The sequence below is a fragment of the Arachis ipaensis genome, chromosome B4, assembly GCF_059453495.1.
Source record: "Arachis ipaensis isolate K30076 ecotype BB chromosome B4, ASM5945349v1, whole genome shotgun sequence".
NCBI lineage: Eukaryota > Viridiplantae > Streptophyta > Magnoliopsida > Fabales > Fabaceae > Arachis > Arachis ipaensis.
The window spans coordinates 141724202-141868380 of record NC_142439.1 but is presented as its reverse complement, the minus strand read 5'-3'; the positions used below and the strand labels follow the sequence as shown (position 1 = coordinate 141868380).

The 144179-nt window shown below is 34.9% G+C and overlaps 6 protein-coding genes, 2 long non-coding RNA genes and 2 pseudogenes across 12 annotated transcripts; 8 read left to right on the top strand and 2 right to left on the bottom strand.

The window, feature by feature from the left end:
* Positions 1–9328: 9328 nt before the first annotated feature.
* On the bottom strand, positions 9329–12855 carry LOC107637268 (uncharacterized; annotated as a pseudogene).
* A 2109-nt stretch (positions 12856–14964) lies between these two features.
* LOC107635306 (receptor-like protein 7) lies at positions 14965–18239 on the top strand. The gene is made up of 2 exons (XM_021122005.2): positions 14965–17004; positions 17311–18239. Exons 1-2 carry the CDS (start codon positions 15174–15176, stop codon positions 18015–18017), a joined length of 2538 nt encoding a protein of 845 aa, XP_020977664.1. The 5' UTR covers positions 14965–15173; the 3' UTR covers positions 18018–18239.
* A 1247-nt stretch (positions 18240–19486) lies between these two features.
* LOC107637267 (WPP domain-interacting tail-anchored protein 1-like) lies at positions 19487–21746 on the bottom strand (annotated as a pseudogene). The gene is made up of 3 exons (XR_015880941.1): positions 21611–21746; positions 20986–21443; positions 19487–20583 (listed from the first exon to the last, which is right to left on the bottom strand). The product of XR_015880941.1 is annotated as a WPP domain-interacting tail-anchored protein 1-like (transcript).
* Positions 21747–49689: 27943 nt separating this feature from the next.
* LOC148569482 (uncharacterized) lies at positions 49690–56305 on the top strand. Its single transcript, XM_088485078.1, has 6 exons — positions 49690–51981; positions 52174–52490; positions 52737–53013; positions 53086–53476; positions 53675–54790; positions 56262–56305. Exons 1-6 carry the CDS (start codon positions 49927–49929, stop codon positions 56303–56305), a joined length of 4200 nt encoding a protein of 1399 aa, XP_088341204.1. The 5' UTR covers positions 49690–49926.
* Positions 56306–56756: 451 nt separating this feature from the next.
* LOC148569480 (uncharacterized) lies at positions 56757–111853 on the top strand. The gene is made up of 2 exons (XR_015880942.1): positions 56757–57693; positions 111809–111853. It is a non-coding gene; the product is annotated as an uncharacterized LOC148569480 (long non-coding RNA).
* Positions 58168–61519, top strand: LOC107637266 (receptor-like protein 49). Of its 3 annotated transcripts, none has more exons than XM_088484240.1 (3): positions 58168–58409; positions 58907–59152; positions 59237–61519. In XM_088484240.1, exons 2-3 carry the CDS (start codon positions 58996–58998, stop codon positions 61375–61377), a joined length of 2298 nt encoding a protein of 765 aa, XP_088340366.1. In that variant the 5' UTR covers positions 58168–58409; positions 58907–58995; the 3' UTR covers positions 61378–61519. The 3 variants fall into 3 exon arrangements, with proteins under 3 accessions (XP_088340366.1, XP_088340365.1, XP_088340364.1); XM_088484239.1 differs by having other exon boundaries at positions 58168–58843; positions 59084–59152; XM_088484238.1 differs by having other exon boundaries at positions 58168–59152.
* LOC148569481 (receptor-like protein 53) lies at positions 67790–70424 on the top strand. The gene is made up of 2 exons (XM_088483099.1): positions 67790–67970; positions 68414–70424. Exons 1-2 carry the CDS (start codon positions 67868–67870, stop codon positions 70318–70320), a joined length of 2010 nt encoding a protein of 669 aa, XP_088339225.1. The 5' UTR covers positions 67790–67867; the 3' UTR covers positions 70321–70424.
* Positions 84293–87064, top strand: LOC107635302 (receptor-like protein 33). Of its 2 annotated transcripts, XM_088483098.1 has the most exons (2): positions 85345–85484; positions 85562–87064. In XM_088483098.1, exons 1-2 carry the CDS (start codon positions 85473–85475, stop codon positions 87002–87004), a joined length of 1455 nt encoding a protein of 484 aa, XP_088339224.1. In that variant the 5' UTR covers positions 85345–85472; the 3' UTR covers positions 87005–87064. The 2 variants fall into 2 exon arrangements, with proteins under 2 accessions (XP_088339223.1, XP_088339224.1); XM_088483097.1 differs by having other exon boundaries at positions 84293–87064.
* Positions 111854–125836: 13983 nt separating the features above from the next.
* On the top strand, positions 125837–126848 carry LOC148569479 (uncharacterized). Its single transcript, XR_015880940.1, has 2 exons — positions 125837–126058; positions 126543–126848. It is a non-coding gene; the product is annotated as an uncharacterized LOC148569479 (long non-coding RNA).
* A 1888-nt stretch (positions 126849–128736) lies between these two features.
* On the top strand, positions 128737–132203 carry LOC107635301 (receptor like protein 27-like). Its single transcript, XM_088483886.1, has one exon. It carries the CDS (start codon positions 129543–129545, stop codon positions 131973–131975), a length of 2433 nt encoding a protein of 810 aa, XP_088340012.1. The 5' UTR covers positions 128737–129542; the 3' UTR covers positions 131976–132203.
* The last annotated feature ends 11976 nt before the right edge of the window (positions 132204–144179 follow it).

Sequence of the window (144179 nt, the reverse complement as noted above, 5' to 3'; positions counted from 1 at the left end):
AGAAATCGCCATGGCAACCCTCTGCACAGAAGGAAGAAAAAGGAAGGCAATTGAAGAACAGAATGAAAGAATGGTAGCATCTCTTGTTTGTTTCTAGATTATATGGTTCAGTAAAAAATTATAACCAACTCACATCATCCATATAAGAAGACAGAACCTAAGGTATAAAATATAAGCATTTCATTTCCTAGTACTGTTTTACCATTTTGTCCTAAATCTTTGAATCTATCTATTCTGCCATTCCAGAAGCCATCTTGTAGAAAAAGCAACAAAAATAAGGGAATCCATACCTGATATTCAATAATGGTTTGACACACTTTGGTTTGCAAGAGTCTTCGAGATATCTCTTTTGACCAACGGGTTCGTCGTCAGCCCTAAGTGCAGGTCAATAAATAAGAAAACAACAAATTAACATAGGATCAGATCCATGGGAGAAATCAAGTACAAAGAGAACAGATCTGACTGAGGAGACTTACATTGCAGTTAGCGTTGGGAGCAGAGAGAGAGACGACACTGACGATGCAGAGGAGATCGGCGAGGAGGGCGACCCTAGTGACGAGGGGGAGACGAGGCAGAGGGGAGGCTAATGGCGCAGCGAGGATGGTGCTGGTGACGGCGGGGATCTGAGCTCTTCCAGGGTTGAGAGATGGGAGTTGAGAGTGACAGCGTAAGATCGAGTTGAGAGTGAGAGAGTAGTCCCGAAGCTTTCTTTGGGATTATTAGGGTTTGGTGAAGAGATCATACCTTTGGAATCGGAGGGCTTGGAGGAGAAGAGAGCGTCGTGGATACCTTGCCGTCGCCCATGTTTGGTGGAGCTTGAAGGTGAACAGAGAGATGAAGAGTATGAAGAAGAAGATGAAGATTAAGAAGATGAAGAAGATGAAGAGTATGAAGAGTATGAACAGTGACGAGGGCGAAGGGCGAAGGAGCTCTTCCAGGCGAGTGTGATTTCGAAGGGAAAAGAAGATTAGGGTTAGTGTCTAACGGGTTGGGGACCGGGTTGCGGGCCGGGTTGGTGTCAATGGGTTGGGGACCCTCTTGCCACGCTTTTACAACGTAACTGTTTCTCTCTACGGCCACGCTTTAGAAGCCTGGCAGAAAAAAACCTTTTGGCCACGCTTTTAAAGCGTGCCAAAAGAGGACCAGGATATGGCCACGTTTTCCAAGCGTGGCCTTAATGAAACCCTTTTGCCACGCTTTTAAAACGTCCTTGTTGCTCTCTATGGCCACGCTTTTGAAGCGTGGCAGTTTTAAAACGTGGCCGTTTCTCTAATCAATTGCCACCCTTATAAAAGCGTGGCCGTTGATCCTTTTTGCCACGCTTTTGAAGCGTGGCAAAAAAAAAGGTGGCCAAATCTCTAATCTATCGCCACCCTCATAAAAGCGTGGCCATAGGCCTTTCTTCTTGTAGTGATAAATATAGGGATATGGATTCAATGTCTTTGTAGATTACAAATTTGATTATAAATTTTTGTATTTTTTTTTTTTTGCTGATTTAGAAATAATAGTTAATTTGATAAAAATTGAGTGGTTGATTCTAATATTTAGCCAAATAAGCGATATTGCTGACATGCTATTAGTAAAAAGAAAGAAATATTTTAAAAGTGGATAATGTGAATAAACTTATGTACCTACTTTTATATATTAAGAATAGATAGATACATATACACCTTTACAAGTGCGCTACTTAGAACACCAATAGCAAGGAAGTTTGTTGAGGTAAAGAAAGATGAAGATAAGGTTTGAAAGGTACCTTGTCCCCTCTGACTTGTGAGCGATGACTATATATGAGTAGAGAAGTCATGATTCATGAAGTTGCATGTACAGTTAAGTATGAACGACGACGTCAAATGCGAAGTTGTTAGCTAAGCGAAATAGTAGGGGACAAAAGATGGTTGTTAGAGTCTCCACCTACCGTAGACTCCATTTTAGAGTCAAATGTAAAGTTCCATGTTCAATTAAGGCTTAGTTTGGTAAAATTTTTTGAAGAAGTGTTTGTGCTTTTAAGTTTTTTATTTTGTGTTTGGTAAATAAAAAAGATCATGTGCTTATGCTTGCAGCTTTTAAAAGATCGGGATACTTTTGAAAGCATTTAAGATAGAGCTTTTCAAAGTTGGTTTGTGTTTTTCAAAATTTAAAAGTCTAATATAATCTCATATGTTAGCTAATTTTCAAATTTAATACTTGTATTTATGTCTATTATAGTATTTTTAAATTTTAAAAACTATTTTACCAAATATAATTGTTGTTGCTTGTGATTATTAGAAGCAATTTTTAATTTGATTTACCAAACATAAATGCTACAATTTTTAAAAAACCATCTTTAAAAAGTTAGCTTTTATAAAATACTTTTAAAAAGTAAAAATTTTACCAAACTAAATTTAAGTATGATACAATAATTTGTTGGTGGTCCCCAACTAAGTGAGACCCATAAGTTAAAAACTAAAAAAAATAAAAAGAAGTGCTTGGACCACGTTAAAAGAAAAGAGAGAGAGACAGAGTTAAGCTTCTTTCAATTGTTTTGAAAGAAAGAAAGAAAAACGAAGCAACGCTATGTCGAAGAGAAGAAAAAATTTGGAGAAAAAGGTTATGGCATCTTAATCTGATTAAATCGGTAAATTTATTATATTTTTTATAAAATTTTAGTATGTTATTTTTAATGTATAGATGAATATTAGGATATATTTGCTAGTTGTATTATTTTTTTTATTTGATATGAGATATTTATTTGATGGAGGATTTATGTTGATTTTATCAGTTTTAATGATATATTTTATTAATTGTTGAGAACTTGAGATATCCTAATATTACTAAAAAAATTAAAATGAGACCCGCAGGATGCGGGGGCAGTAAATTAATGATAGTATATAATAAATATTAAAAATGACCATATTTTTTAGAATTAAATTAAATATGTGTAAACTAAAGTTAAATTTAAAAGGTGTTTTGTTTAAAATAATTTGTAGTACAAAAGATTTGAATATTAGAGTTGTACAAAGTGACATTTTTATTTGGTGGTTTGATTTTTGTATTTATTTTAATCGATGAATTTAGCCTCCTTATGTGGCGCTAGTCGTCCTTTTTCTGTCGTAGATTCTTGTGAAGGCATATTTTTTATGAATTGTTGAGTTGTATGCACTTTCTATTGTGTTGTTTGTTCCATCTTTGCAGGTATGTTCTTCTTCTGAAGATGTGTATTGAATTTGTATAGTTTTATTTCTCTTTAATCTCTTGATGTGCATGCAGTTTACCACCAATGGTATCTACAATAAAAAAAATAAAAATGTGTAGAATTTTTTTATTAAATAAGTTATTTTTAATAAGAATAATTGAAATAGTATAAAGTAAAATTACCTATCAATATTTTTCTTTGACCCACTCTATCAGACAATGTCTCAAGTATTACAAATTTAAAATAGTGTTGGGAAATATTCAATTTAAAAATACAATAAATATGTTTGTTTTGTACCTTTTCATCTAATATAATCATTTCTAAGCAAAGAAATTCTTCTTCATTTGTGGGTGTTAATGTTTTTCATAGACGAACCACGCGAACTTTGATAAACCAATTGTCTGTTTGTTTGGTGATATTATCCAAATAATGATGCTCCATTAAGTAAGTTTGAGATGTTGTGTAGTGTAAAAATAAATTTCTTGTGCTAAATTTAATGTTATTTGAAGAAATAGTGATAAGAGACTTGTATAAATAGTATGAAATTTGAATATTTGTAACGTTAAATTTATTATGATTAATAGATTATTATGACATTTGTAACATTATTTATTACATTTAATGAGTTATTTATAAAAATTAATAAATTAATTATTGGGGTTATAAATTTATTGTAATGTTTATAACGGTAAAATATAATAAACATAGGGATATTGATTCTTGTAGGTTACAAATTTAGTTAGATACTATTAATTTTCGATGAGTTTGGAAAACTCTAATTTAAATTGATGATGATCAAACATTATTAACAGCAAAATTATTAAATTATTTTTGATTAAAGTATGTTAATTGTAATAATTTTTGCTGTGTAGAATTCTTTATGGGCCGAACAGAATAATATTAAAGCAAGCCCATTGGAATAATTCTCATTCAGCCTTGATGCCAAATTATTGTGATCATAGTGGCTGAAACCATGTTTTGTTTAATTGGGCCGAAAATAAAAAGAATTCTGGTACAAGCCCAAATAAAAAGTCTTGGTACAAGACCAAATCATACTTGGTCCGAAATCACTTGGGCCAGAATGAGTTTCAATGCTCCAAGCCCAAAATTGTTTCTCATGCATGATCCGAGTAATATTTCTTCAGGAAAGCAAATGTTGATATTTGCCTATGCCTTCCAACGGATCTCAACTTTAACCATGGGATGGATTTCAAATTCATTCAATTATCATTTATTGCATGGGAACTATGAGAGAGAAATTGACAAATTGATTTGATGGTGATTATCAATGCTACACGCTACTCCACCTGAGGGAAGTAAAAGCAACTCACTTTAATTAATTTACTCAAACACACTTGATTGCTTTTATTCATATTTTCTTCTCTCTCATCTCTTTCCTTCTCTTCTTCGGTCCTTACACAGCAAACTATGGAGACTTTGAGCTATCAAAAAGAAGGGAAGGCAAGCTACAAGACCATCTCAATGATGGCAAGAAAACATAAAAAATGTAGTGGTTGAGACTCTTATCACAGATGATAAGATATGGTGATAAGATCTTAGCTTCTCCATACCAAAAATGGATAATGAAGAAGATTCGGCCAGCAAGGAGGAAGATCTTGGAGAGATGGCTTATCTCTGATTCTGCCAACCACCACAGAGAGTAGCTAGAGTGGCGAAGTGATGGAGGAGGCAGAGATTGGAGCAGAAGAAGTCATCATCATCATGAAGCATCAAGGGCCAGAAATCCATCTTGGAGAGCAAGCCAAGGATGGAGCGCTCGGATTGATGAAGAGTGATGACCAAGGAAGGACTAGAGGTAATTGCATGTTGGGTTTTGCATGGATTATCTCTTCTCTCTCTCTGGCCGAACCGGTTTTGTACTTGGAGAAGAAGAAGTTGGCTTGGTTTTTGGTTTCAAAAGTGGAGGCTTCCCTCTTCTATAAAAAGGGAGAACAACCACTGTTTGGAGTAAGGAGAAAGTGTGAGAGTGCAAGGCACAGGGTTCTCAGAGCTACCTGAGCTAACAGATTTCTCTTCTCCTTCAATGTATTCTGTTTTGTATTTTTCTGTTTAATTTTGTCATGTCTTGAGTCTCATGGAAAAAGGCAAACAGTGAGGTTTGTATGAAAAAGCCATAGAGCGGAAAAAGGTAGAGAGTGCAAAATTAAAAGAAAAAGCCATAGATGTCCTTAGAGTTCCTTTGTTCATCTATGTTGTGTTTCATGATTCTGTGGGAATCCCCTTGTAAGTTGGGTTAGCACTTTACAGTCTGTAATCAAGAAGATTATAGTGAAATTCCATCATGGTTGTGATGGAGACTGGATGTAGGCTGCACTGTACTTAGCAGCTGAACCAGGATATATCTGGGTGTAATTTTCTCTCTTCTCTACTCTATTTCTGTTTCTACTGCATAGGAGATAAAGCTGAAAAAATATCTCGTGCCAAGTGACGAGAAAAAAAATAAAAGTCTCGTGCCAAGTGATGAGACAAAAATAAAAGTCTCGTGGCTAGGGATGAGACAAAAATCAAAAAGTCTCTTGAAGCTATTTCAAAGATCAGCAAGTATTTTAAAGCAAAAAAGGGGCTAAGATTCAACCCCCCTTCTCTTAGCCACTGAAAACCATCAATTTCTAATTATTGTCATTGGTAATTTTGCAGCCTAATTTGCATATATTTCTATTACTTGTATATTTTTTGCATATTTTATTTTTTGCTGATTTGGAAATAATAGTTGATTTGGTAAAACTTGAGTGGTTGATTCTAAAATTTTGCCAAGTAAGCGATATTACTGACATGACATTAGTAGGAGAAGAAAGATGTCTTAAAAGTAATGTAGGTAAACTTATGCATCTACTTTTATATATTAAGAATAGATTGATTGTGTATCCATTATTTTGATAGTGAAAGATTTTACTAGACTAGGTCCTACGGATTTTTTGTACCTTTTTTGGGAGTTTTTCCACGATAAAATTCTGGTGTTTAATTATTTAATTTCTGCCATTATATTTGCTGCTTGGAATATCTTTGATATTGCCTATTTAATCGCACAGATTGTGAAAAAATTATTTTTAATGCTTCCACTGTTAGACAGGTTCTTATTGAACCTCAGCTTATATAAAATGTCCAAAGTAATGGCAAAGAAGTTAATTTTCTTGCGGAAAAAGTTCTTGTGGAGTAAGGAAGATGATAATTATGAGTTATTATTGGTGAGGTGGGATATTGTCCAAGTCCCAAAAAAGCTAGGAGGTCTAGGAGTGGGTGATGCAGTCATTCGGAATACGACTCTCTTGTTCAAATGATGGTGGAGATTTTTGAAAAAAGATTGTCTATTATGGAAAAAAAAATTGTGTGCTCTTGTGATAATTTGAATCCAAACATTGTTCTCTCTTGTCAGCCCGTGCCAAAGAAAGGAGGCCCGTAAAAGGATATATGCTAGTTACAGATAAAGGAGCAACAGATGAGAGACAATATTATCAAAGGATTATCTTTAGAGGTAGCAGATGGTAGAAGAATTCGCTTTTGAAAAGATAATTGGCTACCATGTAGTATGCTGAAGTTAGTCTTTCCAAGGTTTTTCTCGGTTTCAAACCAAAATGGATCGGTAATAGGAGATTGTGGGTTTTGAGATGGATTAGAGTGGATATGAAATGTTTAATTGACAAAACTCTGTTCAAACCTGCAGAGTTGAATGGTAAAAGTGTAGCAAGTACCATATGAGAGGGAGGCTCTGAAAAGAGAGAAAAATGGCAACTGAGGGATGAAAAGCTTTCTTACCTTTCTCATTACTATTATCCATATATATACAAAAATATTAGACACTCTAACCCTAATAGACATACTCTATCTAACCATCTATATACACCAGAGTACCTCAGGAGTACCTAAGAAGTACCTAATTAATAAAATAAAATACTATTTAATATATAACCTCAATTACATCTCCCCTCAAGTTGGGGCACATGAAAATTGATGAGACCCAGTTTGTCATTACAAGAGAAGAACTTTTAGGTGACGTGACTTGGTTAGGATATCAGCAACTTGGTTTGTTGAAGAAACTGGAAGAAACTTAATCAGTCCTTCCTGAACTCTATCACGAATAGTATGACAATCAATCTCTATATGCTTAGTCTTTTCGTGAAAGACTGAATTAGCAGCGATTTGGAGAGTGGATTGATTGTCACAGTACATAACAATAGGACGAGAGAGAGGTATTCTAAAGTCTTTCAACAAGTAAGAGAGCCACACTCCCTCACAAGTGGCAAGAGCCATGGCTCTATATTCAGCTTCAGCCGAAGAGCGAGCTACGGTGTGTTGCTTCTTACTTCGCCAAGAAATCAATGACTTTCCAAGAAAGAAACAAAATCCAGATACTGAAAGTCTAGTGTCTGGACAAGCTCCCCAATCTGAGTCAGAGAAGGCAGTGAGTGTGAGATTGTTGGAGGTGGAAAATAATACTCCCTTAGCCGGAGCACCTTTAAGATATCGAAGTACATGTAGAACGGCTTGAAAATGTTTTGTTATGGCACAATCTAAAAACTGATTGAGCTTACCACTGCGAAGCATATATCCGGCCGTGTATTGGTGAGGTAAATTAAACGTCCAATTAGCCGTCTATAAGGTGCATCATCAAGAGAAGTTTCTGAAGATTTAGATAGATGACTTGTATAATCTATTGGCGTGGAGGCTGGTTTTGCATTCATCAACCCAAACTCATCAAGCAAGTCAAGTGTATATTTGCGTTGATACATGGCAATGCCCTGCTGACTTCTAGCAATTTTCAAACCAAGAAAAAATTTTAATTCGCCAAGATCCTTAATTTTAAATTTGTTATCCAAGAGCTGTTTAATCCTTGCAATTTCTCTCCAATCATCTCCTGCTAAAACTAGGTCATCCACATAAACAAGGATACATGTGAAGCCTGAATCAGATAGTTTAGTAAATAAACAACTGTCTGATTTTGATTGAGTATATCCATCTTCAACGAGAACACAACATAACTTCTGATGCCACTGTCTACTAGCCTGTTTCAAGTCATATAACGATTTTTTCAACTTACAAACTGAACCAGCTGGCATTGCCAATCCTAATGGAGGTTTCATATACACCTCTTCTGGTAAATCTCCATGGAGAAAAGCAGAATTGACGTCCAACTGGTGGACATACCATCCTTTAGTAGCAGCAATAGCCAAAAGCATTCTTAAAGTAGTGAGTTTGATAACTGGACTAAAGGTATCAAAGTAGTCAAAACCTGCCGTTTGAGTGAAGCCTCTTGCTAGGGGTGTGCACGGCCCGGCCCGGCCCGAAGACCCGGCCCGGTCCCGAGCACTTTAGGGGCTAATTTGATGTGATTTCATCGGGTCTAGGGCCGGGTATGGGTCTCAAAAGTAGACCCGGTCATTATTTCGGGTCGGGTCCGGGCCATAGCTCGGGTCACCCGAAATCGGCCCGATGGCCCGGTCATCATACACAATTAATATTTTGTGTTATTAGTGATGGATGATGGCTATTATTATGTGAAATTTAAGTATTGTAAACCTTAATATTTTGTGTTATTAGTCATTATATATAAGACTATAAGTTAATGTTTTATGTTTAAAATGCATAAGACTTTAGACTAATGCATAATTTTGTGTTATTTGTATTGATTTAAATATTTGGTGTTATTAGGCAATATTAGTATTGATTATGGTTATACTTTAATTTTAGAGAAGAGCTACTTCTTATTATATTTTTCTAAGTGAATTTTACCATGTCAAATAATGGTTGGAGTCTTGGAAATTTGGATATTTTTACATGCTAACTTACAAGAAGGTATCAAGGTAATATAATGTTAACGGCCCGGTTTTCACCCGGTTTTTACCCGGTATAATCGTGGCCCGAAAGTGTATAGGTTTCATCGGGTCTAGGGTCGGGTTCGGGTCTAACAAATAGGCCCGGTATATATTTTGGATCGGGTCTGGGTCACATCAAACCCGGTTTCACCCGGCCCATGCACACCCCTACCTCTTGCAACGAGCCTTGCCTTGTAGCGTTCTACCTCACCATTGGGTTTGAACTTGATTTTGAAAATCCATTTGCAACTGATTGCCTTCTTTCCAAAAGGAAGAGAATTCAGTTTCCATGTTTTATTCTCCTCAAGAGCATTCAATTCAGCACTTATTGCCTTATGCCAGCAATCATAGAGGATGGCCTCTTCATAACTTCTTGGTTTTGTGGTGGAGGATATAGTAGCTGAAAAAGTTTTATGCCTTATTGAAAATGTGTTGTAAGATACATAGTCAAAGATTGGATACTTCATTTCAAAGGAAGTTGGAGATTGCTGAGCCAAAACATTGACCTGCATGCAATGATACTCTTGCAAATAGGATGGCTGTTTTCTTTGCCTGCATGATCTTCTAAGTTCATTAGCATCAGATGTGCTGTTTGGATTAGTTAATGATGCAACATGATTCAAATTATTTGCTTCAAAAATGGAAGGTTGGCCAGAAGAAAAATCATGAGATGCAAGTTCAAGTGAATGAGAATTAGGAGAGGATGATGCATGAGAATTAGATGCAGGTGCATGAGGTTCAGAAACGAGAATTTCTTCATTTGAATGCAAGTCTCTTGATCTTGTGAGTGAATTATTTTTGAAATTAGAAAGAGTGTCCAAATTAAGCAATTTATTTGATGTTTCACTACTGCAAAAAGGATCTGAATGAAAATTCATTTCAAGATGAGAAGCATTAGAATTTTGTGAGTACATATTTTGAGAGTACGAATTTTTAGTGCCTAAAGATTGATCATTTGAAAAAAAATCTCTTTGAAAGGAAAATAGGATTCATAGAAAACAACATTTTGAGAAATAACAACTTCTTTGGTTTTAATATCAAGTAAAATATAGCCTTTTGTCCCTGATTTATATCTAAGAAAGACACACTTTCGTGCTCTATTATCCAATTTGTTTCGATGAGCATATAAAGTAGAAGCAAATGCTAAACAACCAAAAACCTTTAGAGATGTTAATTCTGGAATATTGCCATTAAGAATCTGATATGGGCTATGTTTAAATGTAACTTGGGGTACTCTATTAATTATGTAAATAGCATGAGCCACTGCATAATGCCAAAAATAATTTAGAAGATTAGAAGCAAATATGAGAGCCCTAGCTACATTTAGAATATCTTGATACTTTCTTTCAACAATTCCATTTTGTTGTGGTGTTTCCACACAATTTCTTTGATGTAAAATTCCTTTCTTTTGATAGAAAGAAGTCATCAAAAAATTTCTGGCCATTATCAGTTCTAATAGCTTTTACCATGATTCACTTTTGTGTATAAATCATTTCAACAAAATTCTCTAAAAGAGATTGAGTTTCAGATTTATTTTTCATAAAGAAAATCCAAGTAAACCTACTCCTATCCTCAACAATGGTTAAAAAATATCTATGGCCAGAAGTAGATGGTGTGGCAATAGACCCCCAAATGTCAGCATGAATCAAATCAAAAGGAAATTCATATTTACTCAAACTATTCGAAAAAGGTAGCCTCTTTTGTTTTGCAAAATGACATGGATCACATGGTACATCATTGTTTGGACATGAGATGAATGGATGCATTTTTTGTAATTGTTGTAATCTACTAAAAGATATATGGCCTAACCTATAATGCCAAAAAACACTCTGTGAAGTGTGTGAAGTGTCCTGTTCTTCTGTCATAATATTCAAAATCTTTTCTTCTAATTTGCTAAAGTTAACAGCCATCTTTGCTTGAGTATTCATTGTATACAGCCCTCACTTTTGATCAGTAATTTCAATCATCCTCAAGGTAGGCCGCTCCTGAATCTCACAATTATGAGCATTGAACATAAAACAACAAGATAAGGCATTAGTAACTTTTGAAATAGAAATGAGATTACATTTAAAACTTGGTACATATAGAACCTCAGTCAAATAAAAATCAGCTGAGAAGAAAATTGTTCCACATAAGGTTGTAAAAGTTTGTGAACCATTTGGCATGATAATTTTAACTGGATTAATATATTTAATAGAATAAAAATGTTTAAGACTAAAACAAATGTGAGATGTTGCTCCCGTATCTAAAATCCAATCTTGAGAATTCAATTCAAAACTGGAAAGAGAAATGAGATGAAATATACCGGCTGAAGGAGCATGAATGGTTGCCAAATTTTCATCATGAAGAGGTTCTTTATGTTGCTGGAATAGTGCAATAAGTGCTTCTTTCTGTCTATCCGAGAATATCCCATCCAAACTGATCTTGCCTTCATTTTGGATAACTGTGGGGTTGCATTATGCATTACTCGCAACTACCACTGAGTTCACTGAATTAGCTGAAAGAGGTACTCCATTAGAGTGATTTGGTTGCAGATGTGGTTGAAAGTCATGCTTCTGGTAACATGTATCCACCAAGTGACCTTGTTTTCCACAATAAGAGCAAAGTTTGGGAGCTCCTCTAGTAGTACCTCTGCCACCTTTGCCACGCCCTCTTCCTCTTTCTCTGACATTATTGGCCCCGAATTGGCCTTTTTCACCTCCAGTATTGACAAATTTGACACTGCCTTGGTTAATCTGGTATAGCTCTCTTTCACCTATAGATTTAGTGTAAACATCATTCACTAACATTCTAGAATCTGGTTCAATGAGATGCATCATTTGTCTCTCTTGTTGAAGAAGTAGAGAAAAAATAATATTCACATCTGGAAGGGGCTTAAGCAACATAATATGGGAGTGCACACTTGCATATTGGTCATTTAAACCTCTAAGAAAACGAATCATATAAGACTGCAACCTATATTGCCTCATTATGTCTAATCCACAGCTACAATTACTCAAGCAAGCACAAGTTGGTATGGGCCTGAATTCGTCTATTTCCTCCCAGATCCCTTTCAGTTTTGTATAGTAAGAGGTGATGGATAACTTACCTTGCTTTGTGCTGAACAGATCTTCCTCAAGCTTAGCAATCCAAAATAGATCACCCTCATAAAATCGATGTTTGAGGTCCTTCCACAGTTCGTGTGCATTGTCACACCACAGTACACTCTGCAAAATTTCTGGACTCAATGATCCATGTAGCCATGATAGCACAAACGTGTTGCAACGGTCCCAAGCATCATACGAATCATCTGTTGGAGCTGGTTTGAGTAATGTGCCATCAATGAATCTAATTTTATTCTTCGATTTTAAACAGATCCACAAAGATCTGGACCAGGTGTGGTAGTTCAATGTGGTCAGTGGAGTGGTTGTGAGAGTGATTCCAGGTGTCTCACTTGGGTGAAGGTAGTAACAACTTGAAGGATCTTGAAGAAGGTTGGTGTTAGATCTAGAAGTGGCTTGGAAAGCTTAAAACTGAGCCATCATCTTTGCAAAGTTCTGAAAATCTGCTGCAGTGAAATTTTGCGTATTTGGATTCATCACCTCTGCCTCATTCGTTGCCATTGATGAATAAATCGGACAGATCTACCTTTTACGAGCTACTCTAACTACAAGTTCTCATATGTGGTGAAAGATTCACACTTTGTTGCAGGCTCCACGCTCACTGCACCATGACAAAATTCTGTTCAAACCTGCAGAGTTGAATGATAAAATAGTGTAGCAAGTACCATATGAGAGGGAGGCTCTGAAAAGAGAGAAAAATGGCAACTGAGGGATGAAAAGCTTTCTTACCTTTCTCATTACTATTATCCATATATATACAAGAATATTAGACACTCTAACCTTAATAGACATACTCTATCTAACCATCTATATACACCAGAGTACCTCAAGAGTATCTAAGAAGTACCTAATTAATAAAATAAAATACTATTTACTATATAACCTCAATTACATTAATGGAGAAGACAATTATTCTAATGGGAGTTGGAGTTAGTTAATCAACTCCATGGAGTCCTTCAATCAGTCATATTAACACATGGAAAAGAGGATCGACTAGTGTGAAAATTTGATAAATTAGGGGTCTATTCTACTACCTCCTTTGTGCAGATTTTGCAGGCTGAACTATTACCAGAGGATATTACAAGTTACGATTTTACTAGTTCTATTTGGAAGGCTTGGTCTCACCACGAATTAAGTTTTTTTTACTTAGTTTGTGTTAGTAGGCAGAGTCGATACTAAGGAGATTAAGTAAATTTGGTGTCATTGATCAAAATGATAGTATTTGTGTTTTATGTAAACAAGATATTAAAAATGATTACCACTTGTTTATTGGTTATGAGTTTATTTGGCAGATATGGTGTGCTTGGTTGTGTGCCTATAATAAACTATGGTGTATTCTAAGTTCAATTAAGCAACATTTTAAGAGTTGGACAGGTGCACCTGTAAGAAAGAAAGAACACAGGTGGTTGATTTTTTTATTTTTTTTTTGCTATCATTTGGAACATTTGGTTGGAAAGGAATGACAGAATCTTCAAGAATAAAAAAATAGGTGTTGCGGAAGTAGTCAACAGGTTGATCAGGAGTTATAAAGAATGGAGTAATATTTGATTCTTTGAGTTGTTGATGATATTGTCGGAGATAATTAGGGATTAGTTTATTTTATCTAATACTTTTATATTAATGCTCCACTTTGATGTGTTGAATTTTTTGTTTCAAAAAAAAAAAAATCTTGTAGTCAATTAGTATTGTTTAGTGGTCCATTAGCATGACAAATGGCGTTGAGTAATAATGTGACTCCATTATATGCACAATTTTTTTTAATGGAACTGAAAGTGAGCAGCACTTCAATTAGTTTAGAGAAATTGATCAATAATTCAACTAGAAATGGACGCATAAGGAGGGATGAGGGATGAGTATGATTGATCATTACTATTGTCAATTGGAATTTAGCATCACCAATTTAAAAAAATCTTAGAGTCGTAAAGTGAAATGAGTGATCACACTATTCCAATTAATCAAAACCAAAAAGCACGATCAATATTTTTCTTCTCTTGCCCAAAATGCACGCAAAAATGATCAAAACACCATCCTAGTTGGTGCTTAAGTTCTAATTTAAATTTCATAAGCAAATTTCATTTAATTTAATTTCAATTAAGCTAAGTATTATATTGCTACAAACACACTTTCGAATAAAATAGAGTTGAAGCTAAGCATTAGACTATAATCTACAGAAAAACATTAAAAGTGAAAAAAATTGCTAAGAGAGTTTCGTTTCAAAAAGATGCAGTATATTGGTTGATTCTTTTCTGCTTTGTTCCTTCATTTGGTGCAAGCTAGAAAAAATGGTATTCATAGTAAAAGCATCTCTTGAGTTGTATGCTTCAAGCACACCTCCCTTTCCCTCTCTCTTTACACTGATTTATTGTGCTGTTTTCATAGTCATGTACTGTGTTGTTAAGATACATGATTATTGGTCTTTGCTGAGCTTTATTCAGTTCTTTATGACTCAATAACTGCTTAATTCATTTTGATTTTCTATATTTTACATAATAATTTTGAAAATGACATGAATGGCCACATTTTTTCTTGCTCAAAATGTACGCCAATATTTCTAGCTACTTCTCATAATTCAGAACTGTTGCAAGTGGCGTAAGAAGCACTGCACAAGTATCAAATAATTTTTGAGAAAATTATGTAATGGACTTGTATCAAAACCCTACAGAATGGTAATGGTGGACTTTATATGTCCCTCACAAAATGATAAATCGTGTTAAAGACAAATGTTTTCTATTATTCTAAGAAAAAGTTATTTTATTTCCCTTAGATAATATTAAAATTAAAGCACCAATGCAAAGATATCTGAACTCTCTTCCTATATAAGCCACAGTAAGTTTACTTAGAGTCAATGATATGAAACAAATTAAAGAGAAAAAATTAAGTCTATCGATAGAATTTCTCTGCATATGCTTTGAACTTTGAAAGGGTCTGTGGAAACGCACTTATGAGTATGACTTATCATCACTATTGTCTATTGGAATTTTAGCATCACCGTCACTAATTCACTATAAAAACCGATTAGTGTCCAAAACATTTCATCCATTGAAACCAACTACGATACAAACGACATCAATGGGGTTGTTGTGTTCTCTTGCTTTCTCCATACAGTTTCTTCTTCTCTTCTCATCCTTCCTCTTCACAAACAGTTTATCTTTGAATCATTCAACTGCTACTCATCATCATGAGTGCCATCAACATGAAAGCAATGCCTTGCTGAGCTTTAAACAAAACTTCATCATAAGTAAGTCTGCTTCCTATAATCCTTTGAGTTATCCTAAAACTCTTTCTTGGATTCCAACCACAGATTGCTGCTCCTGGGATGGCATTGAATGCGACGAGCTCACATGTCATGTGATCGGCATTGATCTTAGTAGCAGCCAACTCTATGGTTCCATGGATCCCAATAGCACCCTTTTCTCACTTGTGCATCTTCAAAGCCTTGATCTTTCGGATAATGACTTCAATCACTCTCAAATTCCTGCCAAGATAGGTGATCTTTCACAGCTAAGACATCTAAGTCTTTCTCATGGCAATGAAAACACATTCTCTGGTGAAGTTCCACCTCAAGTTTCACAATTGTCCAACTTGTTGTCCCTTGATCTTCACAGCTATCCTCTTGAGCCGCTTCCATATGATCTAATCAACAATTTGCAACTCAAGGCATCCACTCTCACAAGCTTAACCCAAAACACAACTAGACTTGAACACCTTCGTCTTGATTTTGTGACCATTTCATCATCTTTACCTCATACTCTCACAAACCTTACGTCTTTGCAAATGCTTTCTCTTTTCAGTTGTGACCTGCATGGTGAATTTCCAGTTGGTATATTCCATCTTCCAAACTTAGCAGTCTTGAATTTGGGACAAAACCAAAATCTTAGGGGTAGGTTGCCTAATTTTTTCTCAAGCTCATTTGTCAACATCCGAGACACAAGCTTTTACGGTACACTTCCAACATCTATTGAAAACCTCACTTCTTTGAATTGGTTTTCGATTTCAAGTTGCAGTTTTTATGGGGCCATTCCTTCTTCGCTTGGCAACCTCACCCAACTTGCCCTCTTAGATCTTAGCAATAATGGCTTTGAAGGTGAAATCCCTCACTCTCTTTTTAGACTTGAAAATCTTGAATATTTGTCTCTCTCGTATAATTTCTTAGAAGGACAACTAGCACTTGACATGTTTTTGAAGCTAACAAGGCTTAATGATCTTGAGTTATCTCACAACAAATTGTCTTTGTTCTCACAAAATAGGGCTGTCAATGAGACAATCCTTCCTCCAATTCAGTGGTTAGGATTGAGTCGGTGCAATTTAAATGGAGAAATTCCAACTTGGATAATGAATCTAACCACTTTAAATCACCTGGATCTTCATGAAAATAATCTTCAAGGTGAAATTCCATATTTCCTCTTCATATTAGAGAATCTTACAGGTCTTGATCTAAATGGTAATGTGTTGGAAGGACAGATCGAGCTTGAAATGCTTTCAAAGCTCAAAAAGCTTACTTTACTTGGTTTAGGCGGAGGCAACAAGTTGTATTTTCTTGAGGGGAAGAACACTTCCAATGTAACATTTCCTTCTCAAATTCAATTTTTGGATTTAAGTTCATGCAACTTAGTTCATTTTCCCAATTTCATTCAACACTTGCAAGAGTTGACTGATCTTTCCATATCACACAATAGGATAAAGACAATACCGAGTTGGATGTGGAATAAAACAACTCTTCAGAGTTTGGTTATTTCCAACAACCTATTGATGGGAGAAATACCCCCCTCCATATGCAACCTGCAATCACTTGGGTGTCTTGATTTATCTTCCAACAATTTAGTTGGCATGATTCCATCATGTATAGGAAGCTTTAGCCGATCTCTTCACATTTTGAGTCTCGCAAGAAACAAATTGATAGGTAATATTCCTCAAAATTATGCTAAAGAAAATGCACTTCAGTTGATTGATTTTAGCTCAAACAAGTTGTGTGGTCAATTACCAAGATCATTTGTCAATTGCAGAATGCTAGAGCTTCTTGACGTAAGTCATAACCATTTCAATGATTCATTTCCTTTTTGGTTAGGATCTCTCCCTAATTTAAAGCTTATTTTTTTACGTGATAATAAATTTCACGGAGCTATAAAGTGTCCATTAAAATGCACATTTCCTCAGCTTCGTATCATTGATGTTTCTCAAAATGATTTTTCTGGAGAATTGTCATCAGAAATAATCAAGACTTTCAAATCGATGACACTTTCCAACACAAGCCACCAAGTACAGTTCAAGGACGACGTTTATCTGTTGCAACATTCTTCGGTTGATATTAGTTTGTTTGTATTTCCAATGCATAACAAAGGGGTTGTCATGGAGTATCTTGGGCGTCAATACTTTCATTACATGATTGCCATTGATCTTTCATGTAACAAAATTTTCGGTGAGATTCCAGATATCATGGGAAGTTTGAATGGTCTTGTTGTGCTCAACTTGTCCAATAACATGTTTACTGGCAGCATCCCATCTTCCTTCGGAAAGCTTTCAAATCTTGAAGCGTTGGACCTTTCTTCCAATAGCCTGTCAGGGGAAATCCCCCAACAACTCACAGAGTTAACATTTTTGGAATTCTTCAATGTGTCTTTCAACAATCTCTCAGGTCCAATACCAGAAAATGGGCAACTTTCCACTTTTCAAGATAATTCATTTGAGGGAAACAAAGGTTTATGCGGGTTTCAATTGCTGAACAAATGTGAAGATCGTTCTAAGCTTCCACTACCACCAACACCTGATGGTGATCAAGACTCTGAGTCAGGATCTTTCTTTGAATTTAATTGGATGGTTATTCTAATTGGATATGGGGGTGGCCTTGTTGCTGGGTTAGCACTGGGAAATGCTTTTGCTGGAGATGTTTTTAGGTTGATGAAGAGGATCTTTTAATTCATAAGTCTAGATATTGGTTTTTTCATGTGTGTAATCTTAGACTATTTTCATTTTTGTGTTTGCGTTTGAAGTTATTGTGTTCCTTTTATGTAAGAGTCTGCTATGTGTATACCCAAATAAAAGTAGGCAAGTGAAAAAGATAAAATATAGTCTGTTATATATCTATTTTGTTTTGCTATTTTTGATATAAGAAAAGTCGTACATTGTGTTCTTTGCTTACATAATCCATTTTCCTTTGCATTCTCTCTCTCATGCTTATGCCAAAACAGGAAAACTTGTAAAAGGTAAAGACTAAAGAGAAGCAATTTTTTTTTTTCAAAAAAAGTATTCGCGATATGAATAAAAGCTTAAGTAGGATCAATTTAAATGCTAAATGTGAGAGAAGAAAAAAAAATATTATTATAGAAATATAGATGGATGGAGAATAGTTGGATGGAGAAGTGTTTGAGAGTTTAGTAGTACTTGAGTCTCAGGTTTAAGGTGTTGGGAGTATTGGTGTGAAGGCTTCAACCATTTTATGTAATTACTTACATCAAAGTTGGTGACAATATTAATTCCTCTGTACTCAATTGCTTTTATGTCATAGGTTCGTGCTGCTTCCTCTTGTGTGCCTGGTGCCTACATTAGTTAACAAAATGTTACTTCCAATTTTCCTTTTAGAGGTTGGTTGAACTTGGTTTTCAAAATTGCAAATGTGTTTCTTCTGTAATCCTCAGAATTTTAAATGAACCTTTAAGACCTGAAATTATTTCATAAATAATTTTATTTTATAGTCAGTCAACTGTTAGTCAACTTGGTGTTGGCCAGTGATGTGAGATGCTACATTGTATGCTAACATGTTAGCTGATATGGCACATCAACAAAACTGTTGTTGTTAACCGATCAAAGACTAAAATGACTAAGGAAATATAATTTTAGGGATTAAGTAGTAAATTTGAAAATTAAGAGACTTAAGCACGCTTGAAACTTTGAGTGAGCAAATTGAGCCTTTGTTGAGTTGTGTTGATTTTAACATGCTGTATGTATGTTCCAAGGTAAGGATATTTGTTTCCAAGAACTCTTCCATTCTGATGACGCCTGCAGAACATTGACAAAGCATTAGTGATTCATATACAACCCCAAAATGCACATTTGTGCTGTGTTCATAAAGACTACCACTACTCTTTGTGCAATAACTTTATTAAAAGAAATTCATATAATGTGTTCTTTGCTTTTGTGCATTCCTTCTATTTATGTTTTATATTGAGAATTATTTCATATAGGTTGCTTTTGGATACTCAAACATAAGTACAAGATAGCTATATATAATTAATCTCCACTATTAATAAATACAAAACGTATGAGTTTTTTTTTTTTGGGAAATAAAAATTTTGTGTATATCTCTATATTCACAACAAAAGGAATTTAATTTCTATATTTCTGTATTTGTCTTAAAGATAATATTCAGGTGCAACAATAGTGTTCCTTTTTTCACATTCGAATAAAAAATTGCTGAGAGTTTCTTTTCAAAACGATGCAGTATTTTGGTTGATTCTTTCCTGCTTTGTTCTTTCATTCGGTCTTTGGTGCAAGCTAGGAAAAACGGTGTTCATAGTAGAATCATCCCTTGAGTTGTAAGCTTCAAGTACACCTCCCTTTCCCTCTCTCTCTCTTATATATTCTTGGATTTCTTCAATGTGTCTTTCAATAATTTCTCAAGTCCAATATCAGAAAATAGACAATTTTCCACATCTGGAAATAATCCATTTGAGAGAAACTATTTGTGCGGAATTCAACTGGTGAAGAAATGTGAAGATCGTTCAAAGCTTCCGCTACCAACACCTGATGATAATCAAGACTTTGAATTTAACTGGTGAGTATTCTAATTGCAGGGATAGCGTCGGGAAATACTTTTACTCCAGATGTTGTTAGGTTGCTAAAACAGATCATTTAATATATAAAGTTAACGGTTTATCCTTGTAAATTAAGTGTACAGAAAAATATATAAAGTTTTTGCAATAATATATGATGAGTTTGGAAAACTCTAATTTAACAAGGTTTTCCATGTCTCTTATTTCGGAACACATCGCAGTATACTGTTTCTGATATTTATCAGCAGAAGCCTTCGTATTCAGGAGCTGAGATTCATATTCTTCTAGCTGCTTTTCAAGTAAAGACACCTGATCTGAATTGCCGCTCTCAAGCCTAGCTCTGAGCTCAGATTCTCTCTGATTTAAACCATTCAAATTGAATTGAGAAATCTGGAGCTTGCCTAACAGGTCTACGGAAATTCCCATCAAGATCTCACGTGCATTGTCTGCCTCAAACCATCTTTCACAAACATCAGCAGCTTCTTCCTCCGCATGAATTAGCTCTTGCTCTAAAGAAGCTATCCTAAGCTTTAGCGTTTCTTCGATTTGTCTTGACTTATTGATATTCTTCTCAAGATCCATTTCATTTGCTAAAGATTTCTCCAACATCCTCAGAATATGTCTTTGTTGCTCAATTGTTTGCATATTTATTCCTGTTTTGACATCCGAAGAGTGATCATCCTCTGGGATTTTCACACCCTCTTCAGCATTACCTGTTCCATGGAAATCAATACAAAAAATATACATCAGAAACGGATATATTATATAAAAAAAAAAATTATTCTTATTGGTCACTGACACATTCATGAAGAAGTAGCAAGTTTGAGCCAATCAGTTCGATGGTTTTAATGCTTCTTCTTAATTCTTTATTTTGACAAAATAATAATCAACCAAATTAATTCATGAGGAATTCCCTCTGAAATTGTACAAACAACTTCATATGGAAATTGAAGTGGATCCCTTATAAGGAAGGAGACAAAAATATGAAGGAAAAAATCCTAACCACTTCAAAACAACCACAATTTCTATAAATACATAAGTCAATTAATAAATGTGTAAACAACCAATAAGGAAGAATAGAAACAAAATCAATCAATAAGATTCTCTATCATTACCACTTTCTTCTCTCTTATAAGAAGACAAAGTCCTCTGGAAATTAGTAGATTGCTTCTTAATCTAAATGCTGTTGGTAGAAGACACAAACTCCTCAGCTTCAGCAATCTCAGCATAAAGGGTCCCCAAGAACACACCCAATTCCCTCACCTCAGAATCCAACACTCCACACAATAGATCAAACTCAAGCCCCTTCTCAGCACATTCCATGTCCATTACCATTCCATCAATGCCATTTTTTTCCAAAATCATTGTCTCCAATTCACACTCAAGGGTCTCCAAGTTCATCACAAAGATGCCCAAGTTTGTAACTTTCTCTGAGAAACATGCAAGATTCAGCTCCAGCCTCGTCAGCATTGTGGAAACAATAAAATCTATATCATAATCATCTTCTCCACTATGAATATCCATGGTTCTAAAAAAGGAACACTCCAAAAACTTGTTGTTCTTCTCCCGGAACCTGAGTTCCAACTCAAAAACCCAATAAAAATGTCAGATTTTGAAGCCACATAGTGAAAATTTGTTGAATTCGGGAAGGGACGAAAATAGAATAAATAAACAAATTGGGAGAAAAATTTGAATGACAAATTTTTAGAACTGAGTCTATTGAATGGAGTAGAACTATACCGATTGAAAAGTGCAAGAAACGGGGGGATTCGGAGATAGAAAGTTAGTGGATTTCGATGGAAAACATGAATTTTGGAAGATTCACAGTACGGTTAATCCCTAACTGCAAAATCAAAGACAGAAGCACGAATACAGTGCACTTCTAAAACGCAGCGTTTTGCTTTTGAAAATGTTTTTTTTTCCCTCTTTAATTTAGTATACTATACATTTTCAAAAAAAAAAAAAATGGTTCAACAAAAACGTCAATCTATAATTATTAATTACAAGGTTTTTTTTTGCCAATGAGTTATAATTTAAATGGTATATGATACCGTATATATATACATATTGGTTTAAAAAAATCATATTTTTACGATGAAGTAATGTCATTTTTATTTATTATTTCAACAACCATATCATATAAATACTATGTCTTATCATCAATTATATTTTATTTTATATAATCAATTTGTTTATAAAAAAATATTCTTTTATTTTTTTATTTATTTTCATTCTATTTATATGTTTGCATATATTAATATTATTTTCATTAACCTTGGAATTCTAATTTCCTAACTCTTGCGTTTTTTTGTAAATAATTAAAAAAAATGAATAAATGAAAATTAAAAAAACATATAAAAATGTTACATTAAATTTAAAAAATTTTTGACAATTAATATAAGAGATTAAGAAATAAAGAATAGTAAGAGTCTTAATATGTATAAATGGTAGAATTTAAATATTTGTAACTGAAATTTTTTATAATTATCATTATTATGACACTTTTAATGTATATTTATTATATTTAATTAGTACTTGATGTTTCAATTGAATAATAATAGATAAAAAAATTTTGTTTTAATTTTTTAAAAATATTTTACTAAATAGTGATCGGTTGATTTTAATCTTTTGCCAAATCATTAGAATTGTTGATGTGGCATCATTAACAAAGAAAAGATGGCTTAAATTCATTGTGGAAAAAGTTGGTATCAGTTTTTACATATTACTAGAATGAGACCCGCGCATTGCGCGGAACGGTAAATTAATGATAGTATATAATAAATATTAAAAATTATTATATTTTGTAGAAATAAATTAAATATGTATAAATTAAAGTTAAATTTAAAAGGTGTTTTATTTAAAATAATTTATAGTACCAAAGATTTGAATGTTAGGAGTTTTACAAAGTGACATTTTTATTTGGTGGTTTGATTTTTACATTTATTTTAGTTGATGGACTTAGTCTTCTTATGTAGCGCTCATCTTCCTTTTTCTTTATTGGTTGTTGTTAGAGTTGTTACTTTCTTCTTTCTGTCGTATATTCTTGTGAAGGCATGTTCTTTATGAATTGTTGAGTTGGATGACTTTTCTATTGTGTTGTTTGTTCCATCTTTACATATATGTTCTTCTTCCGAAGATATGTCTTGAATTTGTATGGTTTTCTTTCTTCTTAATCTCTTGATGGAGTGGTACTTCAATGTCATTACTTTTCTAGAGTGTCATTAGATTTGAAGCAATTGTGTCCAATAATTTTTTTGCTTCGCCATCAAATAGTACAAAAGTTATTGTAGCACTTTAATCTGAAACATTTAATTGAATTCTGAATCTAAAATAAGTATTGGATTAGTAACTAATAATTTGATAGATAAAATTATGAAAAGTATATAGAGTTACTTTATTGTTGGATATTGTCAGGAACAGTTCCAAGTATATTGGTGTGGGGGCAAGCGCCCCCACTAAAATTTGGAATTCTTTTGAGTAGTATATGATAATAATATTTATTTGCCCCCATTAGATTATAAATTTGACTCCACAATAATTTTTTACTCAACTTTTGGTACTTAATCGTCAATTTAAAAATTTTATATTAGATATTCGTTAGAATGATCAATTCTCAGATTTAAATGAAATTAGTGTTCTTTTTTAAAAATCAACTCAAAAGAATATTATTTATCTTTTTTTCAAATTAGTTTTAATTTTTGCGTAGCAATTATATTAATTGAAAGAACTTTTTTAACTATGAATATCAATAAGAATCGGCTTCTAATTGTGTTGGAAAGTGAATTTTTAAATAATTATTTAGTAATATATATGGAAAGAGAGAAAGTTTGATAGTAGTGTTATGAAAAAAATTACTTAATTTTTTAAAAATATAAAACCTAAAATAATAGAATTTTAAATTATATATTATTATTTAAATTACTATTTTAGTGTTTTAATTTGTATATTAGATATTTTGAAGATTAATCATATTTTACAATAACAAAATATAATCATAACAATAATCATACTATATGTACATAAAAAATAATTATCTGTATATAATAAATATTAAAATATAAAATACACATTGAAAATAAGTTAAACAATATATGTATTTATACATAGATAGTGGTTAATAGATAATTTAATATTTAATTTTTTATATACACATATTATTTTAATTATAGAAATTATTTTCATGTTATATCAATTTTGCCCCACTATCAAAATTTTCTGGATTCGTCACTGGATATTGTGGTGTTTGATTACATGTGCCACAAATGTAGTTGTTTTTTTTATATGCTTTTTTCGGACACTTTTCACATTCAACATAGTTTCATACAAATTTGTCATCGATTTCGTTTATAGTTGCTAAAATTGTGAAGATCTTTTCCTATTCCAATATTCAATTTATGTATTCATTAGGTATACGGTATTTGAGTAAGCATGAATGTATGATGCATGTTGTGAGTTTTTTTTTTTCATACCTGATCATCAGATTCTCGTTGCATGGCTATTAGATCTTGGATAGTTATTCGATTTTTATCATTTTGCCTTGAAAGAATGATAATCCATTGAATAAGTTTGAGATGTCTAATTCAGAAATAAATTTTTTTGTGTTAAATTTGATGTTATTTGAAAGAATAGTGGTAAGAGACTTATATAAGTAGTTCAAATAGTATAGAATTTGAATACTTGTAACATAAAATTTATTATAATTAATAATATTATTATGACATTTGTAATATGGATATTTATTACCTTTAGTAACTTATTTATAAAAATTAATAAATTAATTGTTGGGATTATAATTGTTTATAACGGTAAGATATAATAAATATAGGAATATGGATTCAATGTATTTGTACGTTACAAATTTATTGTATTGTATTTTTTAGTTTTTTTTTTTTGTATATTTTATTTTTTGTTGATTTGGAAATAATAGTTGATTTGGCAAGATTTGAGTGGTTGATTCAAACATTTTGCCAAGTAAGCAATATTGCTGTGGCGTTAGTAGAAGAAGAGAAATAGCTTCAAAGGAATGTGGGTAAACCTTATGTACCTACTTTTATATATTAAGAATAGATAAATAGATTAGAGTGAGACCCACGCAATGTGCGGAGAGGTAGATTACTTATATTATAAATAGATTTTAATAAATGTTATATTAAAAATATTTTAGAGAATATATTATAAATAGATTTTGAATTTATTTTTTTTAAAAAGACATAGATTATTTATATTAGAGTTATATAAAATTGTATTTTCATTTTTTTTTATTTTTCGATTTGCATTAATTGCTACACTTTGTCTTTTTTTGTGTTTTTTTTGTAAATAATTAAAAAATGAATGAATGAGAATGAAAAACATATAAAAATGTTAAATTAAATTTAAGAAATTTTTGACAATTAGTATGAGAGATTAAGAAATAAAGAGTAGTAAGAGTCTTAATATGTATAAGTTGTCGAATTTGAATATTTGTAACTGAAATTTTTTATAATAATTATTATTATGACACTTTTAATGTATGTTTATTGCATTTAATTAGTACTTGATGTTTCAATTGAATAATAATAGATAAGAGTTTTTTGTTTTAATTTTTTAAAAATATTTTACTAAATAGTGATTGGTTGATTTTCATCTTTTACCAAATAATTAGAATTGCTGATGTGGCATCATTAGCAAAGAAAAGATGGCTTAAACTCGTTGTGGAGAAAGTTAGTATCAACTTTTATATATTATAAAAATGTTAAATTAAATTTAAGAAATTGTTGACAATTAGTATGAGAGATTAAGAAATGAAGAATAATAAGAGTCTTAACATGTATAAGTTGTAGAATTTGAATATTTGTAACTAAAATTTTTTATAATAATTATTATTATGACACTTTTAATGTATGTTTATTGTATTTAATTAGTACTTGAATAATAATAGATAAGAGTTTTTTGTTTTAATTTTTTTAAAATATTTTACTAAATAGTGATTGGTTGATTTTCATCTTTTGTCAAGTCATTAGAATTGTTGATGTCTCATTAGCAAAGAAAAGATGGCTTAAACTCATTGTGGATAAAGTTAGTATCAGCTTTTATATATTATAAATAGATAGATAGGTTTGGCAAGATTTGAGTGGTGGATTCTAAAATTTTGCCAAGTAAGCGATGATGCTGACATGGCGTTAGTAGAAGAAGAGAAATAACTTAGAAGTAATGTGGGTAAACCTAATTTTGGTTGTGACTATTAGACAGCACCGTTTAAAAAATAGGAATACATAAACCTGTGCTACTTGCAATGAGTTCACAATTAAAATGTTATTATTTATAACAAATAAATAGGGCTATTGAAAGCCAATGAGTAATAGCTCAAATGGCATAGTCTCCTCATACTCAATTAAGAGGTTGCGGGTTCGAGTCTCCTATCTTTGAAAAAAAAAAAATAGGGCTATTGAAAATGATATTGAACAACAGAATCGAGCTCTGACAGAAAAATCGCAACAGGAGGAATGGAGTTTGCCTTAGTTTCTGCAATTTATGCAATGCGGCTCCGTCGGAGATGGACATCGTGATGGACAATTTGTTTTGAGGAAAAAACAATGGCTCATGGGACCGGAAGAGGATGGAGGAAATAGGATCTTGGTACGGAGAGGTGTCAAGAGGAAGAGGGTTTCGATAAGTATGAGAAAGGTAATAAGCTCTTTGGTTTTCAGAGCTTTTTTTTTGGGTAAATGTTAATTTGTGTTTTTGTTGTTTTAGAAATAAGGATTGATTTGGAAAAAGTTAAGTTGTTGGTTTTTATTGTATTTTTTTAGTTGTTTTTGTGTTTTTTTATTTGAAAATAAAAGTTGATTTGACAAGATTTGAGTGGTGGATTCTAAAATTTTGCCAAATAAGCGATGGTGCTGACATGGCGTTAATAGAAGAAGAGAAATAACTTAGAAGTAATGTGAGTAAACCTATGTACCTACTTTTATATATTAAGAATAGATTTGATGATGATCAAACATTATTAATATGATTAATTATATGATTTCAATTCATATATGTTGATTAAATTAATTTTGCTATGCAGATTTTGATTGGGCCGAAAAGAAAAGATAAATTGTTGCAAGCCCATATATGCATTTTACCTTCAGCCTTGATGTTAAATTGATATGATTATGTTGGCTGAAATAAAGTTTTGCTAATTGGGCCAATATCTTGGTAAACAAGCCCAGTAAAGTCAGCCTTATGCACAATTATAATATGAATGTTGGCTGAATTGTTTAGTTGGGCCAGAATTTAATCTTTACTATGAGCCCAACTTATTTTGCTTACTAGCTTGCTTGATCCAAAACCAATCTTGAGAGAAAAGCAAAATGTTTTGCTTCATGCTTCTAACGGATCTCATTTCTTTATCATGTGATGGAATTCAAATTTTATTAAGTTGAATTAATGCAGTCCTTGGAACCATGAGAGAGAAATTATGATTGATTAGATGGTTGGCCTTAATGAAGGCACGCTACTCAGCAAAGAGGGAAGCAAAAGCAACTCACTTTTAATTACTTTTGTTCAAACTCATTTAATTGCTTTTCTTTCTACTCTCTCTTCTCTCTCATCTCTCTTCTCTATTCGGTCATATCACAGAGGAAACCATGGAAGCTATGGCAAGCTACCATAGAGAAGAAGAAGCAAGCAACAAGACCATTGTAATGATGGCAAGAAAAAGAAAACAAAAAGTATGTTGTGGCTAAGATCTTCAACTAAGAAAGGTAAGATTTGGTGAAGAGATCTCAGCCTCTCCATACCAAAAATGGAAGAGAAGATCTCGGTCAGAGGAAGAAGATCCTTGGAGGGATGGCTTGTCTCTGATTCTGCTCAACCACCACTGGAGGTAGCTACAGTGGCTACGTGATGGAAGAGGCAGAGGATGGAGCAGATGAAGCTGTCATCATCATGAAGCATCAAGGGCTAGGAGTCCATCTTGGAGTGCAAGGCAAGATAGAAGGCTCGGATTGATGATTATTGGTGACTAAGGAAGAACCAGAGGTAATTTCATGTTGGTTATTGCATTCGGTTACTTCTCCTCTCTCTCTCTGGCCGAACCGGTTTGCATGAAGAAGAAGAAGATTAGCTTGGTTCTTTTGGTTTCAACGGTGGAGCCTTCTCTCTCTATAAATAGGGAGAATAGCCAAGGCTTGAAGCAAGGAGTGAGAGTGCAAGGCACAGAGTTATCAGAGCTATCTAAGCTAACATATGTTCTTCTCCTTCAATGTATTCTGTTTTGTATTTTTCTGTTTAATTTTGTCTGTCTTGAGTCTCATAGAAAAAGGCAAACAGTGAGATTTGTAAGAAAAAGCCATAGAGCGAAAAAAGGCAGAGAGTGCAAAATTAAAAAAAAAAGCCATAGATGTCCTTAGAGGTCCTTTGTACATCTGTATTGTGTTTCATGATTCTGTGGGAATCCCCTTGCAAGTTGAGTTAGCACTTAGCAGTTGAAAGCTTGGTAGTGACCAAGTCAAGTTCAGTCTTTGGGTTTAGATTTTGGACTTGTCCCAGATAGGAATGGTAGTTCCTAAGGAGAATTGGTGTTTGTAATCAAAGATGATTATAGTGAAATTCTATCATTATTGTGATGGAGATTGGATGTAGGCTGCATTGCACTTAGCAGCTGAACCAGGATATATCTGGGTGTAATTTTCTCTCTTTTCTACTCCATTTCTGTTTCTGCTGCACAGGAGATAAAACTGAAAAATATCTCGTTCCGGGTCATGAGATAAAAAGAAAAAGTCTCGTGGCTGGGTACGAGACAAAAATCAAAAAGTCTCCAGAAGTTGTTTCAAAGACCTGCAAGTGTTGTTAAGTGAAAAAGGGGCTAAGATTCAACCCCCTGGTGCGGCATTTTTATACCCACAGATTAACCGGCAAGTGCACCGGGTCGTACCAAGTAATATCTTACGTAAGTAAGGATCGATCCCACGAGGATTGATGGATCAAGCAACAATGGTTGATTAAATTACTTAGTTAGATAAACAGAATAGTATGTTGAGTGTTCAAAGAGCATTAAACAGCAACTCAGAATATCAAAAGAATAGACAAATAATTAAGTTGGGAATAAAATATAGAGAAGATAGTTAAGGCTTTAGAGTTATCTATTTTTCCGGATTAACTTCTCTTACTAACTATTTTAATCATGTAGAATTTAATTTATGGCAAACTATATGTGACTAGACCCTAATTCCTTAGACCTTTCTAGTCTCCTCTAAAATTCATTAACTGCCAATTCCTTGGTCAATTAATTCCAATTAGAGGGTGAAGTTCAAATTCCAGTTTATATGCCACAAAAATTCTAATTACCCAAAAATAAGGGGATTATATGTCACGTATCCCATTAAATCCAAATAATTAAAATTTAGGAGAAATTATTTTCAAGCTGTTGTTCAAGTAAAGAGCTTTTCCAAGTTTTACAAGAACTCAAATAGAAAGAGGGTCATACTTCCGTTCCACCTAAATTCATAAAATAAAGTGCGAAAACAATTCTTAATTATAAATCCATGCATAAATTAAAATAGAAAAGCAATAAAATCAATCCATACAAATAGACAGAGCTCCTAACCTTAACAATGAAGGATTAGTTGCTTATGTTTCAAAGAAGAAAACTAGGATTGTAAATTGGAATGGAATAATGTTCAGAGTTCCCATCTGATGGCATCTAAATTCCTATTTATAACTAATTCTCATTAATTTAAAATCTAATTATCTAAAATTAAAAATAATATCTTTTCCTATTTTAAAAATCAAATTTGAATTTAAATCAAAATTAATTATAATAATCATCAAGTCTTCAATTGATGGATGGGGACCACTTGATTCCTTCACTCTGCAGCATCTGATCTGTGCTTTCTGGGCTGAAAATTGGGTCAAAAGCAACCCAGAAATCGCCCCCAGTATTTTCTGCACGTGGCGCATGTCACGCGTACGCGTCGCTGGTCTTTTTCGCAAGTCACGAGGACGCGTCGGTCACGCGCACGCGTCGCTGGTCTTCTTCGCAAGTCACGCGGACGCGTCGGTCACGCGGACGCGTCGGTCACGCGCACGCGTCGCTGAGCAAATCTTCAAATCACGCGTACGCGTCAGTCACGCGCACGCGTCGCCATGGAAAGCTCCAAATCACGCGCATGCATCAGTCACGCGTACACGTCGCTCCTCGCTGCCATCTCCTTTTGTTCTTGTGCTGCAGAAACTCCATCAAATCCAGCCGAATGCTACCTAAAATAAACAAAATTGCAAAAGACTCAAAGTAGCATCCATATTGGCTAAAAGATAATTAATTCTTTATTAAACTCAACAAATTAGATGCAAATTCACTAGAAAAAGATAGGAAAGATGCACATGCATTACAACACCAAACTTGAATTGTTGCTTGTTCTCAAGCAACCAAAACTAATATAAGCTTAGGATGTGAATTTGCATGAGAATGAGAATTCGATTAAGCTCATGTCTCTTCTTATAGTGGAGTTTACAACTGTAATCCTGAATAGTTTTGGCATCTCACTCTCCTTTGAATCAGAAGAATGTTACTGTCATCTGGAATTAGAATCCGGATAATATTATGAATTCTCTGATCTTTTGTAATTCAATTTAATCCTTGAACACATCAATTTTTCTTTGGTGCGTTGCACCTTGAGCCTAGCTGCGACTTTAGATGTTTTGTCTCAAGCTTTACTTGACACAAAAACACCACAAGCACTTAACTGGGGAACTCTCTTTAAGTTCTAATTATTTTTATTTTATTTTTTTTATTTTTTTATTTTTATTTTATTTTTATCCCCAGACAGTGGTGCTCAAAGCCTTTGGCGTACTCTGCAATTGATCTTGACTCTAAATATTTTGTCTCAAGGATTACTTGACACAAGAACACCACAAGCATGTGGCTAGGGAAACAACTCTTTGAGCTTTTAATCATGTCTGACCTCCTTAGTCATTGATGCTCAGAGCCTTGGACCTTGCTTTTTATTTTTCTTTTGCTTCAAGGATTAAACTTTTATTAATTTCAGAGAAATCATAATAATTCTCTAAATTCCTGTTCCTTGTACATTAACATTCTTTGATTCAAATTTAAATATGCACTGTTCATGTCATGCATTCAGAATTACAATTAATACCACCACATTTAAGTAAATAAGACTACTCTTAAAATTTACTCAATTTCTCATGCAATACATCACTTCTGTATTTTTTATTTGAATTCAAGCTCAGTGGGTAATACATGAGACATCTTTTCAGAATTAAAGCAATTAAGAGAAAACTAAACTAGACCTAGGATTCTAACTAATAAAGGATCATGCAACAAACAAAGCAAAACAGCAGAAAACCAGAACATAACATAGAAAAAGGGGGGAGGAATAAAAAATATGAAAGGAACCCAACCACCTTAGTTATCCTAGCAGTCGCTTTATTCTTCAAGTTGTGCTCCTCCGTGAAGATGATTCGCCTCCCTTTTGGTGCCATAGGAACAAACAGAAAACCCTTAAGCGAAGCGTCAACACCAAACTTAAAGGTTTGCTTGTCCTCAAGCAAAGAAGAACTGAAAATAGAAAGAGACAAATATTATAATAAAAGAAAACGAAAAGGATAAAAGAACAAGAGAGAATTAGGATTGGGAGAGGGGGAAAGAAAATTAAAACTGGGCGGCAAACTAGTGTAGTAGTGCGGCGCTGGCGATGTGTACGCGTACGGCACGCATACACGTGGGTCGCAAAACTTCTTAATGACGCGTCAGCATCAGGCACGCGTCCGCGTGCCCTGGGTTTTGTGCGATTCGCGCGAAGGCAGCCGTGCGCACGCATGACTCACTGTTTGCGTGGCTTGAGAACTAATATTGGCATACGACACGTTCGCGTCATGCACGCGCACACGTCAGGGACGCGTCCGCGTGACCAAATTTGTGCGTCTATCATACTTCCTACCCCAAGCCAGCATAACTCTCTGCCCAAACACTCTTTTGCGTCGATTTTTCAGGTCACGCGTACGAGTCGCTGACGCGCCCACGTGAATGGTGAAAATCACAAACGACACGCACGCGTGGGGTACGGGTACGCGTGAGTTTGTTTGTGCTAGAGGCATCATTCTTGCGCCACTCCCGCGCAACCCTCTGTTCAAATTTATTTTTCACGCACACCCATCTGACGCGTACGCGTCAGCGACGCTTGCGCGTCGTGTGCCCTCTTCTCTTTTTTTTTTCGGTTCTTGTTCTAAAATAGCTGCATGATCAGAAAATTAGTAAGAACTCAATAAAAATCAAATAAGTAAGAAAACTACTACTATAAAAAATAACTAAGGATACGAAATTATCGGGTTGCCTCCCGACAAGCGCTTCTTTTACGTCACTAGCTTGACGGTCAGTTCTGCTAGTTCAGCAGATGAGTGGACCTCTGGCGATCAATCTCACCTCCATGATAGTGTTTCAACCTCTGGCCATTCACTGTAAATTTTCTGTCAGAATTCTCTTCTTGTATTTCCACATGACCATATGGTGAAGCTCTGGTAACCACAAACGGTCCTGACCATCGAGATTTCAGCTTCCCGGGAAAGAATTTGAGCCTTGAATTATATAGAAGCACTCTTTGTCTTGGCTCAAAGACGCTGATGGCAATCTTCTTGTCATGCAGTAGCTTGATTCTCTCCTTATAAAGCTTGGCATTCTCATAGGCTGAATATCTGAATTCATCAAGCTCATTCAGCTGAAGCATTCGCCTAATTCCTGCAGCTTCTGAATCAAGGTTCAGATACCTGATTGCCCAGTAAGCTTTATGCTCCAGCTCAACTGGCAAGTGACAGGCTTTGCAATAGACCAACTGGTAAGGGGACATGCCAATGGGAGTCTTGTACGCTGTCCGGTATGCCCAGAGAGCATCATCAAGCTTCCTAGACCAATCCTTTCTTGAAACACAGACGGTCTTCTCTAGAATCCTCTTAAGTTCCCTATTAGAAACTTCAACCTGTCCACTTGTCTGAGGGTGATAGGGGGTTGCCACTTTATGACGGACTCCATATCTCTGCAGAAGAGAGTCCAGTTGTCTGTTGCAGAAATGGCTTCCTCCATCACTAATGAGTGTCCTTGGGACACCAAACCATCTAAAGATATATCTCTGAAGAAAGCTCATTACCACTTTGGCATCATTGGTGGGCAAAGCCACAGCTTCCACCCACTTGGACACATAGTCAACTGCCACTAGAATATAGTTGTTTGAATGTAAGGGTGGGAAGGGTCCCATGAAATTAATACCCCACACATCAAACAACTCAACCTCAAGAATCTCCTATGGCATTTCACGGTTGGCAGGGAGATTTGTGGCTTTTTCACATCTATCACAGTGCTTTACAAATGCTCTTGAGTCCCTGAAGAGAGTCGGCCAGTAAAACCCACTCTGAAGGACCTTTGTAGCTGTCTTTTCACCACCAAAGTGGCCTCCGTACTCAGAACCATGACAGTGCCAAAGAATCTGCTGTTTTTCTTCATCTGGGACATATCTCCGGATGATTCCATCTGAACACCTTTTAAAAAGGTATGGTTCCTCCCAAATGTAGTACTTTGCATCAGTCAATAGCTTCTTCACTTGTTGCCTACTGTACTCCCTTGGGATAAAATTCATGGCCTTATAATTTTCAATGTCTGCAAACCATGGTGCCTGCTGAATGAGAAACAATTGCTCATTCGGAAACGTCTCAGTTACAGCTGTGGGTGGTTGTGCTCTTGCTTTAGGCTCAATTCTGGAAAGATGGTCAGCTACTTGATTTTCTGACCCTTTCCTGTCTTTTATCTCAATATCAAACTCCTGAAGGAGCAACACCCATCTGATTAATCTTGGTTTAGAATCCTGTTTGGTTAGAAGGTACTTCAAAGCAGCATGATCAGTATAAATAATAACCTTAGAACCAAGTAAATAGGACCTAAACTTATCAACAGCATACACAACAGCTAATAATTCCTTTTCTGTAGTTGTGTAATTCTTCTGGGCATCATTTAACACATGACTGGCATAGTAAATGACATGTACAAGCTTACCATGCCTCTGTCCTAAAACAGCTCCTATAGCAAAGTCACTAGCATCACACATTAATTCAAATGGTAGATCCCAGTCAGGGGAGCTATAATGGGAGCAGAGGTAAGGTTTGCTTTCAGAGTTTCAAAAGCATGCAAACAATCAGAATCAAAGACAAAAGGAACATCAGCAACCAACAGGTTGCTTAGAGGTTTAGCAATTTTAGAAAAATCCTTTATAAATCTTCTATAAAATCCTGCATGACCCAAGAAACTCCTGACTGCCTTAACATTAGTTGGTGGTGGTAATTTTTTAATTACCTCCACCTTTGCTCTATCAACCTCAATTTCCTTACTTGAAATCCGGTGTCCAAGAACAATACCTTCTGTAACCATAAAATGACATTTTTTCCAATTTAAAACAAGGTTTGATTCTTGACACCGTTTCAAGACAAGAGATAAATACTTAAGGCAGGATTCAAAAGAATTATCAAAAATAGAAAAGTCATCCATAAATACCTCAATAAACTTTTCAACCATATCAGAAAAAATTGAAAGCATACACCTCTAAAAAGTTGCTGGAGCATTGCAAAGTCCAAAAGGCATTCTTCTATAGGCAAATACTCCAAAGGGGCATGTAAATGCTGTCTTCTCTTGATTATATCCAGAATATCCATCTAGAAAAGAATGAAATGCATGACCAGCTAACCTCTCAAGCATCTGATCAATGAAAGGCAGGGGAAATGATCCTTCCTTATAGCAATGTTGAGCCTCCTGTAGTCTATACACATTCTCCATCCTGTGACTGTTCTTGTGGGGATAAGCTCATTCTTTTCATTCTTGATCACTGTCATCCCTCCTTTCTTGGGAACTACCTGCACAGGACTTACCCAAGGACTGTTAGAAATAGGATAAATAATTCCTACTTCCCATAGTTTCATTACCTCTTTTTAGACCACCTCTTTCATAGTTGGATTGAGTCTCCTTTGTGGTTGCACAATTGGTTTAGCATCATCTTCAAGGAGGATCTTGTGCATACACTTGGTTGGACTAATCCCCTTCAAGTCACTAATGGTCCACCCAAGAGCTGTTTTATGGCTCTTGAGTACTAAAATAAGCGCCTCTTCGTCTTCAGGCTTCAGGGAAGAGCTAATAATCACTGGATATGAGTCATTCTCACCCAAGAACACATATTTCAGAGAAGGAGGTAAGGATTTGAGCTCAAGCTTGGGGGCTTCCTCCTCTGCTTTAGGCGTGTGAACCATAGCCTTCTGGGGTGGTGAATTATCAACTTCAACTAATTCATACTCAGAGATAGGATCCAGAATGTCATCAAGCACCTTAGCTTTCAGTACCTCTTGAACAAGTGGTTCAATAACATCTATTTTCATACACCCTTCAGAATCATTAGGGTGCTTGAGAGCTTCAAAAACATGAAGGACCACCTGTTCTTCATTGACCCTCAGGGTCAATTCACCGTTTTGTACATCAATCAGAGCTCTAACTGTAGCTAAAAAGGGTCTACCAAGTATAATATAAGATTTTACCTCCTCTTCCATGTCTAATATAACAAAATCAATAGGAAAGATGAATGGTCCTACTTTAACAAGTAAATCCTCAACAACACCCACAGGTAATTTAATAGAAAGATCAGCAAGTTGAAGAGAAATACGAGTGGGTTTTACCTCCTCAATTTGAAACTTTTTCATCACTGAAAGTGGCATGAGATTGATGCTAGCTCCAAGGTCACATAAAGCTCTCTGAATGGTGACATCTCCAATGGTGCAAGGAATTACAAAGCTCCCTGGATCTGGCATCTTCTCAGGAAGGTTGTGTTGAATAATGGCACTGCATTCATTGGTTAACACCACTGTTTCTTGTTCCTTCCAATTCCTCTTGTGGGTCAACAGTTCTTTCATAAATTTAGCATAGAGAGGCATTTGCTCAAGAGCCTCTGCAAAGGGAATGTTGATCTGTAGCTTCTTGAAGAGAGAACTGCTTTTCTTTGGAAGCCTTCTGAAGTCTCTGAGGATATGGCATTTTTGGCTTGTATTCAGGAGCCTTTGGCAATGTAGGATACGTGTCTAGAGAGTTAGGGAATGGGTTGTCTGCACGCTTTGGAGGGGCGTGCTCCACTTCTTCCTTTTTCTCCTCTGGAGCTTTCTTTTCAACTAGCTCTTCATTGGCCCTTGTCTCAGAGCCAGCTGTTTTACCACTTCTCAATTGAATAACCTTGCAGTCTTCTCTTGAGTTCACCACTGTATCACCTGGAAATGTGCTTGCAGACCTCTCAGGTATTTGCTTGCTCAGTTGGCCCATTTGCACTTCCAAGTTTCTAATGGAGGCTCTGGTTTCCTCCATAAAACTCCTTATCATCTTCCAATTAGAATCTTCCTTGGATTTAGAGTTAGCCTGCTGAGGCTGAGATTGGCGATTATTGTAATTGTTCTGTTGGAAGCCGCCCTGATAATTATTATTGAAATTCTGAGGTCTCTGAGGTTGGTCTCTCCACCCAAAATTTGGGTGATTTCTCCATCCTTAATTGTATGTATGAGAATAGGGGTCATTATTGGGATTTCTTGAACCACTCTCCATGTAGTTGACCTATTCAGAAGAGGATTGAGCATAATCATAATTATCATTTTGCACTAAATTTCCTCCCATGTCATAGGAGATCTCTTGAGGTGGATTTTGGGTGTTGATAGCTGAAACTTGCATGCCACCCATGTGTTGAGTAAGTAGACTTATTTGCTGAGAGCCTGAGACATAAGCTTGTTCTGAGCAAGAATAGCATTAAGAGCTTCTACTTCCTTGACACCCTTCTTCTGAGGAGCCTCAGAGTTCACAGGATTTCTGTTAGATGAGTATAAATATTGGTTGCTAGCAACCAATTCAATAAGCTCAATAGTCTCCTCCGGTGTCTTCTTCTTGTGCAATGAACCTCCTGCAGAATTGTCTAAGCACATCTTGGACATTTCGCCCAAACCTTCATAAAAGATATCTAGTTGGGTCCATTTGGAGAACATGTCCAGAGGGCATTGCCTAGTCAGTAGCTTGTATCTTTCCCAAACTTCATACAGAGTTTCACCATCCTTCTGTCTGAAGGTCTGAACCTCCACCCTAAGCTTAGTCAGCTTCTTTGGTGGGAAATTTTTATGAAAAACTCAGTAACCACCTTATTCTAAGTATCCAAACTCTCCTTGGGTTGAGAATCTAGCCATAGCTTTGCTCCATCCCTCAGAGCAAACGGGAAGAGCATGAGTTTGTACACCTCTGGGTTTACTTCATTTGTCTTCACAGTATCACAGATTTGCAGGAAACTAGAAATAAACTGATTTGGGTCTTCGTGGAGAAGACCATGATACTGGCAGTTCTGTTGTACCAGGGTGACTAGTTGTGGCTTCAACTCAAAGTTGTTCGTAGCTATAGGAGGCACCACGATGCTTTTTCCATAAAGATCTGCAGTAGGAGCAGAGAAAGAGCCAAGTACTCTCCTTTGTTGTTCATTCCCATTCGGATTTGCCACATTGGCATTATTAGCATCATTAGGATCCATAATGAATTCTGCAGCCTTGTAAAGTCTTGCTTGTTGCAAACGTCGCCTGAAAGTTCTTTCAGGTTCAGGATCAAAGTCTAAGAGATGTTCTTTGTCTCTGTTCCTGCGCATAAACAAACAGAAAACAAAAAAATGGGAATCTCTATGTTAGAGTGCAGAGAATTTTCAGTGAGGTAACCTGTGTAAAGAGATAAAAATATTTTTATTTATTTATTTATTTATTAATTAATAAAATTAAAATAAAAAAAAGGGTACGGTATAAAGGGGAAGGGGGAAAGTAAACAAAAAAGAAAAGAAAAAAAATAACGTAAAGGAAAAAAAAAGAAAAAATTAGCGTAAAGAAAAAAAAAGAAAAAATATAACGTAAAAAAATGCAAAATAAAAATTAATAATAATAAAAAAATATATAATAAAAAAATTATCTAATCTAAGCAATCAAACAACGAATAGTTGTTAATCACAGTCAATCCCCAGCAACGGCGCTAAAAACTTGGTGCGGTATTTTTATACCCACAGATTAACCGACAAGTGCACCGAATCGTACCAAGTAATACCTTACGTGAGTAAGGGTCGATCCCACGAGGATTGATGGATCAAGCAACAATGGTTGATTAAATTACTTAGTTAGATAAACAGAATAGTATGTTGAGTGTTCAAAGAGCATTAAACAGCAACTCAGAATATCAAAAGAATAGACAAATAATTAAGTTGGGAATAAAATATGGAGAAGATAGTTAAGGCTTTAGAGTTATCTATTTTTTCGGATTAACTTCTCTTACTAACTATTTTAATCATGTAGAATTTAATTTATGGCAAACTATATGTGACTAGACCCTAATTCCTTAGACCTTTTTAATCTCCTCTAAAATTCATTAACTACCAATTCCTTGGTCAATTAATTCCAATCAGAAAGTGAAGTTCAAATTCCAGTTTATATGCCACAAAAATTCTAATTACCCAAAAATAAGGGGATTATATGTCACGTATCCCGTTAAATCCAAATAATTAAAATTTAGGAGAAATTATTTTCAAGCTGTTGTTCAAGTAAAGAGCTTTTCCAAGTTTTACAAGAACTCAAATAGAAAGAGGGTCATACTTCCGTTCCACCCAAATTCATAAAATAAAGAGCGAAAACGATTCTTAAATTATAAATCTATACATAAATTAAAATAGAAAAAGTAATAAAATAAATCCATACAAATAGACAGAGCTCCTAACCTTAACAATGAAGGATTAGTTGCTCATGGTTCAAAAAAAAAAAACTAGGATTGTAAATTGGAATGGAATAATGTTCAGAGTTCCCATCTGATGGCATCTAAATTCCTATTTATAACTAATCCTCATAAATTTAAAATCTAAATATCTAAAATTAAAAATAATATCTTTTCCTATTTTAAAAATTAAATTTGAATTTAAATCAAAATTAATTATAACAATCACCAAGCCTTAAATTGATGGATGGGGACCACTTGATTCCTTCACTCTGCAGCCTCTGATCTGTGCTTTCTGGGCTGAAAATTGGGTCAAAAGCAGCCCAAAAATTGCCCCCAGCGTTTTCTGCACGTGGCGTATGTCACGCGTACGCGTCGCTGGTCTTCTTCGCAAGTCACGCGGACGCGTTGGTCACGCGCACGCGTCGCTGAGCAAATCTTCAAATCACGCGTACGCGTCGCCATGAAAAGCTCCAAATCACGTGCACGTGTCAGGCACGCGTATGCGTTGCTCCTCGCTGCCATCTCCTTTTGTTCTTGTGCTGCAGAAACTCCATCAAATCCAGCCGAATGCTACCTAAAATAAACAAAATTGCAAAAGACTCAAAGTAGCATCCATATTGGCTAAAAGATAATTAATTCTTTATTAAACTCAACAAATTAGATGCAAATTCATTAGGAAAAGATAGAAAAGATGCACACGCATCACCCCCTTCTCTTAGCCACTGAAAACCATCAATTGGTATCAGAGCTTGGTCTCAAAGAGATCAAGCTTTGCAGCTTGGAGAAAAGATCCAGATGGCAGAAAATAGTGGCTCAAATATGGTTTTCTACAACCTGACAGAGGGACAGTCAAGCAACAGACCTCTTCTTTTCAATGGAAAAAGCTACACCTATTGGAAGGAGAGAATGAAGATTTTTGTGCAAGCAGTAGACTACAGACTTTGGAAGATCATCCTGGAGGGTCCCTAATTCCCAACCACCACAAGTGCTGAAGGAGTAGTCTCTCTTAAACCCGAAGCAAGCTGGACCGAGGAAGACAGAAAGAAGGTGCAGCTCAATGCCAAGGCTATCAATCTGCTCAACTGTGCTATCAGCTTCGAGGAATACCGACGGGTATCACGAAGCACAACGGCAAAGGAAATCTGGGACAAACTTTAAATCACCCATGAAGGAACCACCATAGTGAAGAAGATCCGGATAGATATGTTGAACAGAGAGTATGAAATATTTGCAATGAAGGAAGGAGAATCTATTGATGAGCTGTTCGAAAGATTTAACATCATCATTGTTGGCTTGGATGCTTTGGGAATTACGTATCCTAATTTTGTGTTTGTGAGAAGAGTTTTGAGATGTCTCACTAAAGAGTGGGAAACTAAAGCATTAATCATTTCTGAGAGCAGTAGTTTAGATTCCATGACATATGATGACTTGAGAGGAAACCTACTTGCTTTTGAAAACACTTATTTGAAAAAAGATTCAAAAAAGAAAGGAATTGCTTTTACATCTGTTACTAACCCCATGGATGATGAACCCAGTGATAATTCCTCTGAAAATGAATTTGTGTTGTTTGCCAAAAAATTCAGGAAAATGGTGAAGTTTAAGGAAAGAGGCAAGGGAAGCAGCTCAAGAAAACAAAAGAAAGATTTTAGCAAGGTGACATGCTACAACTGCAAAGAGACTGGGCATTTTAAATCTGATTGCCCTAAATTGAAGAAGGAGGAGAAGCCAAAGAGAGGAAAGAAAAAAGGACTAATGGCTTTATGGGAGGACTTGGAAAATGACTTAGAGGATGATGAAGAATCCGAGACCAAGTCACAACCATGTCTCATGGCAGATCATATTGATCAGGTAATCTTTCACAACCCTGACACTGAAGATCTCCATCTTATGATAGACCACCTTTCTGAAAAAATTAGATGTTTCCTACTTGATGCAAGATCTTGAACAACAAATCACCATTCTTAAGGCAGAAAATGGTTTTCTCAAAGATAAGCTAAGGGAGGCCGAAACTGCTTGTGATCTTGTTTAAGAAAATAAGCAGTTAAAAGCCCAACTTAAAAGAAAATGAAGAGTTGCTGAAAAAGATTAAAAATCTTGAAAATGACTTAGCCAAGTTTACTCAAAGTTCTGAAAATTTAAATCAAATCTTGGCTAGTCAAAAAACCATTGTATGATAAAGCTGGCTTGGGGTTTCGCAAGAATTTCAAATCTGTTGAAAAACCTTATTTTGAAAACATAGCCTCATCTTCAAATGATACAAGGTTTCAAAACCCAACAAGCTTGAACAAAACAGCAATTCCAAGGTTTTGTAGACTATGCAACCGAAATGGCCACTTTTCCATTCAATGCTTTTTTGGTGAAAGAATGATTGCTGACAAAATTTACAAAGTTATTTTTGACTACAATGGCTTGGGATATAGGAGATGGTTTAACGTGAAAGGATCCAAGAAGATTTGGATACCTAAGGTCACTTGAGCTCATCTTGTAGGTTTGCCCAGCATCCAAGCGGAAAAACAATATGTGGTATATGGACAGCGGATGTTCTAGGCATATGACCGAAAAGGCAACCTTCTTTATAAAGCTTGATGAATATGATGGAGGATTTGTCACTTTTGGTGATGATGGTAAAGGAAAAATAGTGGCCATTGGAAAAGTTGGTAAAAGTTTTTCTTCTTGTATAAATGATGTTCTTTTTGTTGATGGTTTGAAACATAATTTACTTAGTGTTAGCCAATTGTGTGATCTTGGCTTTGAAGTTGTTTTTAGAAAGTTTGTGTGTTTGGTTGTATGTGAAAAATCTGGGGATATTTTGTTTGAGGCTAAAAGGTGTAATAACGTGTATGGATTAACTCTTGAGGACTTGAAGGATAAAAAGGTAACATGTTTTACCTCTCTTGAATCAGAAAAATGGATATGGCATAAGAAATTGGGTCATGCTAGCATGTACCAAATTTCTAAGCTAGTTAAGAAAAACTTGGTAAGAGGAATTCTAAATATTAAATTTGATAATGATCTTACTTGTGATGCTTGTCAATTAGGCAAACAAGTAAAATCCTCTTTTAAAGTAAAAGATGGAATTTCAACCAAGAGGCCATTAGAGATGTTACACATTGACCTATTTGGACCAACAAGAACTCAAAGTTTAGGAGGGAAACACTATGACTTAGTGGTGGTGGATGATTACTCTAGATTCGGTTTGGTACTTTTTCTTGCTCATAAAAATGATGCTTTTCATGCCTTTTCAACCCTTTGCAAAAGAATTCAAAATGAAAAAGATTTAAAAGTTGCCCATTTGAGAAGTGATCACGGAAAGAAATTTGAAAACCAAGACTTTGAAAAATTCTGTGATGATTTTGGAATTGCTCATAATTTTTCATGCCCTAGGACACCTCAACAAAATGGGGTTGTTGAAAGAATGACTAGAAGCCTTCAAGAGATGACTAGGACTATGTTGTGTGAAAATGAGGTTCCAAAATTTCTATAGGCTGAAGTTGTGAATACAGCTTGTTATATTTTGAATAGGACCATAATTAGAAAAGGGTTGAAGAAAACTCCTTATGAGCTATGGAAAGGAACCCCTCCTAATCTTAAGTATTTCATGTTTTTGGATGCAAATGTTTTGTGCTTAATAACAAAGAAAATCTTGGTAAATTTGATCCAAAATCGTATGAAGGAATGTTTGTTGGATACTCCACCACTAGCAAAGCTTATAGAATTTACCTCAAAGAGCATAGAACCATAGAGGAATCCATACATGTATCATTTTGTGATTCTAATTCAATTCCCAGTGCTATGATAGATAATGATTCAGATTATGAAGATGTTGTCAATAAAGAAACCAATGAAGAAAATTCCAAGTCTGTTCAAAATGAAGAATCTGTCCGTCCAGTTTTGTCTCGTCAGAATGGAGGAGATATTTTGATTTTGTCTCCTAAGCCAGTAAGAGAATCTGGAACAAAGCAACCCACAGAAGCTCATCAAAGCTCAACACCACTCTGAAAGCCAAGAGAATGGAAGTCCATGAGGGGTTATCCTCATTACTTTATCATCGGTGATCCCTCTCAAGGTGTAACAACAAGATCCTCAACAAAAAGGCAATCCGAACCTAGCAATTTTGCCCTCTTGTCACAGATGGAGCCCAACAATGTAAAACAAGCTCTTGAAGATCCATCATGGGTCAAAGCTATGCAAGAGGAGTTGGCTCAATTTGACAAAAATGAGGTTTGGACACTAGTACCTCATCCGGATGGTAAGAAAGTAACGGGTACTAAGTGGGTCTTTAAAAATAAACTTGGTGAGGATGGAAAAGTTGTTCGTAACAAGGCTAGATTAGTGGCCCAAGGTTACGATCAAGAAGAGAGTATAGATTTTGATGAGTCTTTTGCTCCGGTAGCTAGAATGGAAGCAATTAGGTTACTTCTTGCCTATGCTGCCCATAAGGGTTTCAAAATATTTCAAATGGATGTTAAATGTGCTTTCCTTAATGGCTTTATTGATAGAGAAGTGTATGTGGCTCAACCCCCCAGTTTTGAAGATAAAAAATTTTCAAACCATGTTTTCAAACTCTCTAAGGCTCTTTATGGCCTTAGACAAGCTCCAAGAGTTTGGTATGAAAGGCTTAGTGCCTTCTTGTTGGAAAATCAATTTCAAAGGGGTACTACGGATACTACTTTATTTATTAAAGCATCTAATGATGATATTCTCTTAGTTCAAGTTTATGTGGATGACATTGTGTTTGGATCGGCCAATGAGTCCTTGTGTGAAGAGTTTGGAAAACTTATGACTAGTGAGTTTGAAATGAGTTTAATGGGAGAGCTAACTTTCTTTCTTGGTCTCCAAATTAAACAAACTCCTAGTGGCACCTTTATTCACCAAGGAAAGTATGCACTAGAACTAATCAAGAAATTTGGCCTAGAAAATTCTAAACCAATGGGAACACCAATGCATCCTAACTCTAAACTTGAAAAGGATGATAATGGGAAAGATGTGGATGAAACAAGGTATAGAGGAATGATAGGTTCACTCATGTACCTTACCTCCTCTAGACCTGATATTGTTCAAAGTGTGGGTGTATGTTCAAGATTTCAATCTCACCCAAAAGAATCCCATCTTTCAGCCGTTAAGCCCATCATTGGATACATTAAGGGAACTAGTGATTATGGCTTATGGTATCCAAAATCTGATAATTTTTGTGCAGTAGGATTTTGTGATGCAGATTATGCGGGAGATAGGATGGATAGAAGGAGCACATCCGGCATGTGTTGCTTCCTTGGAAGCTCACTCAACATATGGTCAAGCAAAAAGCAACCCACAGTGGCTCTATCCACAGCTGAAGCTGAATATATTTCTACATCTGCATGTTGTTCACAACTAATTTAGTTAAAAATGCAGTTGGAAGATTACAAATTAAAGATCAATAGTATACCCTTATTTTGTGATAATATGAGTGCCATAAACATCTCTAAAAATCTTGTTCTGTACTCAAGAACCAAGAACATAGAAATTAAATATCATTTTATTAGAGAACATGTGCAAAAGAGTACAATTGATATTCAATTTGTAAAATCTGAAGACCAACTTGCTGACATTTTTACAAAACCCCTTTGTGAAGACAGATTCTGCACTTTGAGAAAAAGTTTGGGAATGATAGATCTAAGCTCTATTGATAACTTGTGAAATTTTTTATTCTGTTCAATTTTGTCTCGTAGAAAAATAGGAGATAAAATTCAGGATGTGTTGAAAGGGCCATGATACAGGGGGAGACTACGCATGCATCAATTATTTTGGACCCCACCAAATTTCCTTGACCCCACTTTGACCAGTTTTGAGTTTCTCTTTGTGTTAATCACAATTCCTTTTTGTTGTCTTATCAAATCCTGTTGGAAGAAGTTATTGTCAAATCAAATCTTTCTACTCTTCTCGTCCCTTGATTCTAGGAACCAACCCTTCAGTTTTGATTTCAAATAAAAGAAAACTCCCCTTAGTTAATAACCGCTCATTAATAGTCATTAACTCCCTCCAATTCTCTCACCACTCAACATTTAATGCGCCCCTAACCTCCCACATCTCTCCACTCAATTCGGTTCTCTCTTCGTCTTCCCCCTTCCACTTCTCAATTTTCATTATCATGAAAAAGAAAACTGCTCCAAGGAAAAGTGAACGAATCCTCCTCTCCCAAAAACCTTCCACGCCTCAAACCCACACTCATATACACATTCATTCTACTTCTTCATCTTCTCTCTCACTACCATCTAAGCACACAGACACCATGAGGAGAAAAGTAATAGCAACGAAGACTTCTTCAAGGAAAAAGAAGGAGAAGGAGCCCGTGGCTGAAGAGGAAGAAGAATCCCACACCTCACCTCTTCCATCACCGCTGCCATCACCACCGAAGAAGACAACCCTTGGACACAGTTCACAAAAGACCAAGAGCTTTGTGTTACACAACACGAGGGAGCCAGCAAACTTAGAATTATTGGAATTCAAAACTAAGTTCAACAAACCTCATTCACACTATGACCCAGCCAGATTCAATTCATGTACCTCCTATGAATTCCACAAGGAAGTGTTGGAGAAATGCCACCTCTTTCCCACCTACCTAGTGAATCTGAACTCACTCACTCCTCTATTTAAACTTCTGCAATGGACTCCTCTACTCCATATTCAGAAACATGTTTACCCTGGATTGGTACGAGAATTCTATGCTAATATGAGACTGATCGATGGTACCATTCACTCTTATGTGAAGCGGGTATACATGACTCTGAATTTGGAGACCATTAGTGCTGTCCTAGGCTATACAGATAAGGGACCAAGAGCGTACATGACTGAGAAATGGGACTCCAGGTTGGAGTCACACACAAGATTGCCCTGCAACACATTTGTGCAAACTTATCTGGCTTGGATGGCTCTATTCCCACTCACAAGGCACTCGGTCCTACAAACTCATTACTACACAGGATCATCACTCATATTCTAACTCCTCAAAGTGGTTCACATAACAGAGTAACTGTTTCTGACTCTCTTGTACTTTTTGCTCTTGTTACTTCTACTCCTATTTCATTTGGATACCTTATGATAAGGCACATGTGGGAATCTGTCAAAAGTATCAAAAAGGCAAATTTACCTTATCGCATGTTTCTCACCAGTATTTTTGAATATTTTAAAATTGATTTAACAAATGAAGCTGTAGAGAATAAGGTCTCAATGATTAAAGGAGGAGGAGCTGTGAAGGGTACCAAAGGGAAGAAACCTTTACCCTCGGACAGTGAGTTTGAGAGTCGGCCACCTGAGTCCTCTAAAACGGCAGAATCGATCAAAGAAATTCTTACTGAATTCTCCAACATGTCCAAGCTCATGGTGCAATCATACAAGGAAGCCCGCAAGCTAGCCTATGAAAATGAAAAGGCTTGGGTAAAGTGCAAAGATAGGGTGGGTCTAATGCTGCAGAGTTTTGAGGAGGAGATGGGTGCAGCCAGTGATGATGAGGCAGATGGCTCTGACTACAATTTATCTGATGATTGATCACTGTTTTTTTCTTATATTGATATTGGCCTGTTATGGCTCAATTTGATACTGTAAGTAGTCTGCTTGGATACTTTAGACCTATGACACTGTGATAAACTCTTGATATTTTGGTTATATTTTGGATATTTTGCTTCCAATATCATTTTTTGCAGGTGCCCCTTTGATGACAAAAAGGGGGAGAAATGGCTGAAAATTTGAAATTAAGAAAACAGGAGATGAAATCCTTTGTGGATTTATGATCACCATTGTTTCAATTACTTGTTATGGTGATCTGCTTGATGCTTGTGATGCATTTGTTTTATCTTTGTAAATATGCCTACTGTGTTCTGGATTAGAAATATGCATTTGATTTATCTTGTGGAGGCATTTGATTTACCTTGGTAAATATGTTTGCTGTGTTTTGGATTAAGAATATTTTATTTTTGGCAGTTCTTTTAAGCTGTGATATGTAAATAAATTCTGATAATTGCCATATTTTGAGATGATCATGCTTGATTAAAAATATTTTCCATGCTCTGATTATTTTGCTCTGATATGTTGATTGAAAAATATTTTCGAATAGATTGAATAGCAACTTCTTGAAGCATCAAAAATATTTTTGGTTGATATGTACTCAATTGCTTTGTATGTTTGAGCAAAAAATCAATTTTATGATAACAAATGAGTTTTGTTTATCACTCCAACTCTGTTCATAAATCAAGCCATTCAACATTATAAAATTTTATATGTTGAATAACATAGTTGCCTTAAGCTTGATTTCAAAAAGTTACAGGTAAAGCTCCCTTGGTAAAATAGCATACATTGAGGGGGAGCCATGTAACAATTGGAAAGGAAGGAATCCAAGTATTCAAAAGGGACTACTCTATACTCAAATCTTTAATTTCTTTCCATTTCAATTTTTTTAATAATGTTTGTCATCAAGGGAGAGATTGATGAGTTTGGAAAACTCTAATTTAATTTGATGATGATCAAACATTATTAATATGATTAATTATATGATTTCAATTCATATATGTTGATTAAATTAATTTTGCTATGCAGGTTTTGATTTGGCCGAAAAGAAAAGAAAAATTGTTGCGAGCCCATATATGCATTTTACCTTCAGCCTTGATGTTAAATTGATATGATTATGTTAGCTGAAATAAAGTTTTGCTAATTGGGCCAATATCTTGGTAAACAAGCCCAGTAAAGTCAGCCTTATGCACAATTATAATATGAATGTTGGCTGAATTGTTTAGTTGGGCCAGAATTTAATCTTTACTATGAGCCCAACTTATTTTTCTTACTAGCTTGCTTGATCCAAAACCAATCTTGAGAGAAAAGCAAAATGTTTTGCTTCATGCTTCCAACGGATCTCATCTCTTTATCATGTGATGGAATTCAAATTTTATTAAGTTGAATTAATGCAGTCCTTGGAACCATGAGAGATAAATTATGATTGATTAGATGGTTGGCCTTAATGAAGGCACGCTACTCAGCAAAGAGGGAAGCAAAAGCAACTCACTTTTAATTACTTTGTTCAAACTCATTTAATTGCTTTTCTTTCTACTCTCTCTTCTCTCTCATCTCTCTTCTCTATTCGGTCATATTACAGAGGAAACCATGGAAGCTATGGAAAGCTATCATAGAGAAGAAGAAGCAAGCAACAAGACCATTGTAATGATGTGTAGTAACCGACAAGAAAAAAAAAAAAAAAGAAAAGGGGGGAGAGCACGTGGGGGGCACATGCCCCCACTTAAACATTTATTTTCTCTTCTCCGTGCCCCCCTCCTTCGACACTCCCCTTCTTTCTTTCATTTCTTCTTTTTATTTCTTCCTAACAACAACACTAAAAATCCTCTCTTCTCTTTCCTTCTCAACTACAATTCCTCATCTCTTCTCCTTGCATCAACCACCCTATATCATCAAACTCACCTTTATCATCTTGCTTTCTTTTCTTCTCTACTCTACCTCTTTTATTCAAAATCTTATTTTCTCAAAACCTCCAAATCATGTGATTTCAACTTAATGAGTGAAGGAACCATTCAATCCTTGAGTTCCAATTATTATTGAGGCTTTAAGGTAACTCTTTGACTCAATAATTAGCCATATTCCCAATTCTTGTCATCTCTATATTTATGGGTATGTATAAATCCGAATTAGGGTTATTAGGGTTAGAAAATTTGGGGCTTTTGTTAAGGTGAGCAAGATTATATTAATTGACAATATTAGTAGCTCACAAATATTATTATTGTCCTATTTCTAGAGTTGTAGAATTATTGGACATCAATTGGTAGCTCGTTGACGCGCTCAGAGTTGCTTCCGGTTCTTTGGAATCAAGTTGTGAGTGGATATTATATCTATAATTGTTTTTTAAATATATTATTATCAATATTTTGTTGAATCATTAATTTTAGAGTTTGAAAATATTTTACTATTGTGATTTTTGAATTTTTGAAATAAATAATGATTCGTGAAACTCACAATTTTATAAAAATACACACGAGACGATATTTATATATTTTGTAAAGCATACATGTCTTTTTTTATTTGACTTTATTAAATTTTAATTAAATTTTAGTATGCATTCTTATATATATTTTTGACTTAATATGAAAATTTAGTAATATGTTATAATTATTAGAGATTTGTTATAAATGACTTGGTTTGGATTGGTTTGGGAGACTCTGACTAGAAAACCGTAGTTAACGGCGGTTATGACGTTAACTTAGATGCATCTAACTCAGACCTCAGCTAGCAGGGGCGTTGCTAGCCCAACGTGTAGGCCACACGTTGGATCTGTTATACCGTACGGGCACACTAGAGGAAAGGGCTACCCTTAGAGGTGGAGCCGCCCTAGATGTGTAATATTCGATTTGATTTGACTTCTGGAATGAGAACTCCCATTTCAGTTTATTCTGCTTACTTATTTATCTATTTATTTGCATAGTTACTTAATATGGATTCCTCATCTCTGAAAAGAAGTATAAATCTTCATGGTAAAACTTGTATTGTCTCGTGTGGGTTATAGATATAATGTTTGCTCACTGAGTTGCAAAACTCACCCTATTATATTCTCATGTTTTTCAGATACAGGAGTCATTCCAGGTTCCATTCCACCTGCCCCTCAGTAGATCATAGTCATTTTGGTGAGCCCTTCTTCTTTCCAAGGGCTAAGTATTATGTAATGGAACCTTTGCTCAAAATTTAGATTATGTCAATGCTCCATATGTCACAGGCAGGATCCTCGTGTGGGTTATGCTATTTTGAATCTCGAACTGTTTATATAGTAATTATAAGTTAGTTATGTAAGACTTATGGATTTAACTATATACTCTAGTTATCAACTTGATATATATATATGATGCGTATTTTGGATATATGTGGTTATGGATGTAGTTGGAATGTGCTGTTGTTGTTGTCTATGGAAATAGATGTTTATTATTGATACAGGGAATTAATATTCATGTTGGTAAGGTCCTAGAAACAGAAGAGATTCTGTCCGTTTTTCTGAAATTTTGGTCGTTTGGCTTGCTGAGGGACTTGTCCCTTGAGCGCCAGTCATGGCCAGGTTCGGGCCATGACAAAGTGGTATCAGAGCCTTAGGTTTTCCTGTGTAATATGGAGCAAGTGTCCTTTAGTAAGATCGCAATTGTGCAAATGGAAGCCGGCCCATTTTCACAAAGTGTGATGTTACTAGAGGCCTATAGGAAGTCATCCTCAATCTTTTGATCTCATAATTCTTTCTGTCTGTCCTATTGTCTTTGAACTGCATATACATATGTCGTTGGTGATCCAATCGCTTTACTTACTCAATAGGTGGAAGATGCCACCTAAGAAAAGACGTGGTGGAGCTGTTAATGCTCCTGATACTGCTGAATCTAATAGGGCAGCTTCTCCGCCACTTGGAGCACTTCGACAAAGGCCAAGGAGCCAAAGGATAGCTGATAGGCGCGAAGGAGAGAACCCCGCAGTAAGAGAGGCTCAACCGGACTTAGCGACTGAATTAAGGGGAATGAATCAAACCCTTAATGCGGTATTACAGGCCCTAACAAATCAAAATAGGGGCGGAGCAGGTATTCCTAGTATGCCAAATCCTCAGCCTCATAGAGTTCATCAATTGTTTGGGGATCAAGAGCCACCAATTGAGAAGTATTTAAAGTTGAATTCGTCCACTTTCAATGGAGATTCATTGGATGAAGATCCACAACAATACCTAGAGGACGCAAAGAAAGCTATTCGAGCTCTCAAGTGCACCAAGGAATGGGCTGTTGAGTTAGTATCCTACAACTTGCGTGGTTCGGCAAGATATTGGTATGAGTCTCTTCTTGAGAGCAAAGAAGCAACCGGACTTCCTCCTCCTTCTTGGGAAGAGTTCACTGAAGAGTTTCTCGCTCGATTTTATCCAGCTAACAAGCAAGCAGAAGATGCAATTGCCTTTGAAAGATTAAGGCAAGAAAACATGACAGTGACTGAGTATGCTAAGGAGTTTACTAGACTTTCTAAGAGTGCTCCGTACTTGGTGAATTCAGAAGAGATGAAAGTTCGTCGTTTCGTTCGTGGATTGGCAGAACCTATGTTCACTACTCTTATGCCTGAAGTCGGACGCATGTCTTTTAAGGATGTCCTAAACTCTGCTTATGGAATTGAAGCTGGGATAGCAGAGAGAAATGCTTTTAAGGATGTTGGTAAGAAGCCTAAGATGAAGGGACAATTTTCTGGTGGAGCTAGTTCAGGAGGATTTCAGTCTCATCATGGTCAGACTAATCAGCAAGGTTATTCGGGGTATCGAGCTCGTCCTCAAACATCTTTCGGTGGGGTTGCTTCTTCTGGATCTGTTCCTATGAGTGTTTCAAGTCCAAGACCTTTTGTTGGGGGCACCCCTCAATCTAGCGGACATGGTTCTAATCAGACAAGACCAACTAAATCTTACTGCCAGCAGTGTGGGATCTACCATTCCGGTATATGTTTCAAGGCTACTGGTGCATGTTTTGGTTGTGGTCAATCTGGTCATCTTAGGAGGGATTGTCCAAATCCTAGAGGAGGCTTTGCTCCAAGTATTGCACGTCCTACAACACCAATGCCATCATCTTCAGCTATGTCTATTGGAAATTCTTCTGGTCCTAGTGGCAGAGGAGCAGGTGGCAGGGGTCAGACTTATAACAGAGGAGGGAGCCAAAGAGGAAGAGGTCAGGCACGTGTGTATGCTTTAACACGTCAAGATGCTCAAGCTTCTAATGCTGTGGTGGCAGGTACTTTACAAGTTTGTTCTTTAGATGCGCGAGTGTTATTTGATACGGGTTCTCATTATTCATATGTATCTCCACATCTTGCATCTCATTTCGATAAACAACCTGAACTGTTATCCCACCCATTTCATGTTGGCACTCCACTTGGAGTCTCCATGGTGGTCCGAGTCGTGTTTCGATTTTGTATTGTTAGAATTAATACGGTTGAAACCTTAGCTGATTTGATCCTTTTAGAACCAATGGAAGATATTGATGTCATCTTAGGCATGGATTGGTTAGCAGCTTGTCATGCTGATGTGGGCTGTTACTCCAAAACTGTGAAGTTTGACATACCGGGTATCTCACCTTTTGTTTTTAAGGGTGATGACTGTCCCACTTTAGCTAGCATCATCTCATCTATGAGTGCTATGCAATTGATGGATAAGGGGAACCAAGGATTTCTGGCAGTTGTTAGAGATGTTGATGCCGAAGTGCCTAGTCTTGATCAGGTTCCAATAGTTAGAGAATTTCCTGACGTGTTCCCTAATGAGCTACCAGGGATGCCACCTGACCGCGAAGTTGAGTTTTCCATAGAATTAGCTCCGAGAGTCCAACCTGTGTCCATTCCTCCCTATCGTATGGCTCCAACTGAGTTACGAGAATTGAAAGTTCAATTGGAAGATATGCTAGAGAAAGGATTCATTCGTCCTAGCACTTCTCCGTGGGGAGCTCCTGTTCTATTCGTAAAGAAGAAGGATGGAACGATGCGACTATGTGTAGATTATCGTCAGCTCAATAAGATAACTGTTCGCAACAAGTATCCATTGCCAAGGATTGATGATTTGTTTGATCAACTTCAAGGAGCTACCTGTTTCTCAAAGATCGACTTACGTTCAGGGTACCATCAATTGAAGATAAAAGAGGAAGACATTCCGAAAACTGCTTTTCGTACTCGCTATGGCCACTATGAGTTCTTAGTAATGTCCTTTGGTCTGACGAATGCGCCTGCAGCTTTCATGGACTTAATGAATCGAGTCTTCAAACCTTTCTTAGATCGCTTTGTTATCGTCTTCATCGATGATATCTTAGTGTATTCGAAAAATGATACAGAGCATGAGTATCATTTGAGGATTGTGTTACAAACCTTAAGGGATCACAAGCTTTATGCTAAGTTTTCTAAATGTGAGTTTTGGCTTGATCAAGTGACATTTTTGGGGCATGTGGTATCAAAAGATGGAATCATGGTGGATTCAAAGAAAGTAGAAGCCGTTCAGAAGTGGCCAAGGCCTACTACAGTGACGGAAATTCGTAGCTTTCTAGGATTGGCCGGTTACTATCGGCGATTCATCAATGACTTCTCCAGAATTTCGGCACCATTAACCAAGTTAACTCAGAAAAATGTGAAGTTTCAATGGTCAGAAGCTTGTGAGGAAAGTTTCCAGACACTTAAGGCTTGTCTAACCTCAGCACCAGTTCTTGTTTTACCTTCTGGGTCTGGGGGATTCTCAGTCTTTTGTGACGCATCTCGGATAGGACTGGGTTGTGTATTGATGCAGCATGGCCGCGTTATTGCCTATGCCTCACGACAACTCAAGAAGCATGAGCAGAATTATCCAACTCATGACTTGGAAATGGCAGCAGTCATTTTTGCTTTGAAGATTTGGAGACACTACCTTTATGGTGAGACCTGTGAGATCTATACGGATCACAAGAGTTTGAAGTATATATTTCAACAGAAGGATTTAAATTTGAGACAACGGAGGTGGATGGAGTTGCTAAAAGATTACGATTGTACTATTTTGTATCATCCTGGAAAGGCAAATGTTGTAGCAGATGCCCTCAGTAGAAAATCTATGGGTAGCTTGGCCCATATCACTCTTGCAAGGAGACCAATTGTTGAAGAAGTCCATCAATTGGAGGCCGGTGGAATTCAATTTGACATTGGAGAATCAGGAGTTTTCTTAGCACATGTTCGAGCCCAATCTTCCCTAATAGAACAGATCAATGCTGCACAACGTGATGACCCGAAACTAAGAAAGCTTATAGAAGATGTTCGCAATGGGAGGAACTCAAACTTTTCTCTTGATCAAGATGTCTTGCGTTGTGGTCAACGCTTATGTGTGCCAGATAACCACGACTTGAAGAAAGCTATTTTGGAGGAGGCTCACAATTCTAAGTATACCGTTCATCCGGGCTCCAATAAGATGTATCAAGATTTGAAACAATTGTTTTGGTGGGAAGGCATGAAAAAAGACATAGGGGTTTTTGTTTCTCATTGCTTAACTTGCCAACAGGTTAAAGCTGAACATCAAAGACCTGCTGGGTTGTTGCAACAAATTGAGATACCTGAATGGAAGTGGGAAAGGATTACGATGGATTTTGTAACAGGTTTACCTCGTAGCTTTAAAGGTTTTGATTCAATTTGGGTAATTGTGGATAGAATGACAAAGTCAGCTCACTTTCTTCCGGTAAAAACAACTTTTAGTGCAGCTCGATATGCTCAACTTTATGTTGATGAGATAGTTAAGCTACATGGAATTCCAGTGTCCATTATTTCAGATCGCGGGCCCCAGTTTACCTCTCATTTTTGGAAATCTTTTCAAAAAGCGTTAGGAACTCGTCTGGATCTTAGCACAGCTTTTCACCCTCAAACCGATAGACAATCAGAGAGGACGATCCAGATATTGGAAGACATGTTAAGGTGTTGTGTTCTAGATTTTGGTGGAAATTGGAACAGCTATCTACCTTTGATCGAGTTCTCTTATAATAATAGTTATCAAGCCAGCATTCAAATGGCACCTTTTGAGGCTCTTTATGGGAGAAGATGCAGGTCACCTGTTGGGTGGTTTGAGGTTGGTGAGGTTAAGCTTTTGGGGCCAAATTTGGTACAAGATGCAGTTGAGAAGGTTCGCATAATAAGAGAACGTTTATTAGCAGCTCAGAGTAGGCAGAAGGCCTATGTTGATAACAGAAGGCGTAACTTAGAGTTTTCAGTGGGTGATCAGGTATTTCTTAGAGTGTCGCCTATGAAGGGAGTGATGAGGTTTGGGAAAAGAGGCAAGCTTAGTCCTCGATACATTGGTCCATTTGAGATACTGGACAGAATAGGTGCAGTTGCTTACCGCTTGGCATTGCCGCCTGAGTTGTCTATGATTCATCCAGTCTTTCACGTATCAATGTTGCGCAAATACCTTCCTGACTCATCTCATGTGCTTGCACCACAAGCCATAGAGCTGAAGGAAGATTTATCATTTGAAGAGGAACCGGTGGCTATAGTTGATCGCCAAGTAAAGAAACTACGTTCTAAAGAGATAGCGTCTGTGAAGGTTGTTTGGAAGAATCATTCGGTAGAAGAAGCAACTTGGGAAGTAGAGGACGCTATGCGCGACAAATATCCGTATTTGTTTGAGTCCGAAGGTAACTATCACACTTATCACCGTATATAAATTCGAAATTCGGGGACCGAATTTTCTAAGGAGGAGAGAATGTAGTAACTGACAAGAAAAAAAAAAAAGAAAAGGGGGGAGAGCACGTGGGGGGCACATGCCCCCACTTAAACATTTATTTTCTCTTCTCCGTGCCCCCCCTCCTTCGACACTCCCCTTCTTTCTTTCATTTCTTCTTTTTATTTCTTCCTAACAACAACACTAAAAATCCTCTCTTCTCTTTCCTTCTCAACTACAATTCCTCATCTCTTCTCCTTGCATCAACCACCCTATATCATCAAACTCACCTTTATCATCTTGCTTTCTTTTCTTCTCTACTCTACCTCTTTTATTCAAAATCTTATTTTCTCAAAACCTCCAAATCATGTGATTTCAACTTAATGAGTGAAGGAACCATTCAATCCTTGAGTTCCAATTATTATTGAGGCTTTAAGGTAACTCTTTGACTCAATAATTAGCCATATTCCCAATTCTTGTCATCTCTATATTTATGGGTATGTATAAATCCGAATTAGGGTTATTAGGGTTAGAAAATTTGGGGCTTTTGTTAAGGTGAGCAAGATTATATTAATTGACAATATTAGTAGCTCACAAATATTATTATTGTCCTATTTCTAGAGTTGTAGAATTATTGGACATCAATTGGTAGCTCGTTGACGCGCTCAGAGTTGCTTCCGGTTCTTTGGAATCAAGTTGTGAGTGGATATTATATCTATAATTGTTTTTTAAATATATTATTATCAATATTTTGTTGAATCATTAATTTTAGAGTTTGAAAATATTTTACTATTGTGATTTTTGAATTTTTGAAATAAATAATGATTCGTGAAACTCACAATTTTATAAAAATACACACGAGACGATATTTATATATTTTGTAAAGCATACATGTCTTTTTTTATTTGACTTTATTAAATTTTAATTAAATTTTAGTATGCATTCTTATATATATTTTTGACTTAATATGAAAATTTAGTAATATGTTATAATTATTAGAGATTTGTTATAAATGACTTGGTTTGGATTGGTTTGGGAGACTCTGACTAGAAAACCGTAGTTAACGGCGGTTATGACGTTAACTTAGATGCATCTAACTCAAACCTCAGCTAGCAGGGGCGTTGCTAGCCCAACGTGTAGGCCACACGTTGGATCTGTTATATCGTACGGGCACACTAGAGGAAAGGGCTACCCTTAGAGGTGGAGCCGCCCTAGATGTGTAATATTCGATTTGATTTGACTTCTGGAATGAGAACTCCCATTTCAGTTTATTCTGCTTACTTATTTATCTATTTATTTGCATAGTTACTTAATATGGATTCCTCATCTCTGAAAAGAAGTATAAATTTTCATGGTAAAACTTGTATTGTCTCGTGTGGGTTATAGATATAATGTTTGCTCACTGAGTTGCAAAACTCACCCTATTATATTCTCATGTTTTTCAGATACAGGAGTCATTCCAGGTTCCATTCCACCTGCCCCTCAGTAGATCATAGTCATTTTGGTGAGCCCTTCTTCTTTCCAAGGGCTAAGTATTATGTAATGGAACCTTTGCTCAAAATTTAGATTATGTCAATGCTCCATATGTCACAGGCAGGATCCTCGTGTGGGTTATGCTATTTTGAATCTCGAACTGTTTATATAGTAATTATAAGTTAGTTATGTAAGACTTATGGATTTAACTATATACTCTAGTTATCAACTTGATATATATATATGATGCGTATTTTGGATATATGTGGTTATGGATGTAGTTGGAATGTGCTGTTGTTGTTGTCTATGGAAATAGATGTTTATTATTGATACAGGGAATTAATATTCATGTTGGTAAGGTCCTAGAAACAGAAGAGATTCTGTCCGTTTTTCTGAAATTTTGGTCGTTTGGCTTGCTGAGGGACTTGTCCCTTGAGCGCCAGTCATGGCCAGGTTCGGGCCATGACATGATGGCAAGAAAAAGAAAACAAAAAGTATGCTGTGGCTAAGATCTTCAACCAAGAAAGGTAAGATTTGGTGAAGAGATCTTAGCCTCTCCATACCAAAAATAGAAGAGAAGATCTCGGTCAGAGGAAGAAGATCCTTGGAGGGATGGCTTGTCTCTGATTCTGCTCAACCACCACAGGAGGTAGCTACAGTGGCTACGTGATGAAAAAGGCAGAGGATGGAGCAGATGAAGCTGTCATCATCATGAAGCATCAAGGGCTAGGAGTCCATCTTGGAGTGCAAGGCAAGATGGAAGGCTCGGATTGATGATTATTGGTTACAAGGAAGAACCAGAGGTAATTGCATGTTGGTTATTGCATTCGGTTACTTCACCTCTCTCTTTGGCCGAACCGGTTTGCATGAAGAAGAAGAAGATTAGCTTGGTTCTTTTGGTTTCAACCGTGGAGACTTCTCCCTCTATAAATAGGGAGAATAGACATGGCTTGAAGCAAGGAGTGAGAGTGCAAGGCACAGAGTTCTCAGAGCTACCTAAGCTAACATATATTCTTCTCCTTCAATGTATTCTGTTTTGTATTTTTCTGTTTAATTTTTTCTTTCTTGAGTCTCATGGAAAAAGGCAAACAGTGAGGTTTGTAAGAAAAAGCCATAGAGCGGAAAAAGGCAGAGAGTGCAAAATTAAAAGAAAAAGCCACAGATGTCCTTAGAGGTCCTTTGTACATCTGTGTTGTGTTTCATGATTCTGTGGGAATCCCCTTGCAAGTTGGGTTAGCACTTAGCAATTGAAAGCTTGGCAGTGACCAAGTCAAGTTCAGTTTTTGGGTTTAGATTCTGGACTTATCCCAAATAGGAATGGTAGTTCCTAGGGAGAATTGGTGTTTGTAATGAAAGATGATTATAGTGAAATTCCATCATTGTTGTGATGGAGACTAGATGTAGGCTGCACTGCACTTACCAGCTGAACCAGGATATATCTGGGTGTAATTTTCTCTCTCTTCTACTCCATTTCTGTTTCTGCACAGGAGATAAAACTGAAAAATATCTCGTGCCGGGTCACGAGATAAAAAGAAAAAGTCTCGTGGTTGGGTACGAGTCAAAAATAAAAAAGTCTCCAGAAATTGTTTCAAAGACCTGCAAGTGTTGTTAAGTGAAAAAGGGGCTAAGATTCAACCCCCCTTTTCTTAGCCACTAAAAACCATCAATATATATCATAATATGTTGATTTTAGAAGTAACTTTCAACTCATGTGTACTTGATAAAAAGTGATAAAATAAATCAAATGGTTTTGAAAAATTTTGCAATTGAATTGAAGGTCTTTAAGAAATAAAGAGTATCAAATAATTAAAGATAGAAGATTAAGTATAACGATAGAATGCAAGTTAGCAAACTCAAATACTAGAGACAAATATCCAAAACCTCGAGTGTGAGAAAGAGAGTTAAGTTTGTGGAGGATAACCAATGCAAGCACAGAGGTTTGATGCGGCAATTACATTGAAATAACACCATTTTAGAAGGAATCCAACGTAAGCTAAGTATGGCAAAATGACATGAATGTGTCAGGCTCTCAGCCTTCATGCATGTTCTTTGAACTTTGAAAGGGTCTGCAGATGCCGTGTCCCCAAAATGAACGGCAACCAACATCACAATCTCGTGAGGTGAGTATGATTTATCATCACTTAGAACACCGAAAACAAGCTAAGGAAGTTTGTGGAGGTAATTAAATGAAGTGAAAGATAATTAAGGTTAGAAAGGTACCTGCGGGTGATGACTATATATGAGTAGAGAAGTCTTGAAGATTCATGTAACAAAGTCAAATAGTAGTGACAAAAATAGTATCACCATAACTGCTTCACTATAAAAACCGATTAGAGTGTCCAAATATTTCATCCATTGAAACCTATTTCGATAAAAATGACAATGATGGGGTTGTTGCATTCTGTTGCTTTGTCCATACAGTTTCTTCTCCTCTTCTCATCCTCCCTGTTTACAAACTGTTTAACTTTGAATGATTCAACTACTACTCATCATCATGAATGCCATCAACATGAAAGCAATGCCTTGCTCAGCTTTAAACAAAGCTTCTTCATAAGTAAGTCTGCATCTTACAATACTTTCAGTTATCCTAAAACTGTTTCCTGGATTCCAACCACAGATTGCTGCTCCTGGGATGGCATTGAATGCGATGAGCTCACAGGTCATGTCATTTCCATTGATCTTAGTAGCAGCCTGCTCTATGGTTCCATGGATGCTAATAGCACCCTTTTCTCACTTGTGCATCTTCAATGCCTTGATCTTTCTGACAATGACTTCAATCACTCGCAAATTCCAGCAAGGATAGGTCACTTGTCACAACTGAGGCATTTGAATCTTTCTCAATTTGGTGAAACCACATTGTCAGGTGAAGTCCCAACTCAAATTTCCCATTTGTCCAACTTGTTGTCCCTTGATCTAAGCAGCTATATTGACTAGCTTGATTTTCCAGTTATCAAGCGTTTACATCTCAAGGAATCCACTCTGCGAAGCTTAATTCAAAACTCAACAAGACTTGAACAACTTCGCCTTAATTTTGTGACCATTTCATCATCTTTACCTCACACGCTCACAAACCTTACATCTCTGCAAATACTCTCTTTTTGGCAATGTGAACTACATGGTGAGTTTCCTATCGGAATATTCTCTCTTGCAAACTTAACATATTTGAATTTTGCGGAAAACCAAAATCTGCAGGGCACATTACCTGCATCCATTGGAAACCTGACCAATTTAGCTCACTTGATTCTTGAAGATAATGTCTTTCATGGTGAAATCCCTCGCTCTCTTTTTGGACTAGAGAATCTTGTAACTTTAGATCTATTTTCTAATTTTTTCGAAGGCCGCCTAGCACTTGACATGTTTTTGAAGCTAAAGATGCTTAATGTTCTTGATTTGTCTTTCAACAAATTGTCCTTGTTCTCACAAAATAGGGATGTCAATGTGACAATCCTTCCTCCAATTCAATGGTTAGGATTGAGTGGGTGCAATTTAAATGGAGAAATCCCAACTTGGATAATGAATCTAACCGCTTTAAATTGCTTGGGCCTTTCTCGAAATAATCTTCAAGGTGAAATTCCATATTTCTTCTTCAAGTTAGAAAACCTTACAATTCTCGATCTAATTCATAATATATTGGAAGGACAGATCGAGCTTGACATGCTTTCAAAGCTCCAAAAGCTTACTATTCTTTCTTTAGGCGGAGGCAACAAATTGTATTTTCTTGAAGGGAAGAACACTTCCAACGTAACAATTCCTTCTCAAATTCAAATGTTGGATTTAAGTTCATGCAATTTAGTTCGTTTTCCCAATTTTATACAACACTTGCAAGAGTTGACTCATCTTTACATATCAGACAACAGCATAAAGACAATACCGAGTTGGTTATGGAACAAAACAACTCTTGAGAGTTTGGAAATTTCCAACAACCTATTGATGGGAGAAATATCGCCCTCCATATGCAACCTGCAGTCCCTTATATATCTTGATTTATCTTCCAACTACTTAGTTGGCATGATTCCATCATGTTTGGGAAGCTTTAGTCAATCTCTTCAATATTTGTCGCTCGCAGGAAACAAACTGACTGGCAATATTCCTCAAACTTATGTGAAAGGAAATGCCCTTCAGTGGATTGATTTTAGTTCTAACAAGTTGTATGGTCAATTACCAAGAGCACTTGTCAACTGCAGAATGCTAGAGTTTCTTGATGTGAGACATAACCATTTCAATGACTCATTTACTTTCTGGTTAGGATCTCTTCCTAAGTTAAAGGTTGTTTCTTTACGTGATAATCAATTTCACGGAGCTATAATGTGTCCATTGAAATACACATTTCCCCAGCTTCAAATCATTGATCTCTCTCAAAATGGTTTCTCAACAAAATTAACATCAGAAATAATCATGTGCTTCAAATCGATGATCATATCCAACAAAAGACAACTGGATTTCAAGGACGAGATTTATTTAAGTTGGAATGTGTTTATAAATATTGATTTGCTTTCATTTTCAATGTTCAACAAAGGAGTTGTCATGGATTATCTTGGGGGTCAATACCTTCATCACATGGTAGCCATTGATCTTTCATGTAACGAAATTTCTGGAGAGATTCCAGATACCATGGGAAGTTTGAATGGTCTTGTTGTGCTCAACTTGTCTAATAACATGTTTAGTGGCACCATCCCATCTTCCTTCGGAAAGCTTTCAAATCTTGAAGTTCTCGACCTTTCTCTCAATGACTTGTCAGGGAATATTCCTCAACAACTCACAGGGCTAACCTTCTTGGATTTCTTCAATGTGTCTTTCAACAATCTCTCAGGTCCAATCCCAGAAAATGGGCAACTTTCAACATTTGATGAAAATTCATTTAAGGGAAACAAAGATTTGTGCGGGATTCGGTTGTTGAAGAAATGTGAAGATCATCCTAAGCTTCCATTGCAAAAACCTGATGGCGATCAAGATTCTGAGTCGGGATCTTTCTTTGAATTGTATTGGATGGTAATTGTAATTGGATATGGGGGTGGCCTTGTTGCTGGGTTAGCACTGGGAAATGCTTTCGCCGTAGATGTTTTTAGGTTGCTGAAAAAGATCTTTTAAGTCACAAGTCTATATGTTGGTCTTTGCATGTGTGTAAGATTATTTCTATTTTTGTGTTTGTATTTAAAGTTATTGTGTTTCTCTTATGTAAGAGTCAGCCATATGTAAACCCACATAAAAATAGACATGATAGAAAGATAAATATAGTGTGTTATATATCTATTTTAATTTTTCTATTTTTGAAATCAGAAAAACCATACTTTGTGTTCTTTGCGTACAATAATCCATTTCCCTTTGCATACTTTCTCTTATGCTTATGCTTATTCAAGACACGATGTCTTGTAAAAAGATTATAAGTATTCATTGATATGAAAAAGATTATAAGTAGATCAATTGGGCCAACAGTAATAATAAAATAAGATTTCCGAACAAAACTAAAATTACAACCATCCATAGTCTAAATATTTTCATTTGAAAAAGTTACTAACAAAAACAGAAAATTTCTTCTGCTTTTCTTTCTCTTCCATTTCAAGATGAAAAGTCAGCAACACCATAGAAAGAAGGAGAAGCAATGATGATCAATCTCTCTCTTTTCATAGTAAGAGCACTAATTTTTCTCATAGGAATTGAAGGAGAATAAGAAATAAAATTACAACAACACCCCATAGGGACAATATCCTCCTCTATCAAAGGGAGCACAGAACAACCCATTAAGGGAACAAAACCATAGTCCAGAAAAAAAGAGAGCAATTACCAATGAGTATGAAAGGTTAACATATCCATCTATACAGTATTCAGAAACATGATTTTAAGAATGCCAAATTAACCACAGTTAAGATGTGTTGAAGTAATTAGTATATTGATTTCCTACAGTTAACCCGTTCTATATATGTTGATGGCTTACATATATAACAACAAATAGGATCTTGTTAACTCTGAATTATTGCATGTTCATAAACTCTTGTCAATAATGCTTTTTAATTTCTTTTGGCAGTTATCAATAACATCTGTTGTAAAATTTAAAGCTATTGAGATATGGAAACATGCATAGAACAAAATTGATATGCCCCATCATATTTTACATTATTGTCAATATAACTACACATCTCTGTTCAAAGAATTGAGTAGAGGTTTCTTTCTTGCAGTTCTAAGCCGTTTGTGTTTGGATCATAGAAAAATGAAATGCTGTCACTGCCATCACAGAAGATCCCACCCAGTTCATCATCACTGGCTATGTTTTGTTGTTGATCCTTTGTGACTTCCTCGTCAAGTTCATCTCCACATGCATTGTTCGAGTTCTTTTCAACCAATTCCCTAAACAGCGAAGAGCGAAAGGGAAGGCCAAGAGCCGTGGGAGAACGACTTGGTGCTCGAGAATCAATACATTTTGTTATCAAGACTGATGCCTACAAAACATTGACAAAGCATTAGTAATTCATCTTCATGATCAGCAACCCCAAAAAGCACATATGTGCTGTGTTGATAATTAAAGACTGTATATATAAGGAGTATTTCACCTTGCAACACCCCTATATTCTTCAGAAGTCACTACTCTTCCTGCAATAATTATTAAAAGAAAACCGTATAATGTGTTCTTCGTTTTTCTGCATTCCTCTCAATTATGTTTTATTTTGAGAATTTAATTCATATAGGTCGCATTTGGATACTCAAACATAAATACAAGATAGCTATATGTATATATTTTTTCCCTTTTGAATAAAATAGAGTTGAAGTTAAGAGTTAGACTTTAGTCTACATTAAGAAAAACCTTAAGCCTTGTTTTCAGGATGGTGCATCTTATTGATTGATTCATAAATAAATGATCCTTCAACAAAATGGTAAAAATGATTGCTAAGAGAGTTTAGTTTTCAGTAATTATTATCAATGATCTTTTTTTGCTTTATAGGTCATCGCAAGCAAGAAAATGGTATTCATAGTAAAAGCATCTCTTGAGTTGTATGTTTTTTATTGGAACGTTGATATATGACTCAAAAACTGCTCAATTCTTGTGATCTTGAGCAAGTATTAATGTTATTTTTATTGCTAAAATTGAAGTAATACTTTTTTAATATTAAAAAAATTTAATTTAAAAATTAAAGGTAAAAAGTGTCGCAAAAATATAAAGAAGTGTGGTATTAAGTTATTAACTTTAGCAATAGGTTTTAATTACTGGTAAAGTTTATAACTACCGCAGCTACTATAATAAGTCACCGTAGACTTTACTTAATATATATACCATTAAATAATAAGATATACAAATATTATTTTCCTTGTTAGCAATAATATTTATGCTTTCGATTCTGGCAGCAGTTACTTTTTCTCTTACGTATAGTTGAGAAAGTTATTTTTATAAGAACTAAAAATTGCACCTTAAAGTATACTGTTAAAGAACTACACTACATATAAAATAGGAAGCAGAGACAAGAGAGAGTGATGCTTGGGGTGGATAACTAAGCAGAAAGGCTATTCTTCTGCATAAGATAAGGTTTGAAATAAAGTTGAACAAATATACCTATACTGCTATACATGATATGATGACTATGAGATACCATATATATACGGATGGCCAAGTTATGGAAAAACTTGAAAATGACATGAATTGCCACAGTATCTCAATTATTCTAAACCAGTATGTGGTTTCAAAAGTCCGCAGAACCAGCCATAACAACGATCACTATCTTTCTTTTCTTCCACGAAATGAGCAGCAATATCACACTCGGAATAATACAGATGCATGTGATGTTACTTGCTGCATGTCTGCTACACAGTATCACCATCACTGCTTCACTATAAAAACCGATTAGAGTGTCCCAAACATTCCATCCATTGAAACCTACTGCTATACGATCACAATAATGGGGTTCTTATGTTCTCTTACTTTCTCCATTCAGTTTCTTTTCTCTTCTCATCTTCCCTCTTCACAAACTGTTTTACTTTGAATCTGTTGGTTTATGGTATAACCAGAAATATTTAGGACAGAGATATAAGAAAAATACGTAGGTGAAAGGAATGGGAATCAAAACTTTTTTACTTTGCAGTACATTTATAGGATTTTAATCCATGACACTACCACATCACCACTAAACTAGGAAGTGGGATGAACAGAAACTGCCACATACCCACTAGATAAGGAAGTGGAATAACAAAAACTACTTTTCTCCTAAAGTGCAGGAACCACTAATTGACTAAAACAACAAACTGAAACAATAATAAAAAAAAAAAAACTTAATGCAGTCCAAAAGCAAATAATTAACACTCCTCCTTGCTTTAGGATCTGCAAACTCCAATTTTCTGCCTCAATAGCTCAAACTTGCTGACAGGAAGTGGCTTTGTAAACAAATCTGCCAATTGATCTTCTGACCTGCAATAAACCAAAGTTATTTCTCCATTTTGCTGCATCTCTCTTAAGGAGTAGAGCTTGATGTTAAAATGTTTAGTCTTGCCATGACACACTGGATCCTTTGAAATCGCAATTGCTGCCTGGTTGTCGATAAACACTTCTGTCTTGTGATTCTGTTGGAGATGTAAATCACATAAGATCTTTTTCAGCCACAAAACTTGATTTACAGCTGCTGTTGCTGCTATGAATTCAGATTCTGCAGTGGATTGTGCTACTGTCTCCTGCTTCTTTGTGCACCATGAAAAAACTCCTGAGCCTAAACTGAAACAATATCCGGAAGTGCTCTTCATGTCATCAATGGATCCAGCCCAGTCACTATCAGAGAATCCACACAACTTGAAATTTTGACAGCTCTCAAACTTCACACCATAATCAACAGTACCTTTAATATATCTCAATACCCTTCTTGCTGCCTTTAAATGCATTTCACTAGCACAATGCATAAATCGAGAGAGAAGACTTACAGCAAACAAAATGTCCGGCCTTGTTGCAGTGAGATACATTAAACATCCAATCAAGCTCCTGTAATAGCCTTCATCAACTTTATCAGCACCATCTTCTTTGCTCAGCTTCTCCTTTTGGTTCATTGGTGTGCTAACCGCTTTGCACTCCTCCATCTGGAATTTTTTTAAGATTTCCTTAGCATATTTTTTTTGACATATGAACACATCATCCTCATTTTGTTTGATCTCAATTCCAAAAAAATAAGACATAAGACCAAGATCAGTCATTTCAAAAACTTGCATCATTTCTTGCTTGAATTCTTCAACCAAACTTGTATCATCTCCAGTTACTAATCTATTTCTCCTTTCACTAACTCCATTTTGCTCTGGAGTGTATGGGGTTGTGAGTTGATGTACAATACCAGCTTCTTCACAAAATTGATCAAATTGTGTTGAGGTGTACTCCTTCCCATTATCTGATCTTAGAAATTGTATCTTGCACCCACTTTGAGTTTCCACCATATTCTTGAACTTTACAAAGACTCCAGCCACTTCATGCTTGAATTTCAAGAAAAAAATCCAGCACATTCTTGTAAAATCATCTATGAAAAGAATAAAGTATAGACTACCTTGTAACGATGGAGTTCTTTGAGGTCCTGCCACATCAGTGTGGATGAGTTGCAGCTTTTGAGAGGCTCTCCAAACTGTTTTGGGAAATGACACTCTGTTTTGTTTACCAAATTGACAGGCATTACAATTTGGCAAATGATCAGAGAGTATTGGTAGACCTTCAATCATATCTTTCCTCTTCATGTTCAGCATCCTTTGAATATGACAGTGACCAAGTCGCTTATGCCAGAGTTCAGTGGGACTGACTTGGGTGATGTAAGCTGTCTGCTCCTCCACAATTGGATCAAATGAGAAGCTTTTTTCTCTCATTTTAACTCTTAAAATCTCCCGACCAGTAGTGTCAAAGATAAGACAATGTAGATTTTCGAAAAAAACTTTAAATCCCTTTTCTAACAATTGACCCACACTAAGCAGATTTTGGTCAATGTCAGGCACATACAGAACATCTGAAATGGTTTTCATACCTGAGCTAGTTGAAATTACAATTGTTCCTTTTCCTTTTGCAGAAATATAGTCACCATTCCCAATTCTGACTTTTGAGAATTTAGCAGGCTTCAAATCCTTGAAAAGAGTTTTATCATATGTCATGTGGTTTGTACAACCACTATCAATCAGCCAGCATTCAGAACTACTCCTTGCTGAGAAGCATGTTGCCACAAAGATTTGATCTTCTTCATTTTGCTCTACAACATTGGCATTAGCTTCATGTTGTTGAAATTTGCCTTTGCAAATTACAGCTTCATGTCCAAGCTGATTGCACTTGTTGCACTTTGCGTCTGGTCTTCTCCAACATCTGAAGGGTGGGTGACCCATTTTGCCACAATGCTCACAAGGTGGGTAATTTTTCTTTTTACCTTTGTCTTTGCTTTGGCTGCTTTGACTACTTCCAACTTCATGATGCTTGGCTGGTAAAGCACCTTCAACCACGTGATCTTGTCTCATAAGCCTTCGCTGCTCTTGGGCCTGCAAGGCATGTAACACTCCTGCTAAGGTGATTTTGGACAGATCCTTCGTATTCTCCAAAGTAGTTATTGATGCTTCATATCTCTCTGGCACTGTAACTAGAATTTTTTCCACAATTCTAGAATCAGTGAATTCAGTGCCGAGTAATCTAACTTTGTTTGCAATAGAAAGCAACCTGTCAGAGTATTCTTTGATTGTCTCAGAATCTTTCATTCTCTGCATCTCGAATTCCCTCATCAAGTTGAGCACTTGCATGCCTCGAATCCTCTCATCCCCTGCGTATTCTTCCTTTAAATAGTCCCAAATTGCTTTTGGTGTTTTGAGAGTCATGATTCTGGTGAAGATTATTGATGAAACACCAGTAAAGAGACATGATCTTGCCTTTGCCTTCCTTGTTTTTTTCTCCTTGTGCAATTTTATTTGAGCCATGGTAGGATTGTTTGGCAGCGGAGGAATTTCGTAATCCTCTTCCACGGCTTCCCAAAGGTCCAATGCCTCCAAATAAGACTCCATTTTAACTGCCCAAAGGTCATAGTTTTCTCCATCAAAGGTGGGCGGAGCAATTTGTGAGAGACTTGCTTCACCTTCCATTTTCACAGGCCCCGTAAGAAGAATGCTGTGATACCAGTTTGTTGGTTTATGGTATAACCAGAAATATTTAGGATAGAGATATAAGAAAAATACGTAGGTGAAAGGAATGGGAATCAAAACTTTTTTACTTTACTGAAGCAGTACATTTATAGGATTTTAATCCATGACACTACCACATCACCACTAAACTAGGAAGTGGGATGAACAGAAACTGCCACATACCCACTAGATAAGGAAGTGGAATAACAAAAACTACTTTTCTCCTAAAGTGCAGGAACCACTAATTGACTAAAACAACAAACTGAAACAATAATAAAAAAAAAAAAAACTTAATGCAGTCCAAAAGCAAATAATTAACAGAATCATTCAACTACTACTCATCATCATGAGTGCCATCAACATGAAAGCAATGCCTTGCTGAACTTTAAGCATAGCTTCTTCATAAGTAAGTCTGCTTCTCACAATCCTTCCAGTTATCCTAAAACTCTTTCTTGGAGTCCTTCCACAGATTGCTGCTCCTGGGATGGCATTCAATGCGATGAGCTCACAGGTCATGTCATTTCCATTGATCTTAGTAGCAGCCTGCTCTATGGTTCCATGGATCCCAATAGCACCCTTTTCTCACTTGTGCATCTTCAAAGCCTTGATCTTTCAGACAATGACTTCAATCACTCGCAAATTCCAGCCAGGATAGGTGACTTGTCACAACTGAGGCATTTGAATCTTTCTCAATTTCATGAAACCACATTGTCAGGTGAAGTCCCAACTCAAATTTCCCATTTGTCCAACTTGTTGTCCCTTGATCTTCGCATCTATATTGACCAGCTTGATTATCCATTAATCAACCGTTTACAACTCGAGGAATCCACTCTGCGAAGCTTAATTCAAAACTCAACAAGACTTGAACAACTTCGCCTTAATTTTGTCACCATTTCATCATCTTTACCTCACACGCTCACAAACCTTACATCTCTGCAAAAGCTCTCTTTTCGAGACTGTGAACTATATGGTGTGTTTCCAGTTGGAATATTCTATCTCCCAAACTTAACTTCTTTGAATTTTGCGGAAAACCAAAATCTGCAGGGCACATTACCTGCATCCATTGGAAACCTGACCAATTTAGCTTACTTGGCTCTTCAAGATAATAGCTTTCATGGTGAAATCCCGCAGTCTCTCTTTAGACTCGAAAATCTTGAACATTTGTATCTGGGGTATAATTTCTTTGAAGGCCGCCTAGCACTTGACATGTTTTTGAAGCTAAAGATGCTTAATGCTCTTGACTTGTCTTTGAACAAGTTGTCCTTGTTCTCACAAAACAGGGATGTCAATGTGACAATCCTTCCTCCAATTCAATTGTTAGGATTGGGTTGGTGCAATTTAGCTGGGGAAGTTCCAACTTGGATAATGAATCTAACCACTTTAAGTTTCTTGGATCTTTCTCGAAATAATCTTCAAGGTGAAATTCCATATTTCTTCTTCAGGTTAGAAAATCTTTCAGTTCTCGATCTATCTCATAATATATTGGAAGGACAGATCGAGCTTAACATGCTTTCAAAGCTCCAAAAGCTTACTTTTCTTGGTTTAGGCGGAGGCAACAAATTGTCTTTTGTTGAAGGGAAGAACACTTCCAACGTAACATTTCCTCCTCAAATTCAATCATTGGATTTAGAGTCATGCAACTTAGTTCATTTTCCCAATTTTATACAGCACTTGCAAGAGTTGACTGATCTTTTCATACCACTGAATAGCATAAAGACTATACCGAGTTGGATATGGAATAAAACAACTCTTCAGAGTTTGGATATTTCCAACAACCTGTTAATAGGAGAAATATCCCCCTTGATATGCAATCTACAATCCCTTAGATATCTTCGTTTATCTTCCAACTACCTAGTTGGCATGATTCCATCATGTTTGGGAAGCTTTAGTCAATCTCTTCAATATTTGTCGCTCGCAGGAAACAAACTGACTGGGGATATTCCTCAAACTTATGTGAAAGGAAATGCCCTTCAGTGGATTGATTTTAGTTCTAACAAGTTGTATGGTCAATTACCAAGAGCACTTGTCAATTGCAGAATGCTAGAGTTTCTTGATGTGAGACATAACCATTTCAATGACTCATTTCCTTTCTGGTTAGGATCTCTTCCTCAGTTAAAGGTTGTTTCTTTACGTGATAATCAATTTCACGGAGCTATAATGTGTCCATTGGAATACACATTTCCCCAACTTCGAATCATTGATCTCTCTCAAAATGGTTTCTCAACAAAATTAACATCGGAAATAATCATGTGCTTCAAATCAATGATCATATCCAACAAAAGACAACTGGATTTCAAGAACGTGATTTTTAGTAAGAATATGTTGATAGATATTGATTTGTCTTCATTTTCATTGTCCAACAAAGGAGTTATAATGGATTATCTTGGGGGTCAATACCTTCATCACATGGTAGCCATTGATCTTTCAAGTAACAAAATTTATGGTGAGATTCCGGATTTCATGGGAAGTTTGAATAGCCTTGTCGTACTCAATTTGTCCAATAACATGTTTACTGGCAGCATCCCATCTTCCTTCGGAAAGCTTTCAAGTCTTGAAGTGTTGGACCTTTCTCTCAATAGCCTGTCAGGAAATATTCCTCAACAACTCACAGAACTAACCTTCTTGGATTTTTTCAATGTGTTTTTCAACAATCTCTCAGGTCCAATCCCAGAAAATGGACAACTTTCCACATTTGATAATAATTCATTTGAGGGAAACAAGGATTTGTGCGGGATTCAATTGATGAAGAAATGTGAAGATCATCCTAAGCCTCCATTGCAAAAACCTGATGGTGATCAAGATTCTGAGTCAGGATCTTTCTTTGAATTGTATTGGATGGTAATTCTAATTGGATATGGGGGTGGCCTTGTTGCTGGGTTAGCACTGGGAAATGCTTTCGCTGTAGATGTTTTTAGGTTGCTGCAAAAGATCTTTTAAGTCACAAGTCTAGGTGTTGGTCTTTTCATGTGTGTAATTATTGTGCTTGCATTTAAAATTATTGTGTTTCTCTTATGTAAGAGTCAGCTATATGTAAACCCAAATAAAATTAGGCAAGGTAAAAAGATAAATATAATATGTTATATATCTATTTTGTTTCCTTTTTTTTTTAATAAGAAAAGTCATACTTTGTATTCTATGATATAAAAAAGATTATAAGGTGATCAATTGAGCCAACAATAATAACAAAAATCAGGTTTTTCAATAAACTAAAATTACATTCGACATCGAAATCCTAAATGTGTGAGAAGGAAAAAAAATATTTAGAAATATAGAAAACAAAAATCTTTTTATAAAAAATGTTGCTAACGAAAACAGGAAATTTCTTATGCTTTTCTTTTTTTTTTTTTTCAAGATTAAAAGTCAACAACACCATAGAAGAAAGAAGAAGCAATAATGATCAATCTCTCTTTTTTATAGTAAGAGAACTAATTTTTTTCATAGAAATTGAAGGATAATAGAAAATAAAATTACAACACCCCCTGTAAATAGGGACAATAACCTTGTAGAGAACATAGAAGTTTCGGGTATTATTTAGTGTATAAATACTAAATAGAATTAAAGATATGTGTATGGACCAATAAGGCATATCTCAATAATAATAGAATAACTAAGTGTTTACTTTTACTGCACAATTTTTTTTTCTCTCTGTACCTTATACATTATGGTTCTGTTGTTTATCTTCTCCTCAAAAGAGCGTTGTTCGATCATGGCCTTAGCAATTAATTCCGGGAATTCAAAGAATCCTCTCTTCTCAATTCTAGACAATTAATTACAATTTTAGCTCTTGGATTCTTGCTTCGGTGGATTCATCATGCAAGAATTGAGTTGCACATTGTGCATCAGCATTAGAAATCTGGTAGACTCTTCAATTGCAATTTGCTGAAATAACAAAATCCAAGATCAAGCAATTAAAGAATCAACTTAAAGCGGTAAAGAAAAAGAATCTTGGAATTATAGAATACCTTTCTCAGATCAAAAAATTGGTAGACTCTTTAATTGCTATTGGATATCAGATTACTAATGAGGATTAAATTGAAGCTATTTGCAAAGGGATTCCTGAAGATTATTCAAGCTGCATCACCTTTGTTCAAGCAAAACCTGAACTATTTAGCATAGGAGAAGTAAAAAATCTGCTACTCTCTCATGAGGATACTCTTGAGAATTTTCGATCAATATCTCTCTCTTTGGTTCAAGCCAATTTTGCTCAGAATTTTTCATCCACACAAAGAAGTTATGCTAGAGGATTTGGTGGAAGAAGAGGAGGCAATCATGGAGGTAGGTTCTTTAGAGGTGGAAGAAGTTCTTGGCAACTCAACAATAGGCAAATCTGTCAAGTCTGTAATAGACCAGGTCACATTGCTATAAATTGCTATTTTTGATTTGATCATAGCTATCAAGGCTCTCTTCAATCATGCCAACCACCTCCACCCTCTACATCTTTTCATCAACCACAAACCTTTCTTGCTACACCATCAATGAATTCAGACTCAGGTGCAAGCTATCATCTCACAAATGACAGCTTTAACCTGGTATTGAGAATTTCCTTATTGATTCACTTATTTGTATAAATTACTATCTTTTAAATAAAATATATTTTGGATAATATGATTTATATGGTCTCATGTGAATTATAGAAATATTGTCTAGTCACTGAGTTACAAATTCATTCCGTTTTTTTAAAAATATTTTTCAAGAATGAATATTTGAACATGAGACTTTCTATTCAAGAATAATGATCTGCAATGGATATCTAGTTCTTGTCGAGTTCCTAGATGTTATATCCAACCATATTGATCTATTTTATGCTTTTGCTAAAAATAATATGTAACTATTCATTTTACTAATTGTAAATTTATTAAAAATATTTCTTACTTTTTTATTCAACTTATATTTAAACTTGTTAGGCTTGTTAGGAGACAATTTTCCTGAGTGTCAGTCATGACTCATTTTGGGCCGTGACACTCCTTTTTAAAAGCTGTTTTATCACTTCCATTTATTAAAAAAAGTTTAATTAAGTTGTTTATCCAAACACAAAATAACCTATTTATGAGCTATTTTAAATACAAGTCCTTATATTTTAAGTTCTTTTTTTAAAATAGTTTAATTAAGTTGTTTATTCAAATTGTGCCTAAATCATTTTCATGATGTTAAAAATATTAAAATTAACAGAATATTTCTTTTAAAATATATGCAGCCAAATATCTAATTAGGTTTTTAACTATCAATTTCTTTAATTTGCGAAAAAATATTCAATTAATTCTGATATTTTTATATTAAAAATTATTAAATTATAAAATTAAAAATAATATAAAATTTTAATTAAAAAAATAAAAATATAAAAATCTAATTATAAATTTAATAAAAAAATAAGAACTAACATAATTAAACCTTTATTCTAAAATACTGTTCTTACGATGTATCTTGTGTCACTTTTCCCATAAAGTTGGTGATCATGGCCTATATGTTGCCGGATACGTGATTATTCACCTTTGATTTCTTCATTCTATTCTTTTGATTATTAACAAGTAGTCAAGTATCATTAATAAAACCGAGCAAATCTTTTATTTAGCTCCAATAGCATCAAGAATTCCTTGTTCATTATTACATGCCATGCTTACTTGTATAGTTTATGTTATTAGTATTTATGACATTTGTAAAATTCCTAAAATACCCTTACTTCTTTTTTTCCCCCCAAACCAGAAACCCTAGTTCTCAAATTGGGAAACCCTTTACCCAGCCACCAGCCACACCCACGGGAGAGAGACGAGAGATCCAAAGAGTGGGGAGCCGCGAGGGAAGAAGAGGAAGTAGGGAGAGACTGGACCGCGCCCAGTCATCACCGTCGTGCTGCGTCCTGATGTCGCTGCCATCGCGCCTGGTGCTGCACGCTGAGCTCGTTCCTTCATCGTCAACGCTGCCAGAGAGGAGAGAAGAGGGCGACGTGATGCAAGCCAAGGCCGAGAGGAAGGGGACGCCGCCGTGCCTCCATCGTGATTGATCCGCCGCCACTACTGTTGGGTCTGCCGTGGGAAGAAACGCGATGGTGGGGAAAGAATCTGTCACTGCTGCTGCCATGGTCGCCGCGCCTCTACCACCAAGAAACGCCTAGCCGCCGCCGTCGAAGCCAGCCTCACCACCATTGTCGTAGTTGTAGATTTGGAGCTTCGAAGAGAGAGGAGTTCCCGGAGAGAGAGAAACGCCAAGGAGGAGGGACCATCCGCTGCTGCGCTGTTCCTGTCGCCGTTCGGATGTATTTGAGCTAAGCCATCGTCCTTGCCGTCGGAGTTGTTGGTGCTGGTAGTGTTGAACTGCTCCTGTCATTATCTCGGTCCAGCCTTTTTCCTTGATTCTGCTCTAGCTTTCATGTCCTATTATGCCACCATTTAATCTATCTTATCCTTGTTTTAATTCGATTTTAGTTTTGCCTGTTTTAGATTCCCAAAACTATCGCCAGCTCCATCTTTTGTCGCTACTCCGGTCCAAATTTTTGCTCTCATTCGTTTTATTCTACTTCAATCTGAATTTGGCACTCCGGGTTTGATATCTTCGGTCCCTTGAGACCACATTGTGAGTAGGCTTTACATTTATAATTGTTCGATTATGCATCTATAACTATTTTGACATATATCTATTATGATCATTGAATTATACTCACTATATTTGTCTAGAACGGTTTTAAATTGATTAGAATAATTGATTTATTAAAATTGAATAATTTATTTTTATGAAGTTTATACTTTCGGAACTATACATGAGACCATATATATTTTTATATGAAGTTTTGCATTATTTTAAATTATTTGATCTTACTTGAATATCTGTTTCCGAGACCATATATATTTTTGATGAAGTTTTGCATTATTCTAAAATATTTGAATTTACTTGAATATCTGTTTTTGAAGCATTGAAGTATTTGTTGGTATTCACTTAGTTTAAAGATTGTGAAATATATTTGAAATGTGTTATGATCGAAAAAGTATGATTGGAAATGATTCTGATGAGAAAGTATAATATGATTTGATTTTATTCTATTCGATACCTTATATATTTGAAAGGTCAAAGATTTTGTTGTATTTAAAATTATATGTTTTGAATTGGTTTGGGAGGCTCGTATTAGAAAACCGTAGTTAACGGCGGTTATGACGTTAACTTAGATGCATCTAACTCAGACTCCAGCTAGCAGGGGTGTTGCTAGCCTAACGTGTAGGCCACACGTTAGATCTGTTATTTTGTTAGGACACACAAGAGGAAAGGGTTACCCATAGAGGTGGAACCGCCCAGGTGTGGACTTTTGATTTGATTTCTGTATGAGGACTCCCTTATTGATTCACTTATTATTATCAATTATTATTTTCTAATTAAAATTACCTTGATAATAATATTTATATGGTCTCATGCCGATTATAGATGTATTGTCTAGTCACTGAGTTGCAAAACTCACCCCGTTTTTCAAAAATTAATTTTCAGGAACAAATACTTGACTATGTGAGACTTTCTATTCAAGAGTAATAATCTGCAACGAGTATATATTCTTTATCGAGTTCCTAGGTGTATATGCTCCATATGTCACAGGCAGGATCTAACTATTCTTAATTATTTTAATTTTTATTAAAAATGTATAATTATTTATTTCAGAACTTGTAAAATATTTGTAAATTTTTTATTCAACTTATATTTGCGTATGTTAGACTTGCTTGGGAATTATTTTCCTGAGTGTCGGTCATGGCTTTTTTTCGGCCGTGACAACATTATTACAAGTTTTACATCTATTAAAAATAAAGTCTCTATAGAATTTATAGTCTCTATAGAATTTATAATTGTGAAGCATCTCTTGCACCACGAATTTAGTTTTGGAGTTGAAAAAACTAAAAAGTAAAAGGATGAAAATCAAAACACTACTGTTAGCAAAAAGAAGGATACAAATTAAATGAATTATTTAAAAAAAAAGGAATAAATAAATAGACCTCAAAGCAATTTGTCAATTATATCTATCTAATCAAACAGAATAACATAAGTTTTTTGTTGCTTAATTATAATTGAAATAAATTTCATAGAAAGATTATTTAATTTAATTTAATTTAATTTCTTTCTAATCACATGTCAACCCTGCTATTTAATGATTTTTGGTTGTAAATTAAGTGTAAAAAAATTATAATTTTGTTGGCAATAATATTAAACATGCTACTACTATAACAACAAAGTCTTGTCCCACTAGATGAAGTCGACTATATGGATCAAATGACGTCATTGAGCTCTATCATATATCATGTCTACAGAAAGACCGTTTACATGTAGATCTCGTTTGACCACCTCATAAAAAAGATAAGGTCATCCTCTACCTTTCACCCCTTATCCATCTTCTATCTCACTCACTTTCCTGACTGGGTGCTTTGTCAGTCTTCTTCTCATATGTCCAAACCACCTGAGACGCAATTCTACCATCTTTTCCAGAATAGGTGTTACTCCAATTCTCTCTCTTATATCTTCGTTCTTTATTCTATCCAATGTGTATGACCATTTATCCATCTCAACATCTTCGTCTCTGCCACACTTAATTTATGTTAATGCTCTCCTTTGACCGCCCAATACTCTGTACTATAAAGCATAACCAGTCTGATAGCAGTACGATAGAATTTACCTTTAAATTTTAAAGTCACTTTTTTGTCATATATTAAACCAGACGCACTCCGCTTTTTGACCAACCTGCTTGGATCCTATGATTTACATCTTGTTCAATCTCTCTATTATACTGTATGATAGATCCAAGATACTTAAAACTTTTAACTTTTCGTAAGATGTTTTCTCCAATCTTCACATCTATATTAGGATTTTCCCTTCGGCGGCCAAATTTACATTCTATATATTCCGTCTTGTTACGGCTTATACGCAGACAATACACTTTTAGAGCCTCTCTCTATAAATCCAACTTCTTATTTAGATCTTCCATTGACTCTCTCATAAGGACGATATCATCGGCAAAAAAGTATGCACCATAGTACAGGCTCTTCAATATACTCTGTGAGTACTTCCAAGACTAATGTAAAAAGGTATGGACTTAAAGATGATCCCTGGTGTAATCCTATACCGATAGAAAATTCCTCTGTCACACCACCTTGAGTCTTCACTCTAATTGTAACCCCATCATACATGTTTTTAATTGCACGAATATATGCGATTCTTACTCTTTTCCTTTCCAAAACCTTCCATATAGATCCCTTTTATTACTAGGATACCGCTCCATCATGTGCATCTTAACAGTATGTAGTTTTAGTGGTGGATCTGCTTGGTATAAAGTAAAATTGATTTTCTGTTACTTGTATTTCTTGTCTCAACCTTCGTTCTATCATCTTTTTCCATAACTTCATGGTATGACTCATGAGTTTGATCCTCTATAATTTTCGCAACTTTGTATATCCCCTTTATTCTTGTAAATAGGTACCAATGTGCTCTTTTTTCACTCATCCGACTTTTTCATTAAACATGCTACTGATTTTAGATATTACTAGATTTTAACCCGCGCGATACGCGGAGAATTTAAATTATAAATTTTACATAATATTTTTTTTATTAGCTTTTATAAATTTGTGTAAATAAAATAGTATATATTTATATGAAGAATTTAATCAAATAATTGTAATAAATAATATAGTTGTGTATTTTTTTTATGTAATCATGCATTAATACATTTGAAATTGTCAAAGATTAAAATGTATTAAGTAGTAAATTTAAAAAATTTTCTCAATATAGTTTTCTACTTTTTTTTTTTTTTTTTTTTGCTTTTGGTATCTTCCTTTTTGTTGTGTTGCTACTTGTTGGTGAAGCTTGTTTTGTTTTCCGCCGGTTGAATGTTTGGACTAAAATATTTGTTTTTTTGGGTGACTACTAAAATATTTGTTTGATAATGTTAGAAGTTATCTAATACGTTAACTATTTATTGTGTTATTATTCAATTTTTTTTATATATTATAAATAAATTGATAGATAGATATAGATTAGATAAATAAAAAAATTATCATAAAATAAAATCTTTCTCCAAATAAAATATGCAATATTAGAATTAAATCATTAATATAAATATTTTTTATACTATAACTTTTTTTGTAGAATTAGATCATTTAATGTGTGAAATTATAACTTATAAGATTAATGCTAAATTGATTATATAGATGTTATTTTTTATGGTAGTATAAACATTCTATGTTGTTGCAATGGATGACATAGAGTAACTTTTTTATTGCATAATAAATATAAGAATAGTAACAGATCTTTTTATTTTATAAAAAAATTTAAAAATATTTTAAATAGAAAATAGAAGGACTACAAGGTAATTTAATTAGATAATATGTATTAATTAGTCACTTAAATTGACGTAGCATAACAGTAGAAAGTTAAAAGACTAATAATATATGTAGAGACTATTTTAGATTCTGTTTTAATATATTACTAATAGATAAATAAATTTACATTTCACTACCTTATTCTTGAGTTGGTATTCATGAAAGTTAGAAACCAAATTATGAGTGATTTATTTTAAAATTTTTATTTTTTATAAGACAGCTTTCTTGCACCATCAATTCTATTGATTGAATACTATTAAAATGCTATTATTAATATTATTAATAATATTATTAAATACTATAATACAACAATAAACTATTAGATAAAATACAAGTATAAATATTATTAATATTTTAATAATTAAAAAGATATTCAATTTTTTAATTTTAATTTTCATGAATCATAACATGTATTTTTAATAATATTATTATAACTAAAAGATATTTAAAAAAATATAAATTGTTGAAAAAAAGAAAAGTAATATATAGGCGACAAATACACTATATAACTTTTTATGAATACAATTATACAAAGAAGTAGAAAAATTAATGAATACAATCATACAATTATCTAATACACATGTTTAGCAAATTTTTTAAAAAAAAAACTATGCTCATCAATCAAATTTTAGTTGTACAAAAAATTAGTAAGAATTGAGAGAGAGGAGGAGGAAGAGAAAGAGGTATGAATTTATGTGAGAAATTAAAAAAATTGTGTGAAGTGAATATTGATTTATATAGTAAATATAATAATGAGGGATAAATATGAAAGGAGAAGAGAAGAAATTAGATTTTAATCAAATTTATACCTATTAAAAAGAATTAGCATTAACATTAAAAATAATATGTAACCTACATAAAAATAAAGTAAAAGAGCATATAAAAAGGCTATAATAAGAATCCTAGGATATAATATAAAGATAGAAGATAGAAGATAAAAACTTAGTAAGATAAAAATAAATTTGGAGCCACTTAAATTGACATGACATTATGTTAGAAACCTAAATTTCTAATTTTTGTGAAATCTTAAAAGAATTTGTACATTTAATTTTGGTTTTGTGTAACATTTGATAATTTTAGTAGCATCTTAAAAATTATTTTTTTTTCTTATAATCTGACCTTAGGATCAATGTAAGATATAGTAATTGTACATTGAATTTTTAAAATAGTGTAACATTTCAAAAATTTAATTAAAGTGAAATTATTACATTGATTTACATTGAATTTTATTTCTCGTTACGTTTCATAATTTTAATAAGAGGTTTTATAATGATTTTCGTAATTTTTTTTTGTTTTTTATTGTAATTGAAGAAAAAAGAGTAAAAATCTAAGAATAAATTTAGAGCCACCAAATCCTATGTGGCATCATGATAAAAACTAAGGAGGTTAAGAATGAATATGCAGAATATTTTGTATTCTGTTTCTGTTTTAATATATTATTAATAGATGTTTTTACTCATATGTTCATAAAAAAATAATAAAATAAGTAGGTTTTGAAAAGTTTTACGGTAACCTTATAGATTCTAAAAAATAAAAAGAACTAAATAAACTCTTGAGAAAAAATTGAATAATATTCTAAATCAGTCCAAAAAAATTTTAGTCGAACAATTTAATTTTTAAAATATTTTAAGCACTAAATTAGTCCGTAACCCCATTTTTAGACATATTAATTTCTACGCCAAATTTAAGTAAAAAGTTAGACAAATCAATTTCTAATATTATTTATTAAAAGACATAATAATTCTTAAAATTTTTTATAAGTTTCAGATAAGTCCTTCATATAGATAGACAATCTCACATGGGATTGATTTGCCGGCAAAATAAAAATTAAGACACTAATTTGATGATTAAAATTTATTAATGATTAAACTATTCCATTAAAAATTTCTTAAGAACTAATTTAAAATATTATTCAAAAAAATTTGTGATAAATTTGTACCATGTTGCTAAAGAATTAGGGTTTAGGATTTTTAAGTTTAAAAGGTGATAGATTTATTGGTCCATAAATCATGTCTTACATTGTAAAATTTTTATCAGGTCTACTACATATACAAGTCTTTTTGGTATATAAGTTGGCCCAAATCTAACAAAAATAACCTTTAGTTTAGATTGCGTATAAACACGCACTTCTTCCCAACTCTTGAATAGGGCAAATGGTTCTTTTTCCTCAATCAAAACCGCAACGCTCAAAATCCAAACAACGATAAAAATCTCTCAAAATCGTCACGAAAAGTGAAGGAAGTTTCAAAGTTGAATTCGAAAAGAATTATGCGAAAATGAAATAAGAAGATGAAGAAGAAGAAGAAGCAGCAGAAGATGAGGAGGAGGAAGATGAAGAGTTATGAATTATGCAGAATTTATTAGTGCAAATCCACCAAAAATTCTTAAACAATACACATAAATGTCTTATTTTTACACCGAAATTTGCTACAACTACACAGAAATATTTTATTTAATGTTGCATTTTTCTTCTTCTTTTTTTTTCTTATTTCTTTCTTTCTTTTAGTTGAATGAATGTAAGTTCATCATCTTCCAAGTAATTTTACAACATTATGTGTTTCTTCTTCTTCTTCTTTATTTGATCTTTTTATTTTTATTCTTGTTAAGAGAGTAAAACAAAAAGAAATTTGAGAAGGTAAAATAAGAAAGAAAAGATGAATAAGAAAAAGAAGATGGTGATGATGATAATGAAAAAAAAAAGAAGAAGAAACAGCAGAAGATGAGGAAGGAGGAAGAGGAAGAGTTTTAAATTATACAGAATTTATCAGTACAATTCCACCAAAAATTCTTAAACAATACACATAAATATCTTAGTTTTACACTAAAATTTGTTGTAAATACACAAAAATATTTTCTCTAATGCTGTATTTTTTTTTCTTATTTGTTTCTTTCTTTTAGTTGAATGAATGTAAGGTCATCATCTTCTAAGTAATTTTTCAATATTATGTGTTTCTTCTTCTTCTATGTTTGATTTTTGTTTTGTTTTTATTCTTGTTAAGAGAGTAAAACAAGAAGAGAGTTGAGAAGGTAAAACAAGAAAGGAAAGATGATGAATAAGAAAAAAAAAAGAAGAAGATGATGATGATGGTGATGATGAAAAAGAAGAAGAAGAAGAAGCAGCAGAAGATAGGAGGAGGAAGATGAAGAGTTTTGAATTATGCAGAATTTATCAGTACAAATTCACAAAAAATTCTTAAACAATACACATAAATGTCTTAGTTTTATACCAAAATTTGCTGCAACTACACGAAAAAATTTTCTCTAATGCTGCATTTTTTTTCTTTTAGTTGAATGAATGTAAGTTCATCATCTTCCAAGTAATTTTGCAATATTATATATTTCTTCTTCTTTGTTTGATTTTTTTGTTTTTATTCTTGTTAAGAGAGTAAAACAAAAAGAAACTTGAGAAGGTAAAACAAGAAAGGAAAGATGAATAAGAAAAAAATAGAAGAAGATGGTGATAATGATGGAAAAAAAAGAAACAGCAGCAGAAGATGAGGGAGGAGGAAGAGGAAGAGTTTTGAATTATTTAGAACTTATCAGTACAAATTCACCGAAAATTCTTAAACAATACACATCAATGTCTTAGTTTTACACTGAAATTTGCTGCAAATACACAAAAATATTTTTTTTGATCCAAAACTCCTACATTACATTCAATTCAAATTATCAACGATTAACAACAACTTTCACAAACAAAAATAACATTATTCACCTACCGAATCATAAACTATTAACAAAAACATTAACTATAATCGAACCACACCTCAGCCACTTAATTGGATTCATAATAATAATCCACTCCGCTCTAATCCAATTGACAATTTAAACTTGAATCATTCATTATCTTCAACAATAAGATAACTATTCAAATCTGATTTCAAAACTTGATTTCAAAAATGTAGAAAACGAAAGAAATTGCGAAAAACAAAGAAAGAGAATTGTAACGTCCTGAAATATTTTTAAATATTTTACATTTGATTTTTTTTATTATTATCAAACCCTCTAATTTTATCAAAATTCCTACACTACCCTTATTTCTTTTACCAAATCCTAACCCTAATTCTCAAATTAAACCCACTAACACTCACTCTATCACATACACTCCCTCCCCACGGACAGAAGACAACAAAAAAAGAGAAAGAGAAAGGAGAGGGGAAGTGATGGAGGAAGGAAGAAGAGAAGAGGGGAAGAGAGAGGTGGCGCCAGTGGGAGTCACTACCATTGCCGTCACCATGCTTGAGAGGAGCCATAGGAGTGGGAGAGAGAGGACGTGATGGCCAGAGAGAGAGAGAGCAGTGTCGTTGCCGTCGCTGTTGGGGCTGTTGCAGTGGTTGCTGTTGTCACTGAAGGAGCTAGTCGCTGAGCTACTGTGTCGTTGTCGGAGGAGAGCTCGTCAGAAAGCTGCTGTCTTGTCCAGCCATGCTCTATCCTTCATTCTTCCTCCACTGGAGCCTTCCGCCACTATCCTTGCCCTTTGAAAATGTCGTAGGAAGCGTTTCACACCTTTGTCAATTTTGTTTTACCACCGTTCGAACCTGGTTAGTGGTTGCTTGTTCTGTTTTGTTTTTGCTACTGTTTTACCACAGTTGTTGATGTTGTCATCGTTGCTCTACCTTTAGCCGTCGTCGCTTCTGTTCTGTTGTGCCCCTGTTTGCTGTTCTGCTTGCCTATCAGAGCTGCCGCTGCCTCCGTCCAAATTTTGCGCTTTTTTGTACCTTTTAGTTTGGTACTCTGGGTTTGGTCTCTTCGGTCCCTTGGGATAAAATTGTGAGTAGACTTTACATTTATAATTATAATGTTTTGGCTTTACGTCTATAATTATTTCAATATACGTGCTTTGAACTTAGTTATACTTACAAAGATCTAAATTAAAGGATTTTAAATTGGTTTTAAAATCCTTTAAACTTGTTAAGCTCATTTTAATATGCACATGAGATTATATGTTTTTATGAGACTATATATATGTTTTGAAAAGTTTTATATTATTCTAAAGCATTTAATTTTCTCGAATATGTGTTTTTGAAACATTAATGTATTTGTTAGTACTCACTTATTTTAAAATTGTGAAATACGTTTGAAATGCCTTAAAATTGAGAAAATATGATTGAATATGATTTGGATGAGAAAGTATTATTTGATTTGAATTGATACCTCATGTTTGAAAGACCGAAGAATTTGTTATATTCGAAATTATATGTTTGAATTGGTTTGGGAGGCCCGTATAAGAAAACCGTAGTTAACAGCGGTTATGACGTTAATTTAGATGCATCTGCCTCAGATCTCAGCTAGCAGAAGCGTTGCTAGCCTAACGTGTAGGCCACACGTTGGATCTGTTATTCCGTACAGATACACGAGAAGAAAGGGTTACCGTTAGAGGTGGAGCCGCCCAAGTGTGGACTTTTGATTTGATTTCTGTATGAGAACTCCCTTATTGATTCACTTATTACTATCAACTACTATTTTCTAATTAAAAATTACTTTGATAATAATGTTTATATGATCTCATATGGATTATAGATGTATTGTCTAGTCACTGAGTTGCAAAATTCACCCTATTTTTTTAAAAATATTTTTCAAAATCAAATACTTGACTATGTAAGATTTTCTATTCAAGAGAAACGATCCGCAATGAATACCTATTTTTTGTCGAGTTCCTAGAAGTATATACTCCATATGTTACAGGCAGGATCCATCCATATTTATTTATTTTATCTTTTGTTAAAAATAGGTAATTATACATTTTAGACACTGTAAATTTATTTAAAATATTTGTAACTTTCTTATTCAACTTATATTTGAGTCAGTTAGGCTTGCTTGGAGATTATTTTCCTGAGCGCCGGTCATGGCTCATTTTCGGCCATGACAAGAATGCAGAGAACAAACGAAAAGAAACGCAGAGATGGAAGAGAACGTAAATCGAAAATACTAAAGAAATACGAAAAAAAACGAATTCTTTTCGAAAAAGACAATTATATATTTGCGCATTAATTGAAAAGTTGGTTAGATAGTGACGCGTAAGGTGAATTAGGTTAAAGAGACTTGTATGGACTTATAGGTGTAAATGATATGGAAAATATTTGAATTTTTATGGACCTATAACTCCATTATTTCAATTAAAAAATTTGTATGACCATTTTTTCTTGTTTTCACCAAAACAAACGGAAATGCAATTTCACACTCTATTGAGTATGAATGTATGATCTATCGTCACTACAGCGGAATTAAGAAAAATACATATACATATCACTTTTTACAAGTGCATAACTTAGAACGCCAAAAGCAAGGAAGTTTGTGGCGGTAAAGAAAGATATAGATAAGGCTTGAAAGATACATTGTCCCCTGTGACTTGTGAGAGATGACTATATATGAGTAGAGAAGTCATGAAGTTGCATGTACAGTTAAGTATGAACGACGACGTCAAATGCAAAGTTGTTAGCAAAGTGAAATAGTAGTGGAAAAAAGATGGTTGTTAGAGTCTCCACCCAGTATACACTCCATTTTAGAGAACGCGGACACTTTATACTTGCCTATAAAAACCGATTCAAGTGTCCCAAACATTTCATCCATTGAAACCTATTCAATTCAACTGACAATAATGGAATTCTTGTGTTCTCTTGCTTTCTCCTTACAGTTTCTTCTCCTCTTCTCATCCTCCCTGTTCACAAACTGTTTAACTTTGAATGATTCAACTAGTACTCATCATCATGAATGCCATCAACATGAAAGCAATGCCTTGCTCAGCTTTAAACAAAGCTTCTTCATAAGTAAGTATGCTTCCTACAATCCTTTCAGTTATCCTAAAACTCTTTCTTGGAATCCGTCCACAGATTGCTGCTTGTGGGATGGCATTGAATGTGATGAGCTCACAGGTCATGTCATTTCCATTGATCTCAGTAGCAGCCAACTCTATGGTTCCATGGATCCCAATAGCACCCTTTTCTCACTTGTGCATCTTCAAAGCCTTGATCTTTCTGACAATGACTTCAATCACTCGCAAATTCCAGCCAGGATAGGTCATTTGTCACAACTGAGGCATTTGCATATTTCTCAATTTAGAGAAAGTACATTGTCAGGTGAAGTCCCAACTCAAATTTCCCATTTGTCCAACTTGTTGTCCCTTGATCTAAACAGCTATGTTGACCAGCTTGATTTTCCATTTATCAACCGTTTACAACTCAAGGAATCCACTCTGCGAAGCTTAATTCAAAACTCAACAAGACTTGAACAACTTGGCCTTAATTTTGTCACCATTTCACACGCTCACAAACCTTACATCTCTGCAAAAACTCTCTTTTCGCCAATGTGAACTACATGGTGAGTTTCCTATCGGAATATTCTCTCTTGCAAACTTAACATATTTGAATTTTGCGGAAAACCAAAATCTGCAGGGCACATTACCTGCATCCATTGGAAACCTGACCAATTTAGCTCACTTGATTCTTGAAGATAATGTCTTTCATGGTGAAATCCCTCGCTCTCTTTTTGGACTAGAGAATCTTGTAACTTTAGATCTATTTTCTAATTTTTTCGAAGGCCGCCTAGCACTTGACATGTTTTTGAAGCTAAAGATACTTAATATTCTTGACTTGTCTTTCAACAAGTTGTCCTTGTTCTCACAAAACAGGGATGTCAATGTGACAATCCTTCCTCCAATTCGGTGGTTAGGATTGAGTGGGTGCAATTTAAATGGAGAAATCCCAACTTGGATAATGAATCTAACGGCTTTAAATTGCTTGGGCCTTTCCCATAATGATCTTCAAGGTAAAATTCCATATTTCCTCTTCAAGTTAGAGAATCTTACAATTCTTGATCTAGCTGGTAATATGTTCGAAGGACAGATTGAGCTTGACATGCTTTCAAAGCTCCAAAAGCTTACTGTTCTTGGTATAGGCGGAGGCAACAAATTGTCTTTTCTTGAAGGGAAGAACACTTCCAAAGTAACATTTCTTTCTCAAGTTCGAGCTTTGGATTTAACTTCATGCAATTTTGTTCATTTTCCCAATTTTATACAACACTTGCAAGAGTTGACTAGTCTTTCCATATCAAACAACAACATAAAGACAATACCGAGTTGGTTATGGAACAAAACGACTCTTGAGAGTTTGGAAGTTTCCAACAACCTATTGATGGGAGAAATATCCTCCTCCATATGCAACCTGCAGTCACTTGTGGAACTTGATTTATCTTCCAACAATTTAGTTGGCATGATTCCATCATGTTTGGGAAGCTTTAGCCAATCCCTTCAAATTTTGAATGTCTCAGGAAACAAATTGACAGGAAATATTCCTCAAATTTATGTGAAAGGAAATGTCCTTCAGTTGATCGATTTTAGTTCTAACAAGTTGTACGGTCAATTACCAAGAGCACTTGTCAATTGCAGAATGCTAGAGTTTCTTGATGTGAGACATAACCATTTCAATGACTCATTTCCTTTCTGGTTGGGATCTCTTCCTAAGTTAAAGGTTGTTTCTTTACGTGATAATGAATTTCATGGAGCTATAATGTGTCCATTGAAATACACATTTCCCCACCTTCGAATCATTGATCTTTCTCAAAATGGTTTCTCAACGAAATTAACATCAGAAATAATCATGTGCTTCAAATCGATGATCATATCCAACAAAAGACAACTGGATTTCAAGGACGTGATTCACAGTGACAATGCGGAAATAGATATTGATTCGCATCCATTTTCAATGTCCAACAAAGGAGTTGCCATGGATTATCCTGGGAGTCAATACCTTCATCACATGGTAGCCATTGATCTTTCATGTAACAAAATTTCGGGAGAGATTCCAGATATCATGGGAAGTTTGAATGGTCTTGTTGTGCTCAATTTGTCCAATAACATGTTTACTGGCAGCATTCCATCTTCCTTGGGAAAGCTTTCAAATCTTGAAGTGCTGGACCTTTCTCTCAATGGCTTGTCAGGGAATATTCCTCAACAACTCACAGGGCTAACCTTCTTGGATTTCTTCAATGTGTCTTTCAACAATCTCTCAGGTCCAGTACCAGAAAATGGCCAACTTTCTACCTTTGATAATAATTCATTTGAGGGAAATAAAGATTTGTGCGGGATTCAATTGTTGAAGAAATGTGAAGATCATCCTAAGCGTCCATTGCAAAAACCTGATGGTGATCAAGATTCTGAGTCAGGATCTTTCTTTGAATTTTGTTGGATGGTTATTCTAATTGGATATGTGGGTGGCCTTGTTGCTGGGTTAGCACTGGGAAATGCTTTTTCGGTAGATGTTTATAGGTTGCTGAAAAAGATCTTTTAAGTCAAAAGCCTAGATGTTGCTCTTTTCATGTGTGTAATCTTAGATTATTTTTATTTTTCTGTTTGCATTTAAAGTTATTGTGTTTCTCTTACCTAAACCCAAATAAAAGTAGACATGATAAAAACAAAAATATAGTGTGTTATATATTTATTTTGCTTTTTCTATATTTGGAATAACAAAAGCCATACTGCATACAATAATCAATTTCCTTTTGCATACTCTCTCTTATGCTTATGCAGTAGTTATGCTTATGCTTATTCAAGACAGGATGTTAAAATGTAAAAAGAAGCAATTGTTTTTTCAGAAAAACAAGTATTCATTGATATGAAAAAGATTATAAGTACATCAATTGGGCCAACACTAACAGTACTAAATAAATGAGATTTTTTAACAAAACTAAAATTACAACCAATATCCATATTCTAAATAAGAGAAGGGAAAAAAAACTAATATAAACTAAAATCTTTTCATTAAAGAAGTTACTAATAAAAACAGGAATTTTCTTCTGCTTTTCTTTCTCTTCTTTTTCAATATTTAAAGTCAACAACACCATAGAAGGAAGGAGAAGCAATGATGATCAATCTCTCTCTTTTTCACAGTAAGAGCACTAATTTTTCTCATAGGAATCGAATGGAGAGTAAAAAATAAAATTACAACAGCACCTGTAAATAGGGACAATAACCTCTATCAAAGGGAGCACTGCGAGCACAGAACAACCCATTAAGGGAACAAAACCATAGCCTTGAAAAAAAGAGAGCAATTACCAATGAGTATGAAAGGTTAACATATCCATCTATACAGTATTCATAAACATGTTTTTTGGGTGAAGTATGTGAAGTTTAGCATAGTATGGAAAGGAATCTGTAGAATTCTGGTTCTTTTGATTGTAAAAGAAGTTTGCATCAGTTGATTTTAAGAATGCACAATTAACTACAGTTAGATATGTTGAAGTAATTGGTATATTGATTTCCTGCAATTAATCCGTTCTTTATATGTTGATGGTTCACAAATAAGATCTTATTAACTATAAATTATTGCATAGTCATATACTCTTGTCAACAATGCTATTAAATTTCTTTTAGCAATTATGATTAACATCTGTTGTAAAATTTGAAGCTATTGAGATATGGAAACATGCATAGAACAAAATTGATATGTCCCATCATATTTTACATTATTGTCGATACAACTACACATCTCTGTTCAAAGAAATGAGTAGAGGTCGCTTTCTTCCAGTTCTAAGGCGTATTTGTTTGGATCATTGAAGAACAAAATGCTGTCACTGCCATCACAGAAGATCCCACCCAGTTCATCATCACTGGCTATGTTTTGTTGTTGATCCTTTGTGACTTCTTCATCAAGTTCATCTCCACAGGCATTGTTTGAGTTCTTTTCAACCAACTCCCTAAACAACACAGAAGGCACTAGTCTTCCTGCAATAATTATTAAAAGAAAACCGTATAATGTGTTCTTCGTTTTTCTGCATTCCTCTCAATTATGTTTTATATTGAGAATTTAATTCATATAGGTCGCGTTTGGATACTAAAACACAAATACAAGATTGCTATATGTATATATTTTTTCCCTTTTTAATAAAATAGAGTTGAAGTTAAGAGTTAGACTTTAGTCTACACTAGAATGAGATCCGCGTGATGCGCAGGACGGTAAATTAATGATAGTATATAATAAATATTAAAAATTGTTATGTTTTTGTAGAAATAAATTAAATATGTGTAAATTGAAGTTAAATTTAAAAAGTGTTTTATTTTAAATAATTTGTAGTACAAAAGATTTGGATGTTAGAGTTATATAAAGTGACATTTTTATTTGGTGGTTTGATTTTTGCATTTGTTTTAGTAGATGGACTTAGTCATCTTATGTGGCACTCGTTCTCCTTTTTTTTGTTAGTTGTTAGAGTTGGTGCTTTCTTCTTTTTGTCGTAGGTTCTTGCGAAGACATGTTCTTTATGAATTGTTGAGTTTGATGCACTTTCTATTGTGTTATTTGGTTCCATCTTTGTATGTATGTTCTTCTTTCGAAGATGTGTTTTGAATTTGTATGTTTTTTTTTCTCCTTAATCTCTTGATGGGGTGATGCTTCAATGTCATTATTTTTCTGAAATGTCATTAGATTTGAAGCAGTTGTACCCAATAAGTTTTTTGCGTCGCTATCAAATAGTACAAAAGTTGTTGTAACACTTTGATCTAAAATCTTTAATTGAATTCTGAACCTAAAATAAGTATTGGGCTAGCAACTAATAATTTGATAGATGAGATTATGAAAAGTATATAGAGTTACCTTATTGTTGGATATTGTGGTGTTTGGTTACATGTGCCGCAAATGTAGTTGTTTCTTTTTTTTATATGCTTTCTTCTGATACTTTTTACATTTAACATAGTTCCATCATAATTTGTCATCAATTTCGTTTATAGTTGCTAAAATTGTAAAGATCTTTTTCTATTCCAATATTCAATTTATGTTATCATCAGGTATATGGTATTTGAGTAAGTATGAATATATGATGTATGTTGTGATTTTTTTTTGTCATATCTGATCATCAGATTCTCATTGCATGACCATTAGATTTTGGATAGTTATTCGATTTCTAATCGTGCTGCTCTGAAAGAATGATACTCTATTGAGTAAGTTTGAGATGTGCAGTTCAGAAATAAATTTTTTGTGCTAAATTTGATGTTATGTGAAGGAATAGTGATAAGAGACTTATATATGTAGTTTAAATGGTATGGAATTTAAAAACTTATAACGTAAAATGTAGTTGTTTCTTTTTTTTTTTATATGCTTTCTTCTAATACTTTTTACATCAAACATAGTTCCATCCTAATTTGTCATCAATTTCGTTTATAGTTGCTAAAATTGTGAAGATCTTTTCCTATTCCAATATTCAATTTATGTTATCATTAGGTATATAGTATTTGAGTAAGTATGAATGTATGATGTATGTTGTGATTTTTTTTGTCATACCTGATCATCAGATTCTCATTGTATGGCCATTAGATCTTGGATAGTTATTTGATTTCTAATCGTTCTGCTCTGAAAGAATGATGCTCTATTGAGTAAGTTTGAGATGTGCAGTTCGAAAATAATTTTTTTGTGCTAAATTTGATGTTATGTGAAGGAATAGTGATAAGAGACTTATATATATAGTTTAAATGGTATGGAATTTAAATACTTATAACGTAAAATTTATTATGATTAATAATATTATTATGATATTTGTAATATGGATGTTTATTACTTTAGTGAGTTATTTATAAAAATTAATAAATTAATTGTTGCGGTTATAAATTTATTGTATTGTTTATAATGGTAGATATAATAAATATAGGAATATGAATTCAATGTATTTGGAGGTTACAAATTTATTGGATTCTATTTTTTAGTTTTTTATTTGTATATATATATATATATATATATATATATATATATATATATATATATATATATATATATTTTGCTGATTTAAAAATAATAATTGATTTGGCAAGAATTGAATGGTTGATTCTAACCAAATAATAATTATTCTAAAGTTGGCAATGCAATTGACGTAGTTAATGGCCTAAACTTATGGAGTTGCGGTCAACATAATTATTGTAATAATTATATATTTAGATTTGTATCCATGTATGATGCATCTTATATGTACAAATATACGCAACAAAAGTTAAAAGTTAAACATTTTTAGTAAAAAAAAGAAAATAGTTAATTAGTATTTTGAGGTAAACATGCATGCATGATGCATCTTATATACTACGAATGTATCTAATATGAAAATGTATGTCTAATATCATATATTTTTGAGTATATACCCATTTTGGTCCTCAAAGAATTTTAAACTGGACACTTTAGTCCCTAACTAAAATTAATTATTCGATTGGTCCTTAACAATTAATTCCGTCAGTCACTTAGGTCCTTTACTCCGTTAACTCTAACGGAGGACAAAATAGTCCCTGACAACTCTAACAAGGGACAAAATGGTCCCTGATCTCCTCTGTTCGGAAACGACACTGTTCTCTCCCAATTTCCATCATATCTCGCATAACACTAGCAGTCTTGTCACGACCCAAAATGAGCCATGACTGGCGCTCAGGGAAATAGTCCCCTAGCAAGCCTAGCCGACTCAACTATAAGTTGAATAAGAAAGTTACAAATATTATACAAGTTCTAAAATAAATAATTATACACTTATAACAAAACTAAGATAATTAAAATAGTTGGATCCTATCTGTGTCATATGGAGCATATATACATCTAAGAACTCGTCAACAAATAAGTACTCATTGCAGATCGTACATCTTGAATCGAAAGCCTCACATAGACAAGTAATTGTTCCTGAAAAATGTTTTTAGAAAAACGGGGTGAGTTTGAAAACTCAGTGACTAGACAATACATCTATAATCGACATGAGACCATATAAACATTATATCAAAGTAATTTTAATTAGAAAATAATAGTTGATAATAATAAGTGAATCAATAAGGGAGTTCTCATACAGAAATCAAATCAAAAGTCCACACTTGGGCGGCTTCACCTCTATGGATAGCCCTTTCCTCTTGTGTGTCCTAACAGAATAACAGATCTAACGTGTGGCCTACACGTTAGGCTAGCAACACCCCTGCTAGCTGGAGTCTGAGTTAGATACATCTAAGTTAACGTCATAACCGCCGTTAACTACGGTTTTCTAATACGAGCCTCCCAAACCAATTCAAAACATATAATTTCAAATACAACAAATCTTTGATCTTTCAAATATATAAGGTATCGAATCAAATCAAATCATATTATATTTTCTCATCAGAATCCTTTCCAATCATACTTTTTTTTAATCAAAACACATTTCAAATATATTTCACAATCTTTAAACTAAGTGAATACCAACAAATACTTCAATGCTTCAAAAACAGATATTCAAGTAAACTCAAACATTTTAGAATAATGCAAAACTTTATCAAAAATATATATGGTCTCAAAAACAGATATTCAGATAAGATCAATCAATTTAAAATAATACAAAACTTTATCAAAAATATATATGATCTCATGTATAGTTCCGAAAGTATAAACTTCATAAAAATGAATTATTCAATTTTAATAAATCAATTATTCTAATTAATTTAAAACCGTTCTAGACAAATATAGTGAGTATAATTCAAATATCATAATAGATATATGTCAAAATAATTATAGATGCACAATCAAACAATTATAAATGTAAAGCCTATTCACAACTTGGTCCCAAGGGACCGAAGATACCGAACCCGGAGTGCCAAAATCCAAGGTGAGGAGGATTGAAGTAAAATGGAACGAATGAGCGTAGGGTTTAGATTTGGGTAGCGACAAGGTGGAGCTGCGATAGTTTGGGTTATTGGGTTATTGACAGTAACGGTTCCATTAGCAACCAAGGTTCACTCGAACGGCGACCGGTGACGGAACAGCCCTCTATTCCCAGCGGCTCCTCTCGCACATTCTGTTTCTCTCTCTTCGAGCTCTCTCTTCTGTCTCAACAATGGCGACGCGACTTGGCATGGCGGCGGCTGTCCTTCCTCGTCTCCTCTCTCGCGCTCGTCCCCTCTCTCGGACGCATCTCTCGGTTCTGGCCTCTGATGGCGACGCGACGGCAGCGAGCTGAACGCGGCAGGCGGCGGCGCGACGGGTCACGAATGGTGAGCTCCAGGCCGGCGGTGACGAGGCGTGGCTCTCTCTCTCCTCGCGTGGTAGCTCGGCGTGGACAGCTCCCTCCTCCCTCCTTCCTCCTCCCTTCTCTTCTCACGACCTCCCCTCTTCTCTCTTTCCCTTTTCTTTCTTTTTCTGTTGAATCTGGGTGTGTGTTGTGAGAAAGAGGGTATGAGGTGAGTGAAGGTGTGTGCGGCAGTGAGAGGTGAGTGAGTGTGGGGCTAGGGTTAGAGAAGGAAAAAATATACTTAGGAGTGGGTCCCACGTCTTATCTATTTTTTTTTTCTGGTTATTACATTCTTCCCTCCTTTAGAAATTCGGTCCCCGAATTTCAACCAATATACTATGTAATATCGCGTGAGCAGTACAAGTTACACATATTTCATAGAATTATACATTGTTGCAATGAATAACAAATTTAGGAATAAGAGAAAAAGCAACATTGTGACAATCATGGAATTAAAGGGGGACACAGTGAATACACTAGCGACAAAGGAAAATCATTTTAATGATCATCTTTCTCAGACCTAAAACATTGTTGTGATAACTTGCTTATCAATTACTATAGAAGTTCAACTAATTACAACATAACCACACAATGCAACATATTCCTTCCGGTTAAAGAGATAAATACATTTAAATAGCTAATCTAAAACTCAAATCATATATCCAAGCTTCGTGAAAATCATATGATAAAGATAAATTTGCAAATTTTGGTATAAATTTTCTACTAAGATCAAAACACTTGTCATTCATCATGAAAGTTTTCCCATCAAAGAAGTACTTTGGAATTTTTATTTATTTATTTATTTGAAAATACATTTCTAATATCAAAACTTATTAATTAGTTAGGAGACATGGCCTAGATAAACAAATACATACAAAGATCGCTTCTAATTTATTTCTAATTTGAAAGGACACAATTTTTCAGTATCAAAAAAGAGAAAGAAGATACAAGACCTAAAGTCTATATTATGTATAGATCAAAATTGGAACATTAGGATCAAGAAAGTCACAAAAAAAAAAAAAGAAAGAGTGGCATCACAAGCAAGAAAACGAAGAGCAACACTCTTATAACCTAAATGAAATATCCACAACATTCATAAATCAAAACCACAAACAATAAGATAGAGATAGTAATAGAGAAGCAAAGTAAGACAATAAATTCAAGGCTTGACACCACATTTTAGAATATATAATTAATTAGTCAAAAAATGAAAACATTAACTGTCACAAAAATTAACCTGCTCTCTTTTCCTAATTTAGAAATCTCTAACTAAGTCTCTCGGAAATTGTTATTATTATTATTATCATGACTTTAGTTATTAAGCATACTAATATAAAAATGGAAATTACTTGACTATAAATGAGATAGACAGTGTAAAACATGACAAGATGTTATTTAAGTACATTCAACTCATTTAAGTACAAAATCTTAGTTAAACCATCCAAGAAGAGGTCCTTCAATACTTCACATGCAAGAACAATTTAAGGCCCGCACAACAATTCATAACAATTGTAACATAATTCAGACCCCTCACAGCGTTTAAGCAAAATTCTCCAATTATGGTTAGTGTGACCAATTATGGCAAACACGTATAGAGAAAGGTGAAGATAAGTGAAAGAAACAGCTTGTCAAACTGACGTAAGACTAGATCAAACAAAAACACAAGGTGAGAACAAAGGCAAAGTTGAGTTGGAATATATATATATATATATGTGTGTGTGTGTGTGTGTGTAGACAAAATCTTGCTCCTAAACCCCCAAAGTTAAATCTCCAATACACTCGATCGTTTAACTGCACAAAAACATGTTCGCAATTTAATTCCAATATCTCATCCAAAGAGAACACCACCAAAAAGTTAAAACTAAAATCAAATCCTCTTATCCTTGATAACCCCCGACAACCGATGCACCGCGTGATTTTGGTCAAAGATAGCTGGAAGCATAAACAACTATACCATTCATGTGATCAATTCCAATAACTTCTATGTGCTCGGTCAAAAATAAAAAAACAATAAAAAGCAAAATTGAGTATATATAATACAGTCAGCATATATGGTAAACGACGACCAATAAGTGTTCATTAAACACTTAACTCTCCTATCTTAAAAGTGTGTCAACAACTAGGATGGGGGAACAACAGGTTGGGCCTATCACCATTCTCAAAGCTACCAGTCAAAATCATTAAGAACAAAACACAAACTGCTGTACCAAGTTAGAAGTCACCATATATGAGTATGGTAGTCAAAAGTATCGATTGGAAGACAACACTGCAAAGGAACAAGAATTGACATGTTCATATTAAATACATGGAAAGAAAATAGAAGAGACAAAAGAAAAGATCTAGGGCATTCAAACTCCAGGTAAAAGTCACCAATTCCACATCTAAGTATCTAACTCGATTACATGGACAATGTTACTCAACCAACTCAACGAACATAGCGCTACAAGAAAACAACTTTAAATTGAACTTTGCATCAACTATTAATGCTAGAAAATGAATATGGCAGAAAAATTCAATAGAGAAGACAAATTTAATTTAGATCATGAGCCTGTATTATTTTTTGTAGAGCTTCTCTCTTTTTCTTTTTTTTTTTTGAAATCATATCTTCTGATAAAAAAAAATTTAAATTGTTGCAACCAATGAAAAGCATTGGAGGTCATAACAAAAGTAAAATGACTACATAATCAAGTTATTTTTTTATAATATCTAAGGGGTAGAAAGTGAAAGAATAATATAACAAGGACATATCAACCTCGGAATCTTGAAAACAGTCTTGGTGCAATCCCATACCCTTCAATTGGTTCCCAAGGAAAAGAGAAACAAAAACCGATTTCCAACCACGAGAGAATAACGAAGGAAACAACACAAGTAGCAAATTTAAAATTGAAAAAAAGCAAAAATTAAACAAATGAACCAGGCAAGTACAAAAGCATATCACTAGGAAGCACTCAACACCCACAATCAGACAACACTACACGGGAAACCAACGACATTTTAATTCAAATGCTGCTAGCACAGTAGGTTGGAATGATCAAAAAGGAAAGAAGAGTTTGGAAAAACTGTTTTAGGAAACTAGATTCAATCCATTGTATTCATCGTGTTCAACAACCAGGCTACAATGCTGCATAGAATATAACTACATTTTGATTCACATGCATTGCGAACCAAGCAAAACTTAAGCTAAATCCCTCTACATAATAATGATAAGAACAGTTGAAGAATAGAAGTTTCAGGGGAAAAGCAAGGGTAAGGAGTTCTCGGTTTCTTTGGATCTAGGCAAAAGCAGAATTCATCATCCAATCCCCAACAAAAAGCAAGCATTCCGTGGAAATAAAAAGGTCATGTTCAACAACACAGTACCGTAATAGAACAGATCATCAAATTAAAAGAATTCAACCAAACTTTCAGATCGAAAAAGATTCAATTCAGCTAACAGATTATCCAAAAAAAATCGCCACACCAAAGCAAAGAAAATCACAATTCCAATAAAAAAAAGAAACAAGAATAACACTCCGTTCAAATGTTTATTGCGTAGTTCTTCTCCTTGAGCAACTGAATAACAGTTCAATTATTGTTTTGAAAGAAAGAATCACGAGTGGTTCAAAATTATGTAAGCTTTAAAGATCATTCACAAAAGAAGAAAAAACTCCTCGTTTATCGAAATCCAAAAGAAGCACCTCAATTCAACAACTAAGCAAATCCACAATTCACAAATCCGAATACAGTTTTACAACAGGAATCAGATAGTAATTCATAGCAAGAACATATCGAATCTTCTATATCATGAATGAAATCTTGAAATCGAGAACCATAGAGAAGATTAAAGCAAATATTCACAAAAGCGAGAAAGGGCAGAACCTGCTAAAAAAATAAGAGTCGCAAACCGGAACCAAAACTAAAATCATTGGAAAAGCAAGTTCAAGAAAAACTACCAAAAGATAACTCAAGGTTGGGTACAAAGAAGAGGAAAAGAGTGGCAAGAAGCGGCAGAAGTCGCATGATAACAACCAAAAGACAACAACGACATAACGGACAAAGATGACATCGCTATAGGCCTTTGATAGTGCCACAATTTGTACAAATAGGCGCGCTTCTATTTATACAATCGTGATCCTACCATAGGACACTTGCTCCACATTACACAGATTAAACCTAAGCTCTGATACCACTTTGTCACGACCCAAAATGAGCCATGACTGGCGCTCAGGGAAATAGTCCCCTAGCAAGCCTAGCCGACTCAACTATAAGTTGAATAAGAAAGTTACAAATATTATACAAGTTCTAAAATAAATAATTATACACTTATAACAAAACTAAGATAATTAAAATAGTTGGATCCTATCTGTGTCATATGGAGCATATATACATCTAAGAACTCGTCAACAAATAAGTACTCATTGCAGATCGTACATCTTGAATCGAAAGCCTCACATAGACAAGTAATTGTTCCTGAAAAATGTTTTTAGAAAAACGGGGTGAGTTTGAAAACTCAGTGACTAGACAATACATCTATAATCGACATGAGACCATATAAACATTATATCAAAGTAATTTTAATTAGAAAATAATAGTTGATAATAATAAGTGAATCAATAAGGGAGTTCTCATACAGAAATCAAATCAAAAGTCCACACTTGGGCGGCTTCACCTCTATGGATAGCCCTTTCCTCTTGTGTGTCCTAACAGAATAACAGATCTAACGTGTGGCCTACACGTTAGGCTAGCAACACCCCTGCTAGCTGGAGTCTGAGTTAGATACATCTAAGTTAACGTCATAACCGCCGTTAACTACGGTTTTCTAATACGAGCCTCCCAAACCAATTCAAAACATATAATTTCAAATACAACAAATCTTTGATCTTTCAAATATATAAGGTATCGAATCAAATCAAATCATATTATATTTTCTCATCAGAATCCTTTCCAATCATACTTTTTTTTAATCAAAACACATTTCAAATATATTTCACAATCTTTAAACTAAGTGAATACCAACAAATACTTCAATACTTCAAAAACAGATATTCAAGTAAACTCAAACATTTTAGAATAATGCAAAACTTTATCAAAAATATATATGGTCTCAAAAACAGATATTCAGATAAGATCAATCAATTTAAAATAATACAAAACTTTATCAAAAATATATATGATCTCATGTATAGTTCCGAAAGTATAAACTTCATAAAAATGAATTATTCAATTTTAATAAATCAATTATTCTAATTAATTTAAAACCGTTCTAGACAAATATAGTGAGTATAATTCAAATATCATAATAGATATATGTCAAAATAATTATAGATGCACAATCAAACAATTATAAATGTAAAGCCTACTCACAACTTGGTCCCAAGGGACCGAAGATACCGAACCCGGAGTGCCAAAATCCAAGGTGAGGAGGATTGAAGTAAAATGGAACGAATGAGCGTAGGGTTTAGATTTGGGTAGCGACAAGGTGGAGCTGCGATAGTTTGGGTTATTGGGTTATTGACAGTAACGGTTCCATTAGCAACCAAGGTTCACTCGAACGGCGACCGGTGACGGAACAGCCCTCTATTCCCAGCGGCTCCTCTCGCACATTCTGTTTCTCTCTCTTCGAGCTCTCTCTTCTGTCTCAACAATGGCGACGCGACTTGGCATGGCGGCGGTTGAAGCTCAGCAGCAACGGAAGCAAGACGCGGCGGCTGTCCTTCCTCGTCTCCTCTCTCGCGCTCGTCCCCTCTCTCAGACGCATCTCTCGGTTCTGGCCTCTGATGGTGACGCGACGGCAGCGAGCTGAACGCGGCAGGCGGCGGCGCGACGGGTCACGAATGGTGAGCTCCAGGCCGGTGGTGACGAGGCGTGGCTCTCTCTCTCCTCGCGTGGTAGCTCGGCGTGGACAGCTCCCTCCTCCCTCCTTCCTCCTCCCTTCTCTTCTCGCGACCTCCCCTCTTCTCTCTTTCCTTTTTCTTTCTTTTCTGTTGAATCTGGGTGTGTGTTGTGAGAAAGAGGGTATGAGGTGAGTGAAGGTGTGTGCGGCAGTGAGAGGTGAGTGAGTGTGGGGCTAGGGTTAGAGAAGGAAAAAATATACTTAGGAGTGGGTCCCACGTCTTATCTATTTTTTTTTCTGGTTATTACAAGTCTAACGCTGTAACTTCAAACTACACAATGCACACTCTATAAATTTAATGTTCATAAGAAAAATATTCTCAACTTGTTCTCAACCAATTCATACTCAGGAAACTAATGCCTATGTCTCTCAACTAGTTATCGTCTTCGATGGATCCCATGAATCTAGACAGCAAGTCTGATTTGTTAAGATCCGTCGTCGTCGTTGCCATCTCCCTCCTCCTCTGCCCTATTATCTCCATGACCGCATTGTCCACCACTCCGATCCCTTCCTTTAGCTTCTTCTCCGAACCAATGTTCAGTAATCGCTTCAGTTTCCATATGAGCGGCAACAGCGATATTGCTCGTTGTACTGATATCTTGGATGCGAGGTCGAAGCTATCTGCCAACTTGGACTCTGAAAAAGAAGGAATGAAGCACTCGGTGTCTATTTCAAATGAGAATTTGCATATGATGTCAAAGGAGAATCTTCTCATGGTGTCCTAATGTCCAACAATCTATATTGCTTGCCGGAGAGTGGAGAAAGGCGTGCCCTTGGAGTAGTTGTGGAACTTGGTTTTGAGGATGTCGTGGACGTGTCGGGGTTGGAGGTGATGTTATCGAAGACATGGAAGTGAATGCTTTTGGTGGGTGAAGTGCAGATGAGGTGGATGTACCAGTCACAAAGATTTAGAAAGTGTGTGGTCCATAACATGTTGAGGTAGGTGCGACACGTGTGACAATTACACCATGCTTAATCTTGGAGTTAAAGAGGAGGAAGGAAAAGATGGAAAAGAAGACTGTGAAGAAGGAGAGTATGAATGTTAGAGTTATGCGAGATATGATAAAAATTGGGGAAGAATAGTGTCGTTTTCGAATAAAGGGATCAGGGATCATTTTGTCCCTTGTTAGAGTTGTCAGGGACCATTTTGTCCCATGTTAGAGTTGTCAGGGACTATTTTGTCCTCCGTTAGAGTTAACGGAGTAAAGGACCTAATTGACTAACGGAATTAATTATTAGGGACCAATCAAGTAATTAATTTTAGTTGAGGACTAAAGTGTCCAGTCTGAAATTCTTTGAGGACCAAAATAGGTATATACTCTATATTTTTTGTTTCGTTTTGATACTCTTTTAATAAATTTGTTTTTTTTAGTTTTCAAATATTCTTTTCAAAATTTATATTGGTAAAATAAAATAGAATTTGTTTTTAATAATAAGTGAAAACTACAATAATAGTTCTTTGTACCTAGTGTTACTTCTAAAAATTAAAATAATTATTTTTTTTACCAAAGATACAAAGACTCGAACTCGCGACCAATATGGGAGACTATGCCATTTGAGGTATAACTCATTGGCAAAAATTAAAATGATTATAATAAACATAATTATAATAATAAAATATAATTTTCATTTTTCAAACTTTTAATTTATAAATTTATTGTATTGTTTATAACGGTAAGATATAATAAATATAGGAATATGAATTCAATATATTTGGAGGTTACAAATTTATTGGATTCTATTTTTTAATTTTTTTTATTTGTATATTTTATTTTTTTGCTGATTTGAAAATAATAGTTGATTTGGCAAGAATTGAGTGGTTGATCCTAAAGTTGTGCCAAGTAAGCAATATTGCTGACATGGCATTAGTAGGAGAAAAGAAATGTCTCAAAAGTAATGTGGTGCATACTTATGTATCTACTTTTATATATTAAGAATAGATTATTTTTCTTTTACGAAAGATACAGAGACTCGAACTCGCGACCAATATGGGAGACTATGCCATTTGAGGTATGATGAGTTTGGAAAACTCTTAATTAATTTTGATGATGAACAAACATTATTAAAGTATTTAATTACAAAATTATTAATTTGATCTTAATTCATATTTGCTTAATTAATAATTTTGTTGTGCAGATTTCACCTTGGGCCGGAAAATAAAATTGTTGCTAGCCCAAATTAAAAATCAGCCCTGCTACATGTGTTATATTTAGTGGCTGAATTTTTATGGGCCAAGCTCAATGTTATTATAGCCAAGCCCATATTTAATTTTGATGAATGCTTTCTATACTTGATCCGAAATCAATTTCATCAGGAAAGCAAATGTTAACCAAATGGGCCAGTTTTTAATTTCAATGTTACAAGCCCAAATTTTATTTGTGATGTATGGTTCCAAACTTGGTGCGAAACCAAGGAAAAATGAAAGCAAAGTGCTTCCAACGGAACCAAGCCTTTAACCATGTGATGGATTTCAAAATCTATTACATTGTTAATTAATGCATGGGGAACATGAGAGAGAAAAATCAGCTGAATTGATTGATGGCTATTATGACAAACACGCCACTCTAAGCAAGGGAAGTAAAAGCAAGCTATTCTCAATTAATTTGTTTAACCACTTTATATTGCTTTTCTTCAGATTCTTTTTATTCTCTCTCATCTCTTTCTTTTTCTTTCTTCGGTCCTTGTCCAGGAAATAATGGAAGAAATGTTCTTCAACCAAGAGAAGGAAGAAGCTGCATGCATCAAGACCATCAAGCTAATGATGGCAAGAAAACATACTAAAATAAAAATGAGCTGTGGCTAAGATACTTACCAAATGTGGTTAGATTTGGTGAGGTTATCTTGAGCCTTTCATGCTCAAAAATGGACGTTGAAGATTCGGCCAGCAGGGGAGATTCTTGAAGCATGGCTTGTCTTTGATTCTGCTCAACCACCACAGGGAGTAGCTAGAGTGGCGAAGTGATGGTTGAAGGCAGAGATTGAAGCAGATGAAGTCATCATCATCATGAAGCATCAAGGGCCAGAATTCCATCTTGGAGAGCAAGCCAAGGATGGAGAGCTCGGATTGATGAAGGGTGATGATCAAGAAAGGACTAGAGGTAACTGCATGTTGGTTAATGCATGGTTATCTCTTCTCTCTCTATGTGGCCGAACCGGTTTGTTGAAGGAGGAAGAAGTTGGTTCGATTTTGGCTTCAATAAGTGGAGGCTCCCCTCTTCTATAATAAGGGTGGACAGCCACTGTTTGAAGCAAGGAGAAAATTTGAGAGTGCAAGGCACAGAGTTCTCAGAGCTACCTGAGCTAACAGATTTCTCTTCTCCTTCAATGTATTCTGTTTTGTAATTTTTCTGTTTAATTTTGTCATGTCTTGAGTCTCATGGAAAAAGGCAAACAGTGAGGTTTGTAATGAAAAAGCCATAGAGCGGAAAAAGGCAGAGAGTGCAAAATTAAAAGAAAAAGCCATAGATGTCTTAGAGTTCCTTTGTTCATCTATGTTGTGTTTCATGATTCTGTAGGAATCCCCTTGTAAGTTGGGTTAGCACTTTATAGTTTGTAATCAGGTTGATTATAGTGAAATTCCATCATTGTTGTGATGGAGACTAGATGTAGGCTGCACTGCACTTAGTAGCTGAACCAGGATATATCTGGGTGTAATCTTTCTTCTCTCCTACTCCATTTCTGTTTTCTACAGGAGCAAAAACTAAATTGTCTCGTGCCGAGTGACGAGACAAAACAAAAAGTCTCGTGGCAAGTGACGAGCAAAAACAAAAAGTCTCGTGTCCAGAGACGAGCTAAAACAGAAAAGTCTCCTCTGAGTTCAGCAAGTCTAATCAAGAAAAAAGGGGGCTAAGATTCAACCCCCCCTTCTCTTAGCCACTGAAACCATCAATTGGTATCAGAGCTTGGTCTCAAAGAGATCAAGCTTTGCAGCTTGGAGTAAAGATCCTTATGGCAGAAAACAGTGGCGCAAATGTGGTGTCCTACAATCTGACTGAAGGTCAATCAAGCAACAGACCTCCTCTTTTCAATGGGAAAAATTATACCTATTGGAAGGAGAGGATGAAGATATTTGTACAAGCAGTGGACTACAGACTTTGGAAGATTATCCTACAAGGGCCTCAATATCCAACTACCACAAGTGCTGAAGGAGTAGTCTCTCTCAAACCAGAAGCAACATGGACCGAGGAAGATAGGAAGAAGGTGGAGTTAAATGCCAAGGCAGTGAATCTGCTCAACTGTGCTATCAGCTTCGAGGAGTACCGATGGGTATCACGATGCACAACAGCAAAGGAAATCTGGGACAAATTGCAAATCACTCATGAAGGAACCACCATTGTGAAGAAGACTCGGACAGATATGTTAAACAGAGAGTATGAAATGTTTGCAATGAAGGGAGGAGAGTCCATTGATGAACTGTTCGAACGGTTCAATGCCATCATTGTTGTCTTAGATGCTCTGAGAATTACACATTCTGAATCTGTGCTAGTGAGAAGAGTGTTGAGATGTCTCACAAAAGAGTGGGAAACAAAATCTTTAATTATTTCTGAGAGTAGTAGCTTAGATTCCATGACACTTAATGATTTGAGAGGAAATCTTCTAGCTTTTGAAAACACATATTTGAAAAAGGACTCAAAAAAGAAAGGAATTGCCTTTTCTTCTATGACTAACCCTCTGGATGATGAATCAAGTGATAACTCTTCTGAAAATGAGTTTGTTTTGTTTGCAAAAAAATTCAGGAAAATGGTGAAGCTCAAAGGCAAAGGCAGCAGCTTAAGGAAGATGAAGAAAGACCTTAACAAAGTAACCTGTTACAATTGCAAGGAAACGGGCCATTTCAAATCTGACTGTCCCAAGTTGAAGAAGGAGGAAAAGCCGAAAAAAGGAAAGAAAAAGGGACTGATGGCCTCATGGGAAGACTTAGAGAATGACTCCGATGATGATGAAGAAACCGAGACCAAGTCACAAACATGTCTCATGGCAGACCACATAGATCAGGTAGTCTTTCATAACCCTAACACTGAAGATCTTCATCTTATGATAGACCACCTTTCTGAAAAAATAAGATGTTTTCTGCTGGAAAATCAAGAACTTGAACAACAAATCACCATTCTTAAGGCTGAAAACAGTTTTCTAAAAGAAAAAGTGAGAGAGGCCGAAACTGCTTGTGATCTTATTGAAGAGAATAAGCAGTTAAGAGCCCAAGTCAGAAGCTGTGAAAGTAACCATTGTGTTCTTGCATATGTAGACTGTTTTAAGCAAAATGAAGGGTTGCTTAAAAAGGTTAAAAGACTTAAGGAAGACTTAGCCAAGTTTACACAAAGTTCTGAAAATCTTAATCAAATTTTGGCTAGTCAAAAACCTCTTTATGATAAAGCTGGTTTGGGATTTCATAAATCTGAAAAATCACATTTTGAAAATATTGCTTCATCATCTAGTGATACAAGATTTCAAGATCCCACCTACTTTGACAAAAAGGCAACTCCAAGATTTTGTAGGCTATGCAATCGAAATGGACACTTTTCTATTCAATGTTTTTTTGGTGAAAGAATGGTGGGTGATAAAGTTTATAAAATTGTTTTTGATTACAATGGCTTAGGACATAGAAGATGGTTTAACGTAAAAGGATCCAAAAGGATTTGGATACCTAAGGTTACTTAAGCTTGCTTTGTAGGTGTGCCTAGCATCCAAAAGGAAGGAAAACATGTGGTATATGGACAGCGGATGCTCTAGGCATATGACCGGAAAGACAACCTTCTTCATAAAGCTTGATGAATATGATGGAGGGCTTGTCACTTTCGGTGATGATGCAAAAGGAAAAATTGTGGCTGTTGGGAAAGTGGGTAAAAATTTCTCATCTTGTATAAATGATGTTCTCCTTGTACATGGCTTGAAACATAATTTACTTAGTGTTAGTCAACTTTGTGATTTGGGTTTTGAAGTTATTTTTAAGAAATTTGTTTGTTTAGTTGTGTGTGAGAAAACTGGGAATGTTCTTCTTGAAGCTAAAAGATGCAACAATGTGTATGGATTAACTCTTGAGGATTTAAAGGAACAAAATGTAACATGCTTTACATCTTTCGAATCTGAAAAATGGCTTTGGCATAGAAAGTTGGGACATGCTAACATGTATCAAATTTCTAAGCTAGTCAAAAGAAATTTGGTTAGAGGAATTCCAAACATCAAGTTTGACAAAGATCTTACTTGTGACGCTTATCAATTAGGCAAACAAGTAAAATCCTCTTTTAAATCTAAAGATGGAATCTCAACCAAAAGGCCATTGGAAATGTTACATATTGATCTTTTTGGTCCTACTAGAACTCAAAGTTTAGGAGGTAAACACTATGGTCTTGTGGTGGTAGATGATTACTCTAGATTTGGTTGGGTACTTTTCCTTGCTCATAAGAATGATGCCTTTCATGCTTTTTCCACCCTTTGTAAGAAAATTCAAAATGAAAAGGATTTGAAAATTGCCCATTTAAGAAGTGATCATGGAAGAGAATTTGAAAATCAAGATTTTGAAAAATTTTGTGATGACTTAGGGATTTTTCATAACTTTTCATGTCCTAGAACCCCCCAACAAAACGGGGTGGTTGAAAGAAGGAATAGAAGCCTTCAAGAAATGACTAGGGCTATGTTATGTGAGAATGAAATTCCTAAATTTTTATGGGCTGAAGCTGTGAACACAGCATGTTACATTTTGAATAGAACAATCATTAGAAAAGGGTTAAAGAAAACACCTTATGAGCTATGGAAAGGAACCCCTCCAAATCTTAAGTATTTTCATGTTTTTGGATGCAAATGTTTTGTGCTTAATAATAAAGAAAATCTTGGAAAGTTTGATCCAAAATCTTATGAAGGAATGTTTGTTGGATATTCCACCACAAGCAAGGCCTATAGAGTTTATCTCAAGGAGCATAGGACAATAGAGGAATCCATACATGTTACTTTTTGTGATTCTAACTTAATTCCCAGTATTGTGAAGGATAATGATTCAGATTGTGAAGAGGCAGCAACAAGTAAAGAAAAGCCCAAATCTGTGCAAAATGAAGAATCTGTCAGCCCGGTTTTATCTCGTCAGATTGAAGGAGAAACTTCCATTTTATCTCCTGAGCAGACACGAGAAACTGAAACAGTGAGACCACCAGAAGTTCATCAAAGTTCAACACCTGGCCGAAAACCTAGAGAATGGAAGTCTATGAGGGGTTATCCTCATGACTTCATCATTGGTGATCCCTCTCAAGGAGTAACTACAAGATCCTCTACCAAAAGGCAAACCGAACCTAGCAATCTTGCTCTCTTGTCACAAATTGAGCCCAATAATGTCAAACAAGCTCTTGAGGACCCATCTTGGGTTAAGGCAATGCAAGAGGAGCTTGCTCAATTTGACAAGAATAAGGTTTGGACACTAGTACCTCATCCGGATGGTAAGAAAGTTACCGGTACTAAGTGGGTTTTTAAAAACAAACTTGGTGAGGATGGACAAGTTGTTCGTAACAAGGCTAGATTAGTGGCCCAAGGTTACGATCAAGAAGAGGGTATAGATTTTGATGAGTCTTTTGCTCCGGTAGCTAGAATGGAAGCAATTCGGTTGCTTCTTGCCTATGCTGCCCATAAAGGTTTCAAAATATTTCAAATGGATGTTAAATGTGCTTTTCTTAATGGCTTTATTGATAGAGAAGTGTTTGTGGCACAACCCCGCGGTTTTGAACATGAAGAGTTTCCAAATCATGTTTTCAAATTAACTAAGGCTCTTTATGGTCTTAGACAAGCTCCAAGGGCTTGGTATGAAAGGCTTAGTGCCTTCTTGTTGGAAAATCAATTTCAAAGGGGAACCACCGACACTACTTTATTTATTAAAGCATCTAATGATGATATACTCCTTGTTCAAGTTTATGTTGATGACATTGTATTTGGATCGGCCAACATTTCCTTGTGTGAAGAGTTTGGAAAACTCATGACTAGTGAGTTTGAAATGAGTTTAATGGGAGAGCTTACTTTCTTTCTTGGCCTCCAAATTAAACAAACTCCTAGTGGTACTTTTATTTACCAAGGAAAGTATGCAAAAGAACTTATCAAAAAGTTTGGCCTAGAAAATTCCAAATCAATGGGTACTCCTATGCATCCCAATGCTAAACTTGAAAAGGATGATGATGGCCAAGATGTGGATGAAACAAGGTATAGAGGAATGATAGGATCACTCATGTATCTTACATCCTCTAGACCAGACATAGTCCAAAGTGTGGGTGTATGTTCAAGGTTTCAATCTCACCCAAAAGAATCCCATCTTACGGCCGTTAAACGCATCATTAGGTACATTAAGGGAACTTGTAATTATGGGCTATGGTATCCTAAATCTGATGACTTTTGTGCAGTAGGGTTTTGTGATGCAGATTATGCGGGAGATAGAGTGGATAGAAGAAGCACCTCCGGCATGTGTTGCTTCCTTAGAAGCTCACTCAATATGTGGTCAAGCAAGAAACAAGCCACAGTGGCTCTATCCACAGCTGAAGCTGAATATGTTTCCGCATCTGCTTGTTGCTCACAATTAATTTGGTTAAAAACTCAATTGGAAGATTACAACTTAAAAATCAATAGTATTCCTTTATTTTGTGACAATATGAGTGCTATAAACATTTCAAAAAAATCCTGTTCTGCACTCAAGAACCAAGCACATTGAGATAAAATATCATTTCATTAGGGAACATGTGCAAAAAGGTACTATTGATATTCAATTTGTGAAATCTGAAGACCAAATTGCTGATATTTTTACAAAACCCCTCTGTGAAGACAGATTCTGTACCTTGAGAAAAAGTTTGGGAATGTTTGATTTAAGCTTTATTGAAAATTTGTGAATATGTAATTCTGTTCAGTTTTTGCTCGTAGGTTTGGACGAGAAACAATTAATGGCATGAAGGAAGAGCTGTGGTCAAGGGGGAGGCAACGCAGAATTCAAATTTTATGGGCCCCACCAAAATTCCTTGACCCCACCATGACAGTTTTGTTAGTTTCCTTTCTTTTGAAAAATTAAATCAACAAAACCTCTTGGTTGTCTCATCAAATCTTGGTGGAAGAAGTATGTTGTCAAATCAAATCTTTCTCTCCAACTAATCCCTTGATTTAGGGAAACCTCTTTTCAGTTTTTTGAAACCCTCCTTTGGATAATAACCGCTCTCTTAATGGGTAATAACTTCTCTCATTCTCTTTCCAATTAAGCATTTAATGCTTCTCTAACCTCCCATCACTCACCTCACTATTCGGCCACCTCTTCCTCTCCAAATTCCATCTTCATTGATCTTCATCATTATGAAAAAGAAAACAGCACCAAGGAAGAGTGAGAGAATTCGCCAATCTCAAAAACCTTCTACACCCCAAACACATACACACATTCACATTCATTCCACCTCTTCCTCTTCTCTTTCACCACCCTCCAAGAGAACCGAGACTATGAGGCGCAAAGTTATTGCTCAAAAATCATCTGGAAGAAGGAAAAGCGAGAAGGCGAAGGAGCCTAGCATAGAAGAAGAAGTAGAGGAGTCTCATACTTCACCTCCTTCATCATCGCCGAAAAGAACAACCCCACATGCATCCGGGAAGAGTTCAAAGAAGACGAAGGGTTTTGCGCTCCATGAGACCAGAGAACCTATGAACCTTGGGTCTATGGAGTTCAAGAACAAGTTTCACAAACCACACTCATATTTTGATCCTTCAAGGTTCTCTACGTGTGCTTCCTTCGAATTTCACAATGATGTCCTGGAGAAAAGGCATCTGTGCCCTTCTTACCTTGTGAATCTTAAGTCTCTGGCTTCCAAAGGAATCGACCTACAACCTATGTTTGATGGTCTCAAATGATCACCCCTGCTTCATATTCATAAAATGGTGTACCCAGGGTTGGTCAGGCAGTTCTATGCAAATCTGAGGTTTATTGATGGTAGCCTTCATTCTTATGTAAAACGGGTTCATATCATCCTGAATTCTGAAACCATCTCTTCTGCCCTCGGATACATTGATGAAGGGCCAAAGGCTTACATGAGTGATAAATGGGACTCACATGTAGGAGTTACATACAAGCAGGTGCTTCATCAAATCTGTGAAAATTTGTCTAGCCTAGATGGAACTGTTCCGACTCATAAGGCTTTGGGTCTAACTAATTCTCTGCTTCACCGCATCATAACACACATTCTCACTCCTCAAAGTGGTTCTCACAACAGGGTAACCATATCTGATTGTCTTATAATATTTGCTCTTGTTACATCATCTTCCATTTCATTTAGCTATATTATGATTCGTCACATATGGGAGTCTGTGAAAAGTACAAAAAAGGCCAATCTACCTTATGCAATGTTTCTTACATGCATTTTTGAGTACTTCAAGGTAGATTTAACCAATGAGGATGTAGAGAACAAGGTCTCCATGATCAGAGGAGGCGTGGCTGCAAAAAGAGGAAAGAAATCAATGGCTTCTGATGAGGACTTTGAAGGCCACCCAGAATCCTCAAAGACAACTGGTTCCCGCAGAGATATTCTCACAGAATTCAACCATATGTCCGACCTCATGATTCAATTTCACAAATCTGCTCGTAAACTTGCTTCTGAAAATGAGTCGGCATGGAAGAAATTCCAAGAGAGGGTAAGTCTAATGTTGGAAAGCCTTGAAGAAGAAGCTGGCAGTGATGACGGAGCAGAGGAACCTGACTTCAATCTTTCTGATGATTAACTTTCCGGTTACTATTTGATATTGGCACACTTTGGCTCAATTAGTTCTTTTGTTTTTTGTTAAGGTTGCAACTAACAATAGCTACCTAGGTGATACTTTGATGACACCATTTGGTTATGTTTTGGACTGTTATATTGCATATTCTGTTTTCTATAACAATGCTTTGTGCAGGTGCCCCCGTGATGACAGAAGGGGGAGGAAATTAAGGTTCCAAAATTGAAATTGGAACGAAACAGAACGAAACAGAGGCTGAAAAATAGGGGAACAGGGGTTGAAATTTTCAAATTTGAAAATTCATGATCACCCTTGTTCAAAGAATGCATGTTGCTATTGCATTCACTATGATTGATGTTTAAACTGTTCTTAGTCTATCATGATTAGTTAATTGTCATTTGGCATTTGGTTTATAATTATGTTAGATTTATTGAGATGCCCGGCTGTTGATTCATCATTGATAAACTTGTTATATTGAGAACTTATTTTTGGCAGTTCCTTTAAACTGTGGAATGTATTAAAACTACCTTGTTTTGATCATGTGTGCTTCAAATATTTTTCCATCATTTTGCTTTGCTCTGATATACTAACAGGAAACGTTTGGAAAATATTTGGATAAATGTTTGTTTGTATGAAAAAGTTTGAGCAGTAAATCAGTTTATGATATCAAATAAGTTTTTGATTATCAATAAAAACTGCTCATAAATCAAGCATTTAGCATCATAAAATATGCTAAAAAACATTATTACTTGAAGCTTGATTCAAATGTTACAGGTTAGTGCTTCCCTTGGTAAAAATGGTATATATTAAGGGGGAGCCTTATGACATTTAGAAAGGGGGAGAAATCCAAAATCAAAGGGAGTATTCTTTACTCTATCTCTAAATTTCTTTCCATTTCAATTTTAATAATGTTTGTCATCAAGGGGGAGATTGATGAGTTTGGAAAACTCTTAATTAATTTTGATGATGAACAAACATTATTAAAGTATTTAATTACAAAATTATTAATTTGATCTTAATTCATATTTGCTTAATTAATAATTTTGTTGTGCAGATTTCACCTTGGGCCGGAAAATAAAATTGTTGCTAGCCCAAATTAAAAATCAGCCCTGCTACATGTGTTATATTTAGTGGCTGAATTTTTATGGGCCAAGCTCAATGTTATTATAGCCAAGCCCATATTTAATTTTGATGAATGCTTTCTATACTTGATCCGAAATCAATTTCATCAGGAAAGCAAATGTTAACCAAATGGGCCAGTTTTAATTTCAATGTTACAAGCCCAAATTTTATTTGTGATGTATGGTTCCAAACTTGGTGCGAAACCAAGGAAAAATGAAAGCAAAGTGCTTCCAACGGAACCAAGCCTTTAACCATGTGATGGATTTCAAAATCTATTACATTGTTAATTAATGCATGGGGAACATGAGAGAGAAAAATCAGCTGAATTGATTGATGGCTATTATGACAAACACGCCACTCTAAGCAAGGGAAGTAAAAGCAAGCTATTCTCAATTAATTTGTTTAACCACTTTATATTGCTTTTCTTCAGATTCTTTTTATTCTCTCTCATCTCTTTCTTTTTCTTTCTTCGGTCCTTGTCCAGGAAACAATGGAAGAAATGTTCTTCAACCAAGAGAAGGAAGAAGCTGCATGCATCAAGACCATCAAGCTAATGATGGCAAGAAAACATACTAAAATAAAAATGAGCTATGGCTAAGATACTTACCAAATGTGGTTAGATTTGGTGAGGTTATCTTGAGCCTTTCATGCTCAAAAATGGACGTTGAAGATTCGGCCAGCAGGGGAGATTCTTGAAGCATGGCTTGTCTTTGATTCTGCTCAACCACCACAGGGAGTAGCTAGAGTGGTGAAGTGATGGTTGAAGGCAGAGATTGAAGTAGATGAAGTCATCATCATCATGAAGCATCAAGGGCCAGAATTCCATCTTGGAGGGCAAGCCAAGGATGGAGAGCTCGGATTGATGAAGGGTGATGATCAAGAAAGGACTAGAGGTAACTGCATGTTAGTTAATGCATCGTTATCTCTTCTCTCTCTATGTGGCCGAACCGGTTTGTTGAAGGAGGAAGAAGTTGGTTCGATTTTGGCTTCAATAAGTGGAGGCTCCCCTCTTCTATAATAAGGGTGGACAGCCACTGTTTGAAGCAAGGAGAAAATTTGAGAGTGCAAGGCACAGAGTTCTCAGAGCTACCTGAGCTAACAGATTTCTCTTCTCCTTCAATGTATTCTGTTTTGTAATTTTTCTGTTTAATTTTGTCATGTCTTGAGTCTCATGGAAAAAAGGCAAACAGTGAGGTTTGTAATGAAAAAGCCATCGAGCGGAAAAAGGCAGAGAGTGCAAAATTAAAAGAAAAAGCCATAGATGTCTTAGAGTTCCTTTGTTCATCTATGTTGTGTTTCATGATTCTGTAGGAATCCCCTTGTAAGTTGGGTTAGCACTTTACAGTTTGTAATCAGGTTGATTATAGTGAAATTCCATCATTGTTGTGATGGAGACTGGATGTAGGCTGCACTGCACTTAGCAGCTGAACCAGGATATATCTGGGTGTAATCTTTCTTCTCTCCTACTCCATTTCTGATTTCTACTGCATAGGAGCAAAAACTAAATTGTCTCGTGCCGAGTGACGAGACAAAACAAAAAGTCTCGTGGCAAGTGACGAGCAAAAACAAAAAGTCTCGTGTCCAGAGACGAGCTAAAACAGAAAAGTCTCCTCTGAGTTCAGCAAGTCTAATCAAGAAAAAAGGGGGCTAAGATTCAACCCCCCTTCTCTTAGCCACTGAAACCATCAATTGGTATCAGAGCTTGGTCTCAAAGAGATCAAGCTTTGCAGCTTGGAGTAAAGATCCTTATGGCAGAAAACAGTGGCGCAAATGTGGTGTCCTACAATCTGACTGAAGGTCAATCAAGCAACAGACCTCCTCTTTTCAATGGGAAAAATTATACCTATTGGAAGGAGAGGATGAAGATATTTGTACAAGCAGTGGACTACAGACTTTGGAAGATTATCCTACAAGGGCCTCAATATCCAACTACCACAAGTGCTGAAGGAGTAGTCTCTCTCAAACCAGAAGCAACATGGACCGAGGAAGATAGGAAGAAGGTGGAGTTAAATGCCAAGGCAGTGAATCTGCTCAACTGTGCTATCAGCTTCGAGGAGTACCGACGGGTATCACGATGCACAACAGCAAAGGAAATCTGGGACAAATTGCAAATCACTCATGAAGGAACCACCATTGTGAAGAAGACTCGGACAGATATGTTAAACAGAGAGTATGAAATGTTTGCAATGAAGGGAGGAGAGTCCATTGATGAACTGTTCGAACGGTTCAACGCCATCATTGTTGTCTTAGATGCTTTGGGAATTACACATTCTGAATCTGTGCTAGTGAGAAGAGTGTTGAGATGTCTCACAAAAGAGTGGGAAACAAAATCTTTAATTATTTCTGAGAGCAGTAGCTTAGATTCCATGACACTTGATGATTTGAGAGGAAATCTTCTAGCTTTTGAAAACACATATTTGAAAAAGGACTCAAAAAAGAAAGGAATTGCCTTTTCTTCTATGACTAACCCTCTGGATGATGAATCCAGTGATAACTCTTCTGAAAATGAGTTTGTTTTGTTTGCAAAAAAATTCAGGAAAATGGTGAAGCTCAAAGGCAAAGGCAGCAGCTCAAGGAAGATGAAGAAAGACCTTAACAAAGTAACCTGTTACAATTGCAAGGAAACGGGGCATTTCAAATCTGACTGTCCCAAGTTGAAGAAGGAGGAAAAGCCGAAAAAAGGAAAGAAAAAGGGACTGATGGCCTCATGGGAAGACTTAGAGAATGACTCCGATGATGATGAAGAAACCGAGACCAAGTCACAAACATGTCTCATGGCAGACCACATAGATCAGGTAGTCTTTCATAACCCTAACACTGAAGATCTTCATCTTATGATAGACCACCTTTCTGAAAAAATAAGATGTTTTCTGCTGGAAAATCAAGAACTTGAACAACAAATCACCATTCTTAAGGCTGAAAACAGTTTTCTAAAAGAAAAAGTGAGAGAGGCCGAAACTGCTTGTGATCTTATTGAAGAGAATAAGCAGTTAAGAGCCCAAGTCAGAAGCTGTGAAAGTAACCATTGTGTTCTTGCATATGTAGACTGTTTTAAGCAAAATGAAGGGTTGCTTAAAAAGGTTAAAAGACTTAAGGAAGACTTAGCCAAGTTTACACAAAGTTCTGAAAATCTTAATCAAATTTTGGCTAGTCAAAAACCTCTTTATGATAAAGCTGGTTTGGGATTTCATAAATCTGAAAAATCACATTTTGAAAATATTGCTTCATCATCTAGTGATACAAGATTTCAAGATCCCACCTACTTTGACAAAAAGGCAACTCCAAGATTTTGTAGGCTATGCAATCGAAATGGACACTTTTCTATTCAATGTTTTTTTGGTGAAAGAATGGTGGGTGATAAAGTTTATAAAATTGTTTTTGATTACAATGGCTTAGGACATAGAAGATGGTTTAACGTAAAAGGATCCAAAAGGATTTGGATACCTAAGGTTACTTAAGCTTGCTTTGTAGGTGTGCCTAGCATCCAAAAGGAAGGAAAACATGTGGTATATGGACAGCGGATGCTCTAGGCATATGACCGGAAAGACAACCTTCTTCATAAAGCTTGATGAATATGATGGAGGGCTTGTCACTTTCGGTGATGATGCAAAAGGAAAAATTGTGGCTGTTGGGAAAGTGGGTAAAAATTTCTCATCTTGTATAAATGATGTTCTCCTTGTACATGGCTTGAAACATAATTTACTTAGTGTTAGTCAACTTTGTGATTTGGGTTTTGAAGTTATTTTTAAGAAATTTGTTTGTTTAGTTGTGTGTGAGAAAACTGGGAATGTTCTTCTTGAAGCTAAAAGATGCAACAATGTGTATGGATTAACTCTTGAGGATTTAAAGGAACAAAATGTAACATGCTTTACATCTTTCGAATCTGAAAAATGGCTTTGGCATAGAAAGTTGGGACATGCTAACATGTATCAAATTTCTAAGCTAGTCAAAAGAAATTTGGTTAGAGGAATTCCAAACATCAAGTTTGACAAAGATCTTACTTGTGACGCTTGTCAATTAGGCAAACAAGTAAAATCCTCTTTTAAATCTAAAGATGGAATCTCAACCAAAAGGCCATTGGAAATGTTACATATTGATCTTTTTGGTCCTACTAGAACTCAAAGTTTAGGAGGTAAACACTATGGTCTTGTGGTGGTAGATGATTACTCTAGATTTGGTTGGGTACTTTTCCTTGCTCATAAGAATGATGCCTTTCATGCTTTTTCCACCCTTTGTAAGAAAATTCAAAATGAAAAGGATTTGAAAATTGCCCATTTAAGAAGTGATCATGGAAGAGAATTTGAAAATCAAGATTTTGAAAAATTTTGTGATGACTTAGGGATTTCTCATAACTTTTCATGTCCTAGAACCCCCCAACAAAACGGGGTGGTTGAAAGAAGGAATAGAAGCCTTCAAGAAATGACTAGGGCTATGTTATGTGAGAATGAAATTCCTAAATTTTTATGGGCTGAAGCTGTGAACACAGCATGTTACATTTTGAATAGAACAATCATTAGAAAAGGGTTAAAGAAAACACCTTATGAGCTATGGAAAGGAACCCCTCCAAATCTTAAGTATTTTCATGTTTTTGGATGCAAATGTTTTGTGCTTAATAATAAAGAAAATCTTGGAAAGTTTGATCCAAAATCTTATGAAGGAATGTTTGTTGGATATTCCACCACAAGCAAGGCCTATAGAGTTTATCTCAAGGAGCATAGGACAATAGAGGAATCCATACATGTTACTTTTTGTGATTCTAACTTAATTCCCAGTATTGTGAAGGATAATGATTCAGATTGTGAAGAGGCAGCAACAAGTAAAGAAAAGCCCAAATCTGTGCAAAATGAAGAATCTGTCAGCCCGGTTTTATCTCGTCAGATTGAAGGAGAAACTTCCATTTTATCTCCTGAGCAGACACGAGAAACTGAAACAGTGAGACCACCAGAAGTTCATCAAAGTTCAACACCTGGCCGAAAACCTAGAGAATGGAAGTCTATGAGGGGTTATCCTCATGACTTCATCATTGGTGATCCCTCTCAAGGAGTAACTACAAGATCCTCTACCAAAAGGCAAACCGAACCTAGCAATCTTGCTCTCTTGTCACAAATTGAGCCCAATAATGTCAAACAAGCTCTTGAGGACCCATCTTGGGTTAAGGCAATGCAAGAGGAGCTTGCTCAATTTGACAAGAATAAGGTTTGGACACTAGTACCTCATCCGGATGGTAAGAAAGTTACCGGTACTAAGTGGGATTTTAAAAACAAACTTGGTGAGGATGGACAAGTTGTTCGTAACAAGGCTAGATTAGTGGCCCAAGGTTACGATCAAGAAGAGGGTATAGATTTTGATGAGTCTTTTGCTCCGGTAGCTAGAATGGAAGCAATTCGGTTGCTTCTTGCCTATGCTGCCCATAAAGGTTTCAAAATGTTTCAAATGGATGTTAAATGTGCTTTTCTTAATGGCTTTATTGATAGAGAAGTGTTTGTGGCACAACCCCCCGGTTTTGAACATGAAGAGTTTCCAAATCATGTTTTCAAATTAACTAAGGCTCTTTATGGTCTTAGACAAGCTCCAAGGGCTTGGTATGAAAGGCTTAGTGCCTTCTTGTTGGAAAATCAATTTCAAAGGGGAACCACCGACACTACTTTATTTATTAAAGCATCTAATGATGATATACTCCTTGTTCAAGTTTATGTTGATGACATTGTATTTGGATCGGCCAACATTTCCTTGTGTGAAGAGTTTGGAAAACTCATGACTAGTGAGTTTGAAATGAGTCTAATGGGAGAGCTTACTTTCTTTCTTGGCCTCCAAATTAAACAAACTCCTAGTGGTACTTTTATTTACCAAGGAAAGTATGCAAAAGAACTTATCAAAAAGTTTGGCCTAGAAAATTCCAAATCAATGGGTACTCCTATGCATCCCAATGCTAAACTTGAAAAGGATGATGATGGCCAAGATGTGGATGAAACAAGGTATAGAGGAATGATAGGATCACTCATGTATCTTACATCCTCTAGACCAGACATAGTCCAAAGTGTGGGTGTATGTTCAAGGTTTCAATCTCACCCAAAAGAATCCCATCTTACGGCCGTTAAACGCATCATTAGGTACATTAAGGGAACTTGTAATTATGGGCTATGGTATCCTAAATCTGATGACTTTTGTGCAGTAGGGTTTTGTGATGCAGATTATGCGGGAGATAGAGTGGATAGAAGAAGCACCTCCGGCATGTGTTGCTTCCTTAGAAGCTCACTCAATATGTGGTCAAGCAAGAAACAAGCCACAGTGGCTCTATACACAGCTGAAGCTGAATATGTTTCCGCATCTACTTGTTGCTCACAATTAATTTGGTTAAAAACTCAATTGGAAGATTACAAATTAAAAATCAATAGTATTCCTTTATTTTGTGACAATATGAGTGCTATAAACATTTCAAAAAAATCCTGTTCTGCACTCAAGAACCAAGCACATTGAGATAAAATATCATTTCATAAGGGAACATGTGCAAAAGGGTACTATTGATATTCAATTTGTGAAATCTGAAGACCAAATTGCTGATATTTTTACAAAACCCCTCTGTGAAGACAGATTCTGTACCTTGAGAAAAATTTTGGGAATGTTTGATTTAAGCTTTATTGAAAATTTGTGAATATGTAATTCTGTTCAGTTTTTGCTCGTAGGTTTGGACGAGAAACAATTAATGGCATGAAGGAAGAGCTGTGGTCAAGGGGGAGGCAACGCAGAATTCAAATTTTATGGGCCCCACCAAAATTCCTTGACCCCACCATGACAGTTTTGTTAGTTTCCTTTCTTTTGAAAAATTAAATCAACAAAACCTCTTGGTTGTCTCATCAAATCTTGGTGGAAGAAGTATGTTGTCAAATCAAATCTTTCTCTCCAACTAATCCCTTGATTTAGGGAAACCTCTTTTCAGTTTTTTGAAACCCCCCTTTGGATAATAACCGCTCTCTTAATGGGTAATAACTTCTCTCATTCTCTTTCCAATTAAGCATTTAATGCTTCTCTAACCTCCCATCACTCACCTCACTATTCGGCCACCTCTTCCTCTCCAAATTCCATCTTCATTGATCTTCATCATTATGAAAAAGAAAACAGCACCAAGGAAGAGTGAGAAAATTCGCCAATCTCAAAAACCTTCTACACCCCAAACACATACACACATTCACATTCATTCCACCTCTTCCTCTTCTCTTTCACCACCCTCCAAGAGAACCGAGACTATGAGGCGCAAAGTTATTGCTCAAAAATCATCTGGAAGAAGGAAAAGCGAGAAAGCGAAGGAGCCTAGCATAGAAGAAGAAGTAGAGGAGTCTCATACTTCACCTCCTTCATCATCGCCGAAAAGAACAACCCCACATGCATCCGGGAAGAGTTCAAAGAAGACGAAGGGTTTTGCGCTCCATGAGACCAGAGAACCTATGAACCTTGGGTCTATGGAGTTCAAGAACAAGTTTCACAAACCACACTCATATTTTAATCCTTCAAGGTTCTCTACGTGTGCTTCCTTCGAATTTCACAATGATGTCCTGGAGAAAAGGCATCTGTGCCCTTCTTACCTTGTGAATCTTAAGTCTCTGGCTTCCAAAGGAATCGACCTACAACCTATGTTTGATGGTCTCAAATGGTCACCCCTGCTTCATATTCATAAAATGGTGTACCCAGGGTTGGTCAGGCAGTTCTATGCAAATCTGAGGTTTATTGATGGTAGCTTTCATTCTTATGTAAAACGGGTTCATATCACCCTGAATTCTGAAACCATCTCTTCTGCCCTCGGATACATTGATGAAGGGCCAAAGGCTTACATGAGTGATAAATGGGACTCACATGTAGGAGTTACATACAAGCAGGTGCTTCATCAAATCTGTGAAAATTTGTCTGGCCTAGATGGAACTGTTCCGACTCATAAGGCTTTGTGTCTAACTAATTCTCTGCTTCACCGCATCATAACACACATTCTCACTCCTCAAAGTGGTTCTCACAACAGGGTAACCGTATCTGATTGTCTTATAATATTTGCTCTTGTTACATCATCTTCCATTTTATTTAGCTATATTATGATTTGTCACATATGGGAGTCTGTGAAAAGTACAAAAAAGGCCAATCTACCTTATGCAATGTTTCTTACATGCATTTTTGAGTACTTCAAGGTAGATTTAACCAATGAGGATGTAGAGAACAAGGTCTCCATGATCAGAGGAGGCGTGGCTGCAAAAAGAGGAAAGAAATCAATGGCTTCTGATGACGACTTTGAAGGCCACCCAGAATCCTCAAAGACAACTGGTTCCCGCAGAGATATTCTCACAGAATTCAACCATATGTCCAATCTCATGATTCAATTTCACAAATCTGCTCGTAAACTTGCTTCTGAAAATGAGTCGGCATGGAAGAAATTCCAAGAGAGGGCAAGTCTAATGTTGGAAAGCCTTGAAGAAGAAGCTGGCAGTGATGACGGAGCAGAGGAACCTGACTTCAATCTTTCTGATGATTAACTTTCTAGTTACTATTTGATATTGGCACACTTTGGCTCAATTAGTTCTTTTGTTTTTTGTTAAGGTTGCAACTAACAATAGCTACCTAGGTGATACTTTGATGACACCATTTGGTTATGTTTTGGACTGTTATATTGCGTATTCTGTTTTCTATAACAATGCTTTGTGCAGGTGCCCCCGTGATGACAAAAGGGGGAGGAAATTAAGGTTCCAAAATTGAAATTGGAACAAAACAGAACGAAACAGAGGCTGAAAAATAGGGGAACAGGGGTTGAAATTTTCAAATTTGAAAATTCATGATCACCCTTGTTCAAAGAATGCATGTTGCTATTGCATTCACTATGATTGATGTTTAAACTGTTCTTAGTCTATCATGATTAGTTAATTGTCATTTGGCATTTGGTTTATAATTATGTTAGATTTATTGAGATGCCCGGTTGTTGATTCATCATTGATAAACTTGTTATATTGAGAACTTATTTTTGGCAGTTCCTTTAAACTGTGGAATGTATTAAAACTACCTTGTTTTGATCATGTGTGCTTCAAATATTTTTCCATCATTTTGCTTTGCTCTGATATACTAACAGGAAACGTTTGGAAAATATTTGGATAAATGTTTGTTTGTATGAAAAAAGTTTGAGCAGTAAATCAGTTTATGATATCAAATAAGTTTTTGATTATCAATAAAAAATGCTCATAAATCAAGCATTTAGCATCATAAAATATGCTAAATAACATTATTACTTGAAGCTTGATTCAAATGTTACAGGTTAGTGCTTCCCTTGGTAAAAATGGAATATATTAAGGGGGAGCCATATGACATTTAGAAAGGGGGAGAAATCCAAAATCAAAGGGAGTATTCTTTACTCTATCTCTAAATTTTTTTCCATTTCAATTTTAATAATGTTTGTCATCAAGGGGGAGATTGATGAGTTTGGAAAACTCTTAATTAATTTTGATGATGAACAAACATTATTAAAGTATTTAATTACAAAATTATTAATTTGATCTTAATTCATATTTGCTTAATTAATAATTTTGTTGTGCAGATTTCACCTTGGACCGGAAAATAAAATTATTGCTAGCCCAAATTAAAAATCAGCCCTGCTACATGTGTTATATTTAGTGGCTGAATTTTTATGGGCCAAGCTCAATGTTATTATAGCCAAGCCCATATTTAATTTTGATGAATGCTTTCTATACTTGATCCGAAATCAATTTCATCAGGAAAGCAAATGTTAACCAAATGGGCCAGTTTTAATTTCAATGTTACAAGCCCAAATTTTATTTGTGATGTATGGTTCCAAACTTGGTGCGAAACCAAGGAAAAATGAAAGCAAAGTGCTTCCAACGGAACCAAGCCTTTAACCATGTGATGGATTTCAAAATCTATTACATTGTTAATTAATGCATGGGGAACATGAGAGAGAAAAATCAGCTGAATTGATTGATGGCTATTATGACAAACACGACACTCTAAGCAAGGGAAGTAAAAGCAAGCTATTCTCAATTAATTTGTTTAACCACTTTATATTGCTTTTCTTCAGATTCTTTTTATTCTCTCTCATCTCTTTCTTCTTCTTTCTTCGGTCCTTGTCCAGGAAACAATGGAAGAAATTTTCTTCAACCAAGAGAAGGAAGAAGCTGCATGCATCAAGACCATCAAGCTAATGATGGCAAGAAAATATACTAAAATAAAAATGAGCTGTGGCTAAGATACTTACCAAATGTGGTTAGATTTGGTGAGGTTATCTTGAGCCTTTCATGCTCAAAAATGGACGTTGAAGATTCGGCCAGCAGGGGAGATTCTTGAAGCATGGCTTGTCTTTGATTCTGCTCAACCACCACACGGAGTAGCTAGAGTGGCGAAGTGATGGTTGAAGGCAGAGATTGAAGCAGATGAAGTCATCATCATCATGAAGCATCAAGGGCCAGAATTCCATCTTGGAGAGCAAGCCAAGGATGGAGAGCTCGGATTGATGAAGGGTGATGATCAAGAAAGGACTAAAGGTAACTGCATGTTGGTTAATGCATGGTTATCTCTTCTCTCTCTATGTGGCCGAACCGGTTTGTTGAAGGAGGATGAAGTTGGTTCGGTTTTGGCTTCAATAAGTGGAGGCTCCCCTCTTCTATAATAAGGGTGGACAGCCACTATTTGAAGCAAGGAGAAAATTTGAGAGTGCAAGGCACAGAGTTCTCAGAGCTACCTGAGCTAACAGATTTCTCTTCTCCTTCAATGTATTCTGTTTTGTAATTTTTCTGTTTAATTTTGTCATGTCTTGAGTCTCATGGAAAAAGGCAAACAGTGAGGTTTGTAATGAAAAAGCCATAGAGCGGAAAAAGGCAGAGAGTGCAAAATTAAAAGAAAAAGCCATAGATGTCTTAGAGTTCCTTTGTTCATCTATGTTGTGTTTCATGATTCTGTAGGAATCCCCTTGTAAGTTGGGTTAGCACTTTACAGTTTGTAATCAGGTTGATTATAGTGAAATTCCATCATTGTTGTGATGGAGACTGGATGTAGGCTGCACTGCACTTAGCAGCTGAACCAGGATATATCTGGGTGTAATCTTTCTTCTCTCCTACTCCATTTCTGTTTTCTACTGCACAGGAGCAAAAACTAAATTGTCTCGTGCCGAGTGACGAGACAAAACAAAAAGTCTCGTGGCAAATGACGAGCAAAAACAAAAAGTCTCATGTCCAGAGACGAGCTAAAACAGAAAAGTCTCCTCTGAGTTCAGCAAGTCTAATCAAGAAAAAAGGGGGCTAAGATTCAACTCCCCCCCCCCTTCTCTTAGCCACTGAAACCATCAAGGTATAACTCATTAGCAAAAATTAAAATGATTATAATAAACATAATTATAATAATAAAATATAATTTTCATTTTTTAAACTTTTAATTTATAAATTAATTGTTGCAGTTATAAATTTATTGTATTGTTTATAACGGTAAGATATAATAAATATAGTAATATGAATTCAATATATTTGGAGGTTACAAATTTATTGGATTCTATTTTTTAATTTTTTATTTGTATATTTTATTTTTTTACTGATTTGGAAATAATAGTTGATTTGGCAAGAATTGAGTGGTTGATTCTAAAGTTGTGTCAAGTAAGTAATATTGCTGACATAGCATTAGTAGAAAAAAAATGTCTCAAAAGTAATGTGGTGCATGCTTATGTATCTACTTTTATATATTAAGAATAGATTAAGAAAAACCTTAGCCTTGTTTTCAGAATGGTGCATCATATTGATTGATTCATAAATAAATGATCGTTCAACAAAATGGTAAAAATGATCGCTAAGAGAGTTTAGTTTTCAGTAATTATTATCAATGATCTTTTTTCGCTTTATAGGTCATTGCAAGCTAGAAAAATGGTATTCATAATAAAAGCATCTCTTGAGTTGTATGTTTTTTTTATTGGAACGTTGATATGTGACTCAAAAACTTCTCAATTCTTGTGATCTTGAACAAGTATTAATGTTATTTTTATTGCTAAAATTAAAGTAATACTTTTTTAATATTAAAAAAATTAATTTTAAAATTAAAGGTAAAAGTTGTCACAAAAAATATAAAGAAGTGTGATATTAAGTTATTAACTTTAGCAACAGGTTTTATTTATAAAGTTTATAACAACTGCAGCTACCATAATAAGTCACCTTAGACTTCACTTAATATCTATACCATTAAATAATAAGATATACAAATATTATTTTCCTTGTTAGCAATAGTATTTATGCTTTCGGTTCTGGTAGCAGTTACTTTTCCTCTTATGTATACTTGAAAAAGTTACTTTTATAAGAACAAAAAATTGCACCAAGAAGTAGTGACAAAAATATAGTGAAAGAACTACACTACATATATATGAAATAGAAAGCAGAGAAAGGAGAGAGTGATGCTTGTGAAGGATAACTAAAGAAAGGTTATTCTTCTGCATAAGAGGAGGAGTCCTTCCATTAGTTAGATGATGACGTGTCACGTTAAGTACTATCTGGCATAATGACGTAGTAGGTTAATGCTACATGTCATAAGATGATTAGTTGACGTATTAGATCAGTGACATTTGGCATGCCACGTGTCATTTGATATGTCATAAATTTATTTATAATTAAATTAGTCCCAAAAAAGTACAAATGTAAATTATTTTCATCCTTTACATTTTTAAAATTAATTAAATTAGTTCTTATATAAATTTTACTTTTTTTATAATATTAAATTTTTAATATTTCTTAATCCTACTAATTTTAATCTTATTTTTTACACCTTAATAAAAAAATTCAAATAAAATGATAAAAATAATTAAATTATTACAAAATTATTTTCTCCTATGTATTTTTAGATTTTTTATTTTCAAATTCTAATTTTTTTTTTAGTGAAATTGTTTTATATAAATAATTTTATCAAACTATTATTAATTATATACTAAAAGTTTTAATATTTTAGATTTCACTAAATAAATATAGAAGTTATTTTAAATGTTTTAATCTTTTAGATCTCACTAAAAAAATATAGTAGTGAAGGTTGTGGTAGACTTAGAGAATGAGGGGTTGAATCTATACCTTTCTTTTAAGTTACCGAAATGACCCTTTAATGCAAACTATGAATTCTGATTCTGTTTGAACTCAACAGCGGAAAATTTATGAGACGATTTATTTTTGTCTCATGGATATCAGAAAATAGAACATTGCAGAAAAGAGAGAAGCTAACACCAACATGTATCCTGATTCGGTTGCCTTGTGCTATGCAACCTACATCCAGTCTCCTCCACAACAATGGAGGAATTTCTACTAGAGTTAAAAGTATTACATACACCAATTCCACATGATTGACCCAATCCTTTCACACTCAAGTTCTAACCTAACTTGACATTGGCTATGCTAATACCTAACTCTTCACTCTTAGTGCTAACCCAACTAAGAAAGGGATACCTCACAGGTACAAGATACAAGACACAGACTTACCTAAAGAAATCTGAAATAACTCTAGGCTTTTCTCTCAAGTGTATCATTTAGCCTTTTTCACTCATTGGCTTTTACTTGAGATCTCTCATTATGCCTTTTCACTCAAAAAATTACAGAAAGATAAATATTGAAAAATAAATTACAATAAAATATGAAAGAGATTGACTCTTCAACAGCCTCTTTGCTATGTGATAAACCAGATTTGCATGTGTCTGATTCAGTTCTTCATTTTTTGCGAAATGCTTCTTTGAAAGAAAGCACTGTCCAAGTAGAGGAACTTCTTCAGGGAACTCTTCTCAAAACATAACTCACGAAACTCTGGTTCTCTCTCCTTGCCTTCAAACTGAAGTGATTTTCCTATTTGTATGATTTCAATTTTTCACACTATAGGCTTGTTTCACACAGTTGACTTCTTCTTCTCACAAAAAACAGAGCAACATCTACACAGAAGAGAGATGGGACTGTAGTAGAGATTTCAGATTTCATGCATTCATACTTTCCATCTTCTCTTTCATCCTTTTTTCAATATCTTTAAATATCTGAACCATTTATTTTTGCTTTGACTCCAAGTTCCTTTCTTGACTGTTGATCCACAGCAGAACTCCATAACATTCATTTTTTTTATTTTACCAAAAATGGGTATGAAGGGAAAGGAAGCTTCAGCAAGTTACTTTGGGGTACCAATAAAGGAAAGATCTTTCTGATTTGCCTAAGATATGATTTTGTCCTAGCTTCTGATTTCTTCTTCTTTCTTCTTTATAACTAACCCCTTTTTCCTTCTAGGATGTAAACCATGGCATGGTCATCTCTGACTTAGCTTAGCTTGCTTTGATTAGGGTGATTAGACATTAGCTTTTTGTGATTTACTTTTTTCTCTCTTTCTTTTCTGATGAAAGAACAAGGAGAACGAAGCTCTCTCTTTCTCTTTCTTTTTGATTCTTCTTGAAGCAAACATGTGAAGTGCTTTGGGTGGCTTTGGGAGGCTTCAACTTGAGTGATGTGCCTTGGGCTTGGATTATCTTCACTTACCTCTTAGCCCATGTGGCTTCTTTGTTATTTTCATTTGGGTTTTATTTATTAGGCAACCCACCAGCAGTATTTTGGTTTACTTGCATTTGGGCTGCTGTTCCTTTTGATTTGGCCTGCAACACTTAATGAAATATAATCAAATCTAATTGGATATTTAACCCAATAAAATAATGTTTGTCATCATCAATTAAGTTAGTTAATTTTTTAACTTCAACAAGTAGCTATTTTAAAAAAATTATTTTAAAATATTAAAATTCAACAAGTGATCTCACAAATCAATTTTTCAATTATTGAGCATAAATTATACAATAACAAAAATTATAATTTTTAAAAATCTAAAAGATTTAAATTTTAAAATAATTACTATATTATTTAGTGAGATTCAAAAGATTAAATTTTAAATATATAATCAACAATAATTTGATAAACTCATTTAAATAAAAAATTTTCACTATAAAAAAATTACAATTTGAAAATATAAAATTTTAAAATACAAATAATAAAATAATTTTATAATTTAATTATTTTTATTATTTTATTTAAAGAGAATTTTATTTATTAAGGTCTACAAAATAATATTAAAATTAATAGTATCAAAAAATATTTTAAATTTAATATTAGAAAAAATTTAAAAAAAAATTATATAAGAAATAATTTGATTAATTTTTAAAATTTTAAGGATGAAAATAACTCACCTACAAATTTTTAAAAACTATTTTAATTATAAATAATTTTTTTACATATCCAATAATACGCACCATGCTATGTGACATGTAGTAACCAAAAAAGAAAAAAAGAGAGTAGCACGTGGGGGGCACATGCCCCCACTTAATCTCATTTTTTCTCTTCCTGAGCTCTTTCGAGCTCCCTATTCCTCTCTATCTCTTGTTTCTTTTTTCATTCTTTCATATAAGAAACAACAAACCTTCTTCTTCCTTTCATCTTCTATCCTATCTTCTTCATTTCAAAATTTTTTATTTCAACCATAATACACTAAATTTCATTTTATCCTTCTATTTTATCTTTATTTTAATACATCATTTATAACCAAAGAGAAATTTTAGTTTTCACAATCTCAAATCAAAAAGTTCATCTTAACGAGTAAAGGAAGCATTCAACTTTTGAGTTTCATTTATTATTGAGACTTCAAGGTAACTCTTTGACTCAATAATTAGCTATATTTCCAATTTTTGTCATCTCTATACATGTGGATATAGCAAAATTCGAATTAGGGTTATTAGGATTAGGAAATTTGGGGCTTTTATCAAAGTGAGTAAGATTATGTTAATTGATAACATTAGTAGCTCGCAAATATCATTATTGTCATATTTCTAGAGTTGTAGAGTTATTGGACATCATTCAGGCACACTAGAGGAAATGGCTACCCTTAGAGGTGTAGCGGCCCTAGGTGTGTAATATTTAATTTGATTTGACTTCTGGAATGAGAACTCCCATTTCAGTTCATCCGCTTAACTACTTATCTATTTCTTTGCATAATTAATTTATATGAATTTCTCATCTCTGAAAAGAAATATAATTTTAAGGTAAACTCTGTATTGTCTCGTGTGGGTTATAAATGTAATGTTTGCTCACTGAGTTGCAAAACTCACCCTATTATATTCCCATGTTTTTCAGATACAAAAGTTATTCCAGGTTCCATTCCACCTGCCCCTCAGTAGATCTTAGTCATTTTGGTAAGCCCTTATTCTTTCCAAGGGCTAAGTAATTATGTAATTGAACATTTGCTCAAAATTTAGATTATGTCAATGCTTCCATATGTCACAGGCAGGATTCTTGTGTGGGTTATGTTATTTTGAATCTTGAACTATTTAGATAGTAATTATAATTTGGTTATGTAAGACTTATGGATTTAACTATATACTCTAGTTATCAACTTGATATATATATATGATGCGTATTTTGGATATATTTGGTTGTGGATATGATCGGAATATATTGTTGTCTTTAAAATGGATGTTTATTATTGATACATGGAGATAATATTTATGTTGGTAAGGTCTTAGAAACAGAGAAGATTCTGTCAGTTTTTCTGAAAATTTGGTCGTTTGGCTTGCTGAGGGACTTGTCCCTTGAGCGCCAGTCATAACTTGGTTCGGGCCATGACATGACACGTCAACCAATCGTTTTGTGACACGTGGTATTAACCTACCACATTATTATGTCATATGACACTTAACGTGATACGTCATTATCTAACCGATAGAAAAATCAATTTGATTTACGTTTTATTTTTCAAGAACTAATATAAATAAAAAAATCATTTAAAGATTAATTTAAAAAATAAATGATCTTTTAGAAACGAATTTGACTATTAAACCTTTTAAAGACTAATATACAATACATAAAACTCTAGCACCAATGTCCAATTGCAATGCATGTTCCAAAAAGTAAGAGAATGAAACTCAAAACACATCAGTTAGCAAAAAGAACCGTACAAATAAAGAAATTAAAAAAAAAGAAAAATATATAAATAAACCTCAAACCAACCCATCCATCTATGTATGTCTGTTAAATTAGCAGATCAAACTGAACAACATAAGTTTTGGTGCTTGAGTTCTAATTATTGAAATTTCATAAACGAATTTTAATTTAATTTCCTTCTAGTCACTTGCTAACTCCCCTAATTAATTGTCTATGTACACTAAGTATTTCAATAATATATTTTTAGTCCACACTTTTAAACATTAATAATTAACTTATAATAAAATATAATAAATGTTGCTCATCCTCTAACATTCAACCATAAACGTACACAATTCTTTTTTTTTCAATAGTATATATCATAATATGACTAATTTTAGCATTAACTTTTCCAATCACGTGTATTTGATAAAAAAAAAGGTAATAGAACAATTAGTTCTGAAAAATTTTGCGATACTTAGAAGTCCTAAAGGAATAAAAAGTATCAAGTGATTTTTTAGACATATATTCAAATACTTAACGACAGCAAAAAATAACTCATTTTTATATTGATTGCGTGAATGATCATTTAAACTAACGAATGTAATTAAACTATTACATAAAAATTAAACTTATTTTGTAATGGACTTGTATCAAATCTCCAAAAAGTTGTAACAGTAGACTTTATCTGCTTGATTGAAAACTTTTAATAGTATGGAATTGATAAATCGTGTTTAGCATTGTAATTTTTCTTGGACCTACAAATTTATTATTTCAATTCTTAAAGTATTTATTTGGTATTTTTTTTTTCAAAATAATGTATATCTGTATAAGTCTACTTCAAATATTTATTAAAGACCTATTTTTTCTATTATTTAAAAAAGTTACTTTTTTCTGATAATATTGAAATTAAAGCACCAAAAAAATCTGAACTCTCTTCCTATATAAGCCAAAGTAAGTTTACTTGATGGAGTCAATGATATGAAACAAATTAAAGAGAGAAGATTAAGTATAACTCTAGAATGCAAGTTAGCAAACTCAAATATTAGAGACAAAGATGTCAAAACCTTGAGACTGTTAAGTTTGTGGAGGATAACCAAGCACAGAGATGTGTAGATGCAGCAGTTACATTCAATAGCACCATTTTAGAAGCTAAGTGTGGAAAAATGGCATGAATATCTCAGCCTTCCTGCATGTGCTTTGAACTTTGAAAGGGTCTGCAGAAGCCGCCACAATCAATAGCTTTCTTGTCTTCCCCTAAATGAACGGCAATTCAATATCACACTCTCATGAGTATGATTTATCATCACTATTAGAATTAGGAATAATACATACATGTCGCTTATGCAAGTGCCTTACTTAGAACACCTCAAACAAGGAAGTTTGTGGTGGAAATGAAAGATAGAAGATAACGAGAAAATTAAGCATGAAGGACGTCAATGAAAGTTGTTAACAAAGTCAAATAGTAGTGACAAAAATATACTATCAAGGAACTTCACTATGAAGCAGAGAGTCTACTCTGCATATAACAAAGTACACAGAAATCAGTATTGCTCGGTTGAAGTTGCAAATACTTATTTTGCTTGACCAGTGTTGTCGACTTTTACACAATACAAAATGAGAGTGCTTGAAGAACCATGTTACTCAAAGTAAGCATAAAAAAATCTTAGGATATCTAAAACGACATGACTGGCGATATTATGCATATTATTCCAAACCAGTTTGTGGTTTCAAAAGTCCGCAGAACCATCCATAATAAGGATCACTATCTTTCTTTTCTTCCGCGAGACGAGAGGCAATATCGCACTTGGAATAATACAAATGCAGGTAACGTTACTTGTTGCATGTCTCTTAGATAGCATTACCATCACTGCTTCACTATAAAAACCCATTAGAGTGTCCCAAACATTCCATCCATTGAAACCTACTGCTATACGATCACAATAATGGGGTTCTTATGTTCTCTTACTTTCTCCATAGTTTCTTCTTCTCTTCTCATCTTCCCTCTTCACAAACTGTTTTACTTTGAATCATTCAACTACTACTCGTCATCATGAGTGCCATCAACATGAAAGCAATGCCTTGCTCAGCTTTAAACAAAGCTTCTTCCTAAGTAAGTCTGCTTCTTACAATCCTTCCAGTTATCCTAAAACTCTTTCTTGGAGTCCTTCCACAGATTGCTGCTCCTGGTATGGCATTCAATGCGATGAGCTCATGGGTCATGTCATTTCCATTGATCTTAGTAGCAGCCAGCTCTATGGTTCCATGGATCCCAATAGCACCCTTTTCTCACTTGTGCATCTTCAAAGCCTTGATCTTTCAGACAATGACTTCAATCACTCGCAAATTCCAGCAAGGATAGGCGCCTTGTCACAACTGAGGCATTTGAATCTTTCTCAAGTGGGTGAAACCACATTGTCAGGTGAAGTCCCAACTCAAATTTCCCATTTGTCCAACTTGTTGTCCCTTGATCTTCGCAGCTATATTGGTCCACAGTTTGATTTTCCATCAATCAAGCGTTTACAACTCAAGGAATCCACTCTGCGAAGCTTAATTCAAAACTCAACAAGACTAGAACAACTTCGCCTTAGTTTTGTCACCATTTCATCATCATTACCTCACATGCTCACGAACCTTACATCTCTGAAAAAGCTCTCTTTTTGCCAATGTGAACTATATGGTGAGTTTCCTATCGGAATATTCTCTCTTGCAAACTTAATAACTTTGAATTTTGCGCAAAACCAAAATCTGCAAGGTACATTACCTGCATCCATTGGAAACCTGACCAATTTAGCTCACTTGATTCTTCAAGATAATAGCTTTGATGGTGAAATCCCTCGCTCTCTTTTTGGACTTGAGAATCTTGTAACTTTAAATTTAGCTTCTAATTTTTTCAAAGGCCGCCTAGCACTTGACATGTTTTTAAATCTAAAGATGCTTAGTTGTCTTGACTTGTCTTTCAACAAATTGTGCTTGTTCTCACAAAATAGGGATGTCAATGTGACAACACTTCCTCCAATTCAATGGTTAGGATTGAGTTCATGCAATTTGATTGGGGAAGTTCCAACTTGGATGATGAATCTAACCTCTCCATATTACTTGGATCTTTCTGAAAATAATCTTGAAGGTGAAATTCCATATTTCCTCTTCACGTTAGAGAGTCTTACAGTTCTTAATCTAGCATGTAATATGTTGGAAGGACAGATCGAGCTTGACTTGCTTTCAAAGCTCAAAAAGCTTACTACACTTGGTTTAGGTGGAGGCAACAAATTGTATTTTCTTGAAGGAAAGAACACTTCCAACGTAACATTTCCTTCTCAAATTCAATGGTTGGATTTAAGTTCATGCAACTTAGTTCAGATTCCCAATTTTATACGAAACTCGCAAGAGTTGACTGTTCTTTTCGTATCAGACAACAGCATAAAGACGATTCCGAGTTGGATATGGAATAAAACAAGTCTTCATATTTTGGATATTTCCAACAACCTATTGATAGGAGAAATATCCCCCTCCATATGCAATCTGGAATCCCTTATGTACCTTGATTTATCTTCCAACAACTTAGTTGGCATGATTCCATCATGTTTGGGAAGCTTTAGCCGATTCCTACAAGTTTTGAATTTCGCAGAAAACAAATTGACCGGCATTATTCCTCAAACTTATGTGAAAGGAAATGCCCTTCGGTTCATTGATTTTAGTTATAACAAGTTACATGGAAAATTACCAAGAGCACTGGTCAATTGTAGAAAGCTAGTGTTTCTTGCTGTGAGCCATAACCATTTTAATGACTCATTTCCTTTCTGGTTGGGATCTCTTCCTATGTTAAAGGTTGTTTCTTTACGTGATAATCAATTTCACGGAGCTATAATATGTCCACTGAAATACACATTTCCCAAACTTCGAATCATTGATCTTTCTCAAAATGGTTTCTCAACAAAATTAACATCAGAAATAATCATGTGCTTCAAATCGATGATCATATCCAACAAAAGACAACTGGATTTCAAGGACGTGATTTATAGTGAGAATATGTCTATAGATCTTGATTGGTATTTATTTTCAATGTCCAACAAAGGAGTTGTCATGGATTATCTCGGGGGTCAATACCTTCATCACATGGTAGCCATTGATCTTTCATGTAACAAAATTTCTGGTGAGATTCCAGATACCATGGGAAGTTTGAATGGTCTTGTTGTGCTCAATTTGTCCAATAACATGTTTACTGGCAGCATCCCTTCTTCCTTCGGAAAGCTTTCAAATCTTGAAGTGTTGGACCTTTCTCTCAATAATCTGTCTGGAAACATTCCTCAACAACTCACAGAGCTAACCTTCTTGGGTTTCTTCAATGTGTCTTTCAACAATCTCTCAGGTCCAATCCCAGAAAATGGACAACTTTCAACATTTGATAATAATTCATTTGAGGGAAACAAGGATTTGTGCGGGATTCAATTGTTGAAGAAATGTGAAGATCATCCTAAGCCTCCATTGCAAGAACCTGATGGTGATCAAGATTCTGAGTCAGGATCTTTCTTTGAACTGTATTGGATGGTAATTCTAATTGGATATGGGGGTGGCCTTGTTGCTGGGTTAGCACTGGGAAATGCTTTTTCTGTAGATGTTTATAGGTTGCTGAAAAAGATCTTTTAAGTCACAAGTCTAGATGTTGGTCTTTTCATGTGTGTAATCTTTATACTATTTTTATTTTTGTGTTTGCATTTAAAGTTATTGTGTTTCTCTGGCGTAAGAGTTAGCTATATGTAAACCCAAATAAAAGTAGACAAGACAAAACAAAAATACAGTGTGTTATATATTTATTTTGCTTTTTCTATTTTTGGAATATGAAAAGCCATACTTCGTGTTCTTTGCATACAGTAATCAATTTCCTTTTGCATACTCTCTCTTATGCTTATGCAGTAGTTATGCTTATGCTTATTCAAGACAGGATGTTAAAATGTAAAAAGAAGCAATTGTTTTTTTCAAAATAAAAACAAGTATTCATTGATATGAAAAAGATTATAAGTAGATCAATTGGGCCAACACTAACAGTACTAAATAAATGAGATTTTTTAACAAAACTAATATTACAACCAATATCCATATTCTAAATAAGAGAAGGAAAAAAAAACTAATATAGAAATACAAAAAACTAAAATCTTTTCATTAAAGAAGTTACTAATAAAAACAGGAATTTTCTTCTGCTTTTCTTTCTCTTCTTTTTCAATATTTAAAGTCAACAACACCAGAGAAGGAAGGAGAAGCAATGATGATCAATCTCTCTCTTTTTCACAGTAAGAGCACTAATTTTTCTCATAGGAATCGAATGGAGAATAAAAAATAAAATTACAACAGCACCTGTAAATAGGGACAATAACCTCTATCAAAGGGAGCACTGCGAGCACAGAACAACCCATTAAGGGAACAAAACCATAGCCTTGAAAAAAAGAGAGCAATTACCAATGAGTATGAAAGGTTTACATAACCATCTATACAGTATTCATAAACATGTTTTTTGGGTGAAGCATGTGAAGTTTAGCATAGTATGGAAAGGAATCTGTAGAATTCTGGTTCTTTTGATTGTAAAAGAAGTTTGCATAAGATGATTTTAAGAATGCACAATTAACTACAGTTAGATATGTTGAAGTAATTGGTATATTGATTTCCTGCAGTTAATCAGTTCTATATATGTTGATGGTTCACATATGACTACAAATAGGATCTTATTAACTGTAAATTATTGCATAGTCATATAGTCTTGTCAACAATGCTATTAAATTTGTTTTAGCAATTATGATTAACATCTGTTGTAAAATTTGAAGCTATTGAGATATGGAAACATGCATAGAACAAAATTGATATGTCCCATCATATTTTACATTATTGTCAATACAACTACACATCTCTGTTCAAAGAAATGAGTAGAGGTCGCTTTCTTGCAGTTCTGAGGCGTATTTGTTTGGATCATAGAAGAACAAAATGCTGTCACTGCCATCACATAAGATCCCACCCAGTTCATAATCACTGACTATGTTTTGTTGTTGATCCTTTGTGACTTCCTCATCAAGTTCATTTCCACATGCATTGTTTGAGTTCTTTTCAACCAATTCCCTAAACACCACAGAAGCCACTAGTCTTCCTGCAATAATTATTAAAAGAAAACCGTATAATGTGTTCTTCGTTGTTCTGCATTCCTCTCAATTATGTTTTATATTGAGAATTTAATTCATATAGGTCGCGTTTGGATACTCAAACATAAATACAAGATAGCTTATATGTATATGTTCTTTCCCTTTTGAATAAAATAGTGTTGAAGTTAAGAGTTAGACTTTAGTCTACATTAAGAAAAACCTTAAGCCTTGTTTTCAGGATGGTGCATCATATTGATTGATTCATAAATAAATGATCCTTCAACAAAATGGTAAAAATGATTGTTAAGAGAGTTTAGTTTTCAGTAATTATTATCAATGATCTTTTTTTGCTTTATAGGTCATTGCAAGCTAGAAAAAATGGTATTCATAGTAAAAGCATCTCTTGAGTTGTATGTTTTTTATTGGAATGTTGATATATGACTCAAAAACTGCTCAATTCTTGTGATCTTGAACAAGTATTAATGTTATTTTTATTGCTAAAATTAAAGTAATACTTTTTTAATATTAAAAAAATAAATTTAAAAATTAAAGGTAAAAGGTGTCACAAAAATCTAAAGAAGTGTGATATTATGTTATTAACTTTAGCAACAGGTTTTAATCTATCTATTCTTAATATATAAAAGTAGATACCTAAGTTTACTTGCGTTAGTTTTAAAATATCTTTTTCTTTTTACTAATGTCATATCAGCAACATCGCTTTCTTGACAAAATATTAGAATTAACCACTCAATTTTTGCCAAATCAACTATTATTTTCAATTTCCAAAAAGAATAAAATATACAAAAATTTGTAATTAAATTTGTAACCTACAAAGATATTTAATCCATATTCCTATATTTATTATATCTCACCGTTATAAACAATACTGATGGTTTCAGTGGCTAAGAGAAGGGGGGTTGAATCTTAGCCCCCTTTTGCTTGCTAACGCTTGCTGGACTTAGAGGAGACTTTTCTGTTTTTAGCTCGTCCCTAGCCACGAGACTTTTTCATTTTGTCTCGTCACTTGGCACGAGACATTTTTGGTTTTTGCTCCTGTGCAGTAGAAAACAGAAATGGAGTAGGAGAGAAGAAAGATTACACCCAGATATATCCTGGTTCAGCTGCTAAGTGCAGTGCAGCCTACATCCAGTCTCCATCACAACAATGATGGAATTTCACTATAATCAACATGATTACAAACTGTAAAGTGCTAACCCAACTTACAAGGGGATTCCCACAGAATCATGAAACACAACATAGATGAACAAAGGAACTCTAAGACATCTATGGCTTTTTCTTTTAATTTTGCACTCTCTGCCTTTTTCCGCTCTATGGCTTTTTCATACAAACCTCACTGTTTGCCTTTTTCCATGAGACTCAAGACATGACAAAATTAAACAGAAAAATACAAAATAGAATACATTGAAGGAGAAGAAAATCTGTAAGCTTAGGTAGCTCTGAGAATCCTGTGCCTTGCACTCTCAATGCTTACTTCTAACTCCTTGCTCCAAACAGTGGCTATTCTCCCTTTTTATAGAAGAGAGAAGCCTCCACACTTGAAGCCAAAAACCCAAGCCAACTTCTTCTTCCTTCAAGAAACCGGTTCGGCCACACAGAGAGAGAAGAGATAACCATGCAATAACCAACATGCAATTACCTCTAGTCCTTCCTTGGTCATCACTCTTCATCAATCCGAGCTCTCCATCCTTGGCTTGCTCTCCAAGATGGATTTCTGGCCTTTGATGCTTCATGATGATGATGACTTCATCTGCTTCAATCTCTGCCTCTACCATCACTTCGCCACTCTAGCTACTTCCTGTGGTGGTTGAGTAGAATCAAAGACAAGCCATCTCCTCCAAGAATCTCCCCTTGCTGGCCGAGATCTTCTTCTTCCTTTTTGAGCATAAAGAACCCAAGATTACCTTACCAAATCTATCCATGTTTGGTGACAATCTTAGCCACAGCTCATTTTTATTTTAGTATGTTTTCTTGCAATCATTAGCTTGATGGTCTTGATGCATGCAGCTCCTTCTTTCTTTTGATAGTTGAACATAGCTTCCATTGTTTTCTGGACAATGACCGAAGAAGAAGAAAGAATGAGAGAGAAAAGAGAATCTGAAGAAAAGCAATTCAAAGTGGTTAAACTAATTAATTGAAAATAGCTTGCTTTTGCTTCCCTTAGTGTGGCGTGTAGCAATGATGCCTTTAGTCAAATCAATCTTCTCTCACTTGCTTATGTTCCCAATGCTTAAATTAACTTTGAAATCCTTTCAAGAAGTGTAATGGAATCCGTTGGAAGCATTGAGGCTTTTTCTTTGCTTCATGGATTCGGACAAAGTATGAGGAACTCTCATCTTAAATGGAATTGGGCTTGGTTGCAATAATCATTAAATTTTTGGCCCAATTATAACATTTGCTTTCCTGATGAAATTTGGATCAAGCAATGAGCAAATGGGAAAGCATTTTCAATTTGGACTTGTGACCATAATAGATTAAATTGGCCCAAGTAACATAAAGAATTAAATCAGCCATATTCATCATATATTATCAAAACCAAGGGCTGAATGTAATTTGGGCTTGCACCATAAATTTGTTTTTCGGCCCAATATTAAAACCTGTAACAAAATTATTTTAATCAATATATGTTAGATGAAAATCAGATTAATAATTTTGTAATTAATTAATTTAATAATGTTTAGTCATCACATATTAATTTAGAGTTTTCCAAACTCATCAAATACAATAAATTTATAACTCCAATAATCAATTTATTAATTTCTATAAATAACTCATTAAATGTAATAAACATTCATATTACAAATGTTATAATAATATTATTAATCGTAATAAATTTTATATTACAAATATTCAAATTCTATATTATTTGAACTACTTATATAAGTTTCTTATCACTATTCCTTCAAATAACATTAAATTTAGCACAAGAAATTTATTCTCGAACTAGACATCTCAAACTTACTCAAAATAACATCATTCTTTAGACAATATCACCAAACAAACAGACAATTGATTTATCAAAGTTCACATGGTTCGTCTGTGGAAAACATTAATATCCACAAACGAAGATGAGCCTCTTTATTTAGAAATGATTATATTAGATGAAAAGGTACAAAACAAACATATTTATTGTATTTTTAAATTGAATTTACAAAAAAATACTTTAATTATTTTTGTTTTTTATACTTTTATATTATTTTATAATTCTTTATATATAATTGTATTTTAATATCGTTAAAATTATACTTCTTTCAATATGTTATTCATTGTTCCTTTTTTAATAAATTTAAAAAATAAGTGTAATCAATTTTTTTAACTAATTATTAACTATGATTTACTAACACCGCAGGAAACACTTCTTCATGTAATTGTAAAGAAAAATATGATGAACAAATTCAAATATTTTTTACAAGAAGAAAAAGTCTATACTATAAAAAATTTGAAAATAGAAGATACAAATGATTTGTATAGACTAATTAAAGATTCAATGAAAGTAAATTTTTTATTTACAATTGTTGTGAAAGAAATTAAAGATCCAGTTTTGAATATTTCCTAACACTATTTTAAATTTGCATTGTTTGAGACATTGTCTGACAGAGTGAGCCAAAGAAAAATATTAACAGGTAATTTCACTTTATACTATTTTAATTATTCTTATTAAAAATAACTTATTCAAAAATTTTTTTACATATTTTTGTTTTTTTTCATTGTAGATATCGTTGAAAACTACATGCATTAGGAGAAGAAGAACAAGTAGATATTAAAGAAAAACCTAAAAAAATACAAAGAATGAAATTGATACTAAAAGAGTAAAAAAATATACAAACAAATCATTTTTCATTTACGTATATAGTTATTAACAAAATATTAATAATTTTAAAAACATCGTATTGAAAGTCACGTTGTAAAAAAATCTATCAAGTCAGATAAACAAAAAAATTACAACACAAATAAAAGGCCAAAATATTGTTGCACTCACATCATAGGTTAGTAAATACAAAGATACGATCTTTTTTAAAAATTTTAAATCTATTATTTTTCTTTGCTCAAAGAATTATATTTTATATAATATATTAAATGAGACAAATACAACACAATTTTATTTTATATAACCTATTATATTATAATATTTTAGGTGATTATTTGGTTAGCACAACTTCAAGTACAAAAATCTACATTGATGAGTTTAGAAAACTCTAAATTAAAAATGTGATGACCAAACATTACTAATATGATTAAATGCAAAATTATTAAGTTGATTAATTGCAAAAATATTAATATGTTGATTAAATTAATTTTTTGCTATGCAGGTCTGTTTGGGCCAAAAATAAAAGAAACCAATTAGGCTTGGTTAATGTTTCCAATATTATATGGCTGAAGCAAGTTGTAAATTAATTGGGCCGAAAAAGAATTTTTGTAAGCCCAAATTAAAGTTACATTCAGCCTTGGTTGAATGCTTTTACCTTATATGGCTGAAATGAGTGTTATGTTACTTGGGCCAGCTTTACTCATTATTGATACAAGCCCAAAATTGTCTCCAATGCATGATCCGAAAATAAATCCATCAGGAAAGCAAATGTTGCAATTTGCCTGATGCCTTCAACGGATCTCTTCTTCTAGCATGTGATGGAACTCAAAGTTTTATTTAGAAGAGTTAATATATGCATTGGAAACATAAATGAGAGAGAGAGTGTGAGTGACATGATTGATTTGTTGATACAGCACGCCACTCAAGCAAGGGAAGTAAAAGCAACTTTCTCCACTCAATTTAACTAATACATTTAATTGCTTCTCTTTTATTTGTTTCTCTCTCTCATCACTTTCCTTCTCTTCTTCGGTCCTTACACAGCAAACCATGGAGACTTTGAGCTATCAAAAAGAAGGGAAGGCAAGCTACAAGACCATCTCAATGATGGCAAGAAAACATAAAAAATGTAGTGGCTGAGATTCTTATCACTTGTAGTATGATTTTGTGATGAGATCTTGGCTTCTCCATACCAAAAATGGAGAAGGAGATTCGGCCAGAAAGAAGATCTTGGAGGAGATGGCTTGTCACCACTTTTGAGTTCATTCATCATAGAAGGTAGCTAGGGTGGCTGCGTGAGGAAGGAAGCAAAAGTGGAGCAGAAGAAGTCATCATCATCATAAAGCATCAAGGGCCAGAAATCCATCTTGGAGAGCAAGCCAAGGATGGAGAGCTCGGATTGATGAAGAGTGATGACCAAGAAAGGACTAGAGGTAATTGCATGTTGGTTATTGCATGGATTATCTCTTCTCATTCTCTGGCCGAACCGGTTCTATTTCTTGGAGAAGAAGAAGTTGGCTTGGTTTTTGGCTTCAAAAGTGGAGGCTTCCCTCTTCTATAAAAAGAGAGAACAGCCACTGTTTGGAGCAAGGAGAAAGTGTGAGAGTGCAAGGCACAGAGTTCTCAGTGCTACCTGAGCTAACAGATTTCTCTTCTCCTTCAATGTATTATGTTTTGTAATTTTTCTGTTTAATTTTGTCATGTCTTGAGTCTCATGAAAAAGACAAACAGTGAGGTTTGTATGAAAAAGCCATAGAGCGGAAAAAGGCAGAGAGTGCAAAATTAAAAGAAAAAGCCATAGATGTCCATAGAGTTTCTTTGTTCATCTATGTTGTGTCTCATGATTCTGTGGAAATCCCCTTGTAAGTTGGGTTAGCACTTTACAGATTGTAATCAGGAAGATTATAGTGAAATTCCATCATGTTTGTGATGGAGACTGGATGTAGGCTGCACTGCACTTAGCAGCTGAACCAGGATATATCTGGGTGTACTTTTCTCTCTTCTCTACTCCATTTCTATATCTACTGCACAGGAGCAAAAACCAAAAATATCTCGTGTCAAGTGACAAGACAAAAAGAAAAGTCTCGTGGCTGGGGACGAGACAAAAGAAAAAGTCTCGTGGCTAGTGACGAGATAAAAGGACAAGAAGTTTTCAAAATTGGTTTCAAAGGTCAGGAAGTACTATCAAGCAAAAAGGGGGCTAAGATTCAACCCCCCTTCTCTTAGCCACTGATAACCATCAATTGGTATCAGAGTTTGGTCTCAAAGAGATCAAGCTTTGCAGCTTGGAGTAAAGATCCTCATGGCAGAAAACAGTGGCTCAAATGTGGTGTCCTACAATCTGACCGAAGGAAAATCAAGCAACAGACATCCTCTTTTCAATGGGAAAATTTATACCTATTGGAAGGAGAGGATGAAGATATTTGTACAAGCAGTGGATTACAGACTTTGGAAGATCATCCTAGAAGGCCCTCAATATCCAACTGTTACAAGTGCCGAAGGAGTTGTCTCTTTTAAACCAGAAGCAAGTTGGACGGATGAAGATAGAAAAAAGGTGGAGCTCAACGCCAAGGCTATCAATCTGCTCAACTGTGCTATCAGCTTTGAGGAGTACCGACGGGTATCACATTGCACAACAGCAAAGGAAATCTGGGATAAACTCCTAGTTACTCATGAAGGAACAACCATTGTGAAAAAGACCAGGATTGATATGTTAAACAGAGAATACGAAATGTTTGCAGTGAAGGAAGGAGAATCCATTGATGAGATGTTTGAACGCTTCAACACCATTATTGTTGGCTTGGATGCTATGGGAATCAAGTATCCTGAATCTGTGCTAGTGAGAAGAGTGTTGAGATGTCTCACAAAAGAGTGGGAAACAAAAGCTTTAATTATCTCTGAGAGTAGTGGTCTTGACTCTATGACTTATGATGATTTGAGAGGAAATTTACTTGCTTTTGAAAACACCTACTTGAAAAAAGATTCAAAAAAGAAAGGAATAGATTTTTCTTCTATCACTAACCCTCTGGATGATGAATCCAGTGATAACTCATCTGAAAATGAATTTGTGTTGTTTGCAAAAAAATTCAGGAAAATGATGAAGCTTAAAGGCAAAGGCAGCAGCTCAAGGAAAATGAAGAAAGACCTTAGCAAAGTAACTTGTTACAACTGCAAGGAAATGGGGCATTTCAAATTTGATTGTCCCAAGTTAAAGAAGGAAGTGAAGCCAAAAAGAGGAAAGAAGAAGGGACCGATGGCTTCATGGAAAGATTTGGAAAATGACTCGGATGATGATGATGAGGAATCCGAGACTAAGTCACAACCTTGTCTCATGGCAGATCACATAGATCAGGTAGTCTTTCACAACCCTAACACTGAAGATCTTCATCTTATGATAGACCACCTTTCTGAAAAAATAAGATGCTTCCTGCTGGAAAATCAAGAACTTGAACAACAAATCACCATTCTTAAAGCTGAAAACAATTTTCTTAAAGAAAAAGTTAGGGAGACCCAAACTGCTTGTGATCTTGTTAAAGAAAATAAGCAGTTAAAAGCCCAAATTAAGAGCTGTGAAAGTGATCATTCTGTTCTTGCATATGTAGATTGTTTTAAAAGGAATGAAGAGTTGCTTAAAGAGGTTAAGAGGCTTAAGGAAGACTTAGCCAAGTTCACTCAAAGTTCTGAAAATCTGAATCAAATCTTGGCTAGTCAAAAACCTCTTTATGATAAGGCTGGGCTGGGGTTTTATAAATTTGCTGAAAAATCTCATTTTGAAAACCTTGCTTCATCCTCTAATGATACAAGATTTCAAGACCCCACCTACTTTAACAAAACAGCAACTCCAAGATTTTGTAGACTATGCAATCGGAATGGACACTTTCCTATTCAATGTTTTTTTGGTGAAAGAATGATTGGTGATAAAGTTTGTAAAGTTGTCTTTGATTATAATGGCTTAGGACATAAGAGATGGTTTAACGTGAAAGGATCCAAGAAAATTTGGATACCTAAGGTCACTTAAGCTTGTTTTGTAGGTGTGCCTAGCATCCAAACAGAAAGAAAATATGTGGTATATGGATAGCGAATGCTCTAGGCATATGACCGAAAAGACAACCTTCTTCATAAAGCTTAATGAATATGATGGAGGACTTGTAACTTTCGGTGATGATGCAAAAGGAAAAATAGTGGCTGTTGGGAAAGTTGGTAAAAATTTTTCATCTTGTATAAATGATGTTCTTCTTGTATATGGTTTGAAACATAATTTACTTAGTGTTAGTCAATTGTGTGATTTAGGCTTTGAGGTTATTTTTAGGAAGTTTGTTTGTTTAGTTGTTTGTGAGAAAACTGGGGATATTTTATTTGAAGCTAAAAGATGCAATAATGTGTATGGATTAACTCTTGAGGACCTAAAAGAACAAAATGTGACATGCTTTACATCTCTTGAATCTGAAAAATGGCTATGGCATAGAAAGTTGGGTCATGCAAGCATGTACCAAATTTCTAAGCTAATTAAGAAAAATCTGGTTAGAGGAATTCCAAATATCAAATTTGATAAGGATCTTACTTGTGATGCTTGCCAATTGGGCAAACAAGTAAAATCCTCTTTTAAACCTAAAGATGGAATCTCAACCAAAAGGCCATTGGAGATGTTACATATTGATCTTTTTGGACCAACAAGAACTCAAAGCTTAGGAGGTAAACACTATGGTCTTGTGGTGGTAGATGATTACTCTAGATTTGGTTGGGTACTTTTCCTTGCTCATAAAAATGATGCTTTCCATGCCTTCTCCACTCTTTGCAAGAAAATTCAAAATGAAAAGGATTTAAAAATTGCCCATTTAAGAAGTGATCACGGAAGAGAATTTGAAAACCAAGATTTTGAAAAATTCTGTGATGACTTAGGAATTTCTCATAACTTTTCATGCCCTAGAACACCTCAACAAAATGGGGTGGTTGAGAGAAGGAATAGAAGCCTTCAAGAGATGACTAGGGCCATGCTTTGTGAGAATGAGATTCCTAAATTCTTATGGGCTGAAGCTGTGAATACAGCTTGTTACATTTTGAATAGGACAATCATTAGAAAAGGGTTGAAGAAAACCCCTTATGAGCTATGGAAAGGAACCCCTCCAAATCTTAAGTACTTTCATGTTTTTGGATGCAAATGCTTTGTTCTTAACAATAAAGAAAACCTTGGAAAATTTGATCCAAAATTCTATGAAGGAATGTTTGTTGGATATTCCACCATAAGCAAGGCCTATAGAGTTTATCTCAAAGAGCCTAGAACCATAGAGGAATCCATACACGTTACTTTTTGTGATTCTAACTTAATTCCCAGTGCTGTGATAGATAATGATTCAGATGGTGAAGAGGCTAGAACAAGAGAAGAAAATCCCAAATCTGCTCAAAACGAAGAATCTGCCAGTCCAGTTTTGTCTTGTCAGATTGGAGGAGATATTTCCATTTTATCTCCTGAACAGACACGAGAAACTGAGACAGTGAGACCACCAGAAGCTCATCAAAGCTCAAGACCACTTAGAAAGCCCAGAGAATGGAAGTCTATAAGGGGTTATGCTCATGACTTTATCATCGGTGATCCCTCTCAAGGAGTTACAACAAGAACCTCCACCAAAAGGCAATCCAAACCAAGCAATTTTGCTTTCTTGTCACAAATGGAACCCAACAATGTCAAACAAGCTCTTGAAGATCCATCATGGGTTAAAGCAATGCAAGAAGAGCTTGCTCAATTTGACAAGAATGAGGTTTGGACTCTAGTACCCCATCCGGATGGTAAGAAAGTTACGGGTACTAAGTGGGTATTTAAAAATAAACTTGGTGAGGATGGACAAGTTGTTCGTAACAAGGCTAGATTAGTGGCCCAAGGTTACGATCAAGAAGAGGGTATTGATTTTGATGAGTCTTTTGCTCCGGTAGCTAGAATGGAAGCCATTAGGTTGCTTCTTGCCTATGCTGCCCATAAAGGTTTCAAAATATTTCAAATGGATGTTAAATGTGCTTTCCTTAATGACTTTATTGATAGATAAGTGTATGTGGCTCAACCCCCTAGTTTTGAACATAAAGATTTCCCAAATCATGTTTTTAAACTATCTAAGGCTCTTTATGGTCTTAGACAAGCTCCAAGAGCTTGGTATGAAAGGCTTAGTGCCTTCTTGTTGGAAAATCAATTTCAAAGGGGTACCACCGACACTACTTTATTTATTAAAGCATCTAATGATGATATACTCCTTGTTCAAGTTTATGTTGATGACATTGTATTTGAATCGGCCAATGTATCCTTGTGTGAAGAGTTTGGAAAACTTATGACTAGTGAGTTTGAAATGAGTTTGATGTGAGAGCTAACTTTCTTTCTTGGCCTCCAAATCAAACAAACTCCTAGTGGTACTTTTATTCACCAAGGAAAGTATGCAAAAGAACTTATCAAAAAGTTTGGCCTAGAAAATTCCAAACCAATGGGTACACCAATGCATCCTAACACAAAACTTGAAAAGGATGATGATGGCCAAGATGTGGATGAAACAAGGTATAGAGGAATGATAGGTTCACTAATGTACCTTACCTCCTCTAGACTGGATATTGTCCAAAGTGTGGGTGTATGCTCAAGGTTTCAATCTCACCCAAAAGAATCTCACCTTACGGCTGTTAAACGCATCATTAGATACATTAAGGGGACTCGTAATTTGGGATTATGGTATCCTAAATCTGATGACTTTTGTGCAGTAGGGTTTTGTGATGCAGATTATGCGGGAGATAGAGTGGATAGACGGAGCACATCTGGCATGTATTGCTTCCTTGGAAGCTCACTCAACATGTGGTCAAGCAAGAAGCAAGCCACAGTGGCTTTATCCATGGCTGAAGCAGAATACATTTCCGCATCTGCATGTTGCTCAC

Bases quoted from the DNA above. Each gene is read 5' to 3' on its own strand.
- LOC107635306 (XM_021122005.2), top strand. From the start codon at position 15,174: ATGGGGTTGTTGTGTTCTCTTGCTTTCTCCATACAGTTTCTTCTTCTC. The intron at 17,005-17,310 runs GTAATATTCCTC...AATTGTCATCAG, and splicing joins CGCAAGAAACAAATTGATAG to AAATAATCAAGACTTTCAAA.
- LOC148569482 (XM_088485078.1), top strand. From the start codon at position 49,927: ATGTCGTTGGTGATCCAATCGCTTTACTTACTCAATAGGTGGAAGATG. The intron at 51,982-52,173 runs GTCCAACCTGTG...CAGCTCAATAAG, and splicing joins CCATAGAATTAGCTCCGAGA to ATAACTGTTCGCAACAAGTA. The intron at 52,491-52,736 runs GTATCATTTGAG...TGACTTCTCCAG, and splicing joins AAAAATGATACAGAGCATGA to AATTTCGGCACCATTAACCA.
- LOC107637266 (XM_088484238.1), top strand. From the start codon at position 58,666: ATGACAATGATGGGGTTGTTGCATTCTGTTGCTTTGTCCATACAGTTT. The intron at 59,153-59,236 runs GTGAAGTCCCAA...TTGATTTTCCAG, and splicing joins TGGTGAAACCACATTGTCAG to TTATCAAGCGTTTACATCTC.
- LOC148569481 (XM_088483099.1), top strand. From the start codon at position 67,868: ATGGCATTCAATGCGATGAGCTCACAGGTCATGTCATTTCCATTGATC. The intron at 67,971-68,413 runs TGTGCATCTTCA...ATTTTGCGGAAA, and splicing joins AATAGCACCCTTTTCTCACT to ACCAAAATCTGCAGGGCACA.
- LOC107635302 (XM_088483097.1), top strand. From the start codon at position 85,274: ATGTTTTTGAAGCTAAAGATACTTAATATTCTTGACTTGTCTTTCAAC.
- LOC107635301 (XM_088483886.1), top strand. From the start codon at position 129,543: ATGGGTCATGTCATTTCCATTGATCTTAGTAGCAGCCAGCTCTATGGT.